This window comes from Argiope bruennichi, chromosome X1 (genome assembly GCF_947563725.1).
Source record: "Argiope bruennichi chromosome X1, qqArgBrue1.1, whole genome shotgun sequence".
NCBI classification, from domain to species: domain Eukaryota; kingdom Metazoa; phylum Arthropoda; class Arachnida; order Araneae; family Araneidae; genus Argiope; species Argiope bruennichi.
Genome location: NC_079162.1, coordinates 58,226,080 through 58,347,975, shown reverse-complemented (window position 1 = coordinate 58,347,975; position 121,896 = coordinate 58,226,080). Strand labels below are relative to the sequence as shown.

At 28.6% G+C, this 121,896-nt stretch overlaps 3 protein-coding genes across 9 annotated transcripts; 1 reads left to right on the top strand and 2 right to left on the bottom strand.

Annotated features, from left to right (window-relative positions):
• Positions 1 to 1,974: 1,974 nt before the first annotated feature.
• On the bottom strand, positions 1,975 to 15,080 carry LOC129958970 (uncharacterized). Of its 2 annotated transcripts, XM_056071730.1 has the most exons (4): positions 14,916 to 15,080; positions 12,899 to 12,967; positions 3,454 to 4,122; positions 1,975 to 2,206 (listed from the first exon to the last, which is right to left on the bottom strand). In XM_056071730.1, the coding sequence occupies exons 1-3, from the start codon at positions 14,947 to 14,949 to the stop codon at positions 3,467 to 3,469; spliced, it is 759 nt and encodes a 252-aa protein (XP_055927705.1). In that variant the 5' UTR covers positions 14,950 to 15,080; the 3' UTR covers positions 1,975 to 2,206; positions 3,454 to 3,466. The 2 variants fall into 2 exon arrangements, with proteins under 2 accessions (XP_055927705.1, XP_055927706.1); XM_056071731.1 differs by lacking the exons at positions 12,899 to 12,967; positions 14,916 to 15,080 and adding an exon at positions 9,214 to 9,630.
• A 21,415-nt stretch (positions 15,081 to 36,495) lies between these two features.
• On the top strand, positions 36,496 to 71,017 carry LOC129958137 (E3 ubiquitin-protein ligase RNF13-like). 6 transcript variants are annotated; one of them, XM_056070353.1, is made up of 12 exons: positions 36,802 to 37,005; positions 40,249 to 40,332; positions 40,441 to 40,521; positions 45,983 to 46,105; positions 47,711 to 47,798; positions 50,884 to 50,971; positions 56,767 to 56,872; positions 62,227 to 62,286; positions 66,008 to 66,101; positions 66,183 to 66,263; positions 69,086 to 69,382; positions 70,165 to 71,017. In XM_056070353.1, exons 2-11 carry the CDS (start codon positions 40,267 to 40,269, stop codon positions 69,361 to 69,363), a joined length of 1,065 nt encoding a protein of 354 aa, XP_055926328.1. In that variant the 5' UTR covers positions 36,802 to 37,005; positions 40,249 to 40,266; the 3' UTR covers positions 69,364 to 69,382; positions 70,165 to 71,017. The 6 variants fall into 6 exon arrangements, with proteins under 6 accessions (XP_055926329.1, XP_055926330.1, XP_055926328.1 ...); XM_056070354.1 differs by lacking the exon at positions 36,802 to 37,005 and adding an exon at positions 36,496 to 36,630 and having other exon boundaries at positions 69,086 to 71,017; XM_056070355.1 differs by having other exon boundaries at positions 36,801 to 37,007; positions 40,254 to 40,332; positions 69,086 to 71,017.
• An 8,871-nt stretch (positions 71,018 to 79,888) lies between these two features.
• Positions 79,889 to 117,141, bottom strand: LOC129959446 (LON peptidase N-terminal domain and RING finger protein 3-like). The gene is made up of 11 exons (XM_056072277.1): positions 116,340 to 117,141; positions 95,024 to 95,106; positions 94,712 to 94,834; positions 93,945 to 94,106; positions 91,890 to 91,983; positions 91,104 to 91,179; positions 90,790 to 90,904; positions 90,583 to 90,704; positions 90,157 to 90,324; positions 89,256 to 89,440; positions 79,889 to 88,213 (listed from the first exon to the last, which is right to left on the bottom strand). Exons 1-11 carry the CDS (start codon positions 116,875 to 116,877, stop codon positions 87,927 to 87,929), a joined length of 1,953 nt encoding a protein of 650 aa, XP_055928252.1. The 5' UTR covers positions 116,878 to 117,141; the 3' UTR covers positions 79,889 to 87,926.
• Between the last annotated feature and the right edge of the window lie 4,755 nt (positions 117,142 to 121,896).

Below are 121,896 nucleotides of genomic sequence, written 5' to 3'. Positions count from 1 at the left end.
TTCTTTTAAACCAATAATAGCCACCACATGCTATTCTTTCAGTGTTGAAAATAGGTAATGAAATGGGTTTCCTCTTAAAATTTCTGATAGGAAAGGACGATTCCAATATATTTTCGTCAATGATAATTATCCAGGATTCTGATGCATTGAAATTTACACTCCTAATGGACTCTGAGAGTTATTATGTAAAAATGATTTATTAAAAAAAATAAACTTATAAATTCTTTTCGATTTAGGATTAATTCCCAATGATGAAAAAATTAAAAATTTGGAGGAGGAAAATGTGAGAAATCAGGCGTATTGCTTCTTTCTAATGTTATTTAAAGAATTGTAATCTTTTACTTTAAAAAATTTCATCATTTAAAAAATGAAATTATTTTTTCATAGTAACTAAAAATGTCCGAAGTTAATGACAGCTGTTCACGCATCTAATCCCTAAAAACAAACGTCAAATATTGAAATAACCGAGAATATCTGACGCATTCTGCATCCGCTTGCTATACCTAACAAGCTTATTGAAAACCCAGACTCTTAGTTATAGACGCTCTAATGTAAGTGTATAAGTTTATATTTCATCCAACCTATTCTATCTCCTACAATGGACCACTGTACTTCCGAAACACAAGTGAAAAAAATTGTTTCCGAGTATTCGTTAAAAATGAAGGCTGGAAGAGTTTCAGCAGCTTTCAGTATTAAGTTTATAAGAATTGAATTTATATATTATCGTTCAATCATTCAAACGATAGCCCAAAAATTAAAAATTCAGAGAGGTTAGTACAGTTTCTTCGCATCAAATCTTTACTATTTGTTGAAAGTTTCGTAAGAAAAAAAAAAAAAAAAAAAAAAAAAAAAAAAAAAAAAGAGGATTTCCATCAGAACGCCATTTTATTTTTGTCTAAGCCGAAACAACTCGAAAATAATCTAGACCAGGGATGGACATTAAGTCAATCGCGATTGACCGGTGAACCAGAAAGGCATTTGGGGTCGATCATCTTTACTAAGACGCGCATACTAAAAGAAACCAATTGTTATATTCATGTGTTACCCATTTGGCAATATTGATGTGGAAGAAATAACTGAAAATATAAATTATATGTTCTCTTTATCTCTTGAAGAAAACGAAATTTTTCTCCTTCAGAATGACATAATTTCAAAAGCACCTAGTTCAGAACCTAAGAATAACTTTCGGAATCTAATGGACGAAGTAAAATATAAAATTTAATAATTTAAACATAATTTTTTAAATGTTGCATGTCATTTAACATCATTCTTTGGCTCTACCTACCCTGTGTGAATTATATTCTTCGTTGAAAATGCCAAGACAACATATCGTTCACGTCTCGCAGACGACCACTTACCAGTTCAAGATTGGCGGACGGTATGCAGTTCTAATTATAACTACGAGAACTAACTTTAAATGATAATTTATTTGTTAATGTATTTTGGAATTGTTTGTTATTAAATGCGTCATTTCATATAATCATATTTGTGGCTATTATTATTATGTCTGCATCTTGCTATTATGTTTTTAGTATTGTAGGCAAGTACATATTCCGCATTTATTATTAAGTTGTAATAAATATTGTAGACCTTTTTTATTTTTTAGCTGACCACACATACGCCACTGGGTTGACCGCAATCCCTTGAAAAATATTAGAAGTAGCCCGTACTCTGGAAAAGTCTGCCCGCCCCTGATCTAGACCATCAGCCAATCCTCCTCAGTTTTATCTAAAGCAGAAATTGTCTCAGTTTATCAAATTAAACTACTCAGATAGTTTAAAATTTATGGATTGAACGGTCACAGTTATAGATTTACTCTAGCATTATGAATATAGTGGTCAGATTTACTTATTGATTCTTTGAAAATAGGAAATAGCAGATTTTGTACCTATAAATCTCCAAATCCGTTGTTTCATGTTACCTTGTGCAACAACTGAAAATGATGTTTTAACTGCAAAATAACGAAGCGACAAGTATTTTTTCGAACATTTATTGATTAGAAATACGATTTCTAACATCCAGAATACATAGTTAAAAACCTGAAATTAAAACACAATGACAAATATATATATAAAAAAATGAAACAATATACACATGACTTCTTTACAAAATGCAACTAGAAAACGGGAAATTAAAAACACTTTTTTTTTTCCGAGTATATAATTTTCCAGACATCTATCTTTCTTGCCTACTTTAGGAATAACACCTGAAAAGAAATACAAATGGTAAGTAAAAATTCATTAAGAAAATTTAGGAAACAATATGGTTATTCTGAATTCTATTAATCATAACATGATAAACTGTTTAGTTTTTTAATAAAATCACCCCAACTTCCAGCTTTCTATTCTATTATTTGAAATTAAATTCAGTGGGATTTGGCTAATTATGGCTAATTTTAATTAGCACTTTTTCTTGAGTTCTATGAGTTTCCCATTAAACATAAAATGAAAATATCGCCTGAAATTTTGATTCACAGTCAAAATTAAAACTGAAAAAAAAAAAGAAGTTTTTATTCCTGAATTGTTTTTATTAGTTAAATACATCCTTTACCATGTGTTTTCAATGATAGTATTGAATAATTGTTTAAAGGCCTTAAAATCATTAGAAGGGTTTAGTGCCGCACAAAAAAAATTTCATTTAAAAAACTGTAAATGAGTTAGAATAAATACGAATTACTATTTTTTACACAACTGTTGTCTTCAAAATTATGCTTATTATTTATTAAAATTATTGAATTTTCAAAAATTACTATCAGTTCATCTATTATTATTTAACATTCAGTCATTTATTATGAAATATATATCAGAATTGTTAAATATTAAAACTAAATCTTTGCTGGATTTTTTTTTTATATTTAAAATTTGTCATTTTCTTTTGCTATACTCATTGCTAAGACCCACATTTCCATAGTTACATTTTTGGATAAATCGGATTTGTTTGCTGTAATCCAGTAGAAAGTGTCCAATTAGAAAATGACAGTACTAAGAATTCGTTTCATTGGGAAATGTGCTAAACTAATTGCAAAAATGACTGGCCCATCTACTGCTTCTAAAAGATAGTATAATAAACTGGATGCAATTACACAATGGACAATCACCCCCAAAATACACATTTTTGGAGATGGGCTATTTTTGCAAACCTTAATATATTCTACAGCTGTATTTTACCAATAATTAATTATTGATTTCCAGATACAATAAATAATAGTAAATCCATAATTCATAAAACTGATATTGCTTCGCGAATGCATAATTGTCCCATTGCCCAGCATCAGTTTTAAATATGCGCACAGTGGTCCCTATAATCCGGTCAGATTCGCTAATCTGACTTTTCTAAAGAGTCTGGCATTTCCAGAAGACGAGAGATAAGCAGAGAACAAGACTTTAATTAAAGATTTAAGAGGCTAAAATTACTAAAAAAATCTAATCAACCAATAACTAACAAACTACTTACCAGCAGTTCCTACTTATTCAGTAAAAGGTTTTTTGCCAGAGGAACTTTGTACATCATTGGCACTAGACACTGCATCACTGGTGCTCTGCACTTCATCTTCATCACTAGACTCTCGCTTCCTTTTCATAACGTTGCGGCTAGATGTGGGTATATTATCTTCACTGGTACTGGGTTCATCGCTGCTGGTTGGTGGATCATCCTGACTAGCAGTCAAGACTTCATCGCTACTGGAGGGGACTTGGTGGCTTGTGGTTGGCACATCGTCTCCTCCAGTGACTTCATCGTCTACAGAATTTTCATCATCCCCAGAACCTTCGTCTTCTCCTGATGCTTCATTGCCACTGGATATTTCAGAAACAGCCTGAGAGGTTCCATTGCAATGAGTTGTCACATTACCGGTAGTTGAAGATGTGCTGTCGCTTACTTGGCTCGATCCAGTAGTACTATCACTAGCTTGGGCATTTTCAGACGAACCATCACTGGTTTGAGAAGATCCAACAGACCCACCATCGGCTTGATTGGATCCAGAAGTACTTTCGGCTTCTTGTTGGGGTTGAGGCATACTGACACTACCTGTTTTTTTGTTTAAAAACTTAGTAATGGGCACTTGCCATTCAGGTGTAGGCCGCGGACAATATGGATTTCCTCCGGAGTATTTATCTGCTTTGGCTAAAGAGAGATTAAATTTTAAAATTTTGGCTTTGGATACACAAGTTTAACTATAATTATTCTATTCTAGGGTTATTACTATTCTAGATTCTAACTATAGTAATCTTCCACCGCCTAGCTAATCTTAAGGTACGCTAGGCGATGTAATTTTTTAAAAATAAATTTGATTATAAGAGAAAAGTAGCCAGAGAAGATGATAAAATAATAGAATAAGTTAAATGATAATAAAAATTCAGTAGCCATACAGGCCACTGAATTACAATTTTGTAACTTGTATTTTATTCACTACAAGTACTTTATCCAGTGGCAGCAAGTCAATTCAGAAACTAGCAGTAATGCAAAACTTCAGAAAAGAACATAAAATACAGATTTAAAAAAAAAAAAAAAAAAAAAAAAAAAAAAAAAAAAAAAACATTTTTACAGTACTATCAAAATTTTTAACTGTAATTATTTGAATTTTATTTTTAAAAATTTCGTCTTATCTTCTTTCGATGAATGAAACTAGTAAAAGAAAAGAAATGCGTACTAAAGCATGAGTCGTCAGTGCAACGCGACAGCCAAGTCAGAACCAAATAACTAACGAAAGGAGAGACCAAAATCATACATTTGGGATGTGCCAAATCTGGTCTGTACTTAAGCAGCAGTTCAAGACACCACTCACTCTATGGGAAATATTTTAGGTTTTCATCGTTCAATATAGCGCAGCTACTGTGTAATGAGAGAATTTTGTTCAATTCTAGGGCTGGTTTCCGGATAATCTCAACTTGCATATTTCCTACTCATCTTTTTTTTTTTTTTTTTTTCCTCTTTATTATTTTTCTTACTATTATTCTCCATTTTAGTTTCACATCGGACTCTCAATGTGGGAAAACAACCAAACGGGATTAAAAACGAAAAAATGAGTTTTTAAAATAATTTCAGGCAATGCTTAATGGATGAAGCCTCCACTGGTTTTGACAAAATGCATGCCAATTGGTATATGCTTTCATTCTTCAGATACTTCTGTATACCATTTTATACAACAACTATAACCTTATAATGGGAATTAATTTTTGCCAGATATAAAAGAAATCATAAAAACTTAATATAAATAAAATTTAAACATGAAAGAGTTCTGTTAATTTTCTTTTAAAACTAGCTGTAGACAGTAAGAAATAAAGAGAAAACATTTTATTACAATACTCGGATAAAAACAAAACAAAAAAATTCTTTATCGTGGATATTCCAAGCTTAAAATGAAATTTACATTAAAAGCAATACCGTATAAAAATAAAATGCCAACAAATTAAAAGCACAAAATGTTTATTATTTTCTTGAATAAGCGTTTTATGTTTTGAGTTTAATACTAAATAAACTTCTGTATTTATAATAATAGTGATAAAAATACAAGTTACATAACAGATGCTAGTAGATTGGACTTAACAATTGTTCATAAATAAGCAATATACAATACTCTGCACATTTAGAACTATTTAGGGGGTAACACACACACATGCAAGCATTTTTTTTTTTTTTAAGTTAGTTCCAATCTTACAAAAAAGTGATGGGGGGGGGGTCCTTTAAAAGTTGCCACGATATAGCCCGATTTAAAAAGTTTCCAAATAAATATTTTCGTTTTATGAATTTTAGTTTGCATTTAAATATGAATAATTAATTTTTTTTAACTTCACATTAAGTGCTTCCGAAAATTCCAAACCGAATGCATATTTAGCGAACAAGTTTCTTTTCTTACAGTAATGGCGTTCTAAAAATAAAATCAGAAAAATATCATTTAAAAGCTACTCTAGACTAGATTTTTTTTTTTTTTTTACAGTAAATCCATCGACTTCGATAAAGTTACAACAGTGGATAAGTGCAATTCACGGATAATCCGCAAAATGACAGAAGAAAATGCTTTTGAACGATTTCTATTTATGACAGAGAGCCTGCGCAAACAATTATGACTAAAAAAATAATAGATTAATGCATTTACAAGCTTGATGGATCATTTCTTCACACACACGCGCACGCACGCACACACACACACACACACCTCCTAGTTAAAACACTCATTTTATTTTTGATTACATTTTTTTAACAATCCTTCGAGATTAACAAATCATGAGGATTTATGGCACTTGTTTATGCTCTCTTTGAAATACTAATTTACGTTTAATCAAATTTATACGTGCTACTAGTAGGCGTTAATTCGTGTTCATTTTTGAACAGGAGAAATTGAGAATTTTAAAATAGGTGCATACAATGGTTGGATTTGATGTGGCGATTTCAGCATATTTTTTAGTTCTGGGAAATGGGTTTTAAGAAAAGGAAATAAACGGTTTAAAAAAAAATCGAAGAAATCACTTTTTAACATTTTGAACTATTTTTTATATATAATATCTAGATGTAAATCACCTTTTCCTCCTAATCTTAAAATCTAAATCTTAACACCTTATTTTACGATTAGATATTAATATACGATATAATATCTAATAATACGATCTTAATATTACGATACGATTTTAGATATTAATATACTAATGAACAAAAACAATTTGTTCAAAAACTTCAAAATCCAATTAAATAGAATCTAAATTTTTAGAAATTAAAAAGCAATCCATATAAATAATATTCTTAACTGAATTATGACTAATCATGTTAAAATAATGTAGACTAAAGAAGATTAAATTATATAACTAAAAGATATTTATAATCAAATTTAGATATCTGGTCAATGGTGATCCATTAACTGATGCATTCTCATATCAAGTTGAATGAAAAGCAAATTACCGAAACTGATGAGAAGAAAAAACTTTGAAGAGAAAAGCTCCTTGAAGTTAATGAATGCTGGCTGTAAACCAAAATACAATAATACATTCATATTTTAGCAATATACATTCAAGATAGTACAAATAGTAGCCAGAAATGAACTTTTCGCGGTATAGAACATGAAAAAAAAATTCAAAATTCTTGTTTTCATATTTTCATACCGCGAAAAAGTGGCCAGTTAGTAAAATATATAATAAGGGGAGGGGGAATAAAATTTACCGATACCTTCCGCCCCCGCATGGGTCTTAAAAATTATAAAATGTGGCAATTATTAACAGGCTTTTCATTAATTTTTAAAATTTTTCACAATCAGCTTATCACAGCATTTTTTGCTAAATATTCAATTTATTCAGAATGATAAAACTTTTATAAAAGCTGATCCATAACATCCGGGCGTATATTCCTCTTAAAGAGAACAAAAATGATTTCAAAGTGCTGTTTTCGATTCTCACTATATTCTCCTAAAATCAGCTTGTCGAATTAGAATCGCTCTTGAATTCGAATTGTTGGAAATTACAGCAAAAGATTATTTAAGATTTTTTTTTTTTTTTTAAATATCAACTTCATTTCTTTTCTTTGTTTATAGTAACATATAAACTGAAAAAAAATGTCTAAAACTAGAATATCATTTGTTGCAAATAAAATATAGTTAACAAAATAAAGAATATAGAAACAAAAATCAAGATGACTTTCAGAAAGCATTTCAGCTACGAAAATATCTTTGTTTAAATTATTTATTTATTCATTCCTTTTTTGCATAGCACCCCCCCCCCGGAAGATTTACGCGAGAACTCAAACGTTGCAGAGTGTTGACCAAAAACACAATTGGGAAAAGATTACTCAATATTTCAATTGTCATGAAACCGGTATAATGTACTGAAGAATTGTCTATCCGTGATAATAAAACTACTTTGAAATTGCCCACCCCACACTTATTCAATCATTAAATACTTCACAAAACCGGAAGTCCAATCTGAAGTTATAAACATATTTTGATAGAATAAATTTTATAACTCTTAATAACTTGATTACATGGAGTTATAAGCAGATGGTAAAATCTTTTAAAACTTGATGGAAATATTCAATTTTTGCCACTTTTCACGCTTACTAACCCCCCCCCCCATGAGAGAGTAGAAGATATCAATTTTATCATTATAATTTTCATCAATTGAGTATTTCCTAAAAATACAAGAAATATCTAGAAACTAAGTTCGGAGAAACTAAGCGTTGGTTTCATTATTTCATACATGCACGCACACTTAGACGAGTCATTAGCAGATCATTTAATACTAGGAGCTCAAAATAAACTAAAATTCGCCGACAAATTTATAAAGTTAACGAACAGGAAGGGATGAGTAAATTGATAGTAAGGAGGTGGGTACAAAGTTTCAATCAAGGATGAGAAAATGTTCATGATGAAGTAAAAAAAAAAAAAAAAAAAAAAAAAAAAAAATTGGGCAGTCTCTGATTGATGATGTTTCTTGTTTTCAGAAGTTTAAGGAGAATCAAAGATTCATCATTACAAAGCTGCCAATACATTTTCCACACATTTCCAGTTCACTTCATCACCACAGGCAGCATCTGTCTATGACAAGGGTATACTGAAGCTCGTGTCTTACTAAGATAAATGCTTCAATAATGGTCGCAAATTAGTTGAAAAATAGTTTAGACATTGCATTTCATTCTGCAATAAAAACGTTTTTTGTAATAATAGTTTTTTTTTTTTTAATTCCTTAACGGAACTTAGTTTCTAGATACCCTTAGAATAATTACCTCATGAAAGAAATAACACTTCACAAATGAAATATTTCAAAAATAATACAACCAGATAAATCCGTTTTATTAAGAGACCAATATGCACCAACATCATCCAAAATACATCAAAAATCGCAATTTTATTTACTACAGTATTAATCACAGCCTACAAATTTTATTATAAAAAATAGAAGAGACAAAAATGAGTTCTAGAGGTAATTTAAAGAAATTAGATTCAGAAGGGAAAAAATAATTAAATTCATCTAACATAAATAAGCATATTTCAAAATAATTTCTGTCCAAAAGAAAAATGAAAATTCCAAATTTTAATAATTTTTCTCAATACTCGCTTTACAGAAAGCGAGTCAAAACATGTTACTTTCCAGTGCTAAATATATGGATTTCTATTCAAAAATTATTACATAATAAACTAAATAATAAATTGAAAATATTGCACAAATGTAAAGAGAATGCAGAATATCAATCCTTATTTCTTAAATCACTTTCATTCTACCTTTATACACTTACAAATCATCTGCCGTCCCCCTTTTAAAACCGCTTCCGGACTTCAATACACATACGGCGAGAGATCGCGAGCGTAAATTTTTTTTAAATATCAGTCACTTTCATCTTGCGCGGGCTTCCGCGAGAACCAACGAATGCTGCGAACGCGAACTGAGAAAAGTTCTTTTTCCTCCCCGCACACATCAAAGGAAACTTTTAGCGCATGCGTGCTCAGATCAGTACATCTGGCGTGCCATTTGAGATCGTTTGCTGCGTTATCCACGAGTTTTCTTTTTTTTTTTTTTAATCATTTGTATCTTTTTGAAAATATAGTGGTCGAATGATAACTGTCTGTAAGTGACTGACAAATACAGAGGCATCCTGACCAAATTTTAAATTGGCCAGATGACTCTTGAAATCGTAGGTCGATCGACATTTCATCTTTGGTGAAACCTTATAATCCAATAGCTCTTACAATTTTAAGCACAAATGGATAATATATATGCAAAAAAGAAAGCCTTTTTAACTTCAGTGCAACGCTCAATAACATAATTTTTTTTATTTATTTATCCGATTTAAAACAAAAAAAAATCCACGCATTTTTAAATCTTCGCTAACATTCAATATTTTGGAAAGATTATAGGTTAAAAAATTTTTAAGTTACCTTTTCGAAATTCATACGTTTTTTAAAAATTATACTTAAATCTGTAAATTAATATATATATGTATATATACTTGCACCATATTTTAAGAAACAAAGAATAATTTTCAGTTTAATGCCATATTTAAATGTTACAGGGAGCCACTATGGACAGCTAAATTTTTAAACTGTAACCAGATGGAAACAAAATTGACATTTAAATACTAATATCCCAACTTAGATGTCATACCATCAGAGAAATGTTTAAATATCAGAAAGAAATTATTGTGCAGGTCTACAAATACAATGGATCTTTAATGGAATCAGGTTTTAAATGCAAGACTTTCTAATTGCAACATCTACCATCAGAGCTCATTAGAAATTAAGAAAGCAAACATTCATGTAACAAAAAAAAATAATGATAAGCATGTATTTCCTATAAATTAATTTTGACCAGGTCTGATTAGAATTTTTTTTATCAAGAGGGGAAAAAAATCAGAAATTGAGCATTTCAGTTCTAAATAACAGTTAAAATTGTAAACCTTGAACTAGAAATATATCTGAAAATTTGAAAATTCACAAGCATGTCTATCCTTTTCATTTGCATATATTTCATTCATTCATTCAAATCTTTAAAATTTATCAAAATTAAAATCCTTAAAATTTAAATGGAATCACCAAGGAACAGCTCAATCATTTTAACTTAAAAATAAATCAAGCCATAAAAAATATTATAAATAATAAATTTAAAAAAAAAACTCAGAATCCACATAAGTCCTTCTTCCAGTTATTTACATAAGGGTATATGCCATTTTAAGAGGAGGAGGGATTAAAAGTAATCTCAAATTTTTCATCACTTATGGATTTGAATTGACAAAATTTCAAAATGGATGTTAATGGAAAATTATCATTGCAATAAAGGAAATCATCATACTATTATAAGCAATACAGCATTTAAAATTTCAATTGTAGTTCATGCTGTTAGATATAAAATCTTTCTTTGATAAAAGACAGAGGTAAATTTTCTCCTCAAACAGAATAAATTTGTCCGATTGAGCATTATTTGCATTCCAGGAGAAAAACTGTTGCAATGATTAAAAGAAACCTTAGAAGATGCTCATGAACTTAAAAAGACAAAAGATTTTATACTAGATAAACTGCTTTAGAAGCAAGAAACTGTATTCAATAACAAAGAACACAAGAAAGCAGGAATATACAAGCAAATTTATTATACAAGAGTACACAAAAAGGCATTGAAGATTTTGAATCTTCATTGTCATTATGTTTTCAATAACTCAAAAACAAAAATTAATCATCTCAGGCAACTGCACTATGGCGAGTGGTTTAAATCATTTATTGATATTAATGGAGTAGAAAAACTCGCTTCCGTCCTTGATACAGATAAAACTCAGTTTTATTTAAGTGAATAGATTTGTAATTTTACCATTTTCTAAATTTTTGAAGGAGGGGAGGGCAGAATAAATATTTCAAATTCATTAGGAACATCAAAATAACCCACATCTGCTCATCATTCAGACTTGACATTGGAATAACAAAGAATAACGACAACTTGTTGAAATTGAACAATATATTCTGGAAAAGAAGGTATTACAATCAAATGATAACCTGCATTATAAGAATACAGAATCAAATAGCCAAACAGCTCAAAGTTCCAACATTACGACATTTTTGTTGAAAATAAAAAAAAAACATATTGAATGATAAAAGTTGATATCCATATACCAAAACCAGATTGAACAAAACTGAAGAGGATGAGAATTTGCAAAATGCTATATTAAAATACAGCAACAACTTAAAATTAAGCTGCCAGATGAGAAAGAAAGATGTCAGGAACTTGAATATTGAATTGAACCATGAGCTATTAAAATGTAAATGATAATACAGGTCAAGACAGAAAAATTACAACTAAACAAAAGAAGTAAATATGAAAAATAATCTTAAAAATAACCAATTGAGGATTTATACCTTTTGCTCAAATTATTGCTTAACAGCCAATTACTAATACTGTATTTGAAAAACTTATTAAAGGATTTTCTTTGAATTTAAGAAACACTGATATCTTTAAATCCTTTCTTTATACTTTGTTCCATTTTTTATAAAATATCAATTTTGCATCTTAAAAAATAAATAGAATAATTAACTAATAGTTACAATCAACTACTTAAATAGAAGACAATTTTAAATGCAATCCTTGAGCTTAAGTTATGACGCTATACTTTATAAAATTACGTTCAAATGAAGGCATAAAATGTCGTATCTAATGCTATGAAAAGCTTACTCTAATATTTGTTTTTAATGTATGCGTAAGACGAGTGTTCTAAAAATGTATAAAATATTTCATGCCTTTAAACACTATTATTCTTGTTACTTTTCTTTCACCATTACTTAGCAGATTTTCAAACTTGCACATCTTTCACTTTTCACAGGAATTTAATTTTGTTATATTTGTGTTCTTTTTGGGAGAAACATAAGAGATACTTTAGAATGGATTTCTTAATTTTGAAAGATGGTCAGATGTTAAGAAAAGATTCCCAAGCTAGCACTCCCTTTTCTAAATGCTTCATTGACTCATCAGAAAAATCATTTGGTCCCAAAGGATTTAACATACACCAGACCTGCTTACATGAGTTTTTTTTTTTTTTTTTTTTTGCTGGAATCTGGCTTTCAAACTTAAAATGTCTGAACTTTAAAGCCAAGATATCATCAGAACACAACAGGCTTACCACCCCCATTTCTATTTAACCTCCTATTTTTTTGTACTTTCACAATTACTAACATTACTTTTGCATATCACTAACTGGTTTGCCTGGCAGCTCTAGCAGTACACATACCACAAGCTGGGATTCTCTCATCAAAAATTTCAACAATAAAAGTATTTAAATGCAGCAGTTAGTAACTATTTTTCACAAAACTGAAATACTTATAAGTGATCATGACAAAAAAGACAAGTTAATAGTGATATAGCTACCACAAAAAAGTCATGCTTCATTTGAAAATATAATTCATACTAAAGACAACAGTGAATTATTTCAGATAAATGAACTATACCTCTAGCAGGTGAATTAGTAGCAGCACTTCTGGTCAAAACTTGAATTTTTCTAGGAGCTTTGCCACCAGCTGAAAATAAGAACATTTAATTAAAAAAAGAATATTCATTAAAATACGTTATTGATTGGTATACAAGTTAAAAATGTAGTGGTTTGTAATTTAAAATGGATTTAGATTTAAAAAATACAATTACCTTTAAGAATAAAAATTGAGATTTTTTTTTTTAAATAGAAAATAGTACAACTAATCCTCAATTTACAAAAAAAAAAAAAAATCAATCATAAAACATATTTACAGATGTTTTAGTTTACACAATATTTATACATAAAAGAGTATTGACTCTGTATTCTTCCTATTGGACAAAAAGACAGAATTTTTATGCTTCACGATATAGTATTAGAAAACAAGTTGATTTATTATCAATCTGATAGGATAGATTTCAGTTTTAAGTCAAAGAGGATCTTTATATAATAACAAAAATCTTCACAGCCAGTTACCAAAGTTTAATTTTAATACTAGCTATAGTATATAAATGTCTTGATTTCATTACTTTTAACTTTAGAGATTTTCAAAACAATTGTTGTAAAGAATGATTTACAACTGAATTTTTATGGAATGACTTACAAATGATGATTACAATAATTTAAAAATGATTTACAAGTTATAATAAATATTTAATCAAAATGAAAGCATTAAAAATAAAATAGGCTTATTTCTTTTCCTACTCGCATATGTTGAAGAATTTTCAAAGATAGGTTTTAATGCCCAAAGAGGTTATTTGGAGGAGTTCGAGTCAATAAACTTTAACATAAGCTTCACACACTGTTTTTTCTAAACAGCCAAAAATTAGAAGTTCAAGGATCTCATATTAAAGTTAAATATAACTCTATAATTCAATATATATAAATGAAAAGTCGCCCACAACAATTTTTTAAAGAGGTAACATTTAATAGACGGAAGGAATTCATAAAAAAAATCTTTCCATTTCCATTAAAATCATGCCAGTATAACAGATACAAATTATTACTGACATACATAAAGTATCCAATTCAAAAAATTTTCCATACAGAAAACTCGGCGAATGCACATTTTTCTAAACTCTAAGCTAAATTTTATGAGAATGGTTTTTAAATTTAAAAACACAAAAAGAAAAATCTTCTCCTTTTATGAAAGAAAATAAAGCTATAAAAACAGTTTCTACAATTAAATTACGAATAGTTAATATAAATCATAGAATTTTAAATAAAAATTCGATTTCTAACAAAACTGGTACAACTTCTTGGTATTGTATTCAAACAGTTATTAGAATATATATTTTTCAGAAATACATATACTTAATCAAATTTGAAGAGTTACAGTTTTAGAAAATTTAATAAGAAGTGGATAATACTAAATAATAAAAAACGAATTAAAATTTATTTCATGGGAAAAAAGTCAAAAAATGAAGCTTCAGAGTTCATAAATTATTGAATGCCATCAAAATCAGAAAAATTGATTGCAACAGGATGCTTTGCAAACATGGCTAGCATTATTGTCAGAAAATAAAACAATGATATGACTCAGAAAAATGTTTAAAACAGCAACTAAAACAGGTGAAAGTCATCCCAGAAACGTTCTACCATTTTGTTAAAATACTTAATAGTTGTCATGCACTTTTAAACTGTCAAACTTGATGCAAGTATGTTTTTAATACAAAGTCAAAAGGCGAGGAATAAAAACTAATCTATTGAAACGTTACCTTTTGAAAACAGTAGATAAAACAATCTTTTCAGAATCTACGATGACGAATATCTAAATATTACCAAGATGCTAATTTATTATCAAATCCTCAAAAACAAAATAAAATTCTATCTACAAACGTAAACCGATAGCAGTATTTAATGTTAATTCAAAAATCATGCAACGAAGATAACCGATTTACACACATTCAGATCAATGCATTTTAGATGTTAAGTCCAAACCATTGATCATGAACTTCACTTGATGCCAAATCAGAAGCTGATGTCAATTAACATACCTTTCTTTGCAGCATCAGCTTTAGTACGAGCCATTATTCAGATGACATTTAAAAAAAAATTTTTTTTTTTTAATATGACAAATTGGAAACTCCACGAGAGATCGCTTTGACAACCTACACGATTGAAGTCACACACTGCTATTGAAGAGAAGCGCCAAATACATCATACCATATAACAATAGATTCCCGCGGGTGGTGAAGTAGAAGTTGAAGTAGCATTTTTGGATAGAAGTGAAAGTTAATAATCAACCCATGAAAACTGTCTTTTATCAGTTGAACTAATATCATACTAGAGTAAATTATATATTTATTTATTACAACTTAAAATTAAGTCTAAGGAAAAGGAGCTAAAGTATTTAGAATAAAAATACAAATCTCATAGAAAATTAGCGTGTATTTTCGAAAAGCAAATGTGCACAAGTTTTCGGTTTTGATTATTTGGGGTAATAAACATATTTCAGAACCCAAGACTGATTTACGATTTGCAGCACAATGCTGTGGTGAATCGCTAAAATTTCACCACTCTGTTTGAAGATGTTCATGAAAAATTAAAGTGAAGATTTTCTGTAGTATTATGACTTAAGATTACTTTTAAAATGTTAAATTTAATGATTTTATTACTGTAGCTTCCAATCTTCATTTAAAATAAGAACCTTGTTTTATCGAAAGATTGTCATAATTATTCGTTGTCATTCTTTTTGAAGATTTTAAAGCTTTGTTTGGTAATAGAAAAATTTATTAAAACAATTAAACTAATTACAATCGTTTAAGCCAAAATTTGGCCTTTTTTTTTTTTTTTTTTTTTTTTTTTTTTTTTTTTTTTATCTCGCGCCTGATTTCTCTATTTGAAATTTCATTGACCTTTTATTATTTTATTTTTTCACCTTCCAACTTATTTTAATCATTTCATTTGTATAATATTTGGAATCTTGCAATCAATTGACTCTTTTTATAATATTAATTCCTGGTAATTATTTTTTTCATCGTGTCTAGGGAATACTTCAGAGAAATGGACACTGTTTCTCAAAGGAGATACTGTGAAAAACTTATAACACCAGAGATTCACTGATGACCGAATTCTTGAAACTGCCTTTACAAACAATGAAAATATATGCCCCGAAATTTCTTTCGGAGATATATTTTTTTATTTTGTTGAAAAAGAATAATTTTGCTCAAAGCAGAAAATAAAAAATTATTAAACACTTCAAGTTTATGATTGAATTCTCAGTGAACAAATTGAATCAATTTCAGCTTACAGAAGTAATGGTGCAAACATTCGCATTTTAACTGTACAAGGTGTAAGAATTAAGGTGGCCAGAATATTTAAAAAATGTCATAATTGTTGGATTATTAAAAGTAATCACTGTACTAGCATGGCTGGGTATGGATTAAATTTGTCACTTTAAGTTGAATCTTTTTCATCATATTAATATAAAATGCATTTTTGTTTTTTACAGAATATTTAAGTTTTAAATGAACGTAAAAGAAGCAAATGTATTACTATAAAGTTTTAGTATTTGTTAATATGAAGTAACATCCAAAAAAATTCATATAAAGAAAAACCCATATCAAAGGATATTAAATATTATCTGTTATTACATGCTGAAGAATTTGATTGAAAATTAATTATCGGTTACAATTTTTCAGTAATTATAATAAAATTAATTCTTTAAATCTTGTTACTTTTCTTACATTACTTTACTGTACTAGAAAATACCTCCTTACTCATAGAAAGAATTTAAAATAATATATATGCATTGTTATCTAATTATTTTATTTTTGACTTCCCTATTATTGTTTTAGATTAGGCAAAGCCTGTTCACATGGAGCAGCTTTATTGTTTACTGTTGATTTTTCTAGCAGAAATCAAGATTCTGCCCGAAACATCTCGTCATTGCTCCTAGAAGGTCACAAAAAGGCATGCAAGTGTATTAAAAATTAAAACAATAAATGCTAACATATTTACTTCTGAAATGTTGCAATTGTTGTCTTAATTTTTCTTTTCTTTTAGAATAATGTTATTTTTTTACTTCAACTGTAATAACAGATATGTATTTATTTTGGGTTGATCCAATTCTTGTTGCCACAATTTTGCTCGTAAAGGAAAAATTATACAGCAAAAGATTTCCAAAAAATCCAAACTGCCATCTGAAAGTGCATATGAAGCTTTTAATGATGTTATTAAAATAATTAAAAAAATTATTTAAAAATTTTCTAATTTGTTTAACATTTTAAGATAATAATTGAATCTAATATCAGGATATTTTTTATATTCTACTCTGAAAAAAAAAACGAATTGATATAATTAAATAGTGGAAAATTAATGGCATTAAATTTATTCTAAATGGCTTTGACTATTTTTTAATATCAAAACACTTAATAAATTTGTGTACAGAAAAATATATAAATTATTTGTTTTATTTAATTTATTTTGTGTAAAATTATTTGTACCTACATTTCAGAAGTACTATCCTGGTTCACCAATTTTTAAGGCAGTATCAGACGATGAAAGCATAGACATAGCTAGCGATCTGGAAGAAGATTCAGAAACAGCTTCAACAAAAACAACAACAAATTAAGGTGTAGTAAAAAAATTCCTATATTCTCATACAACACATCTTTGGCAGGGAATTTACAACACCAGCTATTAATTGGGGACTCAATCTTTGAATTTTTGACAACTTCTTGCTTATTATTTAGAGCAACATGTGAATATCCAGCTAAGTGAATGTGGCCGTTTAATTGATAAAAATAACATATCTTAAAGCTACACCAGATGATCTGGTCAGCTGTGGTTGTTGTAAAACATATTTGTTAGAAATTATATTCCTAGATAGTAACAAGCAGCTAGCAATTCGAGATATTCTCCAAAAAGGATTTTTTCTTGATAAGAATTTTTATTTTAAAAGGAATCATCCTTATTATGACCAAGTGCAAGGTCAGATGGATATCTGGCAGTTAAATCGTTTATTTTTTCCCCGTCTCTTAGCAATAAAAGTTTTTCGTTGCCAATTAATTGATTTTGATGAAAATTACTGGCAATGAAAAAGTCAATTTTAAGAGAATTTTTTAAAAATATGTTTTACATATAATAATCAATAAATATATAGAGAGAGCATTAAAGTTGTTGCCTATTTATTTGTAATTTTTTCCTTTTTATTTTCAATGCTGCTGATAAAAACAGATGTTTTTTTTTTTTTTTTTTTTTGGTTTAGAAATGTTTAAAGTTATTGCAATTATAAATTTTTATTGACCTTCATTTTGAAGGAGTTCGCTTCTATAGCAATTCCTTTAAAATACCTGTATTTTTTTATTTTTTTTTAATTTCACTGTCTATTTTACAGTTATATTTGAAATTACTTTCAATATAAAATTTCTTTTATAAAAGTATTGCTTATATCTCTTTATATAAGACATTCACTCATTTACATTGATATTAATGATAAAAGGAATTAATTATAAAAAATAAAAATCTTATTAACTCAACTTTATTTATGAAAAGCATTGTAAAAATCATACATATAAAATTGATTAATTTCATGTGTATATCTATTTTATTAAAAATCATTTGCTTTATCACACTATTTACAGATCATTCACAAAATTAAAACCGTCAATGTAAAAGCTGATTTAATACTAGTCTAATGTGCCCCCGAGTTTGTCGCCAATATGGCAACCCAAAAAAGCAAGTGGAATAATATTCCTAGTAACTCTAATATTTATTTGTTTGCAATTTTTTTCGCTTGTTGAATTATCCATACACTACAGCAATTTTGTAAGAAATGAAAATTAAAAATTATCCACAAATAAACATCCATTAAAGAATTTAATTAAATTGCGTTTTATAATCGAAAGTATTGTTATTGCTAATAAAATATTCAGTGTTATTTTTAAAGTATAATATTTAATTCTTATTTTTACTGTACTAAAAGATAATATTTAACCTTTAGCAATTCTTACAGAATTATTTTATTCTAATTAAAATCGTCTGTTTGCGCATTTTGTTAGAACAGAAACTAAAAACACTTGCTCGAACTTTTTGAATCGTTTGTCTTTATTTCAGTTTTTCATCTTTACATTCTAATGGAGTTCTTTGCGATTTGTTGTTCTTTTCGTGGATTTCCCGTGATTATTCGATAAGTTTGTGTGTGTTCAATTATCTGATATCTCATAGTTGGGATTATCAGAAATATTATGATAACGAATATTATGAGGGATATTGCATTTGTGAATTCGATGTCTGCATTTCGATATATATCTATACTTATAATAAAGCTCAATGTGTGTGTGTGTGTGTGTTTGTGTGTTGGCGCTCTACAGGCCAGACCGTTTGACCTACAGCTACCATATTTGGATATACCAACCTTGGAGGTCGGGAATGTGCACCTGGGGTCTCTTTTATTTTAATTATTAATTAAAAACTAACTTTCCCGCCAAAAAAATCTTCAATTCCCCACAGCCAAATGAGTAAGGCTTCATTTTTTTTTTCTTCCTACGCTAATCAGGTTAGGTTTAACATTTTCCGACAGATTATTTCAAACGATTTTTTTTTTATTTTTTTAATGTTTGATGCATTTAAAATTAAACATTGTTAATTATCGATCTCTCAGATTCATTCTGAAGTACTTTTGAATTAAAATAAAACGGAATAAAGGAAATTAAAAATTTCTAATCTGCATAGCGTTACCCCAACTGGCGTAGAAAAATTCACGCCTTTCGTTACCATAACTGGAGTTGAAAATTCACGCATGCGCATTGTGTTCTGATTGCTGATAACTATTATCAACGAATGCGAAATTGATTTAAATTATTTTTAGGTTAGTTGTATGCTTTTGTAATTAAATTGTATTTATGTTAGTTATACATTTTTTGTATATGCTTATAGTTTTAAGTACATCGTTTTTTAAGTAGTTTTTTAAGCTGTTTTCGACCGATTATTTTAAACGATTCTGTTTATTTTCTTAGTGTTTGATGCATTTAAAATTAAACATTGTTAATTAATCGATCTGCTCATGATGAATCTCAGAAAATTTTGTTGACAAATTCTTGAGATATTGCATAAATTAAGAAAGATATTCTTTAGTGCCCATAAAGTTTAAACGCTCAGTGACTCTGTTATCAGTAATCATATTATTAAAAAAAATGCTTTCTTTCAGTACAAAATTTTATTATATTAATTGCAAATCATTTACACTTTAATTTAAAGCATAAATTCTACGAGAGGTAACAGAAAATTAGAGAGATACATATTACGTTATGACTGAAGGCCTTTATAATATTATGAGTGAATTATATAACTATCAAAATTTGTACTTTTAAAATATTTTGATGAAGAAGCTATTAAAGTAAGAATTACATAAAATATTTAATTATTAAAATTTTAATGAACATTAAGATTGGCGTACCGGCTGGTCGCCAAGGGCGGCTAGTATATATATATATATATATATATATATATATATATGACTCTGACAAAACGAAGTTTGCATAATTGAAGAGTTCTGCTGTATTTATTTTATGGAAATCATTCCCTGTTCAAATCAAGAATTAGTTGAATCGAGTAAGTGTATTTATTCCTTCAAATTACTTAAGAAAAAGCACCAGTCCAATAACGAAGCTATTAGGAATGGATGCTTTCATTTTTCTTTTTACTGTTTTTGTTATTCTCCTTAAATTTAATGAGCAAGCGTAGCTACTAAGTTCCCGCTCCAGCTGCTAGTGGAGCCGTAGGATGTTTTTTCTTTTCTTTTTTCTTCTTCTTTTTTTTTGAGGTAAAAAATTATGCCTGGTGCCTTCTACATATGCCAAAAGCATCACGTGTTCGAAAATTATTGTTTAAAGTACAGACCGGCACAGGCTTTTTGAAAAAGCTCCTTATGTCAGAATTCAAAGGAGATTCGACAATTGTGACCCATAAAGGTTTAAAAAGAAGTGTTCTTGGATAAAACAATTGTGATCAATAAATCTCATGATTTTAATATAAATGCTGGGTAACTGCAACTGTTCCTCAGTATTTATTATGGTCAGGCATTTTGTTTGGCGAGATTTTACTGTTGGTATCCTTGGCGAAATAAGGGGTACACTAAACTAGGATTTTACAGTAAAAGTTTTAACAATAAAATTCTACATTGTTTATATGCAATTAGTTACTCATACAAACTCAACATCCATCTTCAACAGGAAAAACAATAATTAAATAAGTATAAATATCTCTTTACGGACTATACACAAAAATTAATTAAATGGATTTTTAATTCTGTCCAAAACTACCTATGATGTATCTGTGAGGAATGTGAAAGAGTCCCCTCCTCCTGTAAAAAGTGGTTGTGAAAGCAAATATGTGTGTCATCTTTAAGTGAGATAGAAGTAAGACTTCGGTCCTTGGGTGCTAAGGGGCTTCGCCCTCAGAAGCTACTGCACACTCGGCTTAAATCGATGACAGGTCGTCAGCGGACATGTAAAGTGCCGTAAGTAACAACAACAACGAAGTAAATGCTGGAAATATCTGGACACACTGGGGATACTTGTGAAAAAAGTTGTTCTTTACTATTTTATGAAATAATTTATTGAAATGGTACAGACAGATTTTAGAAAATAAAATTCCCAATGGTCTAAATTTAAGAAATAAAACTTCTACTTGTCACTTAATTTATTTCTAGATCTTTTACGCGTTTTCAGCCTTTTATATCGGTAGACAGCTCTATCCAGGTTTTGGTTTACTCTAAAGCAAAATAATGAAGGTACGTAATCAGGATCCTGGGGATCTTTCAAATACTGATCTGCAAAATAAGTTTACAATTCATTTTTGAATTTTTACTATATTAGAAAAGGCCCAACAATCCTAAAGTTCAAATACAGAATACAGATTTCTGAAAATCCGATTAATGATTAATAATCATGAAATTACATAGTAGGAATTCTAACATACAATTTTTAATTAATGTTTTAAAAAAAACATGAATTTTTTTGCAAATAAGTCATAAAACTGTGGGCTTGTAAGAAACTTGTTAGCAAGTCATCACAAAAATTGGCTGAATGCAATAATATTTCAATATTCAAATATAACGAAGGAGAGATATTTTTATAACCCATATGCTCTATATAATAATTACAATGCATTACAGGGTGTTCTGAAATTATTACATTGCAGGGTGTTCCTTAACCGTTTGCATTAAATGAAAACGGTTAAAGTTTAAAAAAAAAAATCTTACACCAAATTCGTGTGTGACAGGGCATACATTTTCCCTCCTACTGTTTTTGGTTTTAGTTAAAAAAAAATTGTTGATAGATGGCATTTTCATGTTATGCATTTTTGAGAATCGTCAATCTATTTCAGGACACCCTGTATCTGCAAAGATCATGGTATTTGCTTTTTTTTAAAAATTATATCTGCAAACAAGTTTTAAAACCTTGTTAAAATTATAATAGTTTAATTTCTAAGTATTCACCTGTAACCAAATGCTTATAACAGGGACGAGAGTTAGAGTTTGGTTTCCAGTTATCCTAATGTATAGCACCTTCGTCCCTTCGTTTTACATCCCCTGGAAACTAAACATATTACTTTAGAAAATGCATTAGTTCCATATCTCACGTCGCATCCATAAGCTGCGCAAAAGGTGAGATATATTTTTATTGGGGTTGAAGGAGTAAAAGAATTGAAAATAAAAAATATCAGTACGAAGTCAAACAAACCAATCAGATCTTAGTTAAGAGAAAACTGACTTGAATTTGGCGCTTGCTTCAATTGAAGGATTACAGGAAACCGAAAAAGGATCGACAAAACGGAAGTTCTATCTTTCGAAAACAAACAAAACAGAAAACGTGTCCATTTTTTGCTGTTATTATTTTTAAATATTTGTTCTAACAAGCAAATGACTTCAATAATTCTTTTAATTTAAAAAAAAAAATCTTGTAAAGTGAATGTACAATATTTTTAAAGAAAGATTAAAATAAAAAAAAATTATTATTTCCTTTTATTACACTTCGTTGAACAATTATACTTTTAGTTCCATATTCCTCCAACAGATGATGCCAGCAGTAGAATCAGATGCTTCCCTTCCTTAAAATGGCATCACGCTAAATACCGAAACAGAGCTCCCCCCCCCCCTTTTTTTTTTTCAAAAGTATTTTCTAATATCATAGCATGAACCAGAATTTAGAAATTTTTTCTTTATAAAACAAAAGAAAATTCTAATTCTAATTTTTAAATAGAAATGTACTAAAGAATATAGAAACCCACTTCTAGAGCATATTTTTAAAGATAATTAACTGATTTTTTTTTTACTGTCTCAATTACGTAATATAAAGAAAATATTATAATCATCAAAAATTCGACCTCGAGATTTCGATGAATCGTCACGTTTCAGATCTCCTTGCTTCCGGAAAATACATTTTTGGAAAATGCCTGTCTGTCTGTGACAAAGATAATTCAAAAAGGCAATGAGCTACACTGATGAAATTTGGTATACGGTCGTTATATCAAATTTGTAGATTTCTTTCAAATTTTGGGCAAAATCTGTTCACAGAAAGTCTGTCTGTCAGGCTCTTCGGATATCAGTTAACACGATAAATACAAAACGAAGAGAGCTAGATGCATAAAATTCGGTACACATATTAATATCTATATAATAGGCAACTGTCGAATTTTGAGCCAAATACAACGAAGAGGTTGAGTGTCTGTTGGTCTGTACGTTTTGAAACATGTTAACGTGATAACTCAAAAACATGGAGACTTAAATATATCAAATTTGGTATGAAATTTTGAAGCTACAAGTGTAGTTTTATGTCGAATTTCTGTTTCAATCGGTTGGGAAAAATGTGTTTGAAACACAAATTCGATTTTCGAATATTATCACCAGAAACTAATCGTCAAAAAACTCGCCAAGAATGACACGATATATTCAGTAAAAATGCCAAACCCAAGCCAAAAGTTAATATTTCGTAATTATTGTACGCCATTACCACGCAAGGCGTTCTCTAGCATGACAAATCTATTAGATAGTATTCGAGAAAGTAAAGTATAGTATTCCAGTAAACTATGCACAAGCTAAATAATTCAATTGAATAATTTTATTTTAGCAGCCAATTTAATTGCTTCATTTATTTATTTTTTTATTTTCGCCACGAAGTAAAACAGAAGCGTCAGTTCTTTTGCTGATGGTAACTTAGAATAATATACGTGATGTTTTTTGTTTCCCCACTCTTTTTGAAGATAGCAAATTAATTATTCAGCTCTAATATCGTCATAAACCATATGAATCCCTAATGAGGCTTAAGTGGGATGAATTTATATAACAAAGAATATTCAGGTCATTTACATCCGAAGGAGAGCAAAGTAGTCACAAATAAAGAGCAATTTTGAAGGTTGCGAAATGATTATGGAGCTAAAATGTTTTCATTTCTTGAAGTAGATTCGAATGTTAGTTTTTTGTTATATAACTTTAAGGTTAATTCATTAAAAGCTTTTTAAATTACTCAAAAATTTGAAATAAGGAATTGAAAACTTTCATAGATTGAAAATAATTTGAAAGCTGGTCTAAAAATAATCACAAATGAATAAAAGAAACTATTCTCTAAGGATTTAAAAAAAATAGATAGTAATAATGAATTAAAATTAAGTGTAATAATAAAATAATAATTAAAAGTAAATATAATAAAAATAAAAAATAGATGACAATAATAGATATATTTTCATCTATTTATTAAAGAACGTATGAAATTAAGCACTCCTTTTTTTTGTTATTATATTACGTTAAGGCTTATTTTATTAAAAGATTGCTAAATTTAAAGCTTTCGTGAGTTGGAAGTGCTATAAAAATTGGGGCACGATTTTTTTCAAGGGATTATTTATGAGGCAATCAGATTTAACTATTGGCGGTATAAGAATCCAGAACTACTAAAAGCTATCCTATTTGAAGAAAATTAACAATATTTTTTCTCTTTTAGATACCAGGTGGATAGTCATTTCCCCGTAACTCTCTTACATACTCTTTAATACATATGCTATCTCCCACCCCCTGCATAAAAATTATGGATCTTGGAGAAGGTCGTGAACTCTATCAGTGCTCAGATTTTTATTTTCAGAGTACTGCACATGAGTGTATTATGTTTCGTAGAACAATGAAGAAAACCGAGTATACATTTTTCAACCGAATTGAAATCAATATTTGATACAGGACTGCATCTTTAGTAACAAGATCATATATCCAATTTCGATTCTCTAAGGTTGTATTTTTTAATTATCGAGTCTACAAACATGCAAATATATATATCTATAATATTTTGACAGATTTGGTTTCAAAATTTGGTGTGGATGTGCACTTTAGATGCTAAAATTGTCGGCAGGATTTTATTTATCTAGTTCTTTGCGTTTTGTAATCAGTAATATGCGCCATTCCAATTTGATAGAAAATCGATAATCTGCAAATTTGGAGTAGGGAATATATACAAATTTTATCTGTCTGCCTCAATGGGTTTGTGAATTACAGTGTTCACAAATAAACAGACAGACAGAGCGGCAGAAAGAGAAACATAATTCCCAAAATGTGTTTGGAATTATGGTGCCGGAAGCATAAGAGGTGGGGTGCCCGGAAGCATAAGAGATTCATCACAATCTCGGAGGCCGGGATAGCCTGGTCGGTAGAGCATTGGACTTAGGTTGCGAGTTCGAATTCCGCCAGCCGAAGATTCCCCGCTTGCTTGGTGGCTGACGCGCGTATAAATTTGTCGTGGTCACAAAGTCCTCCATGTCGAGAGTAATACCACTTGGGGTACTGGATCAGGGGTGATCGTTCTCTGATCCAGTTCTAAATTACGATCTGTGGATGAGTGAATGAAATGCGTGAAAGAAGTCCGACCAGTAAAAAGTGTTGTGACGTGTGTGTAGCTAAGTCGTTCTCTTGGCCCTAGATGGCGCTACTATTAAAACGAGAGACGCTCCCCCATCGGCTTAAAATCGCTGTCTTCGTAACAACCGGCTTGTCCATGGCAAGTGCCATAAGAAACAAGAACAGCATCACAATCTCGATATCAAATTATTTTAACGATTAGAGAACTTTTTATTTGTATACTTCGTATTCGAGAAAGTAAAAGACAAGACGCTCAGGAACATGGCGATCATCTTAATTGGGGGTTGAGGAGGTTGAGGCAGTAAAAATGCCGACTCTTTCGATGAATATTGTCAACTTAAAAAACAAATATTTTTATGTTGTCTACCTTATAATCTTGCTCTTGTATTGCAAGATATATATCATTTGCGAATTAATTTATTTTTGTTTAAAAATTGGAGAATTATATTATATACAAAATTTAATGCTTCATCATATACTATCAAAGAGCATGCAAAATAATGCGACAGCAGTGGTATAAAAAGTTTGAAAAATAGCCAATAAAAATAATGTGAAAATAAAAAAAATATAAATAATTATGAATATTATTTTTGATTAAAAAATTGGATAATTATATTATATACAATGTCTAACGTCATATACGATCAAAGAGCATTTTTAGACAATAGCAATTTTTACGCTTTGTATTTTCGGGTACGAGAATGTGAAAATGCTTACATTTTGTGGATATTTCAAAGATAGTATTTAAATTACTAAAGGTTACTTTCAAAACTTGTTTACTTTTTAAAATTGTTCGTGACAATCTAACATCATATTTAACTTCAGAAGCTTGTAAAAGATGATTTAGTGCACTGAAAGCCGATTTTGAATCGTATTCAATGACTAAAAGTGATGAACGTATGGGTTAGTTAATGTTGCTCTTTTCTTTAAAGACATAAAGATAGATGTATCATTCATGGTCTTGTTAACAAATGGCCAAAATTATTGGAAAATCAAGTTGGTGATCACCTTGAGTCAATTTGATAAGTTGCTATAATAAACGTTTTTCATAGGTATTTGGTGTGTTGCTATTTAATGTTTCCATTGGCAGTTATGTATTCTTTTTTCACACATTATGCGCTTGCCGCGCCAGGATTTCCCCTATCGGCGTTTTTTGGTACAACTTCAGTTATCCGGATTACCAATAATCCGGTTCTCTTTGAGAGAAGAATTATAATTAGATAATTATTACTGTATAAGTATTGCTAATTATAATAAGGTAATTATAATTAGTAATATTTATACAGTAGCTGTTATTTAATGTGATCACTTCGGGACTTAAGAATTTAGATAACTTTAACCGATTGATAATAGTAATTGACTAGGTTAAAACAATTACCACATTTTTATCGCATTACTTAATGTATAGCCTAATTCTTGAACTAAGAAATAAGCTGTATTTTTATCCAGACTTTAAACACAAATTTGACTAAAATAACATGAAATTCCATTTCTCTCCTCCCCAACAGCATTATAAAGTATTAAAATGGCTGTAAAATCTTTTTAATGCACAGATTACTTATTCTGAAATTCATGAGCTGCAGAACTTATCGAGAAATTACTGTATCAAATTTGAACAAAACTTGCGTTAGATTTTTAATGTATGATTTCTTCAAAAAATTTTACCGAAATTTTGAATTTGTAAAAACAGCATTTAAAGCTGCAAAATAGCATTAAAAATGTAATTAATGCAAATTTAAAAATGAATGTAACATTCTAACGATTTAACACAGAAACAAAATTAAAAACGTTTCATAAGAAAATTGTTCTGAATTTAAGTATATTTAATTAAAAAAAATATTCGATATTTTCGTTAAAAATCGGCTTCTCATCTTAGTCATCTTCCTTTTTTGTTATTAATAGTCAGTTTTGTGAGGTTCAATTAGAGTAAGTACTATTTGGATGAGATATAAAATGGAAGCCAACTATTCATCAAATATTATTTCTTTATTTAACATATTTCACTTTTCGTGTTTAAAAATATATATTTGTTTGCTTTTTCTTATTTTTGACGGGATCGAATAAATCTTAAGGAAACTAATGATAGATTTTGAGAACTTCATTTCCAGGAAACTAAATGAGTAATGTCTAACAAGATACTAAATGTAATTAAAAGGATTATGAAAGAAATATATCTTAAATAACCTGGAACAAATAGGAAGCGACACGCTAGCTCATAAATGAATCTTTTGTCAAACTTTTCCTCGTATTTTTGTTGATACAACGAAAGATGCTAACAACTTCCGCCCTTTAAATATATTTTAATTACATTTAGCTATAACGGGTATTTAACCATGCAATGAACTTCCGCATTGCAGAGAAAAAAAATGCCTAATTTTTTTCATTTATTTAAGTCATTGTGTTTTTGAGCTTTCGGTCTTATATGCGGAAGAACAGACCAACAGACAGTCAACCCGCCCTCATCTAGGGTTCAAAATTTGATAAGATTTGATTCAAAATTTGATAAGATTTGATTATTTTAGATGCTAAAACTATGTACCAAATTTTATTTATCCAATTCATTGCGTTTTTGATTTATTGCATTTACATGCATACGAAAGTACAGACCGACAGATGGACAATCCCTTGATGAAGTTGGTTCAAAACTGATACACATCTACTCATTACGTTTTGTATCCTATTCACTTACATAACTTTAAACGAGCAATATATCACTTATCTAGGAAAACGGCTTTAGTGATTTGGATCAAATTTCCTATTTACATAAGGTTTTGCTTTTTAAATTTATCTATATTAGTGTCTTTCCTGAAAAAAAAACTCAATCTTATACACCCACACAAAACCATTATTTTATAACTAACTATTAGAGACTTTCTCTGCCTTCTCTCTTGCTGACAATGTCATATAGCAACATCTCGTAAATTTTTGTGGTACTTGCAGTGTTTCTTATAGGATGATAATCTACTGGTACTTCAAAATTTTTGAGTTGGCACTATATGACATTATCTGAATACGAATTCGTTTATGTAACATGTTAAAATAAGTGCACTCATGATTTTTTTTTTTTATTTTCTCCGAAAAAACACAAACTAAAAAAAAAACCCTGCTGAGCAGAAGTCGGTTTCCCTGGTACTTGATTCAAAAATCTGTGAAATAAGTTACTGAAATTCATAAAGATTTTTGCTCTTTAAGTTGCATTCGCAGACAACTACAAGAAAACTTAAATCGTGAATCCTACACTTTGCCATCTGTCTCTCCAGTAGTCGCGCATATAGCAGGCATAATGGAGAGCATGAAGCAGAAAACACATTTCTTAATGTCAGTATCATGTTTTCCTTTTTACGCTCCCTACTGGATTAAGTGACTGGTCTTCACTGCCCCCTCCCTCCTTTAGCTCCCAATGGATTAGTGCAACATAAACAATAGCATACTTTTCAGATTTTGTAATATTTATGACATATCATAATTTTCTGCGTAAGTGTTTGTGCAGTAAACGCAAATGTCTTTTAATAAAATGCGTTTTAAAAAACGAATTAAATTGATTTCCAAAAATATCTACCGGGTTATTGAGAAACTATTTTATTTTTATAGATCGTACATAAAAATATAAAAGGCAGAAAAGTGAATCAGGGATCATTATATCTTCATCTTTTAGGAAATTGGAATGGCTACTGTGATTACTATATTTAAATCTATATTTGTTCAGATCGCATAAGAATATTCTACAGTAGAAAGGTGAAAAAAAAAAAAAAAAAAAGGATCACTCGATCTGTACTTTTAAAGGAATTGGAACGGTTACTGTGAAACTACTGTATTTGCAAAGATCACAAACAGAAAGACCAGGATGAAATATCAATAGCAACAATGAAAAAGATTGGAGTTTTACTTCAACAAGCTGTGGAATATGTTGTAAAATATGCTTTCTATATATATGTAATGATATTTTAAAATCTAATTGAAACTTAATTAACTTCCTAAAGTTTTAGCTTAATTCATATCATTCTAAAATATTCTCTTATTTCTTGATCCCATTCCAATTTTTCTACTTAATTAATTAAGAGAAGCTCTGTAAAATGGTTTAGTCAGCGGTTTCCACGTTCCGAGTGAAGGGATAAAATATTGCCGATGTAAACAAATTCCCCTAATAAATCCCCGTGTTTCCCTTACTTGTGATTGACATATGATGGAAATCCCTATTTAAATATCACAGTATATATTCACAGGGATAAAATTTTCATGAGCTTTCCCTCATTTCACTCTGTGTCGTTCTGTGTTGTGTCTGTGCTCGTCGCTTCTGTTTGTACATAATGCGTGCCTCCCTGGGATGAAATAAAACGACGTCAAAAAATCGAAAGTCTCTTCACTGTCTTCGAAACTGCCCTCTTCTTCAAAAATTAGGCTTACACACACACACACACACACACACACACACACACACACACATATATATATATATATATATATATATATATATATATATTAAATTGATTAAAAATAGGAAAAAAATATACGACAAAAAAAAGCTGGTATCAATGAAAGGATGATCTTCTTTTTGTAGCAATAGTATGGTTTTTTTTTTTTTTTTTTGGCACAAGGTGGATAATTTTTTGAATTCCAAGATGATGTAAAAATCATTTTTGTTCTGTAACATTATCGTGGGAAAACACCAAAATTATGCTTAATGTGTAATTATTTAAAATTAAAAAAATCACTGAGAGGTGTACATTCCCATTCTTCAAAGTATGTACGTGCCAAGTTTGGTAACTCTAATTCAAACGGTCTGGCATATAGAGCGCCAACACACAAGCAGAAACACAAACTTACACATATTCATCTTTATTAGTAGTAGAGATGTAAACTATACAGACAGCAAACACAATTCTTGTTGTTCAGGTTTCAATAATGGAAGTAAATTGCATGATTAATTATTTCACGAAACAAAGAAAATGATCTGAATTATGGTAAAACAATGGAATGAATTGTTAAAAATTAGACAAAAAAATTGTTTAAAAAATGGCCAGAATTGAGGCAACATTTGCACGGCTATTAAATTAATATCATTAATAAGTTTTTTTGTATTTTGAGACTGTAAAAAATGTTTTGTGCTTTAATATTATTAGGAGTTATCGCGAAGAAAACGCCAAAATTTCGCTTAATTTGTAGGATTTGACAAAAATTCTAATTAAACTTTTTTAAAAATCACTCCAAGAGGCAAATTCCCACCTTTCAATTATATCTGTGCTAACTTTGATAGCTCTAGGAACTAATGGTCCATCTAATAGAGTGCCAATACATACAAGCTTACATTTATCTTTATTATTAGTAGAGATTTTGATAATAAGTGCGATTAGCATTAACTTTCAATATATATTACTGCATATTAAATCATACAGAAATTCATATGCACTTTGGGACTAGGTGGTGGGAAAGGGAGTGTTGGCTTTTCCTTTTATCTTTCAAAAATAGTAATCCATTTAATTCAGTAATTTAAATCTAAAATTGTATTTTTTAGGTAATTTTGTTTCAAAATAACTTACAAGAAATACCATGGTAACTATTTTAAAGAGATTGTCAAATTAAAATTTCATCAATTTAATTGTTATTATTACTAATATATTAGATGAACGAGTTGGTTAATGAAGGTGTTTGGTTTAAATTATTTAAAAGAAAGGCTTCAAATCTTCTGAATAATTATTTAACTAATTAAAGCAAAGGTATAAAAATACAAAATAAAATTAGGAAAAATGTATTTCCTGATTAAAAACCATTTTATACTTTAATCTCATTTCAAATATTTTCACAGCAGTCCATTAATTCAAGAATGTGATTTACAGAACAGAAATGTCAAAGAGAAGATTTCTTTAAACGAAAGCCGATCCTAGTTACAAGAATTATATTAAGACTTAACAGTCAAGGATTTATTAATTATATTAAGACTTAACAGTATAACTTAACAGTCAAGGAATATCCACTTTTGTGGACAGAATATTTGTTTTCCTTCTGTATATTCAGATAATCACATAGATATCACTTGAAAGATGTAACAAATATTTGAAAAAAACTTTTTCAGAAAATGAAATCCTTTTTATTATTGTGTAAAAAATTAAAATAATTTTTGCAAAAAATCTAGCTACCAAAGACAAATTTGTAAAAGCGGGAGGCACAGAAATAAAAGCTTTAAAAAAAAATGGAATCATAATAAAATTTATCATGTATTTTAATATTTATTTAATGAATATTTGGAATTTTTTCTTTCTTATGATATTCAGAGTAATTTAAATAATCTATTTAATATATTGTTTTATTGTTTCTGCATTGCAGGCTCTTATGACTTTTTCTTTGCCCTCAAGAATTTTAATAACTTTTTTTTTCAGTACTGATAAAGCCCTGATGCACTTTAATGCACTGATAAAAGCATTTTTTATATTTATAATTCTTACATTTTTAGTCTTTTTCTATAATGATATTCATTTTGTGTTATAAGAAAATACAAAACAATATTAAGTAAAAGCGTGTGGTAATCGTTCTGAGTCTGATACTTGTTATAAACACAGCATTATAAAGTGGATAATTTTTCAGTTGAGTAAAAATTAATAACTGTATTTGTTATTATTGGCCAACGTTATAGTGTAAAGATTCAGAAGCATTTTGCTCATTGAATACTTCAACATTAATGAATTTATAAAAAACGGGAAATTGATATCATTTAATAATTTATTGGTAAACATAATTCTGCATCGCAATTAAATAGAGATTCAGATACTGACTTGCTGATCCGACGTATTGAAACTAATCTTTCTTGTTGAAATAATCTTCATATAGAAAGCAAGAAATCTCTTGCACGTCATTCTGAGAATTTACACCTTTAATGTCTAATATTTTGAAACTTATGAATTATTGATAAAAATTTTAAAAAATTCTATATAGCTTAGTTATAAATATTTTTAAAACATTCTTTCTATTCTAAGTTCTCTTTTCTAAGTTAGATCTCTTGATGTTACAATTGAATGATAATTTGTTGTGATTTTGTTGGCGTTGGTTTTGAAAGATGCATCTTGAAAAATGGAAGTATTTTACATGAGGAAAAGTCATCAGCTTTCAGAGAGATAATGTTTCTCTCTCTCTCTTTCTTTTTGCACTTATTCATAATTCTTTGATAATCAAAGACGAATTAAGCATTGATTAAGTTTGCATCATGCCGGCGTCCTAGCATAGGGGTAGCGCATCTTCCCCGTGATCTGGGCGTCCCGGGTTCGAGTCCCGGTTTGGGCATGGTTGTTCTTCCTGTTCTTTCTGTGAGATATGTGAATGTGCCCTCCTGTAAAAAGGGGTTGTGCAAGCGAATGAGTGATGCGTGAGTGGCAAAGTCGTACTCTTGGCCCTAGTTGGCGCTACGATAAAAACAAGAGGCGTCCTCCTTAGGCTTAAATCGGCTGTGTTTGAACAGCAGGCTTGTCCGTGGCAAGTGCCATAAGAAACAAACAACAAACAAGTTTGCATCATTTCAAACTGGGGAAACTATGAAAATGATATATTTTTTTTCCCAATAACATCATACTTGTCGAAATAATTTATGATCATCCGAAGAAGACATTAAAAATTGAACATTCAAATTATAAATTTCGTGATGTCTCTATTCCAGCTCTATCTTTTGATAAAAAGGATTTAGGTATAAAACTTTGATACATTAGTGAATTTTCTTTTAATTTATTTATTGTTTCTTTATTTTTAGTATTATTTAAATATTATATTTTTTGTGCTTTTTCCTTTTTATTTTTATGTATATGAAATGGTATTCATGAGAAACGAGATCAGACATGGTTAGCTAGAGGTCACATTTTTGTTCTTCTTCGTCATTGTTAAAGAAAGAGTTCAGTTCGTATGATTCGTTTAAAAGTTCTTCGTTAGAACCATGAGCAAGTTCCTGCACAAGTCCAAACAGGAAGGTCGAAAGAAAATAAAAGAGCGAATGGGAAAGTATTTTGAACTTATATAGTTTCAGAAGGGAATTTAGTTGAAACTGCGTTTTGCGTTCGGCACGTGTTAGACTCAGCGTGGAAAAATAAAACCACGTGCAACTCAAAAATTAAGGTGAAGACTGAATTCGAGTGATTAGGAAAAAAAAAAAAATGTTTTTAGAACAAGGATAAATCAAAATTACTGCACATATATATTTGTTGGTTAATCTCCTCTCATCCTCGATTGGTGTTGCAAAAAAATAGAAAAAGAAGAAATTCTGTAATGAATTTTACATACATTTCCTGAAGTGACAGAGATTTGAAATCTTGTACACTTCTATATTCCCGATGGTAATGCACTATTTTAATTTTTTTAGAGTTTAATTATCAGTTAATAGATAAGTAAAAGTATTAAACTGTTGCCACCAGGGAATGAATTTGAGAAAAAAATTTTATTTCAAAATTCCGTTTATATTTATAATAATGAAAAGCGGAAATTAATCAATATATATATATATATATATATATATATATCTACATTTTAATGCTCTAATGAAAGTTTGTTTTTAAAAACTATTTTTATTGAATTCACTTTTTAAATAATTTAGTATTTTTCATATAATTACGTGGAAAGGCAACACCAATGCAAATATTATTATCAAACTTCAAAACTAAATAATTTACCATTTCTTCCTATTAGAACAAGCTATATCCACGATGATAGATATCTATTCATGATATTGTTCGAAGTTCTGAATACCACACAATAATGTGAGGATAATATAGCAATATTTTTTAAAGATTTTATGCTAATAGGGCTAGATGACAAAGAAAATGGCTGGATTTTTTTTTTTCTAAATTAAATAATTTGGTAGAAAGTGTTTCTTTTTCTTAAGTTCAGTTCTAAAATAAACATAAAATGAATTTATATCATTTATTCAATAAATATTTTAAACTCATTCTATAAAAATTATTATGATGTATTCTAATCTTAAGAAATTGATAAGCTGTTTAAATTATTGCTTTCTTAGAATTTGCTATCATTTATTGTCATTTACAATTATAGAAATTATTATCATTAATGAAAATAAATTAAGTTCTTCCTCATTTTAGAGGGTGCCGTAAAAATTTGTGATGTTTGCATTTTCGTGAACTGTTATAGGTGCAATACAATATCGTAAAAAAAAAAAAAAAAAAAAGTGTCAACAAAAGAAAGAAAATGCAGCTTCTCTTCTCCCCCTCCCCCAAATCGCTAAAACTTTAATGACTGAATAGGATTCTTACAGCATCTTTGTTTTTTTCCAAGTTTCTAGTAAGATCCAATTAGTTTTGGGTTCAAATTTTATCAAATTCAATTTTTATTTTTAAGATCTTTAAAAATAATTTATTTCAACGGGACAAAAGACTTCGATCTCATTTCAAATGATTATTTCCTCTTTCCTTTCCTTAGTTTACCTTGAAGCATGCTTTACAAGAAACAGTATGAAGAGTATAATTTTTCACAGTTGCTTTTTGATCATTGATAAAAGAAAAAAATATTGAATTAACTTCACATCAAATAGTATTGAAAAGGTCTCAGAGTTAATGCAGAATGATTTGTGCTACAAAACCCTCTAATGATTTTTGTGGGAAAAAAGTTCCATATGTAAACTAATCGATTATGAAGAATCTATATAATTAATTAGATGCTTAGATTTATGCTTTTTACAATGAATTCCTTTGACAGATCCTACTTTTGTTATTGAAAGATAAAGTATTTGGATCATTTTCTCTTGATCATAGATCTGCTTCGTTTTATTGCTGTAAGACTTAGCCACACTAACTAGCTAAAATAATCAATATTGTAACTAAGGTAAAGAAAAAAAATCCGAGGGATCTAGAAAAATTGACGTACACAAATAAGTTTAAAAATTAACTAACAAAAGTTCTTTTATTGATATTCTACCTTTTGTTAATTATTTTTAATTATACTATAAACAATTAACAAAATCATTTCCACTTTAATACCCAAAAGGATACTCAAATGGAAAACCTTGATATTGAAAAATTGTATTTTAAAATTTTAAAATTATTTTAATTACAGTCTTCTATGATTGGTTGAAGGATATTTCGTGTACCATCATCAGTAGATGCTCTTATACCATTCATATTTCCGACTAATTGTTTCAATGCATGTTAGTTGTTCCTTTGATTCTTCAGTATGGTATCATTTTGTCCCCAGGTGTTACTTAGGGCATGGAAAAATTTTCTGGTTTGTTCATTTAATCCAGTATTTTTTATTCTAGTACAGAATTTTGTCAAAAGTACTTTTCAAAATTTGAACACATTTTTGAGTTTGTTAATAATAATTTAAATTTTTAACTTGAAAAAAAACACCTCTTTTTTTGATAATTTCGATTTCGAAAATATTAAATTTCAAGTTTTTACTTCTGGAACTTTGAATATGTTTATGTAAATAAAGAGAAGGGGAATTGCTACCATAAGAGTTTCGTTAGCGCTCTTTCCAGCAATGTATAAAACTATCTTCAATGTGTTTCAAACCTGGTTTGTTATTATTTTTCTTAATTAATCGATTTAAGAAATTAACAGACTTTAAAAAGTAAGAATAAAGAGAACTCGGAATTCTATCATTGATAGTGAGCAGAAACTGATTTGAATTTGGCGCTAGAAATAGAAGCCAATTCATTTGGCTTGACTTTGAGGTTATTGCATGGAACTGATGTCAACCAAAACAGGAAATTTGCCCATTAATGTTAGATTGTTATTTTGTTACGGTTCCTTGTTATTTGTTGTCCAAAATTTTTTTATTTTTTAGTTGTTAATTGATAAAATTTACTTTGTCAAACACTAGAGAAGTATTTGCAATAATTTACGAAATCTTTCCAGAATTGAAAAAAGAAATAAACTAAGGTAATTAATAACTTAAGCATGTTAATTAGAAAGCAACAATATAATATTTAATCGGAGTTTAAACCCAAATCTAAATATGGAATCCTATTATTTTTATTTGCTTGTAATGTCAGGTGAATAATTGCTTTTCCACAAATGTACCTTATTTCATCTGGCAACTACACAAGAATCACATGGTGATATTTATTTACTATCTAGTTTTGTCCTGTTATTCCCGAAGATGTCAATAGTCCAAATGTGGAGTGATGTAATTAATAATTTGAATGCAGTGTGACCATTAATATCGTCTAAATGTGAATAATAGTTATTTTAAAACTATTCAGCTGTGTAGTTGGTGAAAGGACTTGGTCCTATAAACTATTCAAGATTTTATAGGTATTTTTTGACACTTATTTTTTGTACGTTGAAACATATTTTACCGTTGTAATTAATGCTTGTTCATTAAATTCATTCTGTAATCCAAACCTATTTATTCGGTGTTACATATTCTGTAAAGCTCTAATTTTTTTTAAATAAATATTTTTGTTATATGCATTTTATTTTTGGAAGTATTAATGGTTCTAACTTACAGTATACAAATCAGTTGTAAGAACATATGTTTTTCTGAAATTTAATTTTAATGACTCTCAATTAAATGAGAAAAGAAGGCACTAGCAGGATAATTTTTAATTTATTCGGTTTTTTATAGTTATATTTATCTTTTGTTATCACATGCAAAAAAAAAAAAAAAAATAATAATCATTCTTACTGCCATTGAAATATCTGGAAATGTTATTATAGGATTTTTATTATTATTATTCAATTTTATAAATGTAATTTACAGGAATGAATCTGAAGGACAGAAATTTTCTTTAAATATTAATTGAAGCTCAGTAGTATTTAAAGAAACTTGTTATGTAATTTTCTATAAACATGTATCATACTTTTTTCATAAATACAATTAAGATATTTTTAATGAATCTTTTTTCTAGATATGTTGACTGTTTTAATCAAATGCTTAAAATACTGTATATTTTAAAACTTGACTATATTAAAGATCTCTGTAGTGATCAAACTGCTGTTGTTAGCTATTTTTGAATTCATTAAAAAATAATACTAATTACTGATACAAGATGTTCCACTGGGTTTGAAAGGTTAAATCAGTAGAAGCTGAAATGTTAATTATGTTAGTATATGGTAAATATTTAGGGAGTAGATTGCCATATCTGGTATTCTTCAAATTTACAAGTTTATTTTTGACAGCTGGTGGTGGTGTTGCAGGTCAATGTATTAAAGGAACAAGTCAAACAAAATGAATTCTGCTTGATAAAAATTTTATTAATAATTTTTACAAATATATGAAAAATCTTCTATAATAAACCTTTGTATATTAAAATTTAGTTTTTAGTAAATTTTAATGTTTTCTCAAGTTTCTTATTTGGGTTAGTAATTTTATTTTGAAAAATATCTAGCAAACTGAGAAAACTTGAGAATATGACAATAATTAAGGATCTATAAATAAACTAATATAACTTCTAATAAGAGTATGTAACTTCTTACCAAAAATATATATTAGACAAAAAAAAATTCTTGGACCATATGGTCAATTCACCTAATTGTGGATTCACCTAATTGTTTATTCTTAATAAACAGAATGTCAATTTCTATAGCATAGGAAAATTGTTTTTTATTGAATTATCTAATTGATTTCAATCAAATGAGGTAAAACCTGTTTAATACAATATATTAAATACCATTTTCTGTACCTTTTCATGCGATATATTGTCTAAAATAATTTGTTTATGTATTAACTTGCAACATTTCTTATTATTACAACAATGATGATAAAAGTAAAATTTGTTATCTTTATTTAAATTAATCAATATTAACACTGTTATGCTTGTGGAGGCCTTCTACTAATACTTTATTTCTTTCAGCTTTAATTTTTTATTTGTAAAATGACAATTATTAATTACTAAGCGAAAGAAACTTAGATTTACTGTGTGAAAAAATGTATATTACGATTTGATGTACATTGTTGTTTGATTATATTCATTTGATTTTCTTTACATAGGACATTTTATATTTTGAATTTTAAAAAATATGTATAATTATGATCTTTTAACAAAATTTCTGTTGGTAGTAAGATGATCTTTTAACAAAATTTCTGTTGGTAGTAAGGCCATTGTTATCAGATTTTATTGAATGAATTTCTTAATAGATAATACCCTTCTTTTATTATTCATTTTTTGCTTATATACCCAAATTTACTGCATGATTTATAGGAACAATAGACTATATTTACAAAAGTTTATTTACCCTGATTTGCCAAAGCATTTGGTAAATAGGCTATGTAACTACTAAAAAATTATAGCTATTAAAGAAAATATTTTTTTGAAGAAAAAAATTCTAATTTATAGTTCTTTATTAAAAATTATTGTAAATCTTCTGGTGGTCACAAGTAATACCTGCAAATTAAAAAAAAATTACTAAAGTTTACCTAGCATTGTTGATTTATTTCAAAATATATTTTTGCTTTGCTTTAAAAGAAGTTTGATATTCTTTGAGTCACTAAGGACTTCCTCTCTGAAGATATAAATTTTGAATAATTTTTTGTTATTTCTCTATTGTGAATCATTTGTATGTAAACAATGCACACTAAAGGTTTCTCTGGGAAAAATGCTGCATTGAAAAAAAATTGTTTATAGTTATAGAACTAAATAGTGCAAAACATGTCCATTTGATAATAGAAATTAATTAGCGATTTTGCTAAAAATTGTTTTTAAATTTTATAATAACTATGTTAATTGTCTGAATTCTTAATTTTTCTAATTCAAATATTCCTCTAATATTTGTTTACTGAAGCTGTACTTTAATGATCATAATGAGCAAAGTTCTGGTCATAAGGTTAAATACAAACATAGTTTAATGTGTTTAGCAAAATTATACATAAAGATTCAGGGTAAATATTCTTTTTGCTACTTTTACTATATTGCAAAATATGTAAATCAATCAGTATCCTAAATGATACTTTGGCATTCAAATTATTTTTCTCTAATGCCTTAATTGTTCTTTATTTTCCCCTTCTCTTTTTAAATATTTTAACTTGCATGTTTACATGAAGAAAATGCTTCATGTTTTCTGTGCATTATTTAATTTTGTATCTGTTATAATTATTTCTTTAAATTTGGAAAATAAATTAGAATTGCTATTACAATGTATTAATTAGCATGATCTTAGGATTTATCTTGTTCTGTGATCTAGAGTTAGATGAGAAAGGAATTTCAAAAGTTATATGTCTGCGAGATAGTTATTTTAGCATTTACCTAAAAATTATTAAAAAAAAAAAAAAAAACATTTTATTTGATTTACTTCATGTTTGTATTTGTAAAGATAGAATTTTGTTACTAATATTTCAGTTTGGTTCCATATTTGCTGGAGAATTGAAATTTCATACACTTGTGAATTCATGATGACAATATACTATATTAATATTTTTAATTATTTTTTGTGACCAATAAAAAGCAAGTTCACTTCGAAAAAAAAATGAAATTTTCTAAACGGTCATCTAGAGAAGCCTTGTAATTGTTACTATTCTTTATACTTCTATTTCAACATATTTTTCTTGTTTTATTTCAGGTTGTTCTATAGTTAATTATGTGGAATTTTTATGCTATCATCTTTTTGACTTTGGCTTCATTTGGAAATTCTGATATTCTTATTGTATGTATAATTTGCAAGTTCTGTAATTTAATATATGTGTTTATAGTAATTAAACTGTTATTTTGATTTTCATTAAAATTCTTCTGTTTTTGTGCATTTTTATTTCAGTTTGATGGGGGTGTAATTGTTGATGAATTTGCAGATGTTGAATTGGAATTTTCTAAGCCTGTTGGCAGATATGGTATTGAGGTAATTTGAATTTAAAAACAAAATTTTATTATATTTTTGTGTTTGTCAATGTATAATATAGTTCATATATTTTGGGGAGGGGAAAATAATGCAAATAGGGCAAATAAGTAGTACATCACAATAGTAAATAAACTTGTGTATGAATTTCGAAATAGCATTTAGTCATAAAAATAAATTGCGAGAAATACTAAGCATTGCTGAAATTACAAGAATTATAGGAATCTTGTTTACCTTTTTATGTTCCAATTCCAAATATTCATGATCCTGTGTTCATTATATGTCTCAGAAAAGGTGTTTGAATAATGGAACTGATGCTACTTAAAATGTGCATGTATTTTGGGCAGTAGTACAATAGAAAATCATACTTAGAAGTTGTATAACTATTTTCATCATTTGTTCATTACTGTTGTCTTTCTTAATTCATGTATAATCCTTGGCTATCTAGAAGATGTTGAGACATTTTTGTAAAATTTTATATCTTGGTATATTCTATTGAAAAATGATAGTATAGTGAAGGAAAAAGTAATTTAATACCAACAGTATCTGAAAGTAAATGGCTATATTTCAGAAAGAGAAGAGGCTTTTTGTTTATTCCTGAAATACTGTATGCAAATATAGTCTAGTCTAATTTCTATTCCTTGAAGACCTGATTTGTAAAATTCATCTTGAAACAAAATTTATTGGATGATGCTTATACTATATATAACAAGTATTGCTTGTTTTGATGCCTAAAATGGGAAGGGTATTTTAATTTTGAACCACAATTGTTAATCATTTCATTTAAATAAGTTTCCTGCAAATGTGGCGACTGTCATAACTAACCAGAAAATAAAATAATTGTGTGTGTGTGTGTGTGTGTGATATAATATGGGTTGGTTTGGTTTTTTAGCACAAGGGCCATAGATTTGGCCATATATAATATTGTTTTATGTTTCACATCAACTAAGATACTGTCAGTTGTATTTATACTTATTTGACTTGCTCACCTTTTGATAATATCACACTGCTAAATGAAGAACAAATTGGGAGGAAATATTTATATCGAGATTTGAAATTTAAGCTATTAGTTAATATCAAACGTGTAAGTATTGAAAGCATGATTCACTTACCCATTGTTATAGATTTGATAAGTAGCAAATTCTCTAAGCAGTTTTCTTTACTTTCATTTTTGGATTAAGACTTGAATCCAAGTCAAAAAAATTATCTCATGCCAGTCTTTATCATCTTTTCATATTTATTCCTTCTTAAGCAAATCTGCACTTTCTTGTAGGCAGTAGCATAAAAAGGTAAGTTGTGCCAAAATAAGATAAGATGCTTTCATCTCTCTCGCATCTTTGATAACCCTTCAAGACTTTTTTTTTTTTTTTTTTGAGACCACCGCCAAAAACTGAAATTTGTAATTCAATATCATTGTACACCAGTCCGTCTCGATTGGTTAGTATTTTACTTTATTCAAATTTTCATTTCAGTCGTCAATACGGTAACTATGCTCTAAGAAAAATTAATGTTTGTTTTTAGTAATGAAACAAGACTAAATAAGAAATGAAATAAATTTTTTCATTTGTATATTTAATTGCAATAATAGATAAATGTATTTCAATAATAGATAAATGTAATGTATAAATGTATAAATAGTATTTTCGATGTATATCGTTTAAAATGATTACAAATTTCGGATAATTATAGCAATTAGTGTTAATAAAACAAGCACTAATTAACATTTTTTGGAGCAGCTGAAAAATAAATGTCGTTCAAATTTAATGTTCGAAAATAAGTCGATGTCGGACTTTTTAGTTTAAGAACAATAATTTAAAATTGAATTTTTTTTATGAGTGTTAAAACTTGTTGCGTCACATTCGTCCTTTAATGACGAAAATATTTTCACATGTGTTCTCTGATAGTGAAATAGCTAAAAAATGTATTTGAGGTCGTACAAAAGTGTCGTATATAATTTGTTACGGATTAGCTCCTTTTTTTCAACAATCTCTCTCTCTCTCTCTCTTTTTTTTTTAATTTGTAATATGCCTTGGCGATGCTTTGAATCTCATTTCACAAAAATACCAAATGGATTTTATTGTATTGGTGTAAATCAACCAATAGAGTCTCCAGAGGATATTGGAATTCTACTGTTCAAGAATTGTTTGAAAATATTAAAGAAGTTACATCAAGTTTGGACATATAGTTACTTTTATAAATTAGTATGGATGGACCAAATGTAAATTTAATTTTTAAAAATATGTGAAAGGAGAACTGTGCGAAAATGACTGCAATATTTAAGATCCAAGTACTTGTGAACTACACATAAACCATTGCGCATTTCAGTATGAACATAAACTTGCTGAATGGAAAGCAGATGTTATTCTAAGAACAGTGTATAGAATATTTAAAGAAGTCCAGCTAGACGTGATGATTTCCTGAATCACTGATTGAAAATATCTGTTTGCAGAAGTATTCTGAAGGTTTTTGACAACATAAAGAAATGCATAGATTTCAATACTGCTAATAAAAAAATTTTCCTGCATCTGCCACATATCATAATAAAAATACTTGTCAGGATAAATTGATTCTAAAATTAGCTTCTCTTATATTGCTAGTATTCTCCAGTCATTTCTTTGAAAAAAATTCTGACATCTGAACCATTTGTGCCTTTCTGGTATGAAAATCTTTTCAGTTTTGTTAATGAAAAACATTATCAAAAGAAACATAATCAAAGAAGCAAAAAATTGGACACTTATTTTTAATTGAGCTAGATGATCCTAAAAATCTAAAGCTGAGAAAAAATACCGCTATTGGAATAATGAGTACAAATTACTTGATTACTAGTAGAGCTACTGAAACTGGAAAAAAAAAAGGGAGCTTTTTAGCAGAACGTTTTATATTTGTAAAGAATACCATAAAAAAGATTTGAACGTATGTCCAAAAATTTTAATGTTTTAAAAGCTGTATGTTGTTTAAATTCACATTTGTTGATGAACCTTGCTTTTAACATGTGTGTTGTTCGCGCATTTCCTCTTATATTGCATATACGTACAGGAAAAACATAGGGAATTTTTTTCCAGATTTGAATGGTAACTCTGTAATCGTCACATTAAACTTTTCCGAGTGCTGAAAATTAAGAGATTTCCTTCAACAGGGCATTACAGCTGGAATCGAAATGATACGCCGGAATTTTAAGATTCAATGACAGAAAAGGTGGAGGGGGGGAGGAGGGGTATAAGATCTGTCCCTACTATTTTTGCTTCACGCCACTTCCGAAGACTGACGCCTTAGAGAACTATCTTACCTTCTTCGTCTCTACGCTACTGTATGCAAATTTAAAAAAAAAAAAAAAAATCAGGGAGGGAGAGAGAGCAGCTTTGATAAATTTTGCGAGGGAATTTCAGATGCTTTTTGTTCTAAATTTTTCAAACTTGTGGATTCAGAGTTCACCATGACCAGTAGACAAATCTGTACCTCAGGGTAAATTATCGCAGGGAGAATTTTGCTGATTGTGATGTTTTTATTTTATCTGCATTATCCTCTATGCTCAGATAAACTATTATATATGGATCGAAAAAAATCGACTTTTTTAAAATAAAATATGGCATGCGGTTCATTGCAATTTGGAAATTTTTTAGTTATTTAAAATGTTAACATTGTTTTCTACGATAATTAACTTTTAATGTGCTAAAAATGGTGATTATGAATGCTCTATATATGGAAATGACTAACCATATCCTAAAATTGAGATAACTATCTTACAAATTTAACGTATGACTGACAGTATTTTCTACTTCTACTTCTAGGTTGTTGTTTTTGTAAATCTTTATATAACATTTGATAAAGAGAAAACAATAGTGATGATAAGCATTATCCGATTTCCAGATGTTTCGTTCTCTTGCTGGTTTTTTTTTTTTATATAGTACAGAATTTTGTCATCATTATCAAAGTCAGTTTTGGAAAAATTTAGTAGCTGCACTACTCACTTTTGATCGTTTATTGTTATTATTTAGTCATTTGCTTGAACATAATTTTTGAAATTATGGTGAAAAATATACCAATTTTTCTGCAATTGTATAATTTATTTGAAAGAATGCAGTAAACTTGAAATCCTTGGGAAATAAACTGTTATCAGTATCTAAACACCCTGAAGGATGATTACAAAATCAAGTTTAGTGGAAAAAATTACTTTATTTCTTTTCATTGCTCTTTGATCAAATCTTTAATCTTATGGGCATGCTGTCAACATAGAGCCAGATAACTTCCGTTTTCGCCCATTTATCTGGTCGTCAATTTCACTAGGGATTACAGACATGCAACACGGCGCACAAGAATATATTCACCTCCGAGTTTTTCTTCGTGACATTAAGATCAGTTAAATTTACGAAAAAAATGAATCGTTTGACATCAATTTCATGTTTTACGAATCATTTCTGAAATACATCTGGTGCTAAGAGCTTTATTTGTTGACAAGTTCGTTGATTAACCCCTCTCTACGCAGAAAGACTATTCTAAGGAGGATGCTTTCGTTATTGGGATATTAGCCCACTGTCATTTTTTGAACGTTTATTTTTACTAGTGATCTAACAGCAATCATCCAAATTCATTCCAAAACATCAAATTATCATCCCTAAGATGCAGTAACTTCTGGACGCAATGAAGATGATGCAACTCTCCCACTTTCTTAATTACGTGGTAACATCCGTCATTAAAATGCAGGCGTATTTCTTACGATTACAGTACATATCGCCAATCATCCATAGCCCAGAGTTAAGGTGTTTTAATTTGAATCATTTCTACTTATGGAATAACTTTGGGATGTAGGTGGGAAGCTGAAAAATTCTTCATGATACAGTTCCTGACAGAAGTCCAGCTCGGGAACAGTCAGTTGACGTCACTGGTAGAGTATTAACTCTGTTTTGTTTCCCACACCAACCTAACTTACCCAAAGGGTATAAAGCTGGCTCGAGTAATCAACTTGCAATATCAACTGGTTTTTGCTTTAGAAGAAATTAGCTGCGGTCGTGTAAATGCTGACAATTCCTTAGGGATAGTATAGTTTTTTACCTGCAATTGCATCTACTAGAATTGTTTATTTCAGAGAAAACCATTTGCTCTGAACTTGTAGGTACTTGTATTTTCTAGAATTTCGATATATTCCAATATGGACATCTTTGCCAGTTGACGTCTTGTACAGTACAGTGTACATCAAAAATGCTAGCGTACGGATGCCCACTCATTTCAATGCTTCACAATGCATTAAACCTACTTTTTGTTCCCATATGCGAGTTGCTCTTTCATTTTTGGTTCTCGGTTAATGTTGTTTCCGTAATGTTTTGTCCAAGGGGTTTAAATTCCTTCTCTAGCTATAATCATAAATTTTTAAAGAATTTATACGAATAATATTTTTTTTTAGATCAGAAAAGTTAAATCTATTCTTAAATGCCTGTGTAGAACTAACTGGTGATATTTTATTTTAAAGGGTGTTATAGTAAGTGCTAATCCGCTTGATGCTTGCTCAGAGATTTCAAAACCACCTAACTCAAATTATTCAGAAAACTGGATTGTATTGATCGACGGCAGTTATTGTGATTATCACACCAAGGTAAGGTTCTTTTTTATTTTTATTATGTTGCGAAATAAATATATAAATAATCAAACAATGCAAAACTTATGAATTTTGATAAAACTTATTGCGATGCAAGTGTTACGAAAATATTGAATTGTATATTAGCTAATTTTGAAAGGAATGCAGGGTGATATTTGAGCTTTTCTGAGACTTGGTTATTTAATTTATAGACTTGTACATAATATGCGATTGTGGTTAAGCAACAAATCCAACTTTATTCAGGAAGCATTCATCGTATATTCATGCAAAAGGCTTCGTACAAAAGGAATTAATGGCCTCTAAAGGATTTTGTCTAAACATTTTCGAAGGATGAATTTCGCATTGAAATATGCACCAACTTTGCAATTCCCAATTACAACACCTATTTCCATCGTCAAATTTCAAAATTTAAGCTGGAATATCAAATTTCTTCATTTTATGTGTTTTGGTTTCCAGGATATAAGTAAATAGAATTTGTTTTATTCATTTTTTATTCATATCTGAAAAATAGCATTCATTAACTAATTTCTGTCAAAACTGTATGAATCAGACGACTATTTCATTCAGTTTTTTACTGTATGAAGTAGTCTCAAAATCTAAGTATACATTTGTTTTTAAACTAATTTTTGGTATATTTTAATTTATTAGATTAAATAAATTAAATCTCTCTCTCTCTCTCTCAACATGCCTTGATTTTCTAAGATTATATTGTTTCTAATGCTAACCTCAAATGTTATAGTCTTTTTATATATTACTTTGCTTTTGTTAATTCACTATATTATTGGCGAAGTATGGTCTCACACGGTACGTGCACAAACAAAACAAAAATAAGCATCCTGTTCTATTAAGGATCTGAAAAGAATCGGAATTTGAAGCATTTTGATAGCTAAGAAAGCATAAAAACTTCAAATAGATCTATATTTCTCTAATTTAACATTGTAGAGAATAGCTAATGGAAGTATTTAGGACTTGTGCAGATTAGCACTCAAATATTTGCAAGTGGAAAATTTTCTATATGTTTGGTTCAATTCTCTCAAAAGATTTACACTTCATTATGTCAGTTATCCCTGAAAATTCGGAATTATCATAAAATTAGTTTTTACCTTAGAAAATAAAGCAAAAGATAGAATACATATGGCTCCAAGTTTTTACTTTAACTGGGAATTTAAAGAGCTTAAAACCTCCATTAATTGTAATGCTTTATAGATACGCATGCAGTATGAACCTAGCAGCCCATTAAAATTTGAATTTTCATATAGAATACTCATTTAAATTCTCGTTAGGATTAATTATTATAGCAATAAAGGAAAAATGATCAGAACAGGATGAACATATCGTATAATAGATTTTATAAACACGAGATATATTACGGCTATTTAAAGGTGAAAATGATTGCTACTAATAGAAAGTCAAAAGTTTATAATTGGAGATGCTAATTCCAAAACATTTATTTAAAGAAATTATAATTTAATTTTGAAATACCAAAGTATTTTCATAGAAGCATACTCTTTTTTTATAAATTATAATTATCAGCAAAGCACTGTATAATTGCGCATCGATTTATCTATTTTCCTTTTGTAATAACGTATTTTCTGTTTTTAGGTGATGTATGCTGATTTAGCAGGGTATTCTGCTGCTGTTATTTATAATTACAGAACGAAGGAAGAAGTGATTTATGATCATCACTTAGGTAATGTATATTATAACGTATTTTTTTATCTGTGGAAATTATTTTATATCATCTTTAAGCTTTAATAAAGTTAATAAGAAAAATTTTATTATTAAAAAAGTTGATGCACAGGATTGTAAAAACTATTATCCTATTTCTATTTTAAGTTTTATTTCTAAGATTTTTAAAAGTATAATTCATAAAACTTTTCCAGCAACTTAAGAAACTAGTTACTGAAGGTTTTTTTTTTCTAAACATTCAACTGCCACTAAGTTATTCTGCTTGTCAAATAAGACATTTCTTTATTTGAATTTGGTTCACAACTAGATGTTATTTCCAATGACTTTTCAAAGGCCTTTGACACTATTTATTTTGAAATTCTTTTAAATAAGTTGCATAATCTGGGTTTTCATGTCATCTTGACGGATTGACTTCATTCTTATTTAAGTTATAGCTCTTTCTATGTCCATTATATATAATGCTGTTTGACATGAGTTCTCGGGTACTTTCGTGTTCCACAGGTGTCTAATGTTGAACCTATGCTTTTTATTACTTGAGTTCGAAAAACACCTTTTTAAAAGATGTCCGTCCGTCTGTCTGTCGCAAAGATAATTTGGAAGCGTTTTGAGCTAGACAGTTGAAATTTGGTGTTCGGCCTTTACTCCAAATTTCCAGATTTCTATCAAATTTTGAATAAAATCTATTCAGAGGAAGTCCATCTGTTCGAATATAAGTTAACACGATAAATACAAAACGAAGATAGCTAGTTAGATAAAATTTGGTACACAGAGTTTACATCTATAGTATACACACTTATCAAAAGTTGAGCCAAATTCAAAAAGTGGTTGGCAGTCTGTTGGTCTGTACTTTCAAAAACATGTAAACACGATAATTTAAAAACGCAATGACTTAAATATATCAAATGTGATATGGGATTTTATGACTGCAAGTGCAGCTTTGTGTCAAATTTTTGTTTCAGTCGTTTGAGAAAAACGTGTCTAAAACACAAATTCCATTTTTGGATACTATTAATGCATGCCAGGGATTAATTGCCAAATAACTTCGCAAGGTTAACAAGATAAATTTAGTAAAAATGCTAAATTCACACAAAAAATTAATATTTAGTAATTATTGTACGCCAGTGCCATGTAAAGCGATCTCTGGCTTGACAAATTTATTTGAGCGTATGCGAGAAAAATTTTGGGAGACCACTCTCACGGGATTTATTCATTAATGTCCTTACTAGTGTTTTTAAGTAGATTGACTGTCTGTTATTTGTTAATGATTTGAAGTTTTGTTCATTACTTTCTAATTTAGATACCCTCCTTTTACAGAGATTTTGCTCCTCTTTTCATGACACACCTGTGTCATGACACCAGCATGATACACCTGCACATTGATAAAATTTCATTCTTAGCTATACTAGAAAAATTCAACCTTTTGAATCATATTTATAAAATTAATGATCTTGTATTATCAAACTCATATTTAGCCACAGATTTAGATATCATCTTTGACACTAAATTTGATTTTACCCATCATATTGTTTCCAAGGCCTATCATAGCCTTAGAATTATCAAACACAGAACCAAGGAATTTTCGAAAGAAATCGCTTGAAGGTTTTATATTATGGTCATCTTAGAACGAAATAGAATAGTTTTACATCATGGAATATTGTATTTATTACCCTATACTTATTCCAGTACTACTACTGTATACTGATTACTCTAAAAAATTTTTTTAATTATTGTACGAATTCAAATCAGATTCTGTTGTATTTACTTCACAAGTAAAATAGATTTTATTTTCAAGATATATCTTCTTGTCTGCGTGCTATGTTTGTCTAATTTGTGTAGCAGACGATTTGTTTCTTGTGTTCTGTTCTAAGGTTATTAATGGTTCTATCGATTGTACTTATAAACTGTGCCTTTTGCCATACCTTATCTTTAAGAGTACTTTTCCAAATATATAGTCTTAATTTAGTTATATTAATAGATTTTCTTTGTATAAATTTTATAAGATTTTTTAACAGGATCGCAGGGAACTTGACATTCATTATGACTCCTAGTGCTTTTAAAGCGAGGTGTTTTCAGTTTTTAAATGCATGACCTTACTTCTTTTTTATTGACTTAAACTACATTATTCTTTTACTATTCATTTTTTTAATGCTTGACTACTCATATTTTTGTCTGTACATACTAAGATGTTTATCCGTGTTCATGTTTCTCTGTTGGTCTTGTGCTTGTGTTGGTTTTACATTTTGTCAAATTCTTTTTTAATGGTCTTTTAATTTGATGTTCTGAATTAAAAAGAAACGTGCGATTTTAATTTGAAGATTCACGTGGAGCCTCGGAGTGTTTCTAGTATTTTTGTAATTGCATGCTTTCGTTTCATTCATTTAAGTATTTGCATTTTTTTATGCTTAATATTGTTTTGAATGTTGAATGTTGTATTCAGTGCTGTTACTTTGTGGCTTGTTTTCTCTGTGTGTTTTTGGTTCGTGCTCTTTGTAAATGGAGTAATCTCTGTAGTGTGTTTACTTTAAATAATTAAATAAACATTAACAAGAAATAAACAATTTATTAATTAATGTTGATGAAGATCTAATTATATCTGATAAAAGCCATAATTAATTGTTGCTATGATATCACAATGAATAACTATCTTCCACAAATTAATTGGGATGACTGTAGTTACAGTGAACAAAATGTTTAAAAGGAAATGTTATATATTTTTTTAATTGTACTTTTTCCAACATGTTTGTATAGTTAATATTTTCAATAATTGTATAGCTTCACCTGATCTTTCTATTGGTAGCAGATTTACAGCATATAATATTTGTAGGATTTGTTGATAGCAATAATTTTTCATAAGAGGAAATTTTTGTTTAGGACTCATAATTTGCATCTTTTTTTACAATTGTTATTCAAGGCAAATAGAGGCAATTATATGGTATTTATTCTGTTTTCATTTCTTTATTTAAATTAATTTAAAACCAAAATCTTAAACTTCATATCGAACATTTTTAGTATTAACATTAATTTTTTCATATGAGTATATTTTTGTATTAATTTTTAAACCTTTTTTCTTGTATTTTATTCTTTAGATGTGATATTCAACATTTCTGCAGTAACAGTAAGAGCCAGTAGTGGCATCATGATAAGAGAAAATTACTTGTATACAGTCGATAAAAGGTAATTAAAAAAAATTGTTTATATTATTTAGGCACATTTGCATTCTTTATTGCTTCCGTTTTTCAAACACATTTTTATATTGCTTATCAAATATTTTCAGGCATCAGAAACATATATATAACTTCTTAAAAACAAGCTTTGTTATTGCCATCTCTCATACGTAGATCAGAATTGGTGAAATTTACTTGCTTATTTCAGTTTAAATTCTGAACATATATGCAAATACATCTAGTATATTAACAGAAAACTCATTAAAATTTCATGCAGTTTTACTTTTAATGTTTGCATTCTTTTGTAGTGAAATGTTTATTATAGTTTATATGGGAAAGTAAAATTCTTAAATTCTCCATTTGATGTCTACTTTCTGCTTCAATCCCTTTTATTGGAGATGGTAATTATTCAGTGATGCATGACTGATTATGGTTTTAGTGAATCAGTTTCTGTAGATTTATGAAATTCATGCTGATTTATTTTACATTTTAAAAATAATTTTACTGTTTAATTTTCTCATTAATGTGCATATTATAAAAAAAAATCCTGCTGTATTTTATCTTTTAAAAAGTCATCCCAATCATTAATTTTGTATGTTGTATTATAGAATTATACTATACAAAATAGTATTTATTATTAACAATATATTATTATAGGCATTATATTCTTTCAATTCCTTTATTAAAATTGAATTAAAGTTCAATAAATTGTTTCATATAATATATAGCATAAAAGGTAGAATAAAGTTACCAAGCTGTGAGAAACGTGAAATAACTCGATTGTCAGTATCTAAATGCCAAATGAATAAGGCTGTATAATAAAACTACTCTAAAAGTTTTAAATGAGTGGAGGTATCTAAATAGTGCCGGACTTAGACATGATGAAGCTCTTATCTACATAATATATAGGCATTTTATAAGTCGTATACATTCAATATATATATAATATAAACACATCCCCACTTGGATCATTTTTACGCCCTCCCCCAAGAAAATAGAAACCTTATGTTGTAGCTTGTGTAGCTTATTCGTAAATTCAGTGCTGTATCTAAACAATAATTCGCAAGTTAGACATTTTTGAGTTGTTACAATGACTAATTTTCTTATATGCATTTTTATGCAAAGTCTCTTTTTGGAGTCCTGGTTAAGGAATATCTGTTAATAAAAAGATGAATAAGAGAACAATATCAGTTTAAAAAAAAGAAACAAAAGCATGAATTGGCATACATAAAGAATTCATTTATAATTGTAGAATAAAAATTATAATTAGTCTATATTATAATTATTATAAAAATTATAATTAAATTACAATTAGCGAATTTCAGAAACATTATCCAAACTTCTTCCTGGTTATGCATTTCCTATGGAAACCTAGAGTCTTTTGGAAGCATTGTTTTGTTAGTATTCTATAATTTCTCTTAGTGGTTCTTGTTTCAGTTTGCCTTTTAGATAAACAAAATCAACAAATCCAACAGAATCTTAAATCTCATCACTATATGATCTCTAAAAATAAATTTCGTCTAGACTCTTACTTCCTCTTTGAACTTGAGCTTGTTTATTTTCTGATACTTTCTGTTTGTGACAAAGAAACTGGACTATGGTTTACTTTTTGCCGTCGAGAAAGATCTCAAAAGTATTGACAAGGATCTAAAAACTGTTGAAAAATTTAAATCTGCCTATATTTTAATCGAAACATCTTCTGCTACAAGACAAAATCATTTTTATTTGCTGAGAAACTTGTTAATATTCCTATCACTGTTGAACCACATAAAAATTTAAATTCTTGTCATCGTGTTATATTAGAAACTGGATTGAAAAACTCATGTAATGAAATCCCAGAAGGCCTATCGTATCAAAACGTCATACATGTTCGTTGAATTATGCTTAAGAAAGTTCAGACAATATTAAAACAAACCGGATTCTCATTTTTTGTGGCACAGAATTGCCTGCTATCATAATAACTGAGTACTTACATTGTAAGGGCAAAGTTTATATTCCACTATCATTTCGATGCTTTAATTGTCAAAATTTGATCGTTCAAAAGTCTCATGCGTGAGAAACCAGCATGTGTTAATTGCTCTACTGTTAACCATTCATAGCATAATTCACTTCGAATTCAAAATGCACACATTATCATCCATCCAATTCTTGTTCTTGCTTGTAGTGGGAAATTAAGAAGAAAAAAAAAATCAGTGCACCAAGACTTAAAAGAAAGCTGTTGTAAATAGAAACAAAGATTACTTGGTTCACAAAATCGTTCTGCTTTTGCACATGTAACAAAATACTTGATATTGAACTCGGAAGCCGAAGCAAATGAAAATCTTATAGATGTCCTTATCCCATTTCTTAAATTACGGAAATCTCCCGTCCAAACTTCAATATTTCCTAAGCAGTCCACTGTTACAGATTCAGTTGATTTACAAAATAAATCAGGTTGAGCGGCTGTTAAAAAAAGATATAAAGCAATTTATTCCAAAATCAGAAGCCGAAAATATAAATAATTCCATAGTTGCCATCAGATTGTGGAGGAGTTTTCCTCTTCAAGCTTCGAATGCTACCTCCATGCAGGTCAAAAAATCGCATGAATCGATAGAAAATGTATACGGAGTTCCAGTAGATAAGTATAGGAAATTGTTTCTTATTGTGGACTGTGCATATGAACCTATGGCTACATATAATACACTTATTCATAGCCCTGACACTGAAATAGAATCAGAGAATATAATTAAGTGTAAATCATCATGAAAAAAAATAATGAAACATCACCTTTTCTTGAGCCGCCCTCTACTTGTTCCATCACAATTGGTAAAATTATCCTCAAATAATGGCTTAATAAGAGCCCATTTCGATAAGTAGAATTTGAAATTTTGTTCTTAATACCTAACTTTCAAACAAAACAAAAAGAGGGGTTTGGGTGGATCAAATCCATTTTTTTACTGTGCAGTACTTAAGTACCGAATCTGTATCTTATCAATTAGCTACTGGAGCTTGAGATTTCTATCGATCTATTGATTTAAATTGAAATGCGTTAGATTTAAAATTGCATTTGGCTGAATATTTTCTGCAAAACAATTATTTCAGTTGTTTATTTCAACCGTTTCTTTCATACCATTTTTAAATTATCTTGGCTTAAATGATGAGAAAAAAATTCAGTAATTAAAAGCAAAATATAATTCAAAGCTAAAATATTTGCATTGAGATTTTAAAAAAACTGATTAGTGAATATTGCAGTTCAATAAATATCACACTGCAATGCGAATTTAAAGTTTTTGATGAAATAAATCATTTTTGTTTCACTCTTGTAATATACATTTGCAAAGAATTCCTTTTGAACTTATGGTATGTGCATTAAATATTTTACATTTATATTATGCTCTCAATTCCAAGTATCGTATCCTATTTTAAGTATTCTTCATAGCACAATTCACAAATTACTGAAGATTGAACTCCAATTAATTTGTTATATCAAATGTTTACTATGTGTTCCTTTTAAGTACGAAATAAATCTGACATGTAAAATAAAAAATAATATATTATAGTACATGATGGCCAACATTATATAAAACCAACTATATATACCATTTGGGCTAATATATTACATATACACATCAATATATCTGCACCTCTAAAGATTTCCTCGTTTATATTGCTCAATTTCTTTTTTCAGTTTTTGTTGTATGAGCAATAGCTTTTTCCTAGTCTTTTGCAGAAACTTTCAGCAAAAGACTGGGAAGTCTGTGGCCCTCATGAAATAAGTTTTCTACATGTTGCAATTTGAACGATTCATTTCGGCAAGCAACTTAACCTTTTACTTGCACCCGGATTTATTAATTTGAGTTTAATCTGTAAAAAAAATATTCTTTCGTCCTTCTTCTGTGCTAAAATATTGAAGAAAATTTGTATTTGCTGAAACGAATCAGTTCTGCTGACTTTTCAACAGTAAAATTTCTACTGACGTTGATTTGTTTAGTCAAGTTATATAGTAAAATCGATAAATCTATCCGCATGGCATCTAAATTAACAAACTTTGCGTTACATTACGTTTTTTAAACAGATTTTGTACTGTTTTAATTATGTGCAGATGTGCATTTTCCGATTCATCCGTAATAACCTTGCGACCAAATCCAATCTATATTTGATCTTCGAATTTATATAAGTATCGCAAAGAAAAAACAGAAAATACATTGTATAATAATTCTTTTAACCTTTTCATTTTCACTCATATATATAAATACTACTTTCAAAAAAATATGCCGACTTTTCTTCCTTTAATTACTAACGAAATAAACGTCTTCCTTTTAGATTCGATGAATCAACATAATTCGGTGGGAATAACGACCTCTGGTCAAATAAAATTTGACTCGGTAAGCAGCGATATTTTAGAAGTAAACACGATACAATACAATATAAAAATGATAAAATCGATAAATAATCTACATGTCCTAAATAAACAAATTCATAATCGCTCCAAGAACAATCAAGTGCCAGATGTAAAGTTGAAGATGAAGATTGAAATGGAAGAAGAAAATGGTTTTCTCGGAATGCATCGACAGATTTTCATTCGCGTAATCTCGTACAGTAAATCTCTGTGAAATTAAGCAACATTCATTTTGAAAATTGAATTATTTTTTGTTCTTGAGATAAAAGTTTACAGGCATATAAGATAAGTCTTTTCCAATATATCAATTACTCTCCAAATACATTTTGATCATGACAAGACAATTTTGATTGACAGAAGAATAATCGGCTCTCAATTTAGAAATTTGGTGCAGTAATTTTTACGAGTAGATTGTAATGCTTTATTTAGTTAGTGCAAATTAAAAAGACATAATTCAGATGACTTCGAAAGCGCATATCACAAACTCAAATTCTGTGTTCTGTAATTATGTCCTAAATATTTTGCTATGTTAAAAATGTCATGCCGAAAATGTTGGGAAGCTTAGATTTGCTGTCATCATTTGAAATCACTTTTAAAAGTTCAGATCCAATACTGTCCCCGAGACTTTTTGCAGTTCATGAACATGATTTTTTTTTTTTTTTTTGACTTAATGTTAGGGAAAATATACATCTTCCGACATTTATGTTATATTCATCTATTTTTATCTCTAATAATTGCTGATGTTCTTTTGATAAGATTGAATATCAGCAATTTGTTTTAAAAACTTTATCCTATTATTCTTTCATCATGTTTTTGTTATTGTTTTGTTTTTGTGAACAACTTTTAATGCTAAGTGTGTTGTAAAATTGTAACAGTTTTGTTGTTCTGTTCTTGTCATTAATTTTGTTTGTATGAAGAATGTCTGGGTGATTGAATTTATGACTTGTAGGCTAAGAGCTTAAGAGAGGATTGCTTTTATGATTTTTTTTTTTTTTTTTTACTGGATTCAGCATCTTTTCCAAAAGATCCTGATTTTGCACTAACTCCAAAACACCTCATTCAAATCTTATGTTCCTTTAATTCGATGTAATTAAGCTTTTATAGGATTTGTTTCCTCAAAATTTCTATACTGAAACCTAATTACTTTTACCAGTTATGTCTTCTCTTAAAATTTATATTTTTCCACTTTTATTTTTCATTGCCATTTAATTCTTTTGCATTTTGATGCTAATTAAGTTAACCAAAAATTCTGCAAGAACCTAACTTTAAATTTTATTTACATTAAATATTGTGAAGTTCTTGCTGAAGCAGTTATACTTTGATATGCTATTTTTTAAATTAAAAGTTATATAGTTGCTTGATCAATTGATTTTCGAAGAAATTTTAATATTTCTTTTTCCAAATGTGCGTTAATCTTTTTAATACAGATTCAGAATATTCATCTATCCTAATTATATGTCTGGCTTCACAACATTCCTTCTTCTCTTTGTTATTGTGAGTGGAATCTTCATTCTTATTGTCCTTTCAATTTTGGTAAGTGCATCTTAATATCATTTTTCATAATCTAATAAGTTTTGTTGAGTGTATCTATTTATGAATATCTTGTCACATATATATAGTATATATAAACTACCCTACTAAGCCCTACTAAAATATTTAAGTATTCAGACTGCTATGTGAAATCATAAACTATTTAACGTTTAGAGTGTTTTTCTACTATTTTAATTTTTCTATAACGAAAATGTTTTTGATCATTATTTGCACATTTTTAAGTCATTAACGGAGCACCTGTTTCTTGTATTTTGCTCAAATTCTGTATTTTTATCTAGTGTCAAATGTTATAGCATATTTGGGCAAAAGTAATGTTTATTATTACTGTTAAGACGAAAAGCACTTTAGATGTATGAAGTGTTCCAAATTGAATTTTATCGTTGTGCAGCGATAGTAGTGTGGCGGTAGAAATCTCAAACCCGCCCAATACCGTAATCGGGTATTAAAGCGAAAAAAAAAAGAAAAAAAAATTGAATTTTCATTTAAAAATTGTAGAGGTTAAAAGTCGATTTTTTCATGATGAAGAATCTCTATAAGCATTCAAACAAACGTATTGCATTAAAATTAGAAATTTTATTTCATTAGTAATAAACATCATGGGAGCATAAAACTTTTAAATTAAATTGGTCTAATTTCTGAAAAATATAACTCGTATTTAAATTTTATGAATGAGAGAAAACTGCGAAGCAGTTCATGATGAGAAAACTGCGATTTAAACAAAATTTATCAATGAATGCTTCTTTTTATACTGATTTTATGAACAGTGAATTATGATTGACAAAATAATGAGCTGAATTCCTGGTTCAAGTATTTTTCCATTATCATGTATAAACATCTTATTTCCTGCTTTTTACTCATATTGGCTTTATTACCTGATAGCAATTAATAATTAAAGGTCTCATTCAAAAATAACCGTCATGTAACTTCAAAGTGAGATGTTAATTTTACAAAATAATTCAAACTGAAGTTCTCATTTACGATATGGTATAGCTATTATAAGAAATGGTTATTACACAGTAGCTCATGCAAAAATACGGTCAGTTTCCTTTCAGTATTTAATATACTTAACACCACACTACAGGTGTTAACACATATCAAGTCCTTCATGGCTTCACAGATGCTTTCACAAAGAGTGGCATATATTTACTATTGGAATTCACTTTCCTCTGCCCTAATTATTATTCTGTTTATCTTCCATCAACGAAGTTAGCCAAATGGCTATATCTATGTGCTTCAGCCTTTCATTGAGCATGTGTCAACGATAGCTGTTTTTTTTTAACAATGCTATATGTCATACTGATTGATGACCATTAAACATAATGTTGCTTTCATGTTAACTTCTATTAAAGAAATATAATTTGAATTTGAATTGTCAGTACTTATAAAGAGATGGCTTAACTTTTAGGGTCGAGTGTTGCTTTACTTCGAGTTTGATTCTAAAAATGACTATATTGAGAATCGAAATAAGGACTGTCTACTTTGTAAAAATTTGTTATTGTGAATTAATAAACACACTCTGATTTCGATTTTTTTCACCTTCTACAATTTCTTTTGTTTGTTTAGAAAATAGAACAATTAAATGTTAATTCATATTAAAAAACACTTATGTGTACTATTGCATATTAAAGCTCAAAATTGTCAGTGATTGATGTTGGAACTCCATGAGCAGATCTTTTTAGAAATGCGATTTTTTAAAAACGGTATATATAATTTAGTCGTCAAAAGGTGTATTATATATTATTACTTTTAATGGTATTTAATACTTTTTATTAATAAATTTATTATTTCCTTCATCATTGTAATAAATAAAAATTTAAAATTTCGTCAAAATGTATATAGCTTTTTCCTTATAAAAATAATAAAGTTCACAGATCAAATAAGAAAAGAAGTTCCTTGAGAAATTTTAGAGGTATGAAATAAATGACATGATAAAATAATATAAATAATTTATGAGTTTTTGTCATTGTTTGCAGAATTAATATGTGAATGCATTGTTTTCATATCCTGTGACTCTATGTAAATCATTTATGTTTCCTCATTATTTTGTGTGATTAAGCATCATTCTAATTGTATTATTTGTGCCCAATTCCTTGTCTCCCCTTTTGTGTTAAACCGTGCTTGCTATTTTTATTAACTGTTATCTGAAAATAGTGTGTTTATCTTTTTTCGATTTAGCTTTCTGTTTCATTGTATGTGATACATTTAGGTTATACATTATTCGCAGTTTGTATGTAATGATTTTTTGAGATAAAAGAAAGTCCTTGAAAAATCAACTTACTTCTATTAAAGTATAATGTTTAAGATTGCCCCCTCCCTTTTTTTTAAATATATCACAATTCCAAGATGCTTTATTTTAAATTTAATGATACAAATAATAAGCTAATGCAATCTTTATTTATGGAAGATGTCTCTGATGACAGAAATTCAAATGTGCTGTTCTTATTTTTGTTATTTTATACACTATGCATTGATTTGCATTTCTGTTATGAATGATGATTGTTTTGTGTGTATGGTTCTAATACTGTTAACGGTGTTATATTGAGTTTTTTTAATGTAACAGATTATATTTTTTAAAATGCTTTGATGGTATTCTGTTGCATATACTGCATATAAAAAAATGAATATCGCTTGCATCGATTTGTGATTCTTCAAATTGTTAGTATATGTTCTGAGTCTACATTCTGAGTTAAATTGTTTCCGAAGCTTCAATTCATTAAATCGTTTGATTTATCGAAACTCTTCTACAATAACATCTAATAATCTTTTAAAACTAACAGAACATTATTTCGATCACTTACGACCATTTAAATTTCTGAGAAACTTCCAATGCACAATGATTATAAGAATATTTTCTTCATCAAATAATACAAAGTCCTTTCTGAAACCTTTTTGTCTGTTTTAGTTTTCCATATCAACTTCATAAACCTTTTTTTTTGGGGGGGGGGTGAGAAATAGGATTGGCTAAAAATGGAATGTTTTGGAAAAGACAAATTTTGTATAATTTCATCAATTTTTTGCCTTGAAAATTGCCGAAAATGAAAATTGTAGAATGATTTCTTTACTCTTTTTACCATATGGTATCATAGAATGTGTCTCATATGAGCGAAACAATTATTAGAATTGCATGCCAGTGCATTAAAAAATTATTTCTTTTACTATACTGAAAGCATTCATCCTTTGCTAATTTTTAGACTTTTTGCATGTTTTAAAGCATGTACTCTTCCATTCTGTTATAAAAAGTTTCTCCTATCGCATATATTTCAAAATATTTTTTAAAGAGAAAAAACTTTTATGGTGTAAAACAGAATGGACTGAAATTGAATAATTTCGTCATGGAACGAAATCATATTTTAGGAATAAAATCACAGTAGTAAAATTATGATTTGTTAATCATTAAATTATTTTTAACAATGGTGTATCTTTAGGGATGTAAGCATAGGTGCTATTTCTGTTGTAATTAAATGAATTCTTTTATATATATTTTTATGAGAAATGGTATTTGATACATTAAAAAAAATATTTTGACTTAAATTGAGAAAGGATTTAGTGTATTTTGAATAGAATGTTTTAAACTTAAGTTATTGGAAATGCATTTATACTGCTGTTTCTGTTCGTCTGCCATGTTTTAAATTCGTCCTCCCATTTAAAAACAGAAGAGGGACTGTAATCATAGATTCTTGGCCGTGATAACATCTCTTGACTACCTATACGGACTGAATGAATAAATTTGATCTGACTGTCAGGAGGACAGAAGAAATGGGTCCCACGAATTTAAGCATACATAATAAAAAGTAGAAACAAAATTATTTAATTTTATGCTCAGTTGTTGTCATTTTCAAATTCTCTTTTAAGCAGGAAAGAAGCAACATTTGGGATCACAATCAATAGTTATATCAGTTACTAAACATATTTTAAAAACTTTTGGCGCCATTTTTTGATGTTTTAGAATTTTAATTTTAATTCCTTTTTATCATATTTTTAAATACCTATTTGTACTGACTGTTCATTACTGTTTACGAAGAAAATTGCTGTATGCACTGAAATACCATTGCTTTATGTATATCTGCTTTGTATACAGTTTCGTCCATTTAGATGTTCATGTTTATCTTCTGATAAATTAGATGCCACACAAGTATTTTTTTATATATACTTGATATACCAATCATTATTTAAAACTAACCACAATTCAGTCGCATTCATTGGTAATAATTAACAACAGTTTACAGATATTTCTACAGTATCTCAAAAACCTGACGCTAATTTTTTAACGGGAAACCAGTTTACGAGAAGTCGACAGAATCTTTTCATAATAATTAGCAGTTTTTCAGATTATGTTAGAGTAGCTATAATATGATGATATGCTTCATTTACATAAAAATATAAACAAAAATTATCATTGATGGTTATGAACCAGATCTGTATTATCGGATGTATTTAGCTGTGAAAGGATTTGAATAATCAATTTTAATGAATTGTAAAAGAAAACTCCCCACACCATTAAACAGTCCTCAGGATTTTAAAACTCTTTTAATCCAATCTGTCTTAGGTTTTTATTTCGGAAAAAGACCCAATTATTGGTTATAAGTGTGTGACGAAATATTCCGTCAAATTTATCAAAAATCAGCATTTCAAATATATATGGCGTCCTCAATTGAGGTATATATGCAGCATACCCATGTGGTTCATGGTTTCACAAACAAAGCCATAGCAAGTATTTCTATTTGTTGCCTAATTGCTTTTATATTTGAGGCAGTAAGAATGAAATCAAAAGGTCCTTACTTGAAACGACCTAAGGACTGTAGGAAAAATGGCCTCTGTATATTATATGATATAGTGCTGAGCTTCTTCAGACTTTACACCATATGCAATGTGGTCTCTTTTAGTGATTGGAGTATTTGTTTATCAAATCCTTCTGGTTATATCAACAACAGGAGTACAAAAAGTGAGAATTTTGCTATTCTGTTTCTGGTATGATGTAAATATTAAAAGAGGGGGAGTAGAAATTCACAGGATAGCTCAAAGATACACAATTCATTTAAAATATTCATTGTAACTTCGGCATGGATTGTTAAACCAACAATGCAACCAACTAATCAATCAGTCTTTCTACATTTATTTCAATGGTATTTCAGTGTGTTAATAAAAATTCAAATTTCTGGAAAATTGATAAAAGAATATTTGTATAAGTTTCAACATAAAAAAAAGTATATTTATTTAAAATCGTCTAGATTTATGAAACTTTTCTTTTCTTAACTTTATATTAATAACTCTAACTTTTCTCACTTTTGCCTAATTTTATTTCTGCTTGCTTCTTTATTCTGAATTTTTTCCTTTAGGTTTCGGATTGTGCTGGCACCCAGTCCTTTGTACTCAAAGCGTCTTGTATTTACAGCGAGGTATCTAATGCTATTAACAACTGCTGTGTTCTTAATATTCTTCTTTGCTGTGCCTTTTGGTGTATGTTCAAAAATTAATATATTCTCTTCATTAATTACTAATACATGATGTATTTGTTACTTTGAAATCTATCCCATTACTGGGAAAGTAGTTAATGAAATTATTCAAATAAAAATCAAATTATTTTGTTTAAAATTCAGTAGGATCATTTGAAGGTTTGGATAGTAGGAAAATGTACAATAGTAGAAAAAATTTCTTTAATGTGTTACACAGAATGTCTTTTCTATTGCTGCAGCCTTAAAATATCTAATACATGGGTAATCTGCTGGATGATCTTGTCATTTTTGGTGTATGTATGTGTACCCTGAAACATCAGTGCCTTAAATTTTTAAGTAAACGATAATGGTAAGGTCTGTATGTTTACATAACATTTGCGCATGTTAATAAACAACTAATGGCTGTTCAATTAAATTTTAATTTGGAGACTTTATAGTTGTAGATATTTCTTACTGTTTCGGGTATCTATAATGGTCCTTTTGCAAGTCTTCATTATCCAATTTGATTTTTTTAAATTTTATGCGAGTGACATAAAATCCTTGAAAATAGAAATGGATAATTTCATTGCCATTGTATACTTCTCATAAATTAGTCGCCTTGCACAAAAACATGGTACGTGTTAATCAAATATCCTCTCATCATCCGCTAAGTCTGGTCCCCGTACCAAATAGCGGCATTGGAGCGGTCTTCTTGCGAATTACGACTGGTGACTAATTAGCAAACGAATGTCTTTTTTCTAGTTTCCCGGCCACATCCTGTGTTGTTGCAAAAATCTGATTTATAGCCATCTAATATAATTTTCGCTAAGGTAGGTTTACATTAAGGTAATACTGGCACCTCCAATAAACTGCGCTTCGGCAGAAAGATTATGTATGCGCAGCAAAAGTGAACGAAGCAAATTACTTGTCTCTACAGGGCAACTTCATGTTGTTCCGTCTTTTCCCTCTGTGCATGCGTGTTCTTATTTAAATGAGACAATACTGGTTTTAATGGAAATCCATCTTTCAAGATAATAGGAATGCTTATATTCAGAGGAAATAAATGTAAAAAAATAATTCAACTCATGTAGAGCTTCAGTTGCTATGGATAAAAAGAATACTCTTGAAAATTATAAATATATTTTTCCGTATTCCGGGCAGTAGGCCAGTCTTTGGGGATTGTCCACTCTTATCTTCATAGTTGACCTTCTACCCGGTGTTATGAAGAGAAGATGTTAGAGGAAAACGCAGATGTCAATAGGTCAAAAGTACGAAGTCTGGCCAAAAATAGACCTCTGATTTCAAGAAGGAACATTAATATAGCCAAACTAAATGTTCCTTGAATTTTAATAATAAATTGATCCCTAGTCTTTTTGAAAGATGCTTTTACAAAAAAAATTTGGAAGGGGAGCTTTATACTGATGGATGTGTAAAATAAACATACTTGATGGAACATTTTTCAAATGCTTCATTATTTGCATATAGGGTGCATATTTAGAATAGTAATTTAATTGGAGCATAAAACATAATTTCCATGTAGAATATGATTAAGAGCTTGCGAATGATAGTTTTAAAAGATAAAGTTAAGAAAAATTATTGTGCAAAAATGGGAAAATGTTTTTGCACTATATTTTCTATTAGAAAATTGTTACTTCCTATTCGTTGATTTGTTTTGCACGAATCGTTGTGAATTGGTTTAGAAACAAGATTCGAAAGACTTTAAAAACCGATAATTTGCATAAATTAAGAAAAATGCTATTTGCATTTAAAAGATGAAAATTAAATCGTAGTTTTTTCTTTTGATATGGAACCAGAATTTATGACTGCATATAGTTTACAGATTAAATTTCCCGATGATTCTGCTGTTGGGGACAACGTTACAAAGGATAAAACAGTGAATGGAGTGACGGCTTATAAATGTTTATTGTGGCTTACTACATACAAGAATACTGCTACCAGATTAGAATCCACACTTTCCTCAGTATTAGACTCTTCTTTTGATGTTACGATAGAACATGAGCAGCAGAAATATTGCTTACTGCTCTGAAAAAGTATGGTATAGCCGACAGTTGTTCCTGTATGGAAGACGACACGTTGGACATTTGTAAGCCATCACTTCCTTCATTGTCTTATCCTACGTTATGCAACTTCGAAGCCATATGATGATTTTAATAGTACGCTGTGTTGCAAATAAATTCTGGTCTCTAAACTTTAAAAATATGGTTTCATCTTTTTATGGCTAATTCATTTGCAAATTATTTATTTGAAAGTTTCTCCGGGATTCTGAAAGGTCCTAGAATGGCTGGGTTAACTTTTTCTTCCCTGAATAAATTTAGCTTTGTTTTTGAAATGATTGCGGTTAATATGTTTATCATTACAGATGAAGGAAAAGAGGAGATATCGGATTCACATGAACAAAGGATAGTATTTCCTTGTCTCGACCCCGCCTCAACCAAGGTCTAAAAAAGCTTATACATGGAACTACATCTCCCTAGATAAAGTCTCCTCTGAAATATAAGACTTGCTAAAAGTCCCGGAACATTTTAAATTGAATATAAATCAATTAATTGAGAGTGTGGCTTGTACTAAAATTCTTCTCATGATGTAAGAAAAAAAATCCCGATGATAAAACAGCTTGGTTCCTAATTTTACCCATGTATAACGCTGTACATCGATTTTCATAAAGGAGGGAGGGAAAGCAAAACCATCATAGATGCGGCTACCTGTTTGTTTTATTTACGAAAACCGCATGCATTGAAATATATTAGATTGCACAAGATAAATCTTTTTGCTCGTCCTTGTAACAAAATGAATTCGTTATAAATACCTATCTTGAGTTTTTATGCTGTTGTTTAGACACAGTGCCTTCTTTGTGACAATTTAGTTTTAGGCACCGAAAAAAGTTTACATCATAAGAATTTCCATGCAAACCACACTTCTCTACTCCAGGTAATTGATTTTTGTATTTACTTTCAAAATGTGTCGAGAACTTTTAGTTCACCCTGTATTTTTAATAGAAGTTTGAAGTATATGATACCATCTCTAATGAAGTTGTGTTTACAGAGCCTCTGTTTAATATCAAATGATTCATTGGTTGAAAATCCAATTCTACCAAAGGATCTGTTTATGCATAGACCTGGTGCATGCTAAATCCATCAGATTAAAGCATCTCTCATCTGGTGTAGCATGGAAGTTTCATCTGGTATAGTATGGAACCTGTCTATGGTTCAAAATTATGAGCACTGGCCTATAACAACCTTTGTGTAACTTCAACCAAGGGTTTAATTGAGATAGTTCAGTTGTTTCCGTCATGAATTCGTATAATGGTATATTTCCTCTCATGAATCCTTTGTGCAGCTTCCTCTATGGAATGTTTAATATCATAGAAGTTTTTAACAAATTTAATCATTATTACCTTATATGTATTTAAATTCGGTGTTTTCTTTTGCCAATGTGTTAGTATTAGAGGGAGGAATAAATGGCTCAATATTTGAAATTAAAGGGACATTTTAATGAATGACTAACTCTTTTAACATGTAAATATTTGTAGATTATAGCTATTGGCATATTCTTTCAGTGTTTTTTGAAGTAATACTAATGATAATTTGTTTTTTACTCTGAAATATTTACTAACTACATTAAAGTTCATGTACTAATTAAAACTAATGGAATGATGTAATTTTAGATCGTTAAATATGTGCAGCATTCTCATTCCTATCGTGAGGCTCGTCTGAGTTCGCAGCATTTGCGACAACTCCAAGTTTCCACGTATCAAAAAGGTAATTTGATGTATCTTTGTTTTTATTGAGTTGAAGCCCATTCGTAGCTCTGGTATTAATAAATTTAGTTTTTGTTTAAAGGTGGCCCTTATGAAACGTGTGCTATATGCTTAGAAGATTACAAAATGAAGGATAAACTTAGAATTTTACCCTGTGCTCATGGTGAGTATTTCATCTCCGCTGATTTGGTTTTACTGCAAGTAAATTTAACTAAATTTTTAAAAATTCTGCAATTAGTAGGAAATTTGTATTGAATGCGGGAATTAACTAATTTATTCTAATTGATTGCATACTTAAAAACTTGGCCATTCTTAACTTTTCTTCTTTTTGGTAGTGTGGATCAAAAATTCATAATTTCAGAAGACCTATTTTTTTTAATTCGTAAATGATCATTTAATTAATTTTATTTCTTTTTAAAAAAACTATGAAATAACTGATTTAACTGATACAATGAACTTTATTGTTTTAAAATGTGATCTGGGTGGAATTAAATTCAAGAAGTTACGAATTCAGAGGCTAATATTTTTATGGCAGTATTGGTAAAATTTAATATTTACTATAATGCGGAGATGTGATGTTTTTAAGTGTGTTAAGCATTTAAATATACTGCTAAGTATTTAAATATAATCATAGAATCCAGTTCTGTGTATGCATCTCGTCAGTGCCTAAGGTCGGTTCTATATATCCAAACATATTATCCACAATCCGATCATCAACATATTCAACACTTTCAGTCTTTTTCAACGTATCCATTAGGACTGCAGAGCTACTGTGCCCCCTGAAATTATTTTTTAAACTTGCATTTTAATTTTTTTATTTTGTTTGCTTATTTCTTAAGTCGAATTCGATGAAAAAGGTAAATGAAAAAAAGAGTAATAAAAATATGAAAAGAAGACGCAGAAAATAAGAAAAACGCAGATCGAGTCTCTCGGCGAACAGCCTATTCAAAGCCCAGTGCTGGCTTCAGTCATTGATTTGGCAACAAAAAGCAACCCGATTCGCCTTTTGAATTTAGAGCACTAGAGCTGCAGTCAGATCAGCACTAACTTGGAATGTGGCAATTCATTAATTTCCATCCAAAATTCATTTTCTTTTTCTCATTGTTTCTTCCCTTTATTTCGTTGGCCGTTTATAAGTTGTTTCGATTCTTGCTGTCTGGATAGATTGTTTATATGAGGTCATTTTTCAAAGGGAAAAAAGTACGTGGATAATTTTCTAAAATATTATTCAGATGAAGATTTATATAAGGAGGTCCCAATTATTGTTCATTATTACTTGTAGATTTATTGTACACCTTATTTGATATTCATTTTTGAATGAGCATTAACGAGCTGACTGGGCGAAGATAGAAATGGGAGTGGGGAAGTTTTGGAATTTTTATCTGCTGAATCATCATTTCAACATATGCATAATTTTCTATTGATAAAACTGTATATCGTATACTAGTTAGTTCTAAAATGCTGCAAACTTCATATTTGACTTCGAAATTAAAATTGTTAGGCTACTTCTTGGTAAAATAGTTTTCTCTAAAATTGATTTTGCTCGATTGGTGCCAGTTTTTGAGCTGATGAATCGTCACTGGTTTTTTCAGTTGCTTCTCGAAGCATTAATTCATGAAAATCTCCATCCCAATCTTTTTAATTTCTTAAAACTGATTTCATTTTGCCAACCCTAGCAGTTGCTGTAGGGACAATGCGTCAATGCATATATGTGGCATTTGAAAGAAAAATATGATGAAAGGGCGAAAAGATAACTCCATAACCCGGACGCAGTTTGCATTTGCAAAGCCACAGTTTGTGACTAGCTGCGAAAAAAACCCTGTAAATATATCCCTTGTGTCACTTATCTCACGCACACTACTGTGTGTTTGTATTGTGCATTCATCCTGGTCATGAATCAAATTTCACATGTTTTTAGTGCGCAATCTTCCTGGTCGTGAATCAAAGTCTACATGGTGTTTTGATGTCGGTGCTAGAAGAGCAGCATGCCGATAATAATCATTGTTGAAATTCTCTAAATTAGCATGTTGAAAATGAGTCTTTTTGCATCCGCAATTAGTTGCATTCAATTTCAATTTGATGACTCGAAAAATTTTCTCTTTATTGCATTATGAAATAGAGAACAGCCATTGTCATAAAATTGTTTTCCGATCAATTCCATAAAATGTCTTATTCGTCAATACAAATATGTAACCCTTAATTTATTAATTTTATTGTTTCTGGAAGTTCAACTTTAGAGTTTAAAATTAATGAATTTATTTGTAGAGCTGCTGTTGAAAGTAATTAAAAGTTATTTAATATCTCGGAAAAATCGCTCTAAGAATCCCTTCGTCCTTCTCCAAACTGTTTTCATCTCATGTTTAGTACATTGTGGTGTACATTTCATATGTATAATTTCAGCAAACATATACATACCTACATTATGGTTTTTAAATTATGTTTAGAAGGTCTGAAAGAGATGCCATTCCGCATTCTGACATTATTAGCAATTGTGTCTAATAATGTCAGAATGTTATATGACATTATATTATTGTCTCTAATAATGTCTCTAACTTCAGATCACCTCATTTGGTTGTATCATATCATTGATGCAATCATAATTTAAGCTATTTTTAACCCTCTAACTTGGGTGATATTGTTGAAGGAAGGGGGTGAGGCAGAATAGTGCTGGATATGCAAGGTACCGTTTATCAGAACTGAACTCACCAGAAATTTACTATATTAAAAATGCTGTGTGTTCTCAAAATCACAATACAAAATCTGTTTAAATATTCATAACTTGACTGTTTTACTATTTTAAAGAGATGTCTTAGATTCATTTATTTCAAGTAATAAAAAAATAATAAATAAAAGCGGTTCCGGAATGACGTTTCTGTTCCACAATTCCACTGATCTAAGTCATCACCTCTAACTTAAATGTAATTACACCAGTGACAATATATTATTACTTTACTTAAATGTTCAAAAGAATTTTCATTTTTATAGGGTATCATGTTAAATGTATTGATCCTTGGCTTACAAAGAGTAAAAGAATTTGTCCCATTTGCAAGCAGAAAGTTGTTGTAAGTGGTGACCTTTCTAGAGAAGATGCTGAATCTGATGTAGAAAGTAGAGCTGAATCGACTCCTTTGCTTCGTAACGTCGAGCCTATGCAGACCACTAGCTACCAAACAATGCCTTCACCTCGAAGTGCCCAACCTAGCTGCAGTGTTGGAACCATGACGCAAGATATTTCAGATAGTAGCAGAGAAAATTCTTTGTAAACATAACTGAATTTCATGGGTATGATCGAATTCATGAGTTTTTCTCAAATGTTTTTTTAGCAATTTCTTAATGAATTATACTGAAAATATCTTACAAAAAAACTATTGTGCCATTATACTTCCTGGCATTTTGTATTAATATTGTTTTCTTCCATTTTCTTGCTTTTTGTAGATGTTTCATGAGAAATTTATTAATTTGCTTTTAACCTCGTGTGTTAATGAAAATTTTGTGATCTTAATCTTTAATAGAAGTTGCCAGAGAAGCTTGTTACATGAAATTTGAGTGTGTCATTTTTATACATATTCTTTATTTAAGTGAATGAAAAAACTACTCATATGTAATCATTTCCTTTTTTATTTTGTATCAATAATGATATCTCACTTACAATTAATTGTTGCTTATATGAAATGTAAAATCCTTTTTTTCTGTGAGAAACTGTTTTATGAGTTATCAGAATTAACTTCACAAATATTGTTTTAATTTTTAAAGAATATCAACAATGTATAGATTGCATTTTTGAAGATCTACTGAAATATGTGTATATTTTTAGTTGAATGCATGTTTTTAAAAAATTTTAGCAGTTATTTTAAATTATAATGACTGAAAGTTGATTGGAATTTCAAGATATTGGTGAATATTTTAAAGAGTGTAAATGAAAAATACTGATGAAGAAAATATTATGCTTTCAAAATACTAATTAGTCATGTCATTTATAATCTGCTCTCAAAATATTAATTACACACTTTTTTTAATATGTGGATACATTGTTCAATTCTACATATTTAAACTGTATCTTATAGGTCCCATGTTTTGTGTACAGACTTTACAGAAGACGGCTTGGGCCAATTTGTTCCAAAATCTCATTTAGTTTTGGATATAACAATTTTATCGAAATTTTCCATGGTTGTTTTTGCATTTATATATTAACTGGTGCTCCATTTATGATGATACATTTGCAATAAAATTATGAAGTGTAGTCTGTTTTGATAAATTTAAGCAAAATATTACCTTTTTTGTGATACCTTGACAGATCTGCACTCAAATACATTCCTTTATAGATTAGTGTGGTTTAAAGTGTAAAGTGTAAGATTTAATCAGTATTTTAATCTTTTTTAATCCTTTGATGCATTCCTGAACTGATCAAAATTTTGTATGATCAAAATCTATTTGTATGCATGTTATCATTGTTAATATTTTAAAAAACATTTGGAAATGCACATATGGTTGTTCAATTAAATGAAGATTATTTGTATTAGAAATTCTTCATGAAACTTCCTCTTTATGCCAAAAGAATATAAATGTATGCTGTAGTGTTAAAATGCTTAAAGATGTTGAATGTAAACATCATCGACAGTTTAGAGCAGAAACGTAACTGATTATTATCACATATTACTATAAAGCTATTTAAAGAATAAAAATTATTTCTTAAATAAAAAATACAATTTTAACAAAACTCTTTAGAAGTTGAAATCATTGACAATACACTTTAAAGTAAATTCACTTGAGACTAAATTTTAAATGGTAGTTGTCTGATTTAAGTGAAAGTATGAGTTTCTGCTCTAAGCTAACTGTATATTTTTGTAGGAATTAAAGAACCAATCACTTTTTGTATATATTCAATGTGACCAATACAATAAAATTTAATTTTTTTTATCTAAAAAGTGTATCATTTGTATCAAAATAAGCTGTAAAGGGAAAGTCTGACAAATATATCTAATTTAATTTTCTATTTTAGGTGATAAACTTTCATTCCACAAAAACGATACAATGAAACATTATAAATCGACTTAACTTTTGGTACTCTTTTCATTGAAATTGGGTCTCTTGATATTCATACCTCTGTACACTTACACCGAAGCATGTAATCGAATCTGAATTTCGATAATGTGAACTTCATGCATACCTGATTTTTTCTCTCCTAAAAATGGATTTCATACGAAACTTGTAAAGTGTATTTTAAATCTTCCTTTGATGAATTTCCGACTGAAAGAAACTGAGTCATTTTATTCAAAAGTTTATCCATGTTTTTTCCTTCTTCATATGTTCATTGTTGAAATTTTTATGTAGGATCTAAATGTAATAGTAAATGTACTTGAGATGCAAAAGTATTTTTCTTTTGAATTTCAACTAATATTTGATATTTCCGTTGGCAATTTATATTATGTACGCTTGATGAAGCTTTTTCATGAGAAAAAAAAATTGTATGAAACAATTGGACACGTTAAATCATCTCTACTTTTTTTTTTTTCTTTTCTAATAAATTCCTTCACTTTTATCCGTTAGGAACTGGCCTACTTTATTTCATCTGTTATTAAATTCAATGATTTTTTGAACTTCATGAAAAGGAAAGAAGATAGATATGGAAAATTCGTAGTTAAATATATTTCCGGACATACTTTCCTTCAAGTACGTCTAACAAACAATTTTAATTAAAATTAAAACTAATAAGTAATGTTTTAATGAAACACTCTATGACAATGTTTTTCCAATAATTTATTATTAATTATATAATAATTTTCCAAGTTTTTTTAATTGGTTAATGTTTCTTGAAAATTGCTTTTTTAATTTTAACATTATTTTAGATTGATTGTTAGATATAAGATTTGTATTTTACTGGTTATAAGCTGCATTTGCACTTTTCTGCTAAATGCTCGTTTTGAATTTAAATTAAGTAAATTTGTTGTTTGAATGTGAGCAGAGAATTCCAGGATGTTGAAAGTGAAGGAAAGTTTTCTTTCAGGTAATTTATAAATAATGACAAGGTCAATTATTTGAATTTTTGTATTTTATTTCTCTTAATTCTTGTTCTTCCAGAAACTTCTCAGTTTTATGGGATTTTATCACAAGGGCTCAATTTTCGGACGAAAGTTGGGCTCCTTGTAGAATAAAATTTGAAGAATTCTAGGCTAAATGTACAAGTTAATTTTGTAATTAATCTTGCCTTATACGTTTTTGTATTCAAGTAAGTTTTTTTTTAATTATTTTTGTTGCTAATTCAATATTTCAGTCATTAATGTGAGGAAGTACTTTTAAAACTGAATGCACATGTTCGGTGGAAGCTAAAGACAAGCTTTATGAAAAATTAAAATAAAAACGTATCAAAATATGCAAAGATTTCAAATAAAACAACAATATTCAATGTTTAGTAAAAGTTAAGAAGGATAATTATTCAGTAGTTAATTCTAAATTATTGTTGTTGCTTTCAATTCGCTCTGTAGATAGAATGTGCGGTAACTTATCTACGCACTTTAAAAAGTAGCTGCGCGTGTCGATACAGCTTTATTGGTTACGGTGATGAAATGAATAAATTATTATTGTTGCCTTTTTCTCCTCTTTAATGAGTCTTAAATGTGGCATTTTCCACAGTTACTTAATCACTTTTTTTAAATGCATTTTTACATATGCATGATATATTATAATCATTAGTCAAGGAGATTTTAATTCAGTTATGAAAGCATGATAATTGTGTTAAATTTATTTTACTTTTAAGTGTTTGTTTGCTGTTATTTAAGTTGCAAGGTGTGAGCAAGACTGTTTTTTTCTCACTCTTCTTCGTGACACTATGCAGGTGGGTGATTAATGGACCGCTAACATGTAATTAATGATGCAACATAGTGTTTGCTATTCATCATCGTTACTTTTAGGAGACAGTTTAAAAAATGGGGAAGAAAATTCTTCCTGAGGTTTCGAAAGTAAACACATTGGGAAATAAAAGGAAACACAGTACGAATTTACACACAATTATAGTGCCTTATCTGTTGTTATACCACTTTACAGGAAAATGTTTAAGTTACTAACTTCTACCCAAATGAAACAAAAAATATATAACAGACAATAAGTTTTTTAAAAAATTATTTTTTAATACCATTACTGAATTACTCCGGGGATCAATTTATTTGACTTCAGAGTTATATGATCGAAGTAACTATGGTGATCATCTAAGCATCCAATTATATGCTGTCTACATAGGTCACATCCATTTCCCTCTAACAAGACGAGTAAGTGATCTCAAAATTAAACTGGCGTTGCTTATTCTGTGTATTTCAAACTCACTGGAGTAGTAATAAATTTCACTGACTCAAAATCCTAATGAGTCTTTACAAAAAATCATCGAAATCCTCTAAACAGCTCTTTATGTTAATACATGATTATGACGATAAGACAAGACAGACAAATTAAAAAATTAAATCAAACATTTTCATAAATAAAAAATGTATATGATGGTTATCGTATATCGAAGCAATGCTATCTGTAGTATCCGATTATTGATAGTCGATGCGCGTGTATCCTTCAACTTACCATCTTACGACGCAGTAGATTATGATTTAAATTGTATAAAACGTAAAGAAAAAGTTTGAAAAAAAATTACTGAAATTTGACTATTCAGACTTATTTAAAGAGTAAGTTTGCATCAATTATTCATAGTCGTTGTATCATTACACTTCCGCTCATTCTCGAACCTTAGACCAATTAGAATTCGGAATGTTTATCAATGGAAAGAAAGGACGTATATTCTCCAAATACAGTAAAACTACAATTATTTGTATTAAACTGGACCAGGACCATTCTGAATAATTAAATATCTGTATAAAAATTATAAGAAAATTACGTTTTTGTTAAAGAAATAACGTATTAATTTAATGATTACGAAAATATAGTTTGCATTTCATACATTTGCATATTGTATTAAGATAATATTGCTTAAATATATTAGAAAAGGTTGTTTCGCTGTCTTTAAACGTTTTCACGGTAAAGATTTTATTTCCCCCTTCAAATATCCGATAATTTGAGTTTTATCTTTTTCATCGTGGATCCAATTCATCATTTCTTCTCGTTTGATACTGAATTTTAATACTGAACTCGTTTTGAGAAGAAGGGATGTCTAAATTCTTGCTGGAGAGGGCGGTAACTTGATTTCTGCAGTACAGAAAATGATTACTTATTTTGCTATTTATTCCCATGCAAGAGAACAGTTTAACCTTTAGTTGAGGTGCTTATTGTTCAGAAAAAAAAACACCCTCATATTCTAGAAGTATTTAAAAAAATTCGATTTATATTTTTCTATTCCTAAACATAAAACTAGCGCTTGAAACGTGGATAAAAGTAATGAAATGGCAAGTAAAAGACGCTTTAAAATTGAATATAATGGCAAAAAATTAATTTATATTCATAATTAAAATTAAAGCATATTATTCCTAAATATCATGAAATAAAAACGACAATTTTCTTTATCGATGTTTGTATTAAGTAAACGAAAATCTTATATCATAGAAAACTTTGATAAGCAAGAACTAAAAGAATTGTTTTGCTTTTAAATGAGATGATGAATCAAACTCAAAGCACTTCAATTTTTATCAAAGCTTTTAGTATAGCAAGACTTCTGACCAGAAATGTTTGGCCAGATAAAATTGGAAAAAGGCCGAACGAATTTCCACTGTATAATCAAAATTTAATCGGTTTTGTCCAACAATGCTGTGGACATTGTTGGACAACAAATAAGATATTTGTTATTTTCAAATAAGAAAGGATATTATGTGATTTTCAGCAAGCTATAGATGAGGGTTTAGTATTTAATTTGTAGACTAATTGTAGAGAAAAGTTCAAAACGCTTGCAAATAGTTGATAATTTCACTCTTTTAATAAGTCGATGTTTGAATTTTGCTACTAAGTTCGTATGTGCATGCTCGTATGTTGCGTTACAAGATGGGAAAGAAATCTATTTTTAGAGAAATCATTTCTTTTATAAAACTAAATACTCATTGCAAAGTTTGTCAGTGTTTTTCAACTCATTTTAACGAAAATTTTGATGTATGTGAAAAAATCCGGGAGTACCAACATTATATTTGAAAAAGTAATATATATGCTAAGTACTGACACTAGAAGAGGTGCTAGTTTAAAAAAATGATAGAATGCTAGAATTTGTGATGCTTTATCTAGCACATATTTCTTAAGATGCCAAAAGTCATTACATAAGATAAGTGATTATCAAGAAGTATCTCCAAAATACTGGCAGACTGCAAGAACTCAGTATGGCATGACCTCAACAGTCTGGTAAATATATTTTGAAAAGAACATGAGACATTTAAACTGATTTATTTAAGTTACGCGCAGGCTAATTATTGTACATTACGAGGACAGAATTTCTGCTGTCAAATTTACGAAACAAGTAAATAGGAGAACGTATGCTCACTGAACAGATCCTAGAGATTCAAACCAGCGATTCTGACATCGAACTCGAGACAGATATTAGGACGCTAGGCTTTCAAATGACAAAGTGATAGATCGCAGTTTATCACTTGTCCAGATCTAATAGCAATCCAGACAGCAAAGCAATTAATTCATCGTCCTTGTAAGTAATCATTTCTGCAAATAAATGCAACTAGAACATTTTTCAAAATTCTCCGCAATTTCCTCATGCAGAGAATTTTGAAAAATGAAACTACTCCCGTGATAAGACTAATTGAAGTGGTCATGGTTAAAAAGTGGCAAGCCACATTTCAGATGAAATAAATCCAACATTGTAATGTAATGCTTATTAATGAAAATTATAATAAGGAAAGTGTTTTTTTTCTAATTTAAATGGGTGGCAACATATGTCAAAAGTTTCGTTTCTATCCAAGACGTTTCTAGAACTTTTTTAACAGGAAGAAAGCGTCAAACAGCAAAAGTGTCTGATATAACCGCGTAATACAGGAAAAAATGAATGCCGATGGTAATTCAGATGATTCTTATATAAATCAACTCTTGGATAATGATTATCAACTTACAACTGACTTATCAATCCAGATCATGAGATAGTTGGCCATGGCCTCTAATGAGAGGAATCCATGGGCCGAGCATGTATGCTATTGTAAAAGTATCAGTAGTTTGTATAGCATCTGGTTGACCACTTAGATCTACTGTTTTAATGGTTCTACGCCATACCGAGTTTTAAGATCAGCTCTCAACTGGGGCGGAGGAGGGGATCTTTTGAAAACTTGACACACAGAAATAGGCTTCTTTTTCCTACCATCATCTACTTAATTCATGTATTCCTAAACATATAGAAGCCGTTTGTATCCAACAGTGCTAAATTAGCAAAGGCCACTGTAATGCCATATGCATGCTAAATTTACTTGCACTTGTTGTATAGATGTAACTCCGCTACTTTCTATGTATAATATGATTGTTATTTCTAATAATGTTGGAGTTTTTTAGCACAAACCACTGTAGCAAGAATTGTGCTGCATGGTCACAACGAGCTAACGAAGATGTATGGTAACTTCCTTTAGATACTGCCTTAATGTCATGTGATTTGCCATTTTCTATGAGGTAATGAATATGAAGGCAACTGCCATATTAATTTAGTCCTGTCATATTTATGTTGCATTTTTAGGGTTAGCTAGGATAGTAGAGAGGATTACATCGCATTCAAAAAGGCCTTTAGATCACTTCACCTTTTCCCACAAAACGTACTATATTCTAAAAAAATTTAATATGACAATATAGCAAAGAAAATATTCGCATATTGCTAGCCTATAACTTTCATAAATTCATTGAAATACAGTAAATTATTCAAGTACGTCTTAAAATCAATGTTATTTTTGTCTAATGTCTTAAATAAATCAATGTTAATCAATCAATTATAATGTCTTAAATAAATCAATGTTATTTTTTACTGAAGTATCGGCAACTGGATTTTTGAGAGAGCTTTAATTTCAATGTTTGCTGTAAATTAACAATACTTCCAAATTTAATAATACTACTGTAGTTAATTCTTACTATACCTTCTCTTATCTTTACCCCTTCAACATCAGTTAAAATTTTTCATTATTTGTTTCTTAAACATTGATGAAATATAAATACACTAGAAATTATGACGCTTAGAAGCTGGGACTGTAAAATGAAATAGAAGAATGTATTTGCAATGATAGCAATATAAGAAATTTGAAAAATTATTATCGTGTCCAACTAAAAGATAAAAATGACAAATTTTGAAAATTTCTTGATATCGAAAAGGAATCTCTAGAAAATTCTGAATAAAGTATCACCAGCAATGACCTTTCTCTACCTTCTTATGCTTCGATAATAAAGATCTCGAAGCTGCAGAAGTTCGTCAATTCTTCAAAACTTTCAACTATATAGCAGTTATTATACTATGCATCGTTTAATAAAATAGCATTTAAAATATTGAGGCGACCCTTTGCAGAAAGAACTTAATAGAAGAAAGAACTCTAATAAACTGATGTCCAAGTGATATTTAAAAAGAAATAATAATAATAATAAAGACTCTGATGTGTTATTAGTTTGCTTATTAATACCAACAAATGTCCGAGATTTCCTGAAACTTCATATAAGGTGCAACATCCCAGACATTAAAAAAGATGATGGGAAGTTGTTGCAATGTGATGATTACACGGCCGTAACTAAAACTGTGAAGGTCCTAGAATAATAAATGATAATTGGCCTCTTCTTTATTGTTTCTCTCAACCTTAATCATTTTTTAGTTATGTTTGATCATTTTCTTACTAATCAAAGATCCATCCTTTTTAATTTTTGATAAATGCCTATTTGAAATGTGATCTGTTATTTTTTTATTCCTTTTTAATTATGTTAAGTAAAAAAAAATGTTCTATAGAACGTAATATGGAACATACGCTTTATAATTAAGAAAATATCTACTAGAAAATTATTCGCTCCTGTTTAATTCTGTTAAATAAATAAAAAAAAAATGTTCGAAAATTTTTAATGTCCTACTGAGCGTAATATGGAACATACATAGTGTAATTAAAGTAAAATATTCACCAGAAAATTATTCGTCATACTTTACTTCCTGTTTAGTTCTGTTAAGTAAAAAAAAAAAAAAAAAAAACAGTTTTCCTATGTACTTTCTGTTTAATTCTGTTAAGTATGGGGGGAGGGGGGGAATGCTATCCGAAGATTTTTAATGTATTACAGAGCGTAACATGGAACATATGCTGTATAATTACGGTAAAATATCTATTAAAAATTATTCATTATATTTTACTTTTACACTTCGATTATAAAAGTCTGCTTCTTTAGCAGTTATAAACAAACTTTTTAATCATTTCATCAAGATTGTGGGATTTGTTTTAACGTTTTTTTTTATTTAATTAGAAATATACTTCATTTTCAATTAGATATATAATTTCTTGGATGAAAAGGGAAAACATAAGCCTTGTTAGTGAAGTTTAATTTTTCTGTTTTTTAGAAATAATATCTCTCCTCACTCGAGGCCAAGACCGATTTCAATGGCACGCGAAAGATACGACTGATTTTGCGAAATGATAATGCTTTTATTTTTGTATTTTAAATCCTAATATATGTGTATTTAAATTTTATCATTTAATTTGGACACATCTCATGTTTACTACCTAAAAAAAAATGTTGAATCTCATTGCATTTGCGAATAGCTAGTGTCGGCAATATAGTTCTAACCATAATCGAAAGTGTTATTTCTTTTAAGAAATAATGGCAATTTCGAGCTTCTAAGAAATATTTCGAATTTTCATCATGAAAATTTTTATTCAATCTCCAAATATTAAAATGCTGTCTTCTCAAATGTAGTAAAGATTTAAATGTGACTTTGTAAAGTGACATTAATTGCGCATTGATTCATCAACTGGAATCAAAATTTGTTTTTAAGTTTTTCCTTCCAGGATCACAGCATTAAAACTATTTAATTAAAAATAATTTATTTGAATTTAAATTTTGTTACTGTTTTGAACATAATATTTGTCTTATTAGTTATCATCGTAACAACAAAAATATCTTTTTCAATTTAAAAAAAATAACAAAAAGTTATTTGTGCTCTAGTAGTAGAGGCAAGAACAATTTATTTTCTTACATCTTTTTTAATGGATCCGCTCCTGCAAAGAATCTAAATTGTGATAATATTCTCAAAGAATTTGTCATAAAATATGAAAGAAAATGAAGCAAAAATCCTATTATGTAACCTTATTCTAGTAATGGACATTCAAAATTATATTTTATAGATTTAAGTATCAATTATTTTTAATATTAGATTATTTCTGTATTGAACTGTTAAATTTACAAAACTATTCAATTATTTATAATTTTTATGCATTCCTCAAGTAAATACGCCACTCCAACAGACAATACACAAATCTTAACCAGATTTCTGTTATGTAAAAATAATAAAATGTAATAATTATTTTTATTGTATGAAATTTGTTTTGAGGCCTAGCAAATCTGTTTTGTTGTCTAGCCCTGCCCCAGTGTTAGTTAAAGGCCTAGATCTTTAGTTTAAAATGTATATTGGGAATTATAAAACACAAAAGTGTCAGCAAAGATGTATAGAATTTATTATTTGTTAAAATAAATACAAAGCATTTTAATTTCTAAAGTAACTACTCCATATTACCGGATATCCCAAAAATGACTGAAGGAATGCGATAAAAATGTATCAGCAAATCTTAGCTTGGGGGGGGGAACCACGCAAATGCACCCACCCTTGTAAATATAAAAACAATAACACCAACCAGAATAATACAGTACAAAATATATTTATAAGAGATGTGTATTTTATTGGTACAAATTAATACAATTCTCTTGTGTTCTTGAATATAATCAGTATAATTTAAATAAAAAAAAATTGCATATCACTAAATCACCAAGTTTGTACACAGGACTAAGGCAACAGTAACTCACTGTCAGTCATGAAAATGAATAACAGTTGCAATGAAAGAGGTAAACTAAACACAAAATTAAGTGAAGCCACTGTCATATGAATCTCTATGTGACGGATAAATTAACAAAAATATAAATTATCATAGGAGTATCATTTAGAGCATTTTAATATTTCAAAGAAAAGCAGCGGAAAAAAATATACAAAAAGGTATTTATTTTATTCAACAACAAACATGAACAATCATAACACTATCAAATTTTTTTTAATGAGTATTTCTACGAACAAGCATTTCTACAAATATATCTTAATATTTAAATATATTGAATTTAAAACGAACAGTATAAAAATAAGGATTTCTATTCATAATCCATATCAGTATTTTGCATAGGAATCTTAGTATACGACAAAGAAAGTTGGGACATTAATCACGTCATTCAAAAGAATTTCTTCTTTTTTTTTTTTTTTTTTACAATTCTGATAAATAAAAATTATATAAATTCGTTGAAATATCACTGAAATGTTTTAGTTAAAATCCTCATCAAATGAACTTCTTGTTCTATCTTAACAGTTCACAAATTGTAAATCAAATTACAAAAAAAATCTCCATTTTTTTTTTTTTTTTTTTAATATTGGAAGGATATTATGTTTAATTTCCTCGACCATATTAATAAGGAATAATAATATAAGGAAAAAAATGGAAATACAATTTTAAACATAAAAATTAATAACTATAATCATGGATTTAGATTCATCAAATAAACTTAAGACAGAATTGAAAATATCAGATAGAACAGAATTTATACTTTGCACAGAAAAAAAATAATAAGTAATGGATACAAAATATAATCCATACACATAAGGGGAGTTTTAGAAGCCCATAAGAATTTCATTAACTTATTCGAAATAACAAGAGATTTATACATGTGTATGTGGCATGGAAAATCAAAACATTTAAATGATTACAGAAATTACTGAATGAGGGAATTCCAAAATTTTGTAATTCAACAAAAAATTATTTATATTTCACATTTTGATAAATTCATTTCAAACTGTCAAAATTAAATTATTTATCACAAAAAATGTGATAACATGCTATACATTTTAAGCAGTTTCCACTTTAGACAGATTCTAATAAGTTGAAGAAAATTGTTACAAATTGTAACTTTCATGAAAGCGAGGATGAAAAATTATCGAACAAAATTAATATCTTTATTCTATACGATAATCGATTATTAAAATTATTTTTGCATTGAGATTGCACAATACCAATGCATAAATAAATTCAGAATGAAGAAAGACTAGGCATAAAATTCAGTTTATTATAAACATTGATACTGTTTTCACACAGCAGAAAGAAATGCTGATTCTTAGTTAATAATTAACCCTTAATATATAGATCCTTGTGCTTAATATAGTAGATTATAGGAAAATGTACGACTGGTAAATTCATAAAATATTAATCTGATATATATGCTAATAGAAAGGTAATAACATCTGTAAATACGGTGCAAAAATGTATACAACGGCATAACTCTACAAGCAGTTAAATATGAATATATTCGTAAACAAATAGTCTTCTACGAAGTAAAAAAGTATCACTGAAGTAACTGAATTTTTATCAAAACTGGTTTCGAGTTCCTCACAAAACCGAGTATCAACTGAAATTATAAAAAAATTTCATGTCTCTCATATTAATTAGAATTTTAAAGATAAAATTATATCATCTTCTTACCTTGGATCATAGCATGAGAATCAGTGTGCACAAAATTGGACAATTTATTTACTATTAAAAGCCTATGTGCAAATTAAAACTATTTCCACGTCTTTTGAATAATAAATTAGATTATTTTTTATGTAATTTCCCATACTTGAGTTATACATTACATATTTATAATTCACTTAAGAAATGAAATTTTACACAAATAAATTAAAGTCTCAAAAATTGAAAAACACAATTACTGAAGAAAAATCACAAATGTAGGAAACATGATCTCAGAAAAATGTGTCTTTTAACAAAAGAAAACAAACATCATGGTTCACAGAACTATTTGAACATTAAAGAAGTTTTTCATTTCCGGATTCTATTAAAGTTCAATTTAAGTCATATTATGTGTTTTCCTATGAGAAAAATTATAATCATTTTTTTTTTTTGTTATAAACATTTCCCGCGTGCTTATTTAGTTAGCAATGGTAAATTTTACACATATATTAAATTGGGTTATACTAAGGAAATACCTGAATAATACATGAAACATGCTAAATACGGGGATTATACACCAAACTGAAATGATTGTGATACAGTTTTGGTTCAGAGAATTTTAAATTAAATAGAAATCTTGAGAATTAAAATCAATATTCAAATTTTTAATAATGAAACAGCTAAAATAATGTAACTAAAAATTTTCATTACACTAAAACAGCATTCTTCAAGAAGCTTTTTAATTTACTTCAACAAAAATAATACTCTATAACTCACACATGCCTTTTAAATGTAATAACAATTTTTACAGCTACGGGCAGAAAAAATTTCAGAATCACTATTCATTCTAAACTAAACGCTAATGTATATATGAAGTGTAGTTTTACAGTTGCTAAAAATTAATTTAAAACACTTCAATTGTTTACATATACAAAATACAAAACAGGGATATTTTAGAAGTTAGTTTTTGACCGCATTTCATTGCTTCGAACGCGTCTATAAGTGAATATTTTAAATTATTCTAGTCATGCAATACGGACTATTAAGATTCAACATTTATTGCAAACAAAATTACTAGCATTGTCAAAATCATAGGAATCTTTTTAAAATTCTAATTTCAATATAAATAACAAAATTAATTATTAAATAACGAACACTTTTTAATCTTTGTAATAGTTTATTTCAGAAAATTTATTTATGAACTAATTTAAATAAAACCAAACATATTTTAATTTTACATTATCTAATTTGATTTGTACCTAATATATATATAGTTATAAAAAAACCCCGAAAACATTTGAACTTATTTTAGAAGAAACAAGAGTTGAATAGTTGTATAACATCAAACATAGAACACACACATTTATAAATAGATAATCGCAAAACACTACAGGCGAAGCTCACATTGATTCTTTCCAATCAATTCGAATATGTAAAATTTTAATATCAAAACAGAATGTATAACATATATAAAAAGTTAATTATTTCTACATTATACAACAAATGTGACAATGCAGAAATCAAACATGTAGAACACGTAGATGCGATAGTTTTAATTATATAAGCATTTTAAAATAAAAAGATATGAGACGAGGAATATAGATTTACAACTAGAAATTTTATCATCACTAATTAGAAATACACAACTAAAATAATTACATCACAGGAATTTCTACAATTTGATCTATCACACTACATTTTAAGATAATTACAAGTTACACCATGATATGTACTGATGGATATGAACAGCTAGTAAAGCAAATATGAAGATACAAAACGTTACAACATTTTAAGATCATTAGTTAATTACAAACTAATTTTGAATTGAGATTTGTTTTCGTTTACTTAAGCAATTAAAGAGAAAAAAAAGTTTTCAAAAGCCATATAAGGGCAATATTCACTTCAGGATTGTACAAAGAAAGGATATTCATTATTTCTAAATCTGCATTTGTGTTCGGATCAAGAATAAGTTAGTAAGATTTTATTATAACATAGTTAATTTCAATTGAAATCTTTCTGAGAAAGGAAATCAATTCTGATATTTAAATTAAATGTCTTTATTATTATTAATTGCCTTTTTCATTGCTCATGTAATAAAGATTTTAAAACTATTTTCCGAAATTTATTTTAAATAAGTTACGCCGAAACATATTTAGAACAACAGAAATGAGTTACAGTCTTTAACAGCATTCATCTCACCCCCCCCCCCCAAATACGGACTATATTAATAATTATCCTGAGTACTAATATGCCTAAAATAATTATTACAATTTATCATGGAAACATTTCAGAAAAACACTGAATATATAAGAATTAAGCACTAATAAATATCGATGTTTTCTCGAAAGGAGCACTTTAAAGAGTGTTTCTGAGTATTTTAAAGAAATGTTTCATAAACTCAATAAAGAATTTGTATTATTTCATGAAATCAGGAAGCTTTACTTTTACTATATACAGAAATGTGCAGTGCATAAGGCCCATTTAAATTTTTATATATTTATAATATGGTCGACATATATATAAAAAAGAGGAACTAAGATTAATTCGCATGGCTTTTAATAGCCATGGATGAATGTCTTGCAGATATAAAATTTTTATTTCACCACAGTTTTTCAATACTAGCTGCACATATAAAGAGCAAAACACATATAATAAGGTAATCTCTACTTTTCTACAACTATAACATTGCATGCATGGCAAAACATTTATAATTTATCGATTACTTCGTTAAAACACTACTAGATGTTTAATATGAGTTTTATTGAATACATTAATATCTCTTAAGGTTTGTACAGATATATTATTTTTCCAAAGAAAACAATTACTTATTATAAATCAATTAAATGTAAATCAGATACGACTAACAATTATGACAATACATAGATTATAAACATTATATTTACAAGGCGGTTGGTAATTGCATAGTGAGAAGGAAATTCTTCATGAGCTACTTTGTATTATTGCCGAGTACATCACAAAAAGAAATTCGGATATACAAATACAGTGAATCCCATTTGTTAAAGTACCATTAACAGTTATTCTGAATACTGTACACACTAATCTTCTACTTGTTGAGGTTATTCCTGTCTGTTACAAAATAGTAGGAAAAAATAGAGAGTACACCATAATGGAGCAAATCTTTCTGATGGAATTTAGAAAAGTTTAAAAACATAACATAATATCAGAATACTGCACATCACAAAATAAATAATTTATATTGGATAAAAGTATTTTTTTAATCGTAAATGAAGACTTTTTAGAGTAATGTAATACACATGTAAGCTTGATTTCATGCAAACTTAATAAGAACACAACAAGAAAACATGCAAATTTACGGGAAAACAAACACACACATTTATTAACACAAAACTTCGTTAAATTAAATATAAAGCTAATAAATTCAATATTACACTTTATGATATTTTGATGATTTTATACACAAATGAAATAGTTTTTCAAATGAAATGAATAGGACATGTACAAGAGGATCAGTTATCACTTAAGCATTGCAATGAGATATTGTAATGAACATAATAATTTATATACTAGTATAATTTTTACAATAATTTAAAAGACTAAAAAGCATATTTCTGTTCAAGTTGGAGTAGAGAAGCAAACAACTTTTATCTGTTCTTGAAAGCAATAGCCTTTTTTTTTTTAAATGAAAGAAAAGAAACATTTTTTCCCCTTTCAAACATCCTAAATATTATTGCCATAATGGTGCAGCTTTATGTTCAGGCAATTTTGCTCAAATGTCTCCATTTAACAATTTATTACTACTTGTTTGTGAAAATTAACATTTTGATGTCAGTTCCAAAACATTTACTATAACAAAGTAAATGCATAATAAATTTTTAAGAATGGTTACAAGATTCTTAAAAGCCTGCTGCTTTTGAAAATTCCAGCAGTGACTCGAACAGAACAGTATAAAGGGAAACACAGTTAAAGCCATTTGATTTTGCACATTCTTTACTCATATCATTATGTATGAACTTTAAACCTTTTGTGATTTTCAAAAATTTTAAGAAATTTAGTCTGAAGCAATAATTAAACTTGCAGAAAATATTAACACTCAATCGATAGAAGTATACCTTGAAAATGCATTTATACACTAACGCCTATAATAAAAAAATTCCACATTTATACAATTTCTACAAAAATTTGATAGAAAATTGCATACATATATTATTCAAGAGCAATTAAACTTACTTATCATTATAATTTAATGTTTAGATTCCTTACAGTAAATAAAAATTGCTCTAAAGCATTTTATTGTGAAATTAGTATATTTTTCTCACAATATTACAAATTATTTGCAATTTTTACGCCTCCTAAGTCCACGAATAAACCGAGTTCACCTTACGGTTAAATGTAAGCATCGCCTCCCTTCATCTTTCTTCTCACCCATATTTTGACTAAATAAACAAACACACACACTAAAGTGTGGAGGGTTTTTGAATTCGAAAATAAACAGTACAGCACTATGTTTCCCTTCACTGTTTATCAGTCTAATCAATATTTCTACTATAAAAAGGCACAAAACACATTTTCTCATTCCAAAGATCTCAAACATTAAAATCTGATAATTATATTGAATGACTTTCTGTAAACTTATAAATGTAACTTTTTAAAAAGTATTCTATGAATTATATAATTGAATAGAGCAATATTTCACACAATATTCAGAACAGCCCAGTAAGAAGTGAAATATATTTTTTCTTTTGCATTCATCTGTCATGCAATGTTTTAAAAGACAAATAATAAAATAAGAATGCTTTAATCAAAATTATTAAATATTCGGCATAAAAACAGGCACAATTGTAATGATCACTCTTTTTTTCGTTTTTTTAAACATCTAAATTACAATTGGATTCCAATACATTTTGAAAGATTTGCAAACCTTTGGTTAATATTATATATATATAGAATCAATTCAAATCCTCCACAATGCAAAAATCTGTCAAATTACTAAAAAATACATTTCCACATATTTTGAGCAGATGGGTTTACTGCTACAATCTAAGAAGGCAGGATAAGAAGACTAAAGTCAAGTTACTGTTCATTAGTCTAATAAAACAAAAACTGGTTTGTAATAATATTTATAGTCCGAGTTTGAGTAAACACATTTAGTACCTACACTTATTTCTCATCATAGCTTTTTAAGCAAACAGACAGGATAACAAAATGCTTCAGATTGTTTCAAAGGATTAAAAAGACTAAATATCTTTCTTATTCAAATTTTAAATAAGAAAAAGCAAATGGGAGATGAAGAGTTATAATTCTATGACATTTTCCCATCCCAAATGAATGGGAAATATATACTATACAAGGCATTAATTATTGCTGGTATCAATACATTCAAAAGCTACAAATTACTTAAGTCACATTACCTAGGCATATCAATTATCAAATTAACGAAATAAACGTATGCAGTGCATAGATGTATCTTATTTAATAAAGTATATATTAAACCAAAAAACAAAGAGAGCAAACAAAATTAAATGTCATTAGAACAAGGTACTGGGTCACAATTTATTTTTTAATATGCTTTTACTTTTGAATTAGATTTGAACTGAAAAACAGAAATGTGCATTCTAAGATAATCCACATGTATATATTTCAAATCATATAAATTAAGAAAGTTTAATTGATCTTTAAAGAATTTAAAAGAATAAATTATAAAAAAGAAACATGTGAGATATCCTATACATTACTTTTCGACTGTTAATTGTCGGGCATAGTGTTTCAGAAAATTATCCAATGACTTTCTTTAACTCACAAAGCAAAATGTGCATTTACAAATAAATCATCATAATTGTCAGAATTTTGGAACAATATATAATCACGGATATATGAATGCATTTAAAATTAATATTTTATTTATAAGACAGTAATATATTACTGAATTTTCGGTATCAGTCCACAGAACACATCACATGATATAAGGAATTATTTATAAAAATCTCCTAGAAAGAACACAAATTTAATTTAAATAACAAGTTTCTTCAGAGGGGTGAAAGTATTATAAATCCAAGATAACTGTACACACTGACTTGGGATTAATAATCATATTCTTTTTACAATTTTTAAAATGTAACAGCCCCAAGTAAAGCTATAATTGCTACCATTATGGCTCCAAGAAAGACTTTCAGCACATCATTTTCATATATGTTGTTTGAAATAGATGTAAAGAAATTTGTTATGCATCCTAGTCATACAACAATTGTTGACTGCAGATGCAAAAGAACTCTGTAGAGAGTTTTGAGTCTGCGTGGTAAAGATGTCATAGAGAGAATCATGAGTCTTGATTTAGGTTCCAGAGGTAAAACAGCTAACATCCACCAAAACCACGATGGTCCATTAGCAGAATTGATGTAACCGGCTTCTATTTCAGGCATAGGCCCAAAATGTTGCAAAATTTCCTGCTTGGTGTCTCTTGGCAATCTCATAAACCATGCTTGAGAGACCTTGTACACTTGATCATGCATTTCTATTACATCTGAAGAGAAAGAAGATTTTTTTTAAAATTAAATATACCAAGAAACTAAGTTTGTTGAAGAATCATAAGCTAAACATGATTTGGTAATAAAAAGAAGAAAAGAAAAGAAGTACCAATTTCATTATCATTTTATATGAAAAAAGAAGTGTGTACAGCTCAAAAATTGATTAAAAACATTTTTTTTACCACTCACTGCCCTGTAAATTTTGTAATTATTCATACGCGATCTCAATAAGTATGAGTAAAAACAGCAAACTTTTAGTTATAATAAAGATTAAATTTCAAATATTACAAAGACATCAAGCAGGAATACAAATAGAAAACCAATAAACAGCACACATCTTCCTGACATAAATCATTCAAAGCTGTAGAGAAGATGGATAAAAAATTACACAATGTCACAACTTATACAATTCTTTGAAAGTTTATAACATGCGATTTCTACCACTTAATTTAATGCGTTATTGCTTCTGATTGATTATAAATTTTATAAACAAATGGCTTAGGATTGAGATGAAAATCCTGCATGTTTTGTTTGAATGATACTCTATCATTATTATAGATTCTTGAATCTCTCTCAATAATAATAATTTAAGAAAAAAAAATTATTCTCCACAGATACGAATTTTAGATTTAGAATAAATACTGCAGAACATGAGTGTACAATGGAATAATATTTCATCTTATTTTCTTGCTAAGCATCATTTCAACCTAATTTGAACCACAAAGCTTCTAAACCACAAAAATCTTGTATGTTACATTTATTTAGATCTACAATGTAACACTAGAAAGAGTTTGATAATTTTGTCATTGATATTTGTCAGAGTTTATTTATCATAAATATTTACTTTATTTTATTATATATATGAACAATTATGATTTACTAAAGTGAAAATTAAACTGGACTTCATTGTATTAGCTTCAAAATACTAAATCAGATAAAAAATAGAAAAACATTCAATTTAGACTTCTCTTAACCAAATCAAGATTAATTCAATGCTATGTAACATTTGAAAGGGAGATAACTGATATCAACACCCACCTTGAAGATTATTAGCATTCAAGGATTCATCCTTTAAGAATTCAACAGCACCAGTGCTGTATCCATCTCTTTCGCCTTTTCTAAGAATCCGAAAACGTCTGCTTCCAATAGTATCAACAACAGATCTTCCATCAGGAAAATATTGTACATCTCTGATTTCCAACATGGTTCCATATTCTGCAATGCTATACAAATGAAATATTTCTTGAATTGTTATAATTACTACAAATAAAAAAACAGTTTGTATGAGAATGAAAAATAATACTATGAATTCGTTTATGCTATTTTTCCTTATGTACAATTTAAATAGCAAAGGAATAGTTTTACATTAAACGAAAATGTTTCGTTAGAATTAGCATAAAGAAGACTTTTTTTTTAAATCAGTGAATTAGAATAAAAAAAATAAGTCTTTATATAAGAGCATTTGAATCTAAAGCAATGTTAAATGGATAAAGAATAATAATAATGGCAATATTTATTCTGAGAACTGAAAATTTAATGACAACCTATACATGTTATTTTTGAAAGAAAGTTAGCATTATACTGCAAGGCGTTTTTAGTAAACCCTAGGTTATTTCCTTGCCAAGAGAAAAATTAATAGACTCACAGAAGCAGAATCTTGGGTTAACACAGGTAAGAATCTCAATTTTGAGAGAAAAAATCTGATATATAGCATTATGTATTGCTAGTAAGGCAATAAAGTTTAATTCTTGAACAGTTTTTACCAGATATCTGTATTAATACCTCTGGTAGGAACAATACACGTACTGGAACAACTTAACTGATAAAATACCCCCCCCCCAAAACAGTTCACAGATTAAGAGCAGGAATAAAATTTATATAACGCTTGCTTAGCAAATTAGCTAGCAAAGAACAGTAAAATAGTATGAAAAATATTTACTCATTATCAATGAAGGCACACATTCCAAACTGACGGCTGCCAGATTCCATACATTGTCTAATCATAAGTCTGTAACGAGGTTCGAACACATGTAAAGGACAAGGCACTGTGGGAAATGCTATTGTACAAACAAAGAGGGGAATAACATGTTCAGGATCTTTGCCGGCGCTGAAAAATTAAAATTGAAAACAGTTATATTTTACCAGCCAATATTTTCATTTTAGTTTTTACAATACAATAATTTAGAAATGATGTGACAAAAATTTCGAATGCATTAGAATTAATTCCAGAATAATTCTTATTTTTACCAAATATAACTTTAATTTGTGAGTTGTTCTTAATTTCTTTCAAATTTGAACTCTGCAATAAGAAATTTCATTTAAATTTTCAAGCATGTAGCTAGAAAGTAACTTCGAGATCCCTTACTTGTAAAGTTCTTCCATTTCTTCTTCATAAGATGCTTTCCTATCAGCGTACTCATTTGGAAACAAAGTTTCAATCGCCTTTTCAAGAAATTCAGTGGTGCTTTGTACACGTTCTGCTAGAAACTGAAACAAAAATGTTAGAAATTAAAAAAATTAAAAGTACAAAATTTATTTTTAAAAAATGCAACAGATTTAAAGAGAAACCTACACTGGATAGAGAAGCTTTGCAAAGAGGACAATTAGTTTGATGATCAAGAGAACGGTTCAAGCAAACTCTGCAAAATGTATGGCCACATGTAGTAGAAACTGGCTCCCAAAGTATCCTAAAGCAAAAACAAAGAGAATTACGTTTTGTTTGAAGAAAGCTACTTGCCTTCTTATTGAATAAATATATACTAGCTATTATAATTTTAACAAACTGTAAAATATAAATATTTTAATGGATTTCACATGTGAACATTAACAGATTTAATCTGTAAACAGCAAAAGAGGTTCAAAGAGAAACATGCTTAAAAAACTAACCTTATGCATAAAGCACATTCAAAATCTTGTTTGTCAAGGCAGGCTAGATCAATCTGGTCTTTAACAAAATCATCTTCTAAAAAAATAGAGGAAAAGGCATAAATAAAAAACAAAAACAAAACGAACAAGAATATTCTTTAAAACAGAAGCATGAGAGACCAGAAATATTCGTAGATTTTTAAATGCCAGAGAAATTTCGTACATTAACTAACTAAACCTGATTCACATCATATAATCAACGGTTTTTTCACTTAGCCTAAAGAGAAAGCTTTATCAGTTATTTAAATACAATAAAATTGTTACATAAATCTTATTATGGCCAACTACATTAGATAATCAGTTTTAAATTTTTCAAAAAGTGTTCAGAAACCTACTAAATACGTTTCCGATCTCTAAAACGTAAAATAATACACGACATCAAATATATTTCCGAACTGAATTTTTAATTATGTAATTTATCTATTCCACTATAATGAAGCAGAAAACCAAATAATAAAATTTAGCTTTAAGGAAAAAAAGATTGTGTTTGTGTAAGAAGAAATTCTGACTTTATTTACATACCATTTCTTACTATACATAACAAGATTTTACAATTATTTGCAAGCCTTTATGTTCTATTCAGTCTACACATATAGGTGAATACAGATAAATAATATTTTATTGTACCAGCACAAATAAATGAACCTTGGGATATTCTTGGTAATATTTCAGTAATTTATCAAAAGATTACTTTCATTAAGCAGCTTGAATATAGTTACAAAGTATAAAACAAAGTATAATCATTACCTGAAATATATTCAACTTCATTATAGAAGTCATCTAACATATCATGCAGACTGTCAATTTTCAATTGTTTGTTTGAGTGCAACAAATTCAAATTCTATAAGATGAAAAGAAAAAGAAGAAAAAAAATCTTGATCAAAATTTAAGTTTATATTAAAATTTTGTATATTAACAAATTTAATCCATCTTTAACATAATATTAAATCTATTTCTATCTTTTAAATACTGTACTTGCTTAAACTTTTCATATATACCATTTATTAAAGGTACTCTAGATTAGAAAGACAGATAATTAAGTCTTTACATTTAAAATCCAAGTTCATACAAATATTTAATCACTGTAATAATAGGAATAACATAATTGATACAGCATAAATACCAAATTCCTAAATACATTTTAGAAAATAAAATTGTCTAAATTAAAACGAAAAATTCTTCATTTTGATTAAAATTAACATTACTGATTCAAAAAAAAAAAAAAAAAATTAAGGGGGGGGGGGAAATTGAATAATGAAAAGTTTACAACTGATGTTGAGAAGAAAGAACTTTTAATTTCAAGCGAATACCTTTCATGACATCCAGTTTTTTAATCCAATAATTTGTAAGCAATACAGAACATTATATAAGATTCTTTAGACAAAATACATATACTTATTATTCCAATATGATCAAAACATAAGTAAAATAACAATTCTTCAAACAGAAGGAATGATTAATTTCATACATCTGTAAATAATATATATATATATATATATATATATATATACAGATGTATGGATATGATATGATATCCCTTAATCTAATTTAAATCTTAATTTGTTTCCTAAGTTTTTATCTTAATTTCACCCATTAACTTCGTTCTAAATTTTTCTCTTATTTACTGATCCAATTCCACTTTTTATTTAATTACTTTTGATACGCGCTCTAGAAAACTGTAAATTCAACAGGTTCTCAGTGTAGGGATAAAAATTCTTAATGCTTAGCACATTCTTTTAAAGATACCTAAATTTTCCTATCCCTATGAAATTCTCTCTGTAAAAACCACTAAAAAGAAAATTTCGTTTTTTTGCGTTTGTGCTTTTGTGTTGCAATGTAGACTGATGTATCTCGTCGCTTCTTCCTTGTACATAAATTATGCCTCCTGGTATGGAATAAATCGAAGATACAAATTCAAGAGTGTCTTCTCGTCGGCCACGTAACTGCTAAATTATGTTTACATATATATGTAATGATAACTCGTAATCTAATTTAAATCCTAATTAATTTCCTGATTTTATCTTAATTTAGCCCATATTAACTTCATTATAAAATGTTATCTTATTTAAATTCCCACTTTTTTATTCAATTAATTCTACACGCGCTCTATAAAACTATTGACTTCAACACTTTCACACGCTTCGAGTGAAGTTATAAAAATCCCTACTGCTTACAACATTGTTTTGAAGATACCCAAGATTCCCTTTCCCAAATCGAAGAAATCCATATCAAAATCTCATAGTAAAATCAGCGAAGGGACAAATTTCTGTCTCGGTTGCTCTTGTGTCGTGATATATAACATATATTTTAGTAGTTGCGTGGCCGAATAGAAGAAACTTTTAAAATTTTAAACTTCCGATTTATTCCATCCCGGGAGGCAAAATTTGAACAGGACACGATCATAAAAGATGCGTCAGTCTACATCGCGACAAAAGAGTAAAAGGGTCTAAAAATTTTTCCTACAATGATTTTGCAATGAGATTTTGTTAGGGATTCCTTTGACACGTGTAGTCTTCGAAAAAGGGAAATTTAGGTACCTTTAAAAGAATGCTGCAATCATTAAGGATTTTTATCCCTTCACTCGGAGCGTGAGAAAGTGCTGCGACTAGCAGTTTTACACAGCGTGTGCACAATTAATTAAATAAAAAAATGGTAATTGGATCAGGAAATAAGAAAACATTTCAAAATGAAGTTAATATGGGCTAAATTAAGGTAAAAATTTGGAAATTAAGATTTAAAAATATCATTACATATACAAAATACTGTAGAATTCAGATATAAATATATAAATAAATGTCTAACCTTTGTTTCATTCCCGTCATATTTTTTCTCTTTCATTACGGGGGAGTAGCTAACAGTAGATTCATTATCCATTCGAGCTACATTAGATGAAATAAATTCTCCTGGACAGAAATTCTTAGTGTACATCTTAGTAGGGCATTTATGCAAAAAATTATGAAAAAACTGAAAGAATAATGCACCATAAGAAAATGAAAAAAATAACTAATGCAATAGCTAGTGCAAACAAGTTTTAAATAAGCTGTAATTTACACAACGCATCCTAATTAAATTTATGAATTTTATCAGATAAGCAATAAATTTTTAAGCTTATTATTTTTTGAAATTTGATAAGCTTTTTATCAAATAAGCGATACAAAATCATTCTATCCAAAGCTCAGAATATATTTAACTTAGAGTATATACAATATATTATATACTTACCATTATAAAACATTTAAATAATTTTGAAGCAAATATATCACCAAATTAACAAAAACATCTGATAAAAGTTATTTAAAAACCTAAATTTATTTCACCAAAAACTTACAAACATAAAAATAATACAAGGCTGCATGGAATAAATTACAAATGCAATTTGATTTATGTATAAAATACGAAACAACAGCAAAAATGAACTTATTTTCTAAAGATCACAATAACCATAGCATAATACCAAATAAAATTATTAGAAAGGCCACAAAAACATTTCAATATCAATTTGAAATTATTTTCAATATCAAACAATCCGAGAAATTATTATTAATAATAATAAAAAAAAAGGAGTTTACCTTTAATGCTTTTTCTTTTGCTTCAGTTAAATTTGGATCAAAAGTTAGGGAAATTAAATAATGTTTTATGGCTTCTTCATACTTTTCTAATTTGACTAGTAAATCTCCTTTTCTTAAATAAGACTGAAAAATAAATAATAATATTTTAAAATACACACACAAATTGTCTTAAAATTGTTTTTAAGACAAAAGCCATAGATTTGTAATTAAATTATCAGTGTTACTTCACAATTTCGTTTCAAATTTTTAAATGGATACTTTGCACTGAACTAGACTCATAATCAATTTCTGATTAAAAAATATATATATTACCTTTGAAGAGAAGGCTTCCAATGCAACTAAGTCATCATCTGCTTCCGAAAATGATGCATTTTGATTAGAGGAAGAATCTGTACCTAAATACAAAAATATAAATGAGATTTTTTAACTTATGTACCTTATTTTCGTTTTCAATGTACTCCATTGTATTTTTTCTAGATCAAAAATGTTCTACAAAAAATTCATACCACAGAAAATTACATTCCAGAAATCCTGGTTCGATCAATAAAAGCAGACGCAATACTTAATGATAATGTAGACAAGTCTAGACATGAAGCCAAGTCTAGACTCCTTGTCTAAATAGTTTTCAACATTTAATTCCTCCCATTTAAGGTCCAACTATCAAATTCTTTTTTTTTTCCCTTCAACTATGATTAAAGTCTATGAAGATATTTGCCATCTTAAAATAAATCTATAAGAACTTTTCCTCATAGTATTTCAAAAAGGGAAAAAAGAATGAAATGATGAGAATGAAAGTTTTATTGTAATACCACAATTAATTTGGAAAAAATGCTTTTAAACTTGTTAAAAAATTATCTGCAATATCTTGATAAGCATCCTCCTTTAAATTTGTTAATGTATATTCTATTCTTTTCAGAAATGATTTAACATAGGAACTAACACTGATACGCGTACTGTGTATTTAAGATGAAAATATTTTGAGGTTCAAGTCAAAATAGAAAGCGTGTTCTTTTTATCAGAGCAAGCTTTCAAGAACCATGTTCGTTCAATAGACAATATTATATATACAAAAACAAAACCATGCCATGTTCAACAAAAGCAGAACCATTCCTTTTCCAGAAAACACCTTAGGTCATTGTTGAAATGTAATGAGATTTGTGATAATGCGACACCGTAAACAAATATTTGAAAAGCAACGAAGATGATTCTTCACGAATAATTCAATTAAAAAAAATCAGAAAAAAATCACAAATCGTCCAATAACCAATGATCTGAAACGAAATACTATGTATTTCAGCAATAAATTTGACAACAGAACGCAACTTCACACAATTTACCTTTGAAATTCCAAATTTCATTCTTTTCTTGACTCTCTGACTGAAATATTGGTCATTATGACCCTAAAATATATGCGATCTCAAAGGATGTTCCGATTTGCAACATCAGAAACAGTCTGGTTTCAAAACTGAAGGCATGCAGAAATCATATTTGGCCATGACGGCCTTTGATAATATAAAGGAGATAGAAAGAATTGCGTATTCTGAAAATATTTTAGATTAAATTTAAAAACAATTCAATGACGAAAAAACAAAATACGACGGGGAGGGGAGATAGATGAAACTCAAACCCAAGTTTCCTATTGCTGCTTAATGAGATGTTAAGTAGAAGCATATTATCACAACACGTATTCATTCTTTTAATGTGTATATTCCATTGATTCTTCAGGAAAAACTAGCGAAGGACATTTACTGTTTTTCTCGAGTGGTGTCGTCATATTTGGTTTCGATTTTACACCGTCTACAATTATCTTTCAGACTTTAAAAAAATCCCAAGGATTAATTTAGCTGAGAAACAAAACTGGACACACGACCCGGAATGAGTGATTTTTACTTAATCTTATTAACAGCTGCAAAGGAACTGATCTTCTAAATGTAAATAGACATGATCTAATAAAACACTACTAATAAAAAAAAATTAAGATTATCACCATCTGTTTGATACATTCAGAAACAATAGGATTATGAGCAAGTGAACATGAAATGCTGATGTCGGTTCAGGAAGAGATACGATTTAACGAAAACACAAGCATCAGATGGTAATTATATTCATCTTAGTTTAAAGTATGGCTTTGAAATTAATTTTGGAGATTGCATAAAATTTATTCCGATTTTAAGTCAGGAGTCGATATGTGGGAATTGTGCTAAAGATACTATTGAATTCATTCTCATGCAAAATATATTTAGATACATAGAAAAGGATAACACATTATTAGAAAAAGTAGCTTACGCAGTCTTGTGCTATATACAAACTCAGATGCAGGACAGTTAAATAAGAGCACCAAATTACGAATAAATGATTATATACGAATATTTTTATTATATAAAATTATATACATAATATGCAAGCATATGTTTAATAAGCAATTTATCCAGATGTCGTGAATTAAATAGATATTGTATTCATATCTTCTGTACTACAGAAACAATAGAAATTCTTTTATTGAAAACAAAACCTGAAAAACTACGTTCTTATTAAAAAAAAAAATGAAACTCTTACTTGAAAAAAATTACTGAAAAGACGAGATATTATGATATTATTTTAATTACTTTTTGAAATTTATTAATTATTCAATTCGATAATCAATTTATAACAACTATTTATGTCACAGATTGAATATATCTATTTCCAGGTACATAAAAAAAATCATGCATTTTTCGAATAACTAAAACAAAATTGAAAACTCTGAAGAAAAAAGAATAAGAGCATAAAAAATTTTTCTCAATAAAATGATTCCCCCATAAAGTAAACGCACAGCACATCATTCAACTGTAACAGATGTAAGACATGTAAATAAATGCAAAGTTTTAACGACGCGAACACATTTGTTTAAATTAAACAAAGAAATAAAAAAATGGTTCCAAAAATTCAGAACAGAGTCTGCAAGCTGAAAGCGAGAGTGCTTACGTAAGTTCAGCACGTTACGAAACGTTTTCAAGTAGAGGACGTTAGAGGAGACAAACTAACGGAAATTTATTCAACTACTACTTTTGGGAACAGATTACACGGGATACAGAGAGAGATAATAGAAATTGGGAGGGTTCTACCTGAAGTGAAACTAGTATTACACTTGGATGCGGAAATGGGAACAATGAATCGATTAAAAATTCTTTTTCCTCCAGTTTTTGAATAAAATAATTCTTAAAATATCAGCTTATTTCGAAAAGAAATTTTTCAAAATTTTACCGTATTACAGTGTAATTGTATTTTTTTTAAAGCTGTCCATTTAAATTTTTCAATCAATTTTTTTTAAAAAGTATTTCTGAAAATCAATATTATGTTAAATCGCATAAATGCTGTTAAAAACTTATTAATAGACTTAACAAAAATAAAAAAAAATACTATTTTCATTTTAGGTTATAATTTAAAAAGAGAATGGAATTGAACGTCTTTTCGTGATATAATACAGAAGTTCAGAAAGGTTAATCAGAAAGAATAAAAAAATCCATTTTCATACACAGTAATTAAACATGCTTGGGATTTATTCCATCTCTGAAGTCAATTAAGTTAGAAGTAAAATTTTAGATAAATTGAATTTGTTGAAAATAATTTATACATAATTCTATACGATAGGACTTAAGAACAAGAGTCTTAATAATATACATTTTTAATAAAATTATTTTGTTCTTTCAGCATGTTGATTCGCCTTATTAAGGTGTATGTACACACTTATAACTTCAAAAATCGTTCAAAATATCGAATATATTTTTATTGCTTAATAATGTTTTCTGATCCTTTAGCTTTCAAACGTTACCAAGATGTTGTCAATATTCGAAATATTTCTCGAGTTATAATTATTTTTCTTCAGGTGCTTTCTTTAAAAACTCTAGTTACGGTGTTTTTAAAACTCATTTTATGAAGAATGATATTTTTCCACAATGTTGATTCATTCAAACAATCATACCTCAACAAGAAATTAACCAAATACAGTTATTTATATATCAAAATAATCTGTATAAAATAGCGGATGTTTTGCGCCTCAATCAAAGTTATATTTATAGAAATAAATTTTTAATAGCTGTTTAAAAGTTAAAATTACAGAAAAAATCTTGCTTTTTCTATTCAATGTTGATGAAATTTTTTTTTTTTTTTTTTTTTTTTAAAAACTATACATTTTTATAACTTGTTTGAGGCAGACAACATGAAGACTAATATTAGGCATAATTTCCAACTTGAATTGTGTGTCTGCACAAATTAGAATTTAAGATATCATGTTTCAAAAAATAAGCTAATTAGCTCATTAAATATTATTTAATTAATTAATAATTAGTGTAATATGGTTTTTTTTTTCACTGAAATGAGTTTAAACATAGATTAAGAATCCAGTTTTTTTGCAGTAGGTTATTAAAGTTAAAAATAAAAAAATAAAAAAATCTTCAAGTGTGTACGTACACCTTAAATAGATTTAAAAATATGGTAGGCTAAATTTCTTGGCAATTTGGTGAGTAAGATGCAACATTTGAACAAATCAACATGAAAGTATTAAGAAATATGATACATCTAGATCCATTAGGCCCGCAAAACATTTATTCTCTAATTGTAAAACACAGATGTTAAAATAAAATCCCAATAAGGTTCTTTTAGCCGAGGTAGTGACTAGTTAAAAGTAATAAACTAACAAAATTGAGGAGTTTTGTTAAGATTTATTTTATTGGAATATATAATTTCAAAAACCAAAATTCGAATGAAAGTTGAATTATACTGCATAGAAATAACAAAAACTAAATGCTATTCCTTTCTCTGATTCACCCACGATAACAGAGAAGTCACGCATTACGCCTCGAGACTTGGTAGCACTTTCATTTCATTATGTAAATAAAATGAAGTATCAAATTTTCCCTCGAAGTCAACCCCATTCATTTAATAAACTAAATCATATGGATACAACGCATTATTTACAAAAAAGCTAAAGCAACTTCCAGTGTTTTCAATACTATGAGACTGCAGCAAGGATATATTTGCTTACGAAACAAAAACATACGAAAAAACGACATAAAAAAACATACATACGAAAAAAAAAAAAAAAAACTGCGCTCCGTCGGCACGTGTGACGGGTATTTCTTTTTCACTGGAAATTTGCTTTGTTTCTCTGTTTTGTGATTGTAACTCTAGATGGCGCTGCAATCTACGAACCATTTGGAAATGAGTAGATCGGAATTAACTTTCGCACTCTATAAGACGCTAGAATTTATTATTTAAAGTTATTATTTCATTCAAAATATGTGATGAAGCGTTTCGAAGATTCCTCCCACGGTTATTAATAGTACTGCTCAGAGAGCATATTATAAAATTTAAAAAACACATGCGATTTCAACCATAAAAAATTAATTTTATTCTGAAGTCAGAATAACATTCCGTCATCGCTTTAGTTTCGTTTTATTTTGACTATATATATATAAATATTTGTCTAGAAAGGCATTTTCTACTTAATATATATATGTATTTTTACTAAAAAATTTCTTAAAATTCTACATTAAATGTTTGTCCTATGCGTGGTTTCGAATAATAATAAAAAGGGCGGGAAAAGAAAAATATCTCGGCTTTGTTACGTTTTCCATTTTCTAAAAACAATGGATAATGAATAATCTTGTCCTATTTATGCATATTTGTAAAAAAGAGAACATCGGCTAGAAGAATGAAACCTGTTTGCGCTAACCAGTTTTAATACTGTGCGATACTGAACTTTAAAACGTTTACGAATTCTTGTCACGCGTGTTACGATGTTTTCCCCATTATCATATGCAGTTCTCGGGAATCCTGTTCTTGTAGCATGTTTAATAATAGCTTGTTTATAGTCACTTCGGTTCCATAGTTGACAGGGCAGTTGCAGGGGACTCTTGCGCAACAGTTTCTCAAATTTACATAATATTATTTCCTATCTAAAATAATTTGACCGCCCAAATGAAATTTACGCAGCTTGTTTTCCAAATGAGATTTTGCGAGCTTTGTAAAAAAAATGAACTTCTGACGTCATTTCTCTGCGCTTCATCTAATTTACTTATTCGGTGATAGGTGAGGTTCATTCCAAGTTCATAATTTATTATTCAGCTAGTTCTGAACTTCTTGAACTGTGGGTCCCGATTACAAATGAGGTTACAAAGATCAATATCAGAGTAGCGTAAACATTTGAATATATACTTTTGTCGAATTCTTCATCATTAACGACCAACAGTAATACAGTGAGCTTTTGTAATTTTGAACTTTTTAAGAAAATGCGTCAATTTTTTTTATTATAAAAAATGATAGGTCATTCGAAAAATTTAAGACATAATTAAGGAAATGGATTTTTTTTAAATTTGAAAAGCAGTGACTAGTGGAAAAAGTTAAATTATAGGGTAATTGAAATGATAATAATCAGCAACAATAAGCATAAAGCTTATGATGCAAAAGCGATGGCATCATAAGCGGACGACGTTTCTTAAAGGCTTATGATAACAAAAAAAACTCCATGACGTTACACAATTTAATTTTAAATACTATTACACATTACACTGAATATTGATTACCACTTTTTAATGTCTATTCAATTATATTAATTACTTTTAAAACACAAGGATCGTACTCCAGATTCTTTACAGACGTTCATCATATATATTACCGTAATATTGATCAAAATTTCTAAAATATGAAGTCTTAAAATTTTATTTTATTAGAAGTCTATAAATGAAGGTTTAATTCATCAATTAAAAAAGGGGCAATTTTTATTCATTTCAAATGATTACAGAATTCTAAAATCTCACTTAGATTAATTTTATAAAATTCAATTTAATTATTTTTAGTTAATAAAATTCTCACAATTCTGTATATTTTTTACCCGTTATGAAAAACAAATTAACTATTTACGAACTTTTCATATTCCAGATTTTACGAACAGCTTCAAAATCGTTAGAAAATTCCACTTAAGATATTAATTACCTATATTCGGTTAATCTGTAAAATATCAAGTTCGGATCTGGCAAAATCCAACCGTAGCTGGTTCGAAGACATCGATCTTTTATCTCAAAACAGTAATCTAAAGTTGCATATTCCTTACATAACGGTTTTTAATACTAAACAGACTACAAATGATAATTCTGCGTGTAAATCAAATTATCAACTTTACGAATTTTAATGGATTTCCGATAGAAAGATTGATCAGATTTTTAGATTAACCTTCTAATAAATAAACCGTTATGTAATAACGGTGAATAACTAATAACGGTTTGGGCGTCAGATGTTTTTCATTTGGTAGCAAAAAAAGGGAAGAAAAAAATCATTTTGTTGTCTAGAAAAGCCTTTTTCTGCTAACAGGGAATTTAAGAGTCGCTCACTCGCATAAAAATACCCACAAAACATCCAACCCAGCTATTATATAAAGGATCAGCTAAAGGATAGATAAAATTATTAATTAAAACAACAGACACAGTTTTAGACAAAATATTATTACTGAAACTGTTTTAGTTAATTAAGAAATACAGAATTATTTTATATGAAAAGTTTAACCGCGCACCAAAAATATTATATAAAGGATCAGCTAGTTTTTAAAAATTAAAAACGAATATATATATATATATATATATATATATTTGTTTACTCGACGTTTCATGTATTCTCTTAATTCTTATATATACTCCTTAATGGATATCTGAAAGTTTTGCTTTGTTTCTTAATGAATTTTAAAATTCAAATAATAAAAATGCTATATTTTTAGAAGAAATCAAGTTCAATAAATTGATTTACCATTCACATAGATGTCACATTCTTTTCTCTGCATATTTCTCTTTGCTTGCTAACGCAAGTAAAGTGCTCTACCACTCAAAAAACATCAAAACATCTGGATTCTACTTGTACTTTTCTTTAAAATTGGAATGCATGAAAATGCCCTCCAGAAAGTCTCGCAGACGAAACAATTGGACATATTCTTTAAAAAGAGGGAAAAAAGCAGATGGAACAACGAATGCGATGCATCTCATTAAAAGAATTGGCGTCAAGAGAGGATAGCGTTACAAAATAAACAAAACAAAAGCTTCATTCAGAGTCTTTTTTTTTTGTTTAATTTTTATACAATACTTATAAAAGAATTAAACGAAAAAAAAAATGTCATTCCCCAGAAAAATTAGCCAAGATTGATTTTGTTTGACTAAAGTTTTAATTAAAAAAAAAAAAAAACTTTTCAATCAGGCATCTAGCTTGACAACAGAGCAAGCACTTCATTTTTCAAACTTTCATACTAAACTAGCTCAACGAGGTTTCAACTATTATAGATTTAGCGCATACCAATTGACATTAGAACTGGATAACCTTCAAATTATTGGTCGCCATAGTCGTAAAAAAATAATCTAGAAAGAGAATTAAATGAGCACACATGCTAAAATTCAAATATTTGACACTTATAAGTGCAGCTCAAATGGAAAAACGGATATTCGGAAGTCAAATAACGCATCAGATCTACATTTAGTTTACAATTTCCAATTCCTTGTCCAATTTACAGGGATAAAGAAAAACTTGAAACTCGGAAAAACTAATTGTTAAAATTAAAGTAAGGAACTAAACCTTCTAATAATAGTGAAACAAAAAGTGATAAATAAGAATAAGAAAACAGAAACGAGTAAATATATTAATCGGATTTTACATTGCATTTTGAAGCTAAATGAGGAGTGCTTCGGGACATTTTCGTCATTTTAAGTCGCAGTTAGATGACAAGGGCAACTCCTGAACCGGCACACTATTCGTCAAATTTCTACGCCACACCGATACGAGGTCATTTGATCTATGACATAAATATGGTGGATATTCTGCGGAGCTGGAATATGGGTTTTAATGCACAAGAGCCAAACCTGGCCATATGAGCAAAACATAAGGTGAATAGGATATTCAGTGCAATCTGGTGTCAAATAACACTCATTTCCAAGCCAAGATCTCGCCAGGGCAACTCTCATATGCAAATGATCAAACAATTAAAATCTAACTGTTTAAGCTGGTCCTCTAAATATAAGAAAATAACTGTGTTTAATTTCAATAAAATCTCTAGTGCATAATTTGATGTTCACGATTCCTGTAAGTATCATATTGTGATAGACATTAAAGTGGTGTTGTTTTGATAGCTTTACAACAGTTCGGTTTATTGAGTACATGGATACTCCTAATTGAGCCGAATAGAGTGACATTCTATTGTCACTAAAAACTTAACTATCCTGCTCAAGGTTCTTGACCTCCAGGCATTATAGTTGAATGAAAAAATGGTTTAGCAATAATATTACTTAGCAGCTATACAACAGAAAAAAAAAATCACGCGATTAAATATTTGATGCAGTCTGACCTTCACTGCCTACAATGAAATATATAGTGGAAAATCGTACAAAAATAAAGTTAAAAATCCAGAAAAAAAATTAAACGGCAAAATAATTGGCATCATTAAAATAAAAATATTTTGAATTCTAAAATGACATGAAATTTTTTTGGGGCAAGTATATTTTCGGAAGTTACAGTATTAAAAACGACAAAAATCTCGGTTTATTTTTAATTAACGAAATTTCAAAAAGAAAACCGCTCCAAGTTTCACACTCTCATCCCCCTAAATATATTTATACCAAATCTGATAGCTTAGAGTCTGGCATGTGAGCATAAACACACACACAATATTAAAAGAGATTTAAAAAAAAATACTGGAAGGATATAAAGTTCAGCATAAGGTATTGGAAGCAGTGTATATAAGTGACATAAAAGTTGGTTAAAATACTATTAATAAGCTGTATTGCTGGGTCAATTTACTTCAGAACTTTTGCGTAAAAAAAAAAAAAAAACCGTGTCGCAGCTTTAAGTTTATTTAAAGTTCCCATACTATTATACAAACACAACATATACAAAATACAAACATGGTGAACTAAACGTCAAATGGACGTTTTTTTAAATTTCCAACTATCAATTTTTCTAGATTCAAATAAGATAATTCTTTGACCTAGCAAAGAAATTTTCCCAAGAATTACCATTTTTTACTCACTACCTGCCGTGCTTGTGTTATAAAATTTTGTACACTTTTGTGTTGGCAAAGACATTACATTATTTTAATATTTAATTAAATTTTGATCCCATAGGAACAGGTGGCACTTGTTAGTCAATTTCAGAACACAAAATATTTCAAAATTCCCATAACACTTTTAAAATGAATTATATATAAAAAAAATTAGAAAAATAAAAATACAACATCTACTTTTTAATACACTAATAAAAACGAGGTTTTAAAATTTGTTGTACAATTTATAATATCGACTACAGTGGAAAGAATTAAAATTTCCAGATTGTTGTTCTATTCTAGCTGTCGTCAATCTGTGTTGCGAGTAGGAAAAAACAAAATCCCTAAAACAACAAGTGAAGGAAAATCGCTCTACCAACACCGGAAATTACAGCAATCAATTCTACTCAAAATTTATCCAGTTCATTCGATAAACAAGAGACTAGTCATTTTTTGATGTTTTTAACTTTAAAAAATACTGATTTAACAACACAGTTTTTTTTTTTAATATATATAATTTTTAGTCCATTTTCCGGTAATTTCTCCCACCGTTCTTATTAGTTGTTTTCATTTTTCATATTATTTAACCCCCATCCTTTTTTTTTAAAAGAAAAAGCATGGAAAAAAATTATGTGGACAAATCTACAATGTAGAATATTTACTATCAGTTTAACATTGCATTTCTTCCTTTTACTCTACTTCTATAATGGACGAGTGGAAGATTATATATTATATAAACAAGAACTAACATTAATAGCAAAGCCTCAATAATGGAGCATTCTTCTGAATCCCTACACCAAAAACTAGCATTTAATGATTCATTTACAATGCCTCTCATTTCCAAAACAGTATTTATTTGTCAGTATAAAAAGACAAAAGTATGGTAACATCTATTGGCCATTAAGTTTTGCCAGCACAGCCATTACTATTTTGATGGCATTTACAGCAACATATTTATTCGAAAAGCCGTTTACCACATACGGCAATAAAAACAAAATATTAGAACAAGCTTAGTGCAGAATATGAAATGCGTCCGCAGATAACATCTCTATAGAACTGAATCTGTTTATGTAAAAAATAAAAATGAAATCGCACCCCAGTTATTAGATGTGACGAGTTGGCGAAACAAATTATGTTATTATTTAGTAGATACGTAAAATAACATTAAGTAAATTTCAAATTCAGCTGCTTCTATTTCCTTTATTTTCATTACTACCAGCATTTAAACAAAGAAACAACAACCATCTAACTTGCATATACTTTTGGATAAGGATGTATGATTTTTCCAGATGGTCATATTATTCCAAGAGAACTGCGAGTCTAAAGAGTGAAAAACACTGTTTCTGCCCTAAAACTGCAAACCCACATTCATTTTTCATAACAGTACCGTGACGTCAAAAAACTTACCTCGCACACAAAACGGTTGGCTGCTCAGATATTATCATGCATTAACTTGTTTTCAACTCATTTAAATGTTCTGCATGATGGCAAATTTGGAGACTTGATAAATCTGAACAAGAATACTTAAATATATGTTTTATCACTAGTCTCAATCTCGCAATCTATTGAAAAATTGATTTGCAGAAGATAATATACAAAATCAACGAGAGCTTATGATCATCAAATTGGCAATTATTTGCACGCCAAAAGTTAATTTTAGAAACTAAACATTCATTTTTGTCTCATTAGATTATACATATTTGAATCACGTTAGGTAATGTTTATATATACTTCTAAAAATAATCAACTCTCAAAATAGAAGCCCGATTTGGTTCATGCACTTCACCTTTGTATAGCAGTACTTTACTGCTTTTATTAATATTAAATAAACCCAAAACAACATTGATTCACGTTTTTGTTCTTTATTAAGAGCGGATAACACACTAAAGAATTTAATACAAAGATTTAAATGCTTCATTTAAAAAGGTAGTCATGTATTCTCAGATAGCTATGAAGTGCACTGTACAAAAATCAAAATTAAATTAAATGAATAAAAAAAGTAAATACAGGATGTCCGAAATATCTTGGGCAGATTAAAAAATTATGTAAAATAAAAATTATAAAGTACAGCAACAAATATCTTATCTTTAATTATTTACACACGAACAGCTCAAGTTAACAAACCTCAATGTCATATCCTTTGATTGCACACAGTATGTGCAAATTATATTCTATTTCGCACAACGCAATTGCAACTAATAAGTGAAATGTTCAAATTAAATTATCATCACGTAATGCACAGTGCCATTTATCGGATTCTGAAAATTAACAATGTGATGGAACAAAATTTTATGAGCCATGTTAGTAATATCTATCATAAAAAAAAAAGGCACCAATCCTAATTATTCTTTTACATAATTCTGTACAGTGTTCAAGAATTCTAAGAGATCCTTTAATGTGGAACATGAAGACTGGGTGAAAAAGAACCCGCAACTTGTCAATAATAAGTTCTAAACAGACAAAAACAATGGGAATTTAATTTCCCCCATCAAATTATCATAAAAAAACAAACAGAGAAGGTATTTTGTTGAGTATTGTTTCGCAATGAATAGAGGAAAAAATACTTAGAAGAAACAAAATAGGAACTTTTACTGGAATTATCCACGACCGAAATAAGGAAGTTCATGTTTTGATATTACCACTGAATTCAAAAAATGGGTGAATGAAGTCTAGTGTTTTGATATCGTTAAAATCAGGTGCTTATACGTGCAAAATCACTGCTAAATCATTGATGCTCTTGGAATTAAGGATTAAGCAATTATAGATGTTATAACTTTACAAAACCAGTATGTTCCTTACTGCGGAAATGGGTACATGATTAACCAATTGAACCCTTTGATTGCTAACCGTTCAAGCGCTTCCTTCGGGTAAGCGGGATGCGGCCGATCGAAGCGATCGCCGCGGACTCAACTGATGGCTTGCGCCGGAGGAATACGCGCCCATAACGGTCAACGGTTTAACTCCGTCTAAATCATGAATCTATAATTACACATTAAATCTTATCAGTTCGTGCACATAATGGTGGTGCAAACTGATAACTGCTTGAAAATTATAACTATTGCTTAATTAATACAACCAAGTGGTAAATAGTTATAACAACGATTTTTTGATACCTAATCCTGGAATACGAAATAAATGATGTGCTACTACTGAACAACAAAAACAAAATTACGAAAAGACCAGACAAACCCAAGATTTTTCGCAGAATTATAGCAGGTTTTTTTTTTATTACATACTTTTATCTCTGTTAAATTATTATATAGAGATATGAAATAAATACAACCACTTCCTTAATGAGATTTTCTGATGAATATTAACGGTAAGATATGAAACTTGAACCTATACCGGATATTATATAACGGGTATCTATAAAACTGAATCTGTTAATGCATCTTACGAAAGCAGTCTAATATAAGAAAAATCGACAAATCCTGGACAGTATTATTCAAGTTAATTTTGAACATACATACAGGTGAGCATTCCACGATACTTTTTTTATTGTTTTTCTCAGGATATAGTGATTTGGCAAGCGTCCCTATCCTTCTACCAGCTTAAACGAAAAAGTAACAGAAAATAAGCCGGTTTTTCGATATATAACCAGCGCGCGCACGCGCGACGCAACGAGCGAGTTAAAATGCGTTAGCCTTGGATGCAACTATGAAAGGCAATCCAGTCAAAAAATAATTCTGATCTACAACCAAAAAAAAAAAAAAAATTAATAGATCGAACGATTACTTTTGGTTTTGATTCAGAAGGGAAAAAAATGCCACTTCTTCTGATCCTGAATATTCCTACTTTACTTCCTGGTGAATAATAACTTCTCAAAATTGTCATTGCTTTGCAACAAGCACGATAAGATAAGCTTCTTCGCGTTCTGCTGCATAAACAACTTCCGTACGCACGTGTCGAGAATTTTTGGACTTGGCATCTCTTACTAAAAGTGCTGGGCTGGCAATAATCACAACTCGGAGGAAAGTAGAACGGCAAAGATGATTTTACAGCTTTTATCTCTAACGGCTTTGCGCAAATGATAAGTAGGGATCATTTTTGAACGATATTCACGCATTCTTTAAGCGTGAAATTTTGAAAGCACGGAGGCGACATTTTTTGGAATTTAGGTGTTTGTTTACCGAGATCTTTAGTATTATTTTCGTATTTTTCTACATTAAATTGCACTTATTAAAGTATATTTCGTAAAAACTATCATCCACAATGGATATTTCCTCCTCCAATTCCAAGTTCTTAGACATTCGCTTTTGAACGTAAAGATGGTAATATATCACTTAAAAAAACTGTTTTACAGTAAATTTTTGTGTTCCCAAGCCTGGTAAATATGACGAATGTGTTGTAATTCATAGAACATGGTTCTTTTGGTATAAAAACTCCGTACTTGTCTCTTATAAGAAAGAAATCGATTTTTGTGACGTTACAGTCATATGACAAAAGGTAACTATGCATTTTCTAACACTATGTCGAGATTTCACCTCTTGTTAAGTCATTTTTCCTCCTATAAAATCTGAAATTGACGCGGTGCATGAGGCGTGTATCATCACATGGAATTTAAAGAGTGTTTATACAATTGATACGCCCAAAGAGCAATTTGTATATACTTTTAAGATTAAAAAATGAAAGGGTTTTAATAGACTTTTTTTCATGAATCATTTTTTTAAAAATCGTATACTTTTTATTTCGATTTTCGCATGACAAGAATTTACCACAACTTTAAAGGTTTCTATAAAAATAACAAGCGCAAGTAAATTTGAAAATTCATAGTTTAGGAAAAATTTAGGGCATTCAGGAAGAAAAAAAAATCATTTTTTTTTTTCAAAATTTAGGGAGATGATAATTAAAATTCACTTACAGTCATTGTACGTTCTAATTTTCCTAAATAATCATAATTACGATATTCTATCCGATATATCAAAGAAAATATATATATCATTAACAAAATGAACAGGGAATATTTTAACTGTTCGTAACAGGTAAAAAAAAACAAAAAACATTTAAATTACTGAAACTAAACAGAGAGGGAGATGGGAGATGAAATACGATAATTCCTAGAAGCCAAAGACCTGAATTCCATTCTAAAGTTGATATACTATTTTAAAACAAACGTATAAAAAAAGTGAGGGAAAAAAAAAAAACGGGAAAGAAATGGAGTAAAAAATGATATAAACAACAAAACACAAAAAGAAATTCAAAACACTGTTATCTTAGACACTAGTACTACCAATATACACAAACAAAACAAACACTTTTTTTTAACTACATAAATCAGTAAACAGGAAGTAGCTTCTTTTATCTCAGTAAAAAGCCAGAAAAAAATTTCTTTACTTACACCATCTTAGCTAATCGAAACTGAGATCTCTTCCGAGGTGCGTAATACAGGTTTTAGCAAGATGAAAGAGTCATAAATTCCTCTAATGTGAGTTAAAAGGATTTTATGATACTGCTAACCCGGACACTTATGTATTTTACTTTATTTAATTTTTAAGATCAATTTACGTCACGCATATTAGGAAGTCATTTCACCTTTTAGCCGATTATTTACCAGGTCCTACGAATTATAATGTAAAACCCGTTCTCTCTCGGTGCATAGAGTTTATTAAATCAGGTTCGGTCAAGTCACGATATCCAGTAAATTTACCTCAAGTTGCAATGTTTCAAGGTTTGGGTTGATTGTCCTGTATTTTTCTCCCTTTTTATAATTTTTTTTTCTAAATTCAGAAATATAAATCCATATAATTATAATGTTATCTGCATAAAGATAGTTGCCGTTGCGAAACGAACATTTTTATAAATATTTTCCGAATTGCTATCAAAATTAATGAGGGTCATAGAAAGTGTCACGTACTGTTTTAATGATTGCGCTTATCAACCGTTAATGGCCTGAAATCACTTTAATGGATTTAAGTGAACACAGCACAAAATTTGTCTTGGAAAATCTTAACTTTCTCTTTCTTTCCATAAAGCGAAAGTGGTCATTCAAACGCCTCTCTCAATAGATATATGCCTAAACATTATTTGAAAATTTATTAAAATTACAGAGTCTTTTTTAAAATGCATTATTTGCTTATTTCAAAATACTTTATTTAAAATAGTCTGGGATTGATAATATATTTATTAATTTATTTGTTTACAATGCTTCATACTCTTTTTGAAATGACATTCGTTTCCCTATAGCTTTTGAAAACTCGTAATGGTTACGAAAATTACATCATTAATTCTAACAAGAAGGGAAAACGGAAATTATTTCAGGACATGGTGAAAACTACAACGAAGTTAATGTCAACACTGAAAATCGGGCGACATTTCAGCACCATTTATCATCGATTTTTAAAACAGTTATGGCTAAACTTAAATATTGTTTAATAAGTTATTTGATCAACAAATAACGTTACAAACAGTTTTCCCCTGCACGTGCATAAACCGCATCTGTGCATATCATCGTTCTTCCGTACGAAGTTATCTAGAACTTTTATAGCTACTAGTGTCCTCCAGTGTAAATAAAGAATGTTTTCATCGTATCTGCCAGCCTCGTGCCTGTGAAGTCTTATATAAAGAGCATTTCCATCGTGTTAGCGTGCCTCGTGTGTGTCTGTGAACTTTATGAGTTTCAGCAGTGCGCGAATGAAGGCCGCACGCCAAATTTGCAGAAATATTAAAAAAGCTCTCAGGTTCTAAAAATATCCGAAAGCGAAGTTTAGTACTTCATAGATAACCACCGAATAACAAAATGTTCACAGTAACACGATATGATGGTGCCATCCCACCTCATAAAATGCAAAAATAATTGCAGAAAAGAAGCTAAGCAATTGCTCTTACTATTCAAACTATCCACAAACGTAAAGTAACAGAGAAAGAACTACAATGGGTCACAAAATGAAATATACAGCAATTATGTACAACTAAATAAATTAAGAAAAAAAAAATGAGAAAACACTACTATACACAGTTAAACAGAGGAAAAAACATCAGATGTGTCATAAAAAAAAGGAATTAAATGATCTTCAACTGCCTAATATCATGTGTATATATATATATAAATATACACACAAATCAGCAGAGATGTAAAACAGATAAAATATATGCAGGAGAAAAAAAAAGTAGTAAATATTAAAAGAGGGCTAATATTAAATTAAAAAAAAATATTACAGATAATACAAAAAAAAAAACTTATTAAATTTTTAAAAATGGCTACATGATTATGTTCATAATTATAAATATAAAAAGGAAACTGGTCAATAAAATTCTCAATGCATAAAATATTCAATAAATTAAAGTAATTCAGCCTGCAATTCATATTCACTGGCACTGTTTTATCAGCTAAGATTTGTATTCAGAAACAAACCCACATTATTTGAAAGTATTTTTCATTTTTACTGATAGCAATGAGAAGTTTTAAAAACACAAAAAGAAGTAATTTAAACAACTATTTCTCACAATTTGCAATAATTAAGGTACAGTTACTTCTTAATCTGCAAATCAAAGTGAATATTAAAAATAATGTAATCAATTTATTTTATTTCCATTATTTGAATAATTACATAATTTAAATTAAAATTCTTTAAAAAAAGAAGAAACTTGATTATTAACGTGTTCATGGATAGTAAACAGTCTGATGAATTATAAAAATAAACATGAAATATTTTCCATGTCCATGAATGTGTTTACAGTGAATATGTTTTAACCCTAATTTTAAAAGATTTCTAACAGCCCATCTGTTATTAAAACTTTCATGTTATAAAAAATAATAAATGAACCAAACATGAAATTAGTTTCAGTTATCCTATAAACAAACATATAAATAAATTTTAAAAAAAATCAGTGGAATAAAGCAAATTGCCATTTAAAAATATTTCGATAAAAATGCATAGCGCAATGTCTGTTTTTACTACATTAAACCGAAATAATTTTGATTATTTTATAAATGTTAGTTAAAAAAAAAAACCTTTTGAAGACCACTAAATATTTTATATTGATTAATATTGTATTTCTTTCTATTATATTAGTGAAGATATTTAAGTCTAATGTTTAATGTTTTAAAATTATAACCACAGGTTACTATTTAGATTATATATTACATAAATTTTAATACACATCAAAAATTCATAACAAGTGAATTTAAACAAATGTAGGATTTTGCCATTTATTAAAATTGTTAAAAATTTTAATAATTACTATATGAGGGTTGCTTATAAAAAAGATAGAATTGCAATCAATGCTTATAATGTTAGTTAGTATTTGAGTGCATTCACATTCAGTTGATGCCCTCAGTTTATTCACTGTGGCCAGACAACAAGAAAAAATATTTTTTATACATCTTTGCACAAAGTAATAGCTAAATTCTAGTGACTATGTGGAAATGAATGTTGCAAGTTCAGGTAAACATATCCAGTCATAATATTTTGCAAAAGCTGAAATCATATAATCAATTCGTAATTTGCAGAGATGTTTTATACATCTCGGCAAAAAGTAATGTCATTGACTAAGTTCTAGTGATTACATGGAAATGCATGTTGTAATTTCAGGTTTATATAGCCAATCATAATATTCTGAAGGAAAATTCTATTTATTTACTGACAATTGTCCTATAGAGTTAACACTTAATTTCACAAGGCAATTCTCTATTAACAAAGAATTGCAAGTAGTAAAGTAGTTATAATTGCGACAGTTCACAGAGCTATTGTTTATAAAAATGTATTTTAATGACAGAAAAAAAAACTAATAAATGATGACTAGATTCTACATTTACATTATTAACTTGAATTATAAACTGTTTTTTGAAATAGCTGAAATAACTGTTTTTATGTTTCATCAAACAAATATAAAAGGCTTTTTTATGAGGTTTCAAACTCTTAAAAGTTTTTTCTGAAGTGCATCATGATAGAAACTAATGTTTTACATGTGTGGCAATATTGAACAGAAAAAAATAAAAATGCTAAAAGTTAAAAATATTATTTACTCAGACTGAACTCTTAAAAATCCTATTTATAATGATCAAGAATACCTGTTCATGCATTAAACATCATTAAAAAAACAAAAGTAGTAGGTAGAGTAGAAATAGTAGTAGTAGCAACAACAGCAGCAATAGTAGTAGAGTTTAATATCAAGTCAATAAGGGTTTGATATTAAAAATAATAATAACTACAAGAAATTACTAAAAGCGTAAACAATTTTTTCCATTTGTAAAATAATCAGCAATTCAAAAATAAATATTCCAACTAATTGCATTTTAGAGGCAAATTTTATTATTGTGTGTTGTCTTATGACTAAGTTGACACATACAACTTTTTTTTGTTAAATGAATGTTATTTCTCAGAAATAAATAACTTTGGAATGTATAACATTGCTACCATGTTGACAACACTCTATTTATCAAATGAGAAAAAAAGTAAATTTTGAGATGTAAACATAGACTGATTCTTTAATTAAACAATGATTAAAACAATACGTGAAACAGTCTAAATTAAGAATAAGGATTGCTATACACAAGTCCAACCAATGTACAAGTATTTTCAGCAATAATCTTAACGAATACTATGACAGAATTTGATCATATCAAAGTTACAGACAGCTAAAATTCAGAGATAACTTAAATAACGGTTCTGGCCAAAAGAAAAGCTTTCTAATAGTTTATTAGATTAACTCTAGAATATAATAAATCAATAGTTTAATTTTTACAGCATAAAGCATTTTCATGTTATAATTAAGAAGGAAGTATATTATAAGGCAATATTTTGTATTAAAAGTTATTTTTTAAGCATCCAAAGTTATTAATGGCCAAAAAATCTCTATATAATTATCACAAGTTACTGCTTAGTTAATTAATATAGTTAGAGAAAACATTTCAGTAAAAAATCAGTAAAATCAGTCGTATTACAATAATATTTCAGAGTATTTGAAAAAATTTGACAACTTGAAAATAATTGATCCTAATGTTTACATATCTTTCCTCCCTTTAATTAAATGATCAATAACATTTTCTAAATAATATTTCCACTATAATTTATAATTTAAAAGTAGTTGCATATTTTATGTATCTAACAGTTACATTTTCATACTATTTGTGACGGGATAAAATCTCACTAAAAAGTATTAAAAGTTTAAGAAGGATTTATTACTTTGCTTTATTATTAACAAAAAGTTTTAATAAAAATTTAGCAAATAAGCAGAAAATAAATAATGAGCAAATACTTAAATAAGAAGAATTAATTTTTTTTTTTTGCTCATTTCACAACGAATTATATTCACATACCCCATTAATATGTTAAAATCATAACTTTTTAATAATTCAAAGTGATTTTACAAACAAATTTAAATTCAATAAATTAGAGTTTGTAGTAAATATACTTTAAAGTATTTATTATTTTTATTAATATATCAATGAAACTCCTAAGAGATCTTATTTTATACTCAAAATTAATTCATAACATGTGGCTCATAACAGTATTTACAAAAACTTTCCTAGAAGGGATATGAATGTAAAAATAAAAACATTCATAAACTATAATTTGTTAAATACATCTGTTCATTAATTTTAAACAAATAAAGAAGCATTTTAATAGAGCATTATCATTAAAACTTCATTATAAATAAAACAAATCAATTGATTACCATCAAAATACCTACTATTTTAGTCCTTAAGAACTAGGGTCAGAGTGTCACAGTCTTATTATTTCATCAAGACTGGAAATGGGTTTAGCAATAAAATCATACTTACTATTCTGGTAACAGGGAAGTTCTAAAATTTATACTAAGCAAACCATAAGCGAAAATTACAAAACTTCTTCACAGAATAAAACAACTACATCCCCACTGTTTGTTTTGCCAATCATTCATAAATGGTTTTACAAATGAAAAATAATGAACAAGGATATGTGAACATACAAATGCTACTAATCACAAAATACAAGAAAACATATATGGTAATCAACCTTTACTTCCTTCTATGCAAAAAATTAAAAGATGAAGAATATTAAAATTAAAAGATGAAGAATATTTAATAAATAATCCACATTATGATTAGGGGGAAAAAAAAACCCCACCTATTTTTCAACAGAAAATGCATCAGATTATTAAAACTATATAAAAGCAAATTATAAGTACAGCAAATTTCAGAAACAATATTCTTTAAATTTTACAATATAGAGTACATATAAAAATAATACACTTCATTTCTATACAAAATATCTCCAAGAACACATCACACAACCTAGATATTTACGATTTTTCTTGTCTACATAGCATAACTATAAGTATTCATAAAACGAATAAAGAAACCAATAAACATTAATTAATTATACACATTTACTTAAAAAAAAAAAGATCGGTAATGTAACAGCCGTTTTGTAATGAGTGTTCTAGTTTCACAAATCATATTTATTTAGCATTTTGTAATTTTACAATATATATGCATACTGTAAACAATAGGAGTTTTGAAGTGACCTAGTTATTTTGTTCATATTTCGCATGCAAGTTTTAAAAAATCTGGCACATCAGAGTAATCGAAATGCAAAGTGATTATTTTATAATGTATAAACTTACTATACTTAATAAGAATATACTGTCTGTACTTACCGCACACGCAGTCGGGAGTAGCTGCTCGAGAACGTTTATGATCTGCCTGCTGTGTTTTCAAGAATTTTTCAATAAGTGCAGATATTTTCACGTTGATCTTTAACTGAGACAGGTATGCATGGCTGTAGCTTTTATTACACTTTCTACACACAAAAGATTCGGTTTGGGATACTGACAGAATGCATTTTTTCGAATAAGTGTGGCCACATTTGAGGGTGACAGGATCAGTCATAACATCACAACACAGGGAACATAGAAAAAAACTCACATTAAATTTCATATCTTTGGTAACCATTTTTCTTGCTTTTTCAATTAAACCAGCCACGAAGGTTTCGAGGCATGTCTGATCCAGGAAATCCGAACTGTAAGCACTAATATAAGCATTCAAAGCATCATGAACTTTACCGCGTTTCAAATAAGACTCAACTAGACTCTTTAAAAAATCAACAGCCGTAGAATCTTGAATTTCTCTATTTAAATTTTCGTTGCGTTTACTACTATTCTTATTATAAATTGCTTGCAGGTCGGATTCTCCCATATTTCAAAAATAATTACAATCTCTGAATTACATAATAAAGTCTACTTGAACATTTAGGTTCAGAAATAGGCCACTTAGGTTCAGATTGCACAGGCACGAAATGCATGGTTGGAATCATCATTTTAAAACAGAAACGTAGATACACGGGTATTTAACACACACGCAAATGAATCGAAAAATGCTACAGTAGATGAAAAGTCGAGAGAATTGAGTATCTGCATTTTACACACTCGAAAGCAAACGCTCGATTGACAGTTTTCGCCAGCAGCGCCCTCTCAATATGTCAGTAAAAGAGGTAGTTACATAACAAAACGTCATGCAACGTCACGAACTCCCAGATACCACCTCACGTATAAGTAGTGTTTCAGGTTTATTGGCCTCTCTGAATTGGTATTTTCTCCACTATTGTAAAGTCACGTGCTTTTTCACAAGGGGATGGTTAAAAACTACAACTAGAAAATATTGTGAAGTGAATGCAAATCTTATCTCGGCATCACGCGCATGCTAATGATTTTGTACGGTATGTAAGCATCTTACGATGTGAGAGGCCTTTTGATTACATAAATAAGGTAGAAATGTGGTTTCTGAAAATCCCTCATTAGAAATTATTACACTATTCTGAGTAATATAATTGTATCCAGACAGAGCCAGATTATGAAACAAGCAACTATAGGTGGGGCCGGAGGATTAGACATATTTTTGCAGTTTTTTCAGGATTATCACTTTTGTGTTTTCATTCGATTCAAAAGTGCCGGGTACTCGAACATAATCAAATTAGAATCAACAGTCTTTTAAGTTTCTGAACTTTTTACTCATGATTTTGTCAAGTTTCCAAATAAATTAACAAACAATTGCGCTCCTTTTTTTACTTACTTCTGACTTACACTTCAACAACTCAGCAAACTTTGGTAATTTAGGATCCATTTAAGAAATTTGTAATTACGTAAATATATATATATATATATATATATATATATATATATATATATAATTCTAACATGATTTGTTGCTTTTTAATATAAAAGCTGTTCAGTCAGATGATTAAATAGTATTTAGATTGTATTAAAAAAGTTTTGTCCTGTTTTTTTCTCTTGTTTTTATAAAACTATTTTTAATTTTGAGTATTTTTTATGGCGAGATACTGAAGCCAACTTTCTTCAAAATAACTACCCCAAATTAAATTTTTGATATTTCACTTTGTCAAAATTTACAATTTAAACTGCTATTAAACTTAAACTATTAATTAACTATTAATATCATTTTCACAGGTAGACAGACATAATTATAGAAATGTTTTTTCCAGACTCAGGAAAGTCTGTAGCATGGAGATAAATCAAACTCTTGGGTTCATTTTTTTTTACTATTACTATACTTTTTCTTTATATACTTCGTATATAAGAAAGTAAAAAAAAAATAATAAAGTGAAATGAAATCGGGAAATAAATTTTTAAAGAATAAAAATAACGAAACAACCAATTTAGAGAAATACGTTCAAGCAGAGATACATCAATAGAGTACTAACTGAAATATACAGCGTTGATCGGGATGTTTTTTAATAATGAAATATTTAACGGATAATTAATTTCATGTAAACTTCATTAAAATATTATTTCAGTATTTGCGAAAAAAATTTTATTTATACGTCGCATACGAAAAAGTGAAAATCTATTTTAATATTAATACGCGATAGAAATCCAACGCATCCCGAATAAATACTATTTAAACTTAATTTAATGCAAAATGTTACTTTGCATAAAATAACTTTTAATATAAAATAACTTTGGGTACTTTTATATAAAATAACTTCGTGTACTATAAAATGCTACAGTACACGAAATAATTCTATCGCCTGCGATTTTATTTTTAATGAGTAATCTTTAAAGATGCTTTTAAAATAATAATAATTCATTTTAAACCAAACAATAAAAGTGGAGTTGCTCAAAGTCATCCCTTTGCTAGGATATGGAGTATTATAAATTTCTTTGTTTCAAAATCGTCTGCATCTATTTAATTATTAAAAACTGTGAAATATGAACCGAATTTCAAGAGAAAATTGGATGGAAAAGATCGCTTGCTCTGGAAAAAAAATATGATGTAAACAGCATTTATAATCATTAAATTATGTAATACGTTATGTGCAAGTTTGGTTTTCTTTTTTCTCCTAAGAAATATACTTTGTTTCTCCATAAATGATCCAATTATATGAATATTCGATTTTTTTACTGATATTAGATACTTCTCGAGGTAGGATCCGATCTCAATTAAATAGTGAACATCTATAATTGGCTTCATTTAGAGAAAAGAACTGGAAAATAATCCCATTAATTTATTTATAAAGAAGAAACGTATTATTTTCTTGCCTTCAGAATATATAAATAAATTATTTCTTTCACCGAGTTTTTTTTTAGAAAAGCTGTAATTAAAGTAAAGCATCGAAACTTTTCAGTTTTTTCATCTCTTGCTATTGATAAGATTTTTTTTTTCTTATGTAAAAAAAAACGAAGGCGTTATATAATTTTTTTATATAATCAAATTTTATCATATCATTTTGATAAAACACGAGGTGATTGTATTCTTCTTTTTAACTTTGACTATATGTTTGGCAAATAAAATAGCTGAAACTTAACAATAAAAGTCAAAGCAGCTGTTACTGTATATTTTATGAATACGAAACAATAACATGTTTTTTTGAAGCGCAAGTCATTGATTTCTCGAAAGATTAAATTTGCACGGATTGAAAAAAAATTATTAGTCATCAATTTACCACGAACCTGTTTGTTCTGCATAAAATAAAAATACGCAAATAGAGATGTGTTTTATCTTCAACTGAATTAAGCAAACCTGATTAAATCAGCAGAGGTTTTAAGTGACTTTGCAATCTGATAGCACAGTACAAGTGCATTATATAAGATGAAATTTACGTAATCAGTTACTCAGTTCAATTGTTCAAAAAATTTGATAACCCCTTTTTAAGGATTTTAGAAGAATTTGAAGTGTTGTTACCTATGATATCTAGTCATCTCTTTGATGAAAATTATTTTTATTCCAAACTTTCAGAAATTAATTTACTAGTAATCTGTTCTCTTTTTTTTTTTTTTGACAAAAGTGAATCATTCTAAAGTTGAAAAAATTTGTAATAATAATTTGGAAATGATACAACCATTAAATATTTTGAAGAAGAAAAATGTATTTCAATTTTGTTATCACAATTCTAAATCATTTTGTCCATCAAAAGTTTTTTGAATAACTCTGATGTCAAAAAGTTTTCATGATATATCACAAAATTTTTGGAGGCTGCTTTAAAGTTTATATCCTTTCTATTCCATAAATGGAATAACCTTTAAATCGTAAACCCGAAGAAGTCATAAATTCAAAATCAAAATCAAATTCAGTTGCAAAATCTGTTAGAAATAAGTAAATTAAAATTGAAAACATCCATCAAACTTGTGGTGGCTTAGAGGGCAAATGTAATTTAAGCCTTTTTCACAAAAAAGAAGGGGAAAAAAAAAAAGCTTCTTTACATAGGTTTCTGTTTGGTATCCATGAAAACCAGAGCTCTAATGAAATAACATTTTGTACCCGTGTAAATCAATATTTTCCATCTCAGCCTTCATTTGGTCACTGATTAAGGTGGTACATTTCGAAACTGAGGAGTGTTAGTAAAATTTTAAGTATTTAATCACAATTTTCTAACAGTTTGCGTTGATATTGGATTGAATAATTAAATTAAAGGTGATATAATTCCAATTCAGAAACACGAATTTTGCGGTCTAATATCTTCAAAAAGAGTTTCCTAAATATTAATTTCTAATTGAAATTTTTTTGTCTATTTCTTTTATGTAACAAAATACAGGGTGGTTATAATTAAAGTTCCACTTTGAAATGGTCGTAAAAGGAAAACCATTGGATCAAATATTATTAAATTTGTAATAGTTTAAAGGAGATCATGAGAATTTCTTTTCTGCCCCCCCCCAAAAAAAATAAAGTTCAAAAACTCATCCTCAGGGTTGAAATGGAGCTATATCAAGCAAAATAGGACATGAAGACAACGGTTAAAATGTGTTTAATAGTTTCTGAAACGTGTTACAAAGCATGTTCAATGTGTGCTATCTCAAAAATCACTGTTTATGGTGATAATCTAAACAATTTGACAGAATTGAAAAATCTGCGGCACACCGACATGTGCATAACATTCATCCTGATATGCTGAGATCTACTGTTGAGAATGCAGTAATGCGATTTAACTTGCTTTCAGAGAATGGTAAACGCCACATTGAACATTCTTTGTAACACGTTTTTGGAACGATTAAACATATTTTAAACCGATGTCTTCATGTCCTATTTTGCTTAACAATATTGCATATAGCGCCATTTCCCTCCAGGTGGTGAGTTTTTGAACTTCTTTTTCTTTTTTGGCGGAAAAGAATTCCCATGACCTTCTTTAAACTATTACCAAAATTGATAACATTTGGTCCAGTAGTTTTTCTTTTATGACCATTTCAAAGAAACTTTTTTTATAACTTTTATTATAACCACCTTTAATTATAACCACCCTGTATAATGCTAAAGCTATCCTTATTTCAAATGAAGTTTTTAGTACATCGGTACATAATTGTTTACTTATGGTCACAACTGTAAAAAGAAAAGTTATTTAATTCTCTTTAAATCTTAAAAGTTTTTACGATTTAAGACAAATATATATATATATATATATATATATATATATATATATATATATATTGCCTCACTTAAATCAAATTTTAGATTAATTTTTTAACATCTTTATTTAATTTGATTTGTTTCATACTTCAGAAGATTATATATTGTACTCGATGTCATCACCTACTTCTCAGAGTTTGTTTGTAGAGACATTGTATCAGATTTTTGCTTCTTAGTAACAAGATATTAATTAATTTATCAGTTTATCACATTTAAGCGTGGAATCAATCGATCGCACATCTTTCAGCGTAATACTGACGTGCGCCTGGGCATGGTTTAAAATATACAGTTAGACGTTTT

Excerpts from the sequence above, each read along its gene's own strand:
- LOC129959446 (XM_056072277.1), bottom strand. The coding sequence starts at position 116,877 with ATGGGAGAATCCGACCTGCAAGCAATTTATAATAAGAATAGTAGTAAA. Across the intron at positions 94,107-94,711 it reads CAAAAGAAAAAGCATTAAAG|TTTTTTCATAATTTTTTGCA; the intron begins GTAAACTCCTTT and ends TTATTCTTTCAG. Across the intron at positions 90,905-91,103 it reads GAATGTGCTTTATGCATAAG|GATACTTTGGGAGCCAGTTT; the intron begins GTTAGTTTTTTA and ends TTTTTGCTTTAG.
- LOC129958137 (XM_056070354.1), top strand. The coding sequence starts at position 40,267 with ATGTGGAATTTTTATGCTATCATCTTTTTGACTTTGGCTTCATTTGGA. Across the intron at positions 40,333-40,440 it reads GAAATTCTGATATTCTTATT|TTTGATGGGGGTGTAATTGT; the intron begins GTATGTATAATT and ends TTTTTATTTCAG. Across the intron at positions 66,264-69,085 it reads AATTTTACCCTGTGCTCATG|GGTATCATGTTAAATGTATT; the intron begins GTGAGTATTTCA and ends TCATTTTTATAG.
- LOC129958970 (XM_056071730.1), bottom strand. The coding sequence starts at position 14,949 with ATGGCTCGTACTAAAGCTGATGCTGCAAAGAAAG. Across the intron at positions 12,968-14,915 it reads AGCTGATGCTGCAAAGAAAG|CTGGTGGCAAAGCTCCTAGA; the intron begins GTATGTTAATTG and ends TCTTATTTTCAG. Across the intron at positions 4,123-12,898 it reads TACTAATTCACCTGCTAGAG|CCAAAGCAGATAAATACTCC; the intron begins GTATAGTTCATT and ends ATCTCTCTTTAG.